A 111,165-nucleotide genomic window follows, 5' to 3' on the forward strand; every position below is an offset into this window, starting at 1 on the left:
GTATCTTTAAAAGAAACTTTAGACACTCTCTCACTATGGAGAGGAATCCCCAGATACTTCCCAAGAGAATTAGTAAGAGGAATACCAGACAAATCACTTAATCTTTTACAAATTCTCGGATTCATATTCTTATAGCACATCATCCTAGATTTCTGGATATTAAGTCTCTGACCAGAGGCCGAACAAAAACAATCCAGAATATCCATAATGACACTCAACTGCTCCTCATTACCTTCAAGAAAGATAAGGACATCGTCCGCAAAGAATAAGTGGGTCACTTGGGGACAGAAACTGTTGATGGCCACCGGGTGGAAACTCCCAATATCAATGGCATCTTGAATAAGGTGGGACAGCCTCTCCATAGCAATAACGAAAAGGAAGGGACTCATAGGATCACCCTGACGAATGCCCCGACCCGGAGAGAACTCCTCCAACATATCCCCATTCACCATAACCTGAAACACAGGAGAAGTAATACAAACCTTAATAAGATTTCTCCAACTGTCTGGGATCCTAGCTCTCTCCAGACTCTCCATCAGGAAGTTCCAGTTGATGCGATGATAGGCCTTCTCCAAATCCAACTTAAGAGCCACAATGCCTTTCTTCCCTTTCCTAATCTTCATAGTGTGCACCATTTCTTGGGCAATCACCACATTATCCATCATTTGTCTACCAGGTACAAAACTACCCTGATTCTGACAAATGATCTCCGGAAGAATGCCACGGATTCTATTAGCCACAATTTTTGTAATCGTCTTGTAAAGAATATTACAAAGACTGATGGGTCTCATATGAAAAAAGGAAGAAGGCTTATCAATTTTAGGAATAAGGACCAGGAGAGTTCTATTAACCAGCTCAATATCCTTAGACCCATTGAACACACCTATGATAAACTCATAGATACCCTCCTTCACAACACCCCAGTGCTTGTGGTAGAAGCCAGCTGGAAGACCATCAATACCAGGTGCTTTAGACGCCCCAATGCTGAAGATGGCATGGTCAATCTCTTTTCGGGAAATAGGAAGAAAGGCACTCTGACTGATATCCTCACTGATCAAAGGAAAGGTAGCAATAGAGTGAGCCCTCTCCAGCTGAACAGGATCCTCTTTGAAAAGCTCCTTATAGAACTCCAGAGCCAAATTCCGAATCACCTCATCTTCATACACCCACTCCCCATCAGAATCTTTGATAGCCTCAATTCTATTCCTCTGTCGCCTGATCATAGTAGACAGATGGAAGTACCTGGTATTACGATCCCCATCCCTAATCCAGGATTTCCTAGACTTCTGGAACCAGAGAAGCTCCTCCTGCCTAAGCACAGCTTCCAGCTCCTTCTGAAGGGTTCTAAGGAGGCCATCTAAACTGTGATCAAACCTCACATCCAACCTACGCTGAACGCCCTCCATCCTTTTTAACAACTTATTCTTTCTTCTAATAATGTGCCCAAAGACATTCTTATCCCAACCAAGCACCTTCTTCCCGAACCCTTCAGAAGCTTGCAGGACATTCGAATGAGGTTTCCAATTATCTTGGACGAACTCCTTAAACTTAGGATGGGACTCCCACGCCAGCTGGTACCGGAACGGTCTCTTCCCCTAGGCCGGTTGCCTCTCAAAAGTCTAAACAAAATAGGGCAATGGTCCGAATGACGGAACGGAAGATTTAAAACAGAACACTCAGGGAAAGAAGTCAGGGCAGCCACATTAGCATAGACCTTGTCCAAACGAACAAAGGTACTATTGTGTTTCCAAGTGAATCTATGACCCGAAGCCCCCAAGTCGGAAAGCCCACATAAATCCATATTATTTTTATGGTGAAGACAACGATTAACATAATGATTGGAACCTCCTCTCTGGTCACTCATAAGGCCGATATCATTAAAGTCTCCCGTAATAAACCAGGGCTCAGAGATGCTGCCACTCATCGAAAAGAGGATCTCCCACAGCCGTTTGCGATTAACTAAGATCGGATCAGCATACACAAGGGTAGTCAAGAAGGGAGTAATACCAGAAATGCTCACTTTACAGTGAATGAACTGCTTATCGATACTAATAACATAAAAATGAATCTGATCTGGCCTCCAGAAAAGCCAGATCCCACCAGCTCGGCCAGTAGCCTCCGATCTAACACACCTCCAGTTCTTAAACTTATTAACCACCTCATCTGCTTTCTCTCCACTAATCTTAGTTTCCAGTAAAGCAAAACACGAGGGGTTAAACTGTTTAATTAGGTCATTAATATGGATACGGGTAGCCTTGCTAGCCGCATCCCTAACATTCCAGCACAACAAGTCCATAGAAAGGAGGAGACTGACCGCACCAACCTACCTAAGCCAAGTATTTACTAGGGGCTCCTGAGAGCCTCACCGAGGTACCCGCAGGTCCCCTCTTCTCTGAAAAAGCCAAGGAATTATGGATGCTTTTTTGTTTGCCCTTTGGCTTTTTCAAGCCAGGTTTAATAACCCCCATTGGATTCCCAATTCCAGGTCCACCAGTAAGAATAGAAGAACTACCTTCATTAGTTTCCTTCATCTTTCGGGCCGCCTGAACCAGGGGGCCCCCCTGAGCTTCATTCTTGGAAGAAAATAGGGGATTAATAGAATCAACCACTAGCTCAGAAGACACAACAGACTCCAGACCCGGCAAACTGTGTTCCATAAGCTCATCTCCCTGGACAGGCTCATGAACGTCTTCAATAGATAGGGCACCAAACCTAGAGCCAGACCTAAGAGCTAAGCTGGTACCAGCCTCCTCCCTAGCCTTGGGGATAGGCTTCTCCTTCACATTAGGGGCAGCCATAGGCTTAGAAGGAGCGGAAATCCCCTTCTTGATAATATCAGGAGGAAGATTCTGCATAATAGGAGGCTGAGTTCTACGACGAGTAGTCCGTTTAGCTACCATCCAAGGACCGAAGTTTCCTTCATTCCCTTGGTTACCTACAGAAATACTCCCACTCTCCATAACAGTCTCCTTCAAAACACTCTCCCTTTTGGGGCAACCTTCCTGAGAATGACCATAAATGCCACAATCATAACAAATGTTATGTAAGCCTTCATATTCGATAAAGAACACCTTGTTCTGAACACAGAACTTAGATAATAAGGGTTTCACAAGATCCACATCCACACAAACCCTAGCAAACTTGCCCCTAATGGCACCAATAGTAGTCTTATCCACATGGTGGACCTTCCCAACCATGCCTCCTATTTTGCTTAGGAATTTCTCACTGTAATACTCAATGGGAAGGCCCGGAAACCTAACCCAAGTCAAAATCCTGTTAACAGTAGAATCATGGGGATTAAAATTAGGAACCCAATGCCGTAAAGCCAGAACGTGGTTGGAAATAATATATGGGCCCCCCTTGATCACAGTATTGTAATCCTCAACTCTAGTAAACTTGATGACATAGAAGTCATTTTCAAGGTCAGTAATACTGACTTTCCCTTTCCTAGCCCACTGGGCTTGAATCCTTTGGGCAAAATAATTAAAGCTGATCCTCTTCCCCAACACCTTAACATGGTGCGGGCTAGACTGAAGAGCTGGAAGGCCAGATTTCTGTCAAGAGCTGGAAAGGAGATTATGATTAAATCAGTAGTGCAGGCGCTTCCTTCTTATGCTATGAGTCTTTTCCTCTTTCCTATGAATATCTGTGATGATCTTGAGAAGTTGATGAATTCTTTTTGGTGGGGATCGGATGTTTCGGGTAAAGGTAGCTTAGATTGGAAAGCGTGGGATAAGCTGTGTTGTCCTAAAAAAGCTGGTGGAATGGGTTTCAGAAAATTGCATAATTTCAACTTAGCTTTATTGGCCAAGCAAGGTTGGCGGCTTAGCTCAAATCCTGAGTCTCTTGTGGCTCGAGTTTTTAAGGCTCTTTATTATCCGAATTGTTCTTTTCTTGATGCATCTTTATCTGATGGGCCTAGCTTCATTTGGCGCAGTATTATGGGCGCTCAAGAATTGTTAAAGTCGGGTATTCAAAAATTTGTAGGGGCGGGTGGGGAGGTCCGGATTTAGGATGACCCGTGGCTCCCTGACGATCATTTTCCATATATTGTAAGTGAAAAATTGGATGGGGTAGGGGTGGAAGTGGATGCTGATCTAATGGAGGAGGGTCAGCGATCTTGGGATGTTGGGTTAGTTTCGGGCATTTTTGCTCCTCGAGATGCAGATCTTATTCTCCGTATCCCCTTATCTGATCGGGTTGATCAAGATGTGTGGTATTGGAGGGATGACCGTCGGGGAAACTATACAGTTAAAAGTGGGTACAGAAAGCTTATGTCTGGATTTGGAACAAATTGGTTCATTGATTCTCCTCTATGGAATAAAGTTTGGAATCTTAAAGTGCCCCCTAAAGTTAAGAACCTCCTTTGGCGGGTTCTTGCTAACTGTTTCCTTTCTAAAGTCGCGCTGAAAGCCCGAGGGGTTCCTATCTCAGATTTATGTGAGCTCTGTCATGGGGCGGTGGAAGATTCGTATCACATTTTTCTCAGATGTACTATGGCTCGAGCTATTTGGACTATTTCGCCTATTGGGGATGTGGGAACCCAATTTCAAAACATTTTTTATTATTGGGGGTGGATCTTCTCTAAACCGATGGAGCTTGTTGAGCTTGTAGCGGTCTTATAGTGGATTATTTGGGGTTATAGAAATGACATTGTGTGGAATCGGAAGGATTCACAAGCTTCGATCTTGTTCCATTCGGCTGTTTCATTCCTACAGGCCTGGAAGAAAGCGCAGGCGTCGGTTTTTCCTTCAGGTAGTCCGGCTGTGCCAAGCCTGAAGGTGTGGCAGCGTCCTCCAATTGGATTCCTAAAATTGAATGTGGATGGTGCGTTATTTGCAGACAAGAATGTGGCTGGGTTTGGGTGTATTGTTCGGGATGAGTTGGGCCGTTTTGTTGCGGCTAAAAATGGATCCTTGCAGAATTATCAAGATGCATCGTTCATTGAAGCGCTATCGGTCCGAGAGGCTCTTAGTTGGATCACAGACCGCTGTAGACACCGAGTCGGAGGACCTGTGACGAAAACCTGAAAACAAGACGGTTGAAGCGATTGATTCCGGAAGTTTTGAAAAACAAAAAATATATAAAGAATGATAAGTACATAATAAGGAAGAAAGAGTTATGGCGGGTCGTTGTTGCCAATGGGGTGGCTCGTGAATGCTTAGCGGCATGGTGCGAGCGCTTAGCGGCATACGACGCGCGCTCGACGTCCGTCGAATGCACGCATCCAACCACAAGTGGCGCGCGCTCGACGTCCGAGCGATGCACGGGCCCGGTGGCGCGGAGCGTGCTCTCATCGGCCACGGGGCGTGTGCGCCCGGTAGCGCGGAACACGCGTTCGACGGCCGCGACGCGTGGGCGACCGACGGCACGGAACGCACGCTCGACGGCCGCAGGGCGTGCGCGCCCGACGGCGCGAGACGCGCCCCGGCGGCCGTTGGGCGAGTACCCACCGACGTCGGGCGAACGCCCAACGGCGGTTGGGCGCTGTTGGGCGATCGCCCAACATGCCTTGGGCGGCCGCCCAACCCCCTTGGGCGACGCCCGATTCTTTTTGGGCGTCGCCCATTCCGCCGGGGATCCGTTTGCCTATAAAAGGCACGGATCCCCATGCATTTGAGAGCAAAGAAATGAGGAGATTCTTTGGAGCTTTCTCACTCTAAACATTTTTAGAGAGAGAAAGTCAATTTTTTGGAGAAAATATTTTTTTTCCCAAAAAAATCCAAATTTTCCCAAAGTTAAATTTTTACTAAAAAAACACAAAAAACCGGAAAATCACGACTCGTGGAATCAATCGGCTTCGACTGTCAGATACCGAATTTAAGGTATTATCCGAGGACTAGACTCTTTTATTTTATTTATTTTATTTAATTTATTTCCTTCTTCTATTTATTTTTATGTTATAGTTTTTATTTATTTAGTTATTCATTTATTTTATCACGTTTTATTTAATTTAGCGTATTTATTTAATTTTTGTCTCGTGTTGAATAAAATTTGGTTTTGTTTTAAAATAAAAAACCTCGTTTTGATATCCCAATACGAACCGTGATCCGATAAAAAGGTAGTTCGGGTATTAAAGACGTTGTAATTATAAGTTTTTAATTTAAAGAAATCTCCAAATAATGTTTTAAAATAAAAACGTCGTTTTAGGAACTTCCGTTATTGACTATGACCCATTTTGGGTAGTTTGGAAATCCAAAACGATTGAATTAGACTTAATTTAAAGTTTTGAATAAATCTGGAAACAATTGGAGTGCTGCTGTAATTTTCCGTTTCTGTCACTAATTGCTGTTTACTGACGGATTTTCCGTCGGTAAATCTGCTGGAATGTAAAAAATGCTGTTTTGGTCCCTGTTTCTTAACTTTTAAGCTTTTGGTCCTTTGTATATATATGTATATTTATGTAATATATATTTTCAAACTATTTTTAGACATTTGGTATATATAATTATTTGGGATGTTTATATATCATTTTTTATTAAATATAAGTATATGTATATATATCTTTTCTTTTCTTTTTCCTTTACTTAAATGGTAAGGAATTTCATTTTAAAAGAATATTTACTTGGGTGTTTTGGGAGTGATTAATTAGTGGATGAATAGATATTATTTTGACATTTAAAATTACATTAGTTATGTATATATATAGTTTTGGGATATTTGGGCTATATTAGTTATTATTAAATAAAACTATTTTGGGGGATAAATGTTATTTTCTTATCTAGGAGTTTTATTTACTATTCTTACATATTTGAAGCAAAAATGTATTATATTTAGTATTTTCATATAAGTATAATATAATCTCTTTTCATTTATTTGCATTTTATGTTTCCTTTTTTGGATTAAAATGTATATATATATGCTTATATTATTTTCTTTATTCTTTTGGGCCATTTAGGGGTCCATGTTTCAAATGGGCTTTATTTGGGAGTGAATTTTGGTTTAAATATGTTTATTATTGTAATTATAACAAGTAGAGAATCCACTAAGGAAAAAGGGAGAAAATAAATCACAAAAAGAGTTTTCAATTTAATTATTTAAACTAATGGATTTTTAGAGGTTCCTAATGTAAATAAATAGTATTTTCTTGATATTTCAAATCATTTCTCAAAACACCACGTTTTAAAACCTTAGTCCGTTCCAACGACGGATTAAGCGAACCTTGTAATTAAAATCGTTTTCATTGTAAATAATGGAGTTTTTGAATAGTTTTCTTAAATGATTCATACAAAATAAATTGACTTGTATGCTTAATCACGTTTTCTGATTAAAGGTTTTTTCTCTTAATGTTTTGAAACACTTGAGTCGTTCCAACGGCGATTCGGGTGAACTTCATCAAACGGGGTTTTGAAACGTACCTAAATCGTTCCAACGACGATTAAGGTACGAACCATGTAAATAAATTCGTTTTGGGGGGAATAAGTTAGTATAGAATTAACACGCAACACGACATGTAAATCACGTTGTAAATAAATCACTTCTTTCTCCCCCCTCTCTTTGTATGTATATCGAACTGATGTAAATGAGTGATTCTTTACTAAAGTGGCTTTTCCATAATATATGCTCAAAACGGTTTCCAAAACGAGAAAGAAAAGGTTTCAAATGAATTTTAAACTTAAAGAAGTATACGATTAGTCCGTTATCGCCTAACATGCTGAGTAGGAGGCCGGTGGTTCATAACCGGGCGATGTCGGGGTGCCTAGTAGCCTTTCTCCGAAAAGGAGCTAGCCTTCTCGGCTCGTACCTAAGTTTCCCGAACCCACACCGGTCTCCCGCAAGGGATCGGTGTTCATTTTCCCATTCGTGGGTGGCGACTCTTCCATATCTCCGAGCTCCGGTCCTGCCGAGCAGCTTGATTCCACGATTGGTTGCTTTCGGCGCCAATCACCGCTTACGTCGCCATGAGGTTTCCACCCCCCGGTCCGCCCGGGAGATTAGGCCGCGGCACCTCGTCTAACAAGTGGCGACTCTGCTGGGGAAGCGAGAAATTTGATTCCGGAAGGCGTGTATTAAGCCTTTAACGGGGACGGATCGTATGATTTCTTTTCGTATGCATTCATGTGCATTATTGCAAACCTTTTGGGTAATTTCCGCGAAACCTCTAGCGAGAGTCCATTCGTCGCTCGAAAGAGGCTAGTGTAAGTTCCCCCTTATAGTAAGGCGCCAAAGGGTCCCCATCCATTCGTTAGGGGCGAATTTGTGCGGTCCTGTGAGGTCCCGCGCTCAGCCGTGTCAGCATATAGTAGCCTTAGAAGTTGCCATAGGATTACCCGTTACTATTTTTGGCGTGATAAATGAATCAGTTCGTGTTTTCAAATCGCCATGATACGTGTCTAAATCCTAAAGTATGTAAAGAAAATGAAATGATGCGTTAATATATACTCTTGAGTCGACATACTAATTACCCTAAAACATCGAAACGATTTAAACTAAAGACGACTTAGTCATCTCGTATGAATGAACATGTGTGGCCCGCCTTGTCCCTTTCTGTGTCCCGACGAAGGCACATGTTCAGGAAATGCGTTACGACGTAAGCACGTATTAGTATGCGTCGGTTTGGTGTTAAGGATAGTTACATTTCGATACAAAAGACTATATTAACAGTAGCCGTTATTCACATTCTTTAAATAAATTGGGATAAAACGAGATCATAACGAAACGAAAACGAAGAACATTTCTGTTTCGAACGACCCTGTCGTAACGTGAAAAGTTTCGCACAAGTAGCCCGTCCCTTCCGAATAAAAGACGAGCTTTTACGTTATGCCCCGTGTCGTTCTTAAGAGAAATGGACGTGTCCGCAGAAGTGACTAAGAAAAGAAAAGCAAAAAATGAACTAAACGACCAAAATCATTCCGAATCTACGATATATGTTAATCCCGAGCGTAGTTAAAGAAAATAAACCAATGCCGTTGAATGCGTGCCTCGAACGAGTGTATACCCCGTTTAAAATCACGAAGCCGAATTAAGCCAAACCATATAATTGCGCCATATGGACGAGACTGCGGGATTTGACTAACGACTCGATCATTTCGACCGTTACCAAAACTACAAGAAATATGGCCCGGTGTATGTGTTTGCTTAATTCGTGCCTAAAGGAAAGAGAACGGTGATATCCTCGCTTCGGATAAGCATGTGATTCAACGAAACGTTGATTTTCTATAACCACACTAAGATGATATATCCCGTGGATTGGGAAGAACAACGAACTGTTGCTAGCCGAAAGGTTACCGTGCGCTCAAAATAAGGCTCGCCGTCTTTTCACGTAGCTAAAATAAGCAAACGGATCCTCAACGCGTTACGCGATGAGTCCGTTCCCTAAAATAAAATCCAAAATTGATTCCATCACTAAATAAACACGTGGTTACGTCTCTCGATAGATCCAAAAGATCCCGTTGTAATCCAAAAATCGAGACACGAACCCGCGCGAACAAAAGGGAACGAGTCATTGACAATAACGAACGATTGGACTAGAAGAATAACTCGTACCACGTCTAAAAACTGAGATGCGCTCAAAGGGAGTCAAAACTCGAATTAATGCGTCTCGCGAAAGGACAAAAGACGAGTTATTCTGAAAGGACAATCCAACTTGGTCGATTTCTTAGTCACTGAACGCTGATCCGTCAAAAACGAACTGTGTTGTATGGTGAATGATTTATTTTTCCGCAATAATCGACGACATCACGCGTCCCCCGGACCGCAATGTGAGCCCCAAACCAAAATCCTAGGAAAGAGACTTGGACCATCGAGTGTGTGGAGGAATAAGGGTGGAAGAGAGATGTTGTGATACGTGTAATTAGACTAACGTTTGTTCTTCTTATCTTATATATCCGTAAATAAATAAACGCACACACCACGAATCATGCATATAAAATCATGCATACATACTAATGGATACCGTTCGCGCAGACGTCATCATTAAGCGATTGTGGTACCGAGAGAGCAGTCGGCTAGTTAGGTAGTTTGACCAGTTACAAATTGACAGTTCTGAATCGGCAGTTGTGGCTTCGGAATCATCTTCGTCCGAGTATACTCAGTCTTCAGCCAGTATGTCTGCGACCGACGAAAAAGTGGCCGGATTGGAAAACTCTGTGAACAACATTAATGAGCAGTTAGCGGTAATAGCGGCCCAGTTAGCTAAGCTGGCCATGAGAGATGATAAAAATGGCAGTAAACACGTTGAGAATGAGGTGAACGATGGCCCTCGCTTTGGGAATGAGGAGGATTATCAGGATTATATCCGAAAACAGCTGGAAAAAGAGAAAGCTAAGGAAGAGGAATGGAAGCAACACATCACGCAGGAGGTGCAGGACTTGCGCGGAGGAAGTTCCGAAAGTCAGGACTTTTATAACTTGAAGAATTGATTATCGGCAACGGCTTTGCCTTTGAAATTTCGGCTCCCTGACATGAAAAAGTTTGATGGAACTGGAGATCCCACCGCTCACATGAATCAGTATGTTGCTATAATGAAGCACACGATCCTTACTGAGGATCAAGTCCTAGGGCTGTTTAACACTTATCTCAAGGGGGCTACCCTCACATGGTTTCATGCATTGCCTATGGTGACAAAGAGGGATTGGAAAGAGTTAGCGAAGTCATTCATCGCTCAGTATAGCTTCAACACCATGCTTGAGGTCACTTTGAAGGAACTTGAGAGCACTAAGCAGCAGACGGGGGAATCCTTTTCCGATTTTGTAAGAAGGTGGAGGGCTAAGGCCGCGGTTATGAAACAAAAGCCGCTTGAGCAGGATCAGATCCGAATGGTAGTGGGCAACACATTGCCATATATTAAGAATGAGTTGCGGTATATGCCTTTCACCGATTTCAATCAGATGTATAGCTGTGCCTTGACCGTTGAGGGGGATGGAGAGCCGAAGAAAGCATACACTAAATGGACGAAGTCTGGGTATAGTGCCGGAGGGCCGAGTGCGAGTGCAGAATCTGCAGCAGTGAAAGTGCTTGATCTTAATGCTATCGAAAAGAGGCGGTTCGCCAAATTTGATCAGACTTACGCAAAGGTTTTCGAACGTTTGCAGAAGAAAGGACTATTGAAAGCCCTTACCCCTTATAACAAAGCTCCACCTACTCCGCAGATACAGGTTAGAGGGTATTGTGAGTTCCACAGCAGTTATGGGCATACAATTGAGAATTGTGAGAGGCTGAAACACGAAATCCAGGATTTAATCGAGGAGAAAAAGATAGCTGATCCTTCGTCAGCAAACCCTTCCACTAGGCGTAATCCATTGCCTAATCATAGGGTGAGCATGATCGGAGTTGGTTTGACAGAATGCGTAGTGATGGAATCCTTCGAGGAGAACGTAGAGGAGTTGCTGGATTCCGACGAAAGGAACAATGTAGGAAATGGTCTATATGTGTCCTTCCTTGGCGAGGAACAAGAGGATGAACCGATGGAAGAGGGATTGGATGGTGGAGCACCGTATGATGAAGATAGTGCCGAAGAGACCGGAGAAGGGTCGTCTCGAACTATTGTGCCTAATTTGGGTCTGTTTAGTGGAGGGGGAAATCCCGAGGTGCACTTGCGTGAATATATGCGCGATATGTTTGTTGAATCCTTCGGGGTGGATGAGATTGCTCAGTGGTTCCACCATTCTCTGATAGGTGAGCCTTTGGGGTGGTTTCACTCATTACCCGACTCTTGCAAGTATGATTGGGATCAATTATCAGATTTATTCCTAAAAAGTACCAAAGGGCTGAGGACAGGGCCGCGGAGCGCTTCGCAATGCAGATTGGGCCTATCAAGCGTCCGTTGCCGAGGGTTAGCAAATATAATGGCAACAAGGACCCTATGGAGCACCTTCACTTCTACTTATCGGCCATGGCGCCCTTGGGTTTTAAAGAAGAAGAGATCACTAGCTTGTTTTGTAATTCGTTGATGGGTGAATCATTAATGTGGTACATGTCGTTGCCGATGTATGTTAAGACCGATTGGGCGGCAATGACGAAAAGATTTATCAAGGAGTACACAGTATGGATGCTGGCAGAGCAAACCCCGGATTCCCCGTCTTACCAAACACCTGATGCGGTGTTAGCGATGCCTAGGTATGGTGGATACCAGGATCCTGTTGAGCATGCGAGGTTATTCCGCAATCATATGTATGACGCCGGATTCCCGCAGTGTGAATTACACGAACATTTTCCGGAAACCTTAAGGGGAGAAGCCTTGTTGTGGCATCAAGGCCTATCGGAGGAGGAAATGGGTCATTGGGTACCACTTAGGAGTGCCTTTGTGGCAAGATACGAGATGTATGTTCCATGGACGGGATCCCTGGAAGATTTGGATAGGATCAGGCAATTCCCTGAGGAACCATTTGTGGACTATGCTAGGAGGTGGAGGCACCGTTATGAGCAGTGTAACGAAACAATGAGCAATAAGGTGCAGCTTATGTGCATACAACGAGGTGCTATTCCGTTGGCAGCAAGAAGGATGAGCAGAGTGTCCCTCCGAGATTACGACGATTTGATAGGCTGGGCGTTGTATGGATCAGTAGATCCCTTTTATTTGAATCCAAACGTTCCTCACGTCATGGATTTAATGATTGTGGACATTTGGGAGAGTTCTTCGGACGAGGAAGATGCCAATCGGAGGATTCCTATTAACATTTGGGACGAATCGGACGATGAGCCGGAAATTGCCGTAATGACAAGATCAGGTCGGGTGGCCGAGGGAAAGGCACCTATGGTAGAGACTGAGATAGGGGAAGGGTCGGCTCCTAAGCCCGACGACCAAGTTCTCGAGCAGTTGAAGAAGACGCAAGCTAAATCCACGGTGTGGGAAGTTTTATGCCATTCCAAGTACCATCGTGAAAACCTGATGAAAGAGCTGCAGAATTTGGTTATTTCCACCGATACTGAGCCGGCAGCGCTAGTAGGGGCAATTATGGCTCGAAAGAAAACTGAAATCACATTTACCGACGAGGATCTCCCAGAAGAGGGGAAGGCTCACAATAAGCCTCTGTACATCCGGGCAGAAATCAACGGGAAGAAGACTAGCTGTGTGATGGTCGATGATGGATCGGCTATTAATGTTTGTCCGTTGAAACTCTTGTCGAAGTTAAGAGTTGAGAGGGGAGACTTGACAGCCTCTAAAACTATGATTAGAGCATATGATGACAGCCGTAGGCATATTGAAGGAGTCTTCAAGACCAAGTTGAAGGTGGGGCCGCATGAAGAAGAAACTAAGTTCACAGTGCTGGATATCCCGGTAACCTTTGCCGTATTATTGGGACGCCCATGGTTCCATAAGTGGGGAGGTGTGCCCTCCACGCTCCATCAAATGATCAAATTCCCCTTCGGGGAAGAGATAGTGACGATCAGAGCAGAAAAATTAAGCTCGGTGGCGGCATTGGGAATTGAGCCTCAGCTTTTCTCCGGATTCCAAGTTTCTGGGATTTACGAGTCTAGCATGACCTCCGATGTGGTGAAAATGATGAAAGGGGGTTTCATCCCCGGTATGGGCTTAGGAGCACACCATCAGGGGTTGCCAGAATTTCCGGACTTTAAGAGTCAGAAAACCCGGAGGGGTTTGGGATATGAACATGGAGGTCCGTCCAATGCAAGTAGTGAAGGAAAGGTGGGTCTGAGGAAGTACTTCGTGAATGAGGGGTATGGAAAAGTTTATTCAGGAACCCCCGAGTCATGGACTAGCACAGAAGGGAAGATCCTGTCGGGGTTCGAAATCTTCAATGATGTTGCCGACTGGGGCAAAGGAAAGGCGAGCTGCTTTGTCGAGGAGATTATGGTGATAGACTTGAATGCCGAGGAGCAAGTCATCACCATTAAAGCAACTACGGGAGCGGTGGACGGGCCTAGTACCTCCAAAGTTCGTGAAAAACCCGAGGACCTTGAGGATGAAAATTGTATTACTGCTTTGTTTGAATCAGACGATGTAATCGCCAATACTATCAATGAAATGAATTCTGATTTTGCTTACTTGCTCGATGTTGATCGTGATCATTCCATGCATTCTCATTCATATAACATGCCTACATTTGAAATCAATACAATAGAAATGTCAACTTTCAATCTTGGCACGGATGAAAATCCTAAACTTATACAAATTGCTCAAGAATTAACTATTGAAGAGAGGAAAGAATTCGAGAGAATAATTAAAAAATACAAAATAGTGTTTGCTTGGACATACGAAGACATGCCAGGAATTGATCAATTAATCGTAACTCACCGCATTCCAACATATCCTGAGGCGAGGCCCGTAAAACAGAAGCTCCGACGCATGAGACCGGAATGGGCAGATAAGATCAAAGAAGAAGTGAAGAAGCAGTTAGAAGCAGGGTTCATCGAAGTAATCGACTATCCTCCTTGGGTCGCAAATGTGGTGCCCATCGCAAAGAAGGACGGCAAAGTAAGAATGTGCGTCGATTATCGAGACCTTAACAAGGCATGCCCTAAGGATGAATTCGCGTTGCCTCATATTGACGTGTTGATCGACAGTGCAGCATCGAGCGTCTTACACACGAATATGGACGGTTTCATGGGCTACATGCAAGTTCAGATGGCCGAAAAACACAAAGCAAAAACCTCGTTCACAACTAAGTGGGGAACATACTGCTACAGGGTAATGCCGTTTGGTTTGAAGAATGCCGGGGCAACTTACCAGCGAATGGCTACAGCACTGTTCCATGATATGATACACAAGGAGGTGAAAGTTTATGTGGATGACATGATGGTCAAATCAGAGACGAGAGAGGGGCACTTTGCTGCACTCGAGAAGTTTTTGGCCCGAATTGCAGAATTCAAACTAAGGTTAAACCCGAAGAAGTGCTTCTTCGGCGTTTCATCGGGGAAAATCTTAGGCTATATAATCGGAAACAAGGGAATTGAGGTAGATCTCGACAAAGTGAAGGCCATATGAGAAATGCCGGCACCAAAGAATGAGAAAGAAGTGAGAGGGTTTCTGGGGCAGGTTCAGTATATCAGTCGGTTCATAGCAAGACTCACCGCAATCTGCGAGCCCATCTTTAAGTTGCTACGGAAAGATCAACCCACGATTTAGAATGATAAGTGTCAGCAAGCCTTAGAGAAGGTTCGGGACTACTTGTCTAACCCACCAGTGCTGAGACCACCTAAACTGGGAAAACCGCTGCTCCTCTATGTGGCAATCGAGGAGCGATCCATTGGGGCAATGCTGGCCCAAGAGGGAGACACCGGTGTTGAGCACGCGGTGTATTATCTGAGTAAGAAGTTCCTGGAGTACGAGCTCAGGTACAACATGATCGAAAAGACGTGCGTGGCAGTAGTATGGCTAACAAAGAAACTACGGCACTATTTTCAATCATATAAAGTGATTATTATTTCTCGGATGGACCCCGTAAAGTATCTGTACCGAACTCCGTCTTTGACAGGGAAACTAGCCCGATGGTTACTACTTTTATCCGAGTTTGACATTGAATATGTAACGAAGAAGGTTATCAAAGGGAGGGCCGTGGCAGAGTTTCTGGCCAACCAACCTCTGAATATAGAAGAGGAAGAGATAAGCTATGATTTCCCCGATGAGCACTTAAACGCAATTAAAGTTATACCATGGAAAATGTTCTTCGACGGTGCAGTTAATTCGAATGGAGCCGGAGTTGGAGTACTACTTATTTCACCAGAGGGAGAAAGAATCCCGATGGCCAAGAAGTTGTCATTCCCTCTTACCAATAATATGGCCGAATATGAAGCGTGCATTTATGGCTTAGAGTCATTAGCAGCACTGGGAGCGTCATATGTCGAAATTTGGGGTGACTCAAAGTTGATCATCGAATAGGCACAAGGAAACTGGGAAGTAAGGGAAGAAAGGTTACGTCCATATCTAGATCAGCTAGAAGGGTTGGCACAAAGATTCAAGGAATGTCGTTTCTATCATATTCCTCGAGCACAGAACCAGGCAGCGGATGCTTTGGCCACTTTGGTGTCAGTTTGGGACAACCCCCGGAACCTTGCCTCGAAACCGTTGGTATTGAGGAGATCTCACAAACCATGCTACGAGGGCGTAATGCTGTTAGGGGCAGATGAAAAACCGTGGTATTTCGATATCGCGAACTTCATGAAGCATGGAACATATCCGGAAGAGTCAGAACCGAGGGATCAAGCTGTGATTAGAAGGTTAGCTCGGCAGTTCGTCATCCACAACGACTTACTTTACAAAAGGCACATCGATGGGTTACAACTAAGGTGCTTGGATGCGGGAGAAGCCCGCGAGGCAATGGAATCGGTACACTCGGGAATTTGTGGGGCTCATATGGGAGGAGCAGTGTTAGCCAAGAAAATCATCAGACAAGGCTTCTATTGGCTCACCATGGAAAGAGATTGTAGCGAGTATGCGAAGAAATGCCACGATTGTCAAATCCACGGCGATTGTAGTCATCTTCCAGCCATGGAATTACATGTGTTAGCACCTATTTGGCCATTCGCGGCTTGGGGCATTGACATCATTGGTGAGGTAAGGCCTAATGCTTCAAACGGGCACAAGTTTATTGCAGTCGTCATCGATTATTTCACCAAGTGGGTAGAGGCAGAGTCGTTTAGCAAATTGGGATCCAAGCAGATGAGAAAGTTCATTGAGAAACACTTGGTCACCAGGTTCGGAGTGCCTCATCACATGATCACGGATAATGGGGTCCAGTTTCAGGGGGAAGTAAGAAGTCTCTTCCGAGAATATGGCATTGAACATCACAGATCTTCTCCGTACCGTCCACAAGCTAATGGGGCAGTAGAAGCAGCTAATAAGAATCTTAAGAGGATTCTCGTAAAGACGGTGGAATCACATCGGAATTGGCATGAGCAGCTCCCACTCGCATTATGGGCTTATCGCACGACAGTCAGAACCTCGACTGGGGCAACGCCATTCTCCTTGGTATACGGAACAGAAGCAGTCCTGCCGATTGAGATCGAAAAGCGATCGTTGAGAATCGCAATGGAAGCAGAAATCCCCGAGACGGAATGGGTGAAGAAGCGATATGAGGAGTTGGCTTTGGTTGACGAGAAAAGGATGGAAGCCCTTTACCATGTACAGTTATATCAAAGAAGGATGGCTCGAGCTTTCAATAAAAAGGTCAAGACCAGTCCTATCAAAGAAGGAGATTTGGTGCTGAAACAGATTCGTGTGACGCACACCGACCCTAGGGGCAAGTTTAAACCTAACTGGGAAGGGCCATTCGTCGTGAAGAAGATACTAAGCAAAGGAGCGGTGAAGTTAACTACCATGGACGGCATGGAATTCTCCGAACCTACCAACCTGGATAGGCTTAAGAAATACTTTTCGTAAAAAAAAAGAGAAAAAGAAAGAAAAATTCCCGATAGGTTGAAAACCCGCAAAGGGCAACCTATGCAACAATAAGGGAAATCCAAATGGGTGAAAACCCGAAAGGGCATTCATTTAAAAATTCCGGGATAGTAAAAGGAGAGGAGAAAAATCGTCGGGATCCGAAAACCGAAAGGCGGGTCCTGGTAACAATAGTTATAACTTGAGCAGTTACAAAAACAATGTATAAGAGGCTAAGTATTTCTGTTGTTTGTAAATAAATAAAGGCATGAATATATTTGACGAGAACGATTGGAATCATCATAATCTACTGAATGTATGGTAATATGAATCATGAGTTATACATTTCCTATCTTACTGTTCACAAAAAAAAAAAAAAACCTACCTACTATCCACCCCACTCCCTATACATCAGCTATACATCGGGGTAACTCTAATGAAAACCACGAAGCAATACATAATGAGCCTAATATGGAGGGAAGTCCCAGTAGGCCTCAAACTCCCTCAAGTGCGATGCCCGCTCCGCAGATAGTGTCTCCTCGGTAGCTCGGAGTCTCTCATCGGCAACTCGTGCTCTCTCCTCGGCAACTCGTGCTCTCTCCTCGGCAGCTAGGCGTCCAATCGTCTCATCACGTGCTCTCTCCTCAACGGCAAGGCAACCCTCGGTCTCCCTCCGCATCACCCCCGACCAGTGGTCGTTCCGTTCTTGGTACACCTGGCCAACCCTGGCGTCAGCCTCTCGCACCAACTCACTCTGTCTCCGCTCATGGGCATGAAGATCGCTCTAAAAAAAAGAAAAACAAATGGAAAAATAAATAAGAAGCAGCATAGGCAAGAACAGAAATCATACATATATGCATGCATTCCACTACACTAAAATAAAATAAAGATACATACCAGGTGATCGGCGCAACGCAAGCTGAGGTGGTCTCGGAGGTAACCGGACAGTCCCACATAATATGTACAGGTCTCTCTCGTAGTCAGAGAAGCGTCTGAAGGATCAAATGGGACCCTCGAGGTAAAGATAGAAGGAGCCGCCTCGACCCCCGCATAAGCTGCCCCGGACTCATCGTAACAAACCGTGGCAAAATCTCTCTCGTAGTCCGGTACGGGCACGCCTAGGGAAGACCTCTCCGGTCGGGCGGCACTAGAGGACTCACCGACATAGTAGGGTGGCTCGTCTACGGATGTCTGAGCTCGAGTACCGTCAAAGAAGTCCGACAAATGAGCACTCCTCCAGGACCCCTCCTGCAAATAAAAACACAATAAATACCGCTAACCATCTCATGAATAAAAGGTAAAAAGCGGAATCACTTACCGGGACATCCTTCTGACCAAAGACTGTTGCGACAGCCTCCCTCGAAAATACGTCTGCCACCGGATCCACCTCCATCGCTACCGCCGGGGCATCCCTCGCGCTCAACAGAGTCGATAGGTAGGGATCACGGCCCCCGGTATGAACCCACACCTCTCTACCGACAAACCGACGGGTCAAGTCCTGACGGATGACCGACAGGGGCATGGTCCGCACCGTGAACATGGAAACGGAAATCTCGCCCGGTGTCCAGTGTGCGTCACTAACGCCGGTGATGCCTCGGTCCCCCAAATACCATGCCCGCACGCAGGGGCCGATGAGCACGCACTGCTGCTCCTGGATCACAGATACATACATGTAATCAGGACCGAAGTCGAGGTCGTCCCACCTGAACTTAATCTATAAAAAAAAAAAAACACAAAGAGAAAGTCAGAACGGTTCAAACAAGAATCTAGCACGACTAGACGACATCTACCTGTCCCAGGGTCCGCGAGTCAATCCAATCTAGGAGCCGCGCCACCGTCCGTCTCCTCTCAGCGCCTAGGTCAAAATCTCTCCATCGGGTCATGAGAGGGAGCCTCGGTACTCGTGGCCGAGGCCGAGACTGACTGGGAAGAATCCGCCTCTCATACGCCCAAACCTGCGGTAAAAACAAAGATTATAAGTGTGAAAAGCGCGAAGAAGATAAAATGGGCAAGTCAAGGGCGCGTCACGTACCAGCAGGGTAAAGGTGTAACCACCGAAGTCCTTGCGCTTCCGGCAAGTCAGATCCAAAAATTTATATAGAAAGGCTAGACCTGCCCCCGCCCAATCATAGGAAGCCGCCGTATCCAAATCACTGAGTGCCTGAATAAGACCCGCGTGTACCTTTCCGCCCTTGGTACGGAAAATCATCTCGCTCAGAGTATACACTAAGAAACTACGAACTGCCAAGTCAGTATCGTCCGTCTCGCAAAAATCCCGGCGACTCAAAAGGCTCGCAGTAGAAATAAACTTCGCCGGAGTAGATCTGGCGCCTGGACAAACTCCCGGCCCAATCAAAGCAGCAAGCCTAGTGAGGTCAACCCGCGGTCGCATCAGGTCAAAATGAAAGGGAACTGGAGTGCTGCTCCCCCGCAGCCCCATCAACAAAGAGAAATCTCTGGGCGAGATGGTCATCTCCCCAAAGGAAAGATGGAAGGTGTGGGTCGAGTCAACCCACCGCTCGTATAAGGCACGTAGGCCAAAACGATCACACACCCCGTTGGTGCGGGGCAGCGCTGAAATAAAGGGCTCGAAGCCCAACTCGCGCACATGGGCTCTCACCGCGGCGCCTAGCCTAGCATACCACGAATGAATCTCGGCCGTAGTCCCGGAAATCTCGATGAACTAGAAAGAACAAGACAGGAAAATTTAAATACGATTCTTAAAGCGTACGATTGATGAAAACGCGTTAAGACTAGGTATTCTTTCATTATCTAACCTAGAGACATCTGGTCAATTAGGGCCAACTTTCTATAAAAGTCTCTCCTTTAGGGTCGCTCATGTAAGGTTTAGTTAATTCTTTAATCCACTCTCGTCCGCATTGACAAGGAGCATAGGTTAAGTTTACTATTCACGTGCATTAGTTAAGTTTTCACTATTCACATTTTTTACTATTCACATGCACTATTCACGTTTTACTATTCACGTGCATTAGTTAAGTTTTCACTATTCACGTGCATTAGTTAAGTTGTCACTATTCACGTTTTACTATTCACGTGCACTATTCACGTTTTTACTATTCACGTTATTTTTACTGTTAGCATGCAGGAATTCGCAGGGTTACTACTCACATGCATATAATGCGCGTTCGTACACAGAAACAAACAAGTGTTACTTGTAAGTGAAGAAATTCATGTTTTCTAGCTAAAGTCCTCTAAGGCAATCTAAAAGTTAGCATGCAAATCATGTTCGGATAGGAATACTAAAGCCTAGCATTTGAATCAAACAAAAGTGAGAAATCACTTACCTCGTTGCAGCGTGTCCGGCTCAGATGCGTCTCAGGGTCGTGGAAAGGGTCCACTCTATCCAGGTTCACGTAAACCTCATCCATGCCTCTCGTGCCATCGCATTCATCCAAATCCATCCCGAGGATAATCCAAATCAAAGTCTAGAGAGAGAAAGAAGAGAGAGAAGGTGTGGGGTTGAAATGAAACCCCACCACCTTATATAGGAAGATGGAATGGCATTCCCGTAAATAGTGAAAAAAGTACGATGTGACATAAAGGTAAAAAGTAAATAATTAATTACCAGGTGCACAGACCTCTGATTTACAGTCCGTTTCAGCTCGCATTTCTCCCAGACAGCAACCAATACTGTCAAGATATGAACTCTAGACGACAGCCAACTTTTACAGAACAGTGACACCAGTCAAAATACAGACAACAGTCAATAGAAAAATAATCATTAGTCTATATCATTCCAGACCAAAACACGTTCCCATTAAACCTCCGAAACACTAGCTCCAGTCAATGGTGTTTTAAAAGAATTCAGAATCGTTAGAAAGAACTTTTCTACCCTTGAGCCATCTTATCTACGGTTCACGACCGAGGTAGCTTTTTAGCCATCTTACCTACGGTTCACGACCGAGGTAGCTCTTTAGCCATCTTACCTACGGTTCACGATCGAGGTAGCTTTTTAGCCATCTTACCTACGGTTCACGACCGAGGTAGCTTTTTAGCCATCTTACCTACGGTTCACGACCGAGGTAGCTCTTTAGCCATCTTACCTACGGTTCACGACCGAGGTAGCTTTTTAGTCATCTTACCTATGGTTCACGACCGAGGTAGCTTTTTAGCCATCTTACCTACGGTTCACGACCGAGGTAGCTTTTTAGCCATCTTACCTACGGTCCACGACCGAGGTTGCTTTTTAGCCATCTTACCCATAGTCAACGTACGCTAGATTCCGAGAGAAAAACATCCACCGACGGCCGATTCAGAGGCAAGGCTGGAAAGAATCGACAAACAACACCGGAGCGCGCAACGCGAAGGTCAGGTATTCTCCCTCCTACTCTTTACGTGTCTTTTACTTTTTATATGTTTTACATTGCATGTGTGCGTTAGCAAAAAACGTTTTCAAAACACACACATCACTGTCAAAATAGCAAAGTAGGGGCAACTGTAGACACCGATTCGGAGGACCTATGACGAAAACCTGAAAACAAGACGGTTGAAGCGATTGATTCCGGAAATTTTGAAAAACAAAAAATATATAAAGAATGATAAGTACATAATAAGGAAGAAAGAGTTATGGCGGGTCGCTGTTGCCAATGGGTTGGCTCGCGAATGCTTAGCGGCATGGTGCGAGCGCTTAGCGGCATACGACGCGCGGTCGACGACAGTCGGACGCCCGCTCGACGGTGCGGGGCGCGCGCTCGACGTCCGTCGGATGCACGCATCCAACCACAAGTGGCGCGCGCTCGACGTCCGAGCGATGCACGGGCCCGGTGGCGCGGAGCGCGCTCTCGTCGGCCACGGGGCGTGTGCGCCCGGCAGCTCGGAACGCGCGTTCCACGGCCGCGACGCGTGGGCGCCCGACAGCACAGAACGCACGCTCGACGGCCGTAGGGCGTGCGCGCCCCGACGGCCGTTGGGCGAGCACCCACCGACGTCGGGCGAACGCCCAACGGCGGTTGGGCGCTCGCCCAACCCCCTTGGGCGACGCCCGATTCTTTTTGGGCGTCGCCCATTCCGCCGGGGATCCGTTTGCCTATAAAAGGCATGGATCCCCATGCATTTGAGAGCAAAGAAAGGAGGAGATTCTTTGGAGCTTTCTCACTCTAAACATTTTTAGAGAGAGAAAGTCAATTTTTTGGAGAAAATATTTTTTTTCCCAAAAAGATCCAAATTTTCCCAAAGTTAAATTTTTACTAAAAAAACACAAAAAACCGGAAAATCACGACTCGTGGAATCAATCGGCTTCGACTGTCAGATACCGAATTTAATGTATTATCCGAGGACTAGACTCTTTTATTTTATTTTATTTATTTCCTTCTTCTATTTATTTTTATGTTATAGTTTTTATTTATTTAGTTATTCATTTATTTTATCACGTTTTATTTAATTTAGCGTATTTATTTAATTTTTGTCTCGTGTTGAATAAAATTTGGTTTTGTTTTAAAATAAAAAACCTCGTTTTGATAACCCAATACGAACCGTGATCCGATAAAAAGGTAGTTCGGGTATTAAAGACGTTGTAATTATAAGTTTTTAATTTAAAGAAATCTCCAAATAATGTTTTAAAATAAAAACGTCGTTTTAGGAACTTCCGTTATTGACTATGACCCATTTTGGGTAGTTCGGAAATCCAAAACGATTGAATTAGACTTAATTTAAAGTTTTTGAATAAATCTGGAAACAATTGGAGTGCTGCTGTAATTTTCCATTTCTGTCACTAATTGCTGTTTACTGACGGATTTTCCGTCGGTAAATCTGCTAGAATGTAAAAAATGTTGTTTTGGTCCCTGTTTCTTAACTTTTAAGCTTTTGGTCCTTTGTATATATATGTATATTTATGTAATATATATTTTCAAACTATTTTTAGACATTTGGTATATATAATTATTTGGGATGTTTATATATCATTTTTTATTAAATATAAGTATATGTAGATATATCTTTTCTTTTCTTTTTCCTTTACTTAAATGGTAAGGAATTTCATTTTAAAAGAATATTTACTTGGGTGTTTTGAGAGTGATTAATTAGTGGATGAATAGATATTATTTTGACATTTAAAATTACATTAGTTATGTATATATATAGTTTTGGGATATTTGGGCTATATTAGTTATTATTAAATAAAACTATTTTGGGGGATAAATGTTATTTTCTTATCTAGGAGTTTTATTTACTATTCTTACATATTTGAAGCAAAAATGTATTATATTTAGTATTTTCATATAAGTATAATATAATCTCTTTTCATTTATTTGCATTTTATGTTTCCTTTTTTGGATTAAAATGTATATATATATGCTTATATTATTTTCTTTATTCTTTTGGGCCATTTAGGGGTCCATGTTTCAAATGGGCTTTATTTGGGAGTGAATTTTGGTTTAAATATGTTTATTATTGTAATTATAACAAGTAGAGAATCCACTAAGGAAAAAGGGGGGAAATAAATCACAAAAAGAGTTTTCAATTTAATTATTTAAACTAATGGATTTTTAGAGGTTCCTAATGTAAATAAATAGTATTTTCTTGATATTTCAAATCATTTCTCAAAACACCACGTTTTAAAACCTTAGTCCGTTCCAACGACGGATTAAGCGAACCTTGTAATTAAAATCGTTTTCATTGTAAATAATGGAGTTTTTGAATAGTTTTCTTAAATGATTCATACAAAATAAATTGACTTGTATGCTTAACCACGTTTTCTGATTAAAGGTTTTTTCTCTTAATGTTTTCAAACACTTGAGTCGTTCCAACGGTGATTCGGGTGAACTTCATCAAACGGGGTTTTGAAACGTACCTAAATCGTTCCAACGACGATTAAGGTACGAACCATGTAAATAAATTCGTTTTGGGGGGAATAAGTTAGTATAGAATTAACACGCAACACGACATGTAAATCACGTTGTAAATAAATCACTTCTTTCTCCCCCCTCTCTTTGTATGTATATCGAACTGATGTAAATGGGTGATTCTTTACTAAAGTGGCTTTTCCATAATATATGCTCAAAACGGTTTCCAAAACGAGAAAGAAAAGGTTTCAAATGAATTTTAAACTTAAAGAAGTATACGATTAGTCCGTTATCGCCTAACATGCTGAGTAGGAGGCCGGTGGTTCATAACCGGGCGATGTCGGGGTGCCTAGTAGCCTTTCTCCGGAAAGGAGCTAGCCTTCTCGGCTCGTACCTAAGTTTCCCGAACCCACACCGGTCTCCCGCAAGGGATCGGTGTTCATTTTCCCATTCGTGGGTGGCGACTCTTCCATATCTCCGAGCTCCGGTCCTACCGAGCAGCTTGATTCCACGATTGGTTGCTTTCGGCGCCAATCACCGCTTACGTCGCCATGAGGTGTCCACCCCCCGGTCCGCCCGGGAGATTAGGCCGCGTCACCTCGTCTAACAACCGCGGATGGAAGGATATAATCATTGAATCAGATTCTTTGATCGTGGTACAGTCTATGGCCCGCCCGTTACAGGTTTCATCTCCTTTTAACGCCGTAGCTAATGATTGTCATTTTTCTTTGAACGAGTCTTTTAATTGCTCTATTCGTTTTGTCTGTCATTCTGCAAACTCTGTTGCTCATTTGTTAGCTAGAAGTAGTATTTTACCTTTACATCGGGGTGAGTGGTTTTCTGTACCCCCTGATTTTATTTGTAATATGCTTCTTCTTGATTCTTAATATATGCTATTTGGTTGTCAAAAAAAAAAAAAAAAGACACCTTCCACTTCTCTCTGAGTTCCCTCTTCTCTTCTGAAGACAGTCTAATAACCGGACAAAGAGGATCATTACTCATTACTTTATTAATTAATTACTCATTACTTTTTTTACTTCAGATTAATTAATTAATTAATTAATTAGTTTTTTGAAAATAATATTAAGTATTGAATTAATTATTTTGTTGGATAAATACTTTTACATGGTATTTAAAATAAGTATTGAATAAATTATTGTGTTTGATAAAAATTACTAGATGTATACTAATTGAGTAAATGTATGGTGTTTTATGACAGGTGGGTCCTATAAAAGATGAAAGTAAGAGAGGAATATAGTGTGTTGTTAATTGGTGATGTGTTTTTGCTGATGTGGCACAACAAAGTTGCATACACCACTATTGATGCTCTTAGAGCATCATTAGTCGAAGTTACAACTTTTGATGCCACATATACAAAAAAAACATACTCACAATTAACAACGCATTATAATCCTCTCTTACTTTCATTTTTTGTAGGCACCACTTGTCATAAAACACTATATATTTACTCAATTAATCTATAATTAATAATTTACCAAACCCAACAATTTATTCAATACTTATAAATACCATACATAAATATTTACACACACAACATTTAATTCAATACTTAATATTATGATGTAAAAAAACGAGTAATTAATTAGTGAAAAAATATTAATTAAAAAAACACGCTTGTAATAATTAATACGGATAGAAAATAGTACATCGTTACAAAAGGAACAAGTAATTAATTAAAAAAACACACTTATAATAATTAATACGGATAGAAAATAGTACATCACAAAACATATTAAGATGATCAATTATTTAGGCCAGTGACTCTAAAACGTTGTCATATATGCTCCACCAAATCGTGCTTCAGATTAATAACTCTACTACGTAGCTGTAAATCCCATGCGAGAAAATTCGCAAAATTTGGCGCAGGTCCTTCTCGCATGTCTTCAATATCGGATGGTTCAAATACTTCTGGAGGATATGTTATAGAGTACAAATGTCGCTCATCTTCGACAATCATATTATGCAGTATGATACAAACCTCCATTATATCATGGAGTTTACTTTGCTACCAAAGTCTAGTTGGTCCACGAACTATTGAGAAACGGGCTTAAAGTACCCAGAATGCCCATTCAACATCCTTCCTTGCACTCTCGTGTTTTTGCTTGAAGGCCAGCTTCTTAGGTTCAACATCATATGGAAAGCTTTTCACAAAAGCAGCCCAGTCGGGATATATACCATCTGTTAGGTAGTATCCCATCTTGTACATCTTGTTGTTCACAGTGTAGTGCTCATCTGGAGCGACTCCTTCTAGTTTGTCTCGAAACAATGTCGATCTGTTCAATATATTAAGGTCGTTGTTCGACCCAGCAACACCAAAGTAAGCATGTCATATCCATAAATCCTGTGAAGCGACAACTTTAAGTATGATTGTAGAAATCCCATGATCTCCTCTTGTGTACTGTCCTTTCCAGCCAACTGGAAAATTCTTCCAAGCCCAGTGCATGCAATCAAGACTTCAAAGCATTCCAGAAAATCCATGGGTTTCCTCGTGCATTTGGAACAAACGATGAACATCAGCAATATTAGATCTCCTCATATATACCGGTCCGAACACATCGATAATTGCACGATAAAATTTCTCAAGGCATTCTAATGCAATGTACTCTGCAATTCTAATGTATCCATCTTCTCGATCAGCGGTCTCTCCATAGGCAAACATGCGAATAGCCGAAATGCATTTTTGAAGTGGTGTAAAACTTTTTTTTCCTAGCAGCATCAACCCTTTGTTGGAAATATACTGTGTGATTTCCCAATGCCTCTACTATACGTAGGAACAATGGTTTACTCATGCGAAATCTCCTACGGAACAGATGTTCATCATAAATTGGTTCATCAGCAAAATAGTTTTTATACATACGTTCTGCACCTTATTCACGTTTTCGATCAACGTATTTTCTACAACGAGTTGGTGCGGATGATTGTGTTACTTGTCGCAAGCAAACTTGGTCCATTTGATAATCTGTTTCGTCCCACATATTTCTTACAACATCCATTCTACTTCGAAAAAAGTTGTATTCTTCCTCATGTGACATTTTTTTAATTGAGTTGAGAAGGAGATGAAAATGCTAAATGGAAAATTGTAGATGAAAAATGGTATATGGAAAATAATTTGCCGAATTGTGAGTATATTTGTAGAAATAAATTTGATCACATGTGAATAGTGATAAAGAAAGTAAAATTATGTATGATAGTGTACTGCCAAACTAAAAACAAAAGAAAGCCATGTGAAGTATCTAGAAAATAATTTCTTGTTTGAAGAAACGTAAAAAAAAAGTAAAATGATGTATGACAATATAACACTAAACTAAAAACAAAAAAAAAGTCATGTGAAGTATACAGGAAATAATTTCTTGTTCGAAGAAATGTAACCTTCTTCACATGGTAATAGTGATGGCAAATAATTGAAAATTGCGACCTTCACCACATCACTACATCTTATTCTTATTTAATGAATATATGACATCATACTACTTCATTACATCTTACTCTCACAATGACATCATCTTACTTCACTCCATCTTATTTCACCATTGCATTCCCTAACTTTCCTCTCAAAAAACAATTAGTTTCCACAATAAATAAGAGCGAGTGCACTGAAAAGATGTTTCACTATTAATATACTGTAATCCGGGTATTTGGGGAGACATATGTGACTCCACCAAGATTTCATTCGGGAACTCCATTTATGTATTGTTTCAAGCTTCCGTCTAGTGAAGAATTCCCAATATACTCATTGCACATGCTATGGTTCTTATGTCATATGCATTTCATGTCATTTGAATTTGCTCTAGAGGAATAGTCAAATGGTTTGATTGAAGGATATATTCATGTTAATGTTCAAACATTTCTGAAATGGTTTGTCTTGAATGAAAAGCTTTGTTTCTTAGGTTATTGTTAGATAGTTAGATAATCATAGGCGAATTATCCCTAGGAAAAGTTTCAACTCTATCGTCTTTTAAAACGGACGGATTCAAGCACGTCCCATGAGATTCATCGCACTTATCCATACTCGATTGTGCAAAACTGGGATCGCTATAAATTAGACGTTCGAGTACTACAAATTATTAGTGCTTCGAAAAACAATTATCTATTCGAACAATCTTGACAAATTAAATAGAGGAGAAGGTCTATTGAATAATTTACCTATACAATATATAACGAATATTGCGGAAAAGAAAGAGATCTATCTTACAATACAGTCAGGTGTTTAATTATCATGTAATGTTGAATTTTTAATATTTATTTGCAAGTGTCTGTAATATTTATTTATTTGCAAGTGTTTATAATGTTTAATTATTAATATTTAGTTTTTAATGTTTAATTATTTGAAATGTTTTATTTTGATGTTTAGTGTTTGAAATAGAAAACATGTTAAATAGAAAAGTAGAACAACTATATTATAAATAAATAACATTACAAATAAATAAACTACATCATAAATAACTAAACAACATTATTAAATATATTTAAAGAAAATCATACTTCGTTTTAATGTGTGCGCATTTTTTTTGTAACAGTCGGTCTTTATCAATATCGAAAGTATCTTTATCGAAAATTTCAAAATCTTTTTGTTTAATTTGTTTTTCTTAATTACGAAGAAATGCTATGCCTTATTGTACTAAATCATGCGATGTTTTAACTTTTTACATTTGTAAATCTTTATAGAATTCCTCGTCTATGTTTTAAGAGAAGTCACTCAGTTTTTTTTACCTTTCAACGCTCTTTTAGCCGCCTTCTAGACTATTGAAGATTCAGAGAACAATTATACGTCATTGCCACTTTCACTTTTGAATTGTATTGTCCAGAAGCAATCATCTTCGATGAATCATCATCAGTGTTTTTTTCTTTAAAGGCGATCCATTTAGATTCGTCTTTCATTATTTGCCAACAATGAATATAAGGAAATTTGGAGCTATTCCTTGGAACATAAAGTTGTTCTGCCTTTTCAATGATTTGTGCATTCAAAGGACTACTTGGTTTTATTGCAACAATATCAAAATAACACCCAACAAATTCAGAGATATTTTTACTACTTTTGTGAAATTTCACTGAAGCCTCATTTGTTAGTCACGAACCTTCGAGCTTATATATATTAAAATGATTCGTGATTCTCTTTCAAAAATCACATAGCCGTTGATCAGTACCAACAACTTCATCGTTTGCTACTGTTAACCAAGTATTACATAAAAAAAATTCAAGTGTACTAAAACCTCGATGTTGAACCGACTACCGATTGTGCTTGACTTCTTGTAACTTCAACGCATTCATCCACCGAATCATTGTTTGGAGATTCCACATTAATGGATACTTGCTTAAAATGATCCTTGAATACAAATCAGTAGTAAAAAGGTCACATGAGTAGTAACCCGATATCGGTTGATGATTTCCCAGCATATGTTGCGTTTACAGGTAAAAGTGTTCAGGATTGAAAAAGCTTTGAAAATTCGATAGAGATTGCATATACGATCATATAATGGACGTAGAATGAACCTAATCAGAGACTTTTGATAGTTTTGTGTTTCAGAAAATTGAATGTTTAGAACACCTTTAATGGTGTGTGTATCTTTTGGTGCCACGTATACAAAAAAAACACACTCACAATTAACAACCCACTATAATCCTCTCCTACTTTTATTTTTTGTAGGCCCCACTTGTCATAAAACACTATTTTTTTACTCAATTAATATATAATTAATAATTTACCCAACCCAACAATTTATTTAATACTTATAAATACTATACACAAATATTTACAAACACAACATTTAATTCAATACTTAATATTATGATGCAAAAAAAACGAGTAATTAATTAGTGAAAAATTATTAATTAAAAAAACACGCTTGTAATAATTAATACGGATAGAAAATATTACATCGTTACAAAAGGAACGAGTAATTAATTAAAAAACATTCTTATAATAATTAATACAGATAGAAAATAGTACATCACACAACATATTAAGATGATCAATTATTTAGGTCGGTGACTCCGAAACGTTGCCATATATGCTCCACCAAATCGTGCTTCAGATTGATATGGCTAACTCTACTACGTAACTGTAAATCCCGTGCGAGAAAAGTCGCAAAATCTGGTGCAGGTCCTTCTCGCATGTCTTCAATACCAGATTGTTCAAATACTTCTAGAGGATATGTTTTAGAGTACAGATGTCGCTCATCTTCGACAATCATATTATGCAGTATGATACAAGCCTCCATAATATCATGGAGTTTACTTTGCTGCCAAAGTCTAGCTGGTCCACGAACTATTGACAAACGAGCTTGAATACCCTGAATGCCCGTTCAACATCCTTCCGTGCATTCTCGTGTTTTTGCTTGAAGGTCATCTTCTTAGGTTCAACCGCATGTGGAAATCTTTTCACAAAAGCAGCCCAGTCGGGATATATACCATCTGTTAGGTAGTATCCCATCTTGTACGTCTTGTTGTTCACAGTGTAGTGCTCATCTAGAGCGACTCCTTGTAATTTGTCTCGAAACAATGTTGATCTGTTCAATACATTGAGGTCATTGTTCGACCCAACAACACCAAAGTAAGCATGCCATATCCATAAATCTTGTGAAGTGACAGCTTCAAGCATGATTGTAAGAATTCCATGATATCCTCTTGTGTACTGTCCTTTCCAGCCAACTGGACAATTCTTCCAAGCCCAGTGCATGCAATCAAGACTTTCAAGCATTCCAGGAAATCCATGGGTTTCCTCGTGCATTTGGAACAAACGATGAACATCAGCAGCATTAGGTCTCCTCATATATACCGGTCCGAACACATCGATAATTGCACGATAAAATTTCTCGAGGCATTCTAATGCAGTGCACTCTGCAATTCTAATGTATTCATCTTCTCGATCAGCGGCCTCACTATAGGCAAGCATACGAATAGCCGAAGTGCATTTTTGAAGTGGTGTAAAACCTTTTTTCCTAGCAGCATCAACTCTTTGTTGGAATACACTGTGTGATTTCCCAATTCCTCTACTATACGTAGGAATAATGGTTTACTCATGCGAAACCTTCTACGGAACAGATGTTCATCATAAATTGGCTCATGAGCAAAATAGTCTTTATATACGTTCTGCACCTTCTTCACGTTTTCGATCAACGTATTTCCTACGATGAGTTGGTGCGGATGATTGTGTTACTTGTCGCAAGAAAGCTTGGTCCATTTGATCATCTGTTTCATCCCACATATTTCTTACAGCATCCATTCTACTTTGAAAAAAGTTGTATTCTTCCTCATCTGACATTTTTTTAATTGAATGGAGAAGGAGATGACAATGGTAGATGGAAAATTGTAGAAAAATGGTAGATGGTAAATAATTTACCGAATTTTAAGTTTATTTGTAGAAATTTTTTTGATCACATGTAAATAGTAATAGAGAAAGTAAAATGATGTAAAATGATGTGAAGTATCCAGACCATAATTTATTATTTGAAGAAAGGTAAAATGATGTATGACAATAAACTAAAAACAAAAGAAAGCCATGTGAAGTATCCAGACCTTCTTCACATGGTAATAGTAAAGCAAAATAATTGAAATTTGTGATCATTACATATTATTCTTATTTAATGATAACATGGCATCATACATCTTATTCTTAGTCTTCAGTACATCATACTCTCACAATGGCATCAACTTACTTCACTTCATCTTACTTCACCACTGCATTCCCTAACTTCCCTCCCGAAAAACGATTAGTTTCCACAATGAATAAGAGCGAGTGCACTGAAAAGATGCTTCAATATCAATATACTGCAATCCGGGTATGTGGAGAGACATATGTGACTCCACCAATATTTCATCCGGAAACTCCATTTATGTATTGTTTCAAGCTTCCGTCTAGTGGAGAGTTTCCAATATACTCATTGCACATATTATGGTTCTTATGCCATATGCTTTTCATGCCATTTGAATTTGCTTTAGAGGAATGGTCAAATGGTTTGATTGAAGGACATATTTCTGTCAATGTTCAAACATTTCTCAAATGGTTTATGTCTATTGATGAATGGAAAGCTTTGTTCCTTAGGTTATTGTTAGATAATCATAGGGGAATTATCCCTAGGAAAAGAGTCAACTCTATCGTCTTTTTAAAATGGAGGGAGTCAAGCCCGTCCCATGAGGTTCATCGCACTTATCCTTACTCGATTGTGCAAAATTGGGATCATTATAAATTAGACGTTCGAGTACTACAAAGTATTAGTGCTTCGAAGAACGATTATCTATTAGGACAATCTTGGCAATTAAATAGAGGAGAAGGTCCATGGAATAATTTACCGATAGAATATACGACGAATATTGCGGAGGAGAAAGAGATCTATCTTACAATACAGTCGAGTGTTTAATTATCATGAAGTGCTGATTTTTTTATGTTTATTTGCAAGTGTTTGTAATGTTTAATTATTAATGTTTAGTTTTTAATGCTTAATTATTAATGTTTAATTTTTAATGTTTAATTATTTGAAATGTTTTATTTTGGTGTTTAGTGTTTGTAATAGACAACATGTTAAATAGAAAAGTAGGATAACTACATTATAAATAAGTAACATTACAAATAAATAACTAGACAACATATTAAATAGGAAAGTAGAATAACTACATTATAAATACATAACATTACAAATAAATAAACTACATTATAAATAAATAACATTACAAATATTGATTCAAAAAAAAAACATTACAAATAAATAACTAGACAACATTACAACATAAATAACTAGACAACATTATTAAATATATTTAAAGAAAATCATACTTCGCTTTGATGTGTGCGCAAATTTTTTTATGTCGTGACAGTCGGTCTTCATCCATATCCGAAGTATCTTTGTCGAGAATTTCAAAATCTTTTTGCTTAATTTGTTATTCTTGATTACGAAGAAATGATATGCCTTCTTGCACTAAATCGTGCGATATTTAACTTTTTACATTTGTAAATCTTTGTAGAATTCCTCATCTATGTTTTGAGAGGAGTCACTCATCTTTTTTTTACCTTTCGACGCTCTTTTAGCCGCCTTCTGGCCTATTGGACGTTCGGGGAACGATTGCACGTCATTGCCACTTTCACTTACTGAATTGTATTGTCCTGAAGCAACCACCTTCGATCTTTTCGATGAATCATCATCAATATTTTTTTCTTTAAAAGCGATCTATTTAGGTTCGTCTTTCATTATTTGCCAACAATGAATATAAGGAAATTTGGAGCTATTCCTTTGAACGTAGAGTTGTTCCGCCTTTTCAATGATTTGTGCATCGGAATGGCCACTTGGTTTCATTGCAACAATATCGGAATAACACCCGACAAAATCAGAGATATTTTTACTAATTTTGTAAAATTTCGTTGAAGCCGTATTCTCTTTGGGTAGACACGGACCTTCGGACTTATATAGGTTGAAATGATTCGTGATTCTCTTCCAAAAATCACCTAGCCGTTGATCGGTACCAACAACTTCATCGTTTGCTACTGTTAACCAAGTATTGCATAAAAAAATTTCAAGTGTAGTAGTCCACCTGAACCTCGGTGTTGAACCGACTACTGGTTGTGTTTAACTTCTTGTAACTTCAACGCATTCAACCACCGAAACATTTGTTGGAGATTCCACATTCATTGGTACGGGCCCGAAATGCTCCTTTCTTGTGTACGAATCATTAGTAAAAGGGCCACGTGAGTAGTAGCCCGACATCGGTTGATGATTTCCCGATATATTCATATACGGGTAAGGGTGTTCGGGATTGAAAAAGTTGAGAATTCGGTAGATATTGCATGTATGGATCATATAATGGTCATGGAGTGGACCTAATCGAAGACCTTTGAGAATTTTGTGTTTTGAGAAATTGAGTGTTTAGAACCTGAGAATAATATTAGGTAAATTGATCTTGATGATTTTTCATTATAAAGTAAGAATAACAAAAGATTGAGATGAATTTTTTGGCGATCAAATGATATTAAAATTACATTTTATAGAAGTATAAAAAATATTACCATTTGAAATCCAGGATCAAAATTATAATTTTTCAATTATAATGTTACAGTTTGCACTTATTATGTTTGAGAATAAAAAAATTACAATTTTGATTGTAAAATTGAATATATTCACCCACAATTGCACAATTGAATAAAAGAATATAAAACATCAATTCAAACCTATTATAAATAATGATTGCAAAACTTTTAAATTTTTTATTCTTCTTGACGCACCCAATATTGAGAATCAGTTTCACACGCGAAATGTACACTTTTGCACAACAGGATGTATCTCACATCTGGCTAATAACAATTTATGTACCATTTCTTTTTCTTTTTACCGTACACTCTCAATTTTGGTTACAAACTATTTTCAGAGACAACCACTCTAATGGTTGTATGTTTCTTTTATCCTAAAAACACAACAAAGTTATGTCCACTAAAATTGCTCTTAGAACCTAAAAATATTATTGGCTAAATTGATCTTGATGATTTTCCATTACAAAATGTGAATAATAGAGGAATGTGATGAATTTTTTGCTAGTCAAATGAAATTAAAATTACATTTTATAAAAGTATAAAAAATGTTACTATAATCAAAAAAGTAATTTTTTAATTAATATGTTACAATTTGAGAAATATTACCGTTTGAGTATAATAAATAAATAAAGTATAAAATTAATAAATAATGTCATTGTCCAATGCAATGAAATAAAAAATTAAAAAAAACAATCCAAACACACTACACTAACTACCTACATAACTTCTGAATTAATTATGACGAATACTCTACAATAAAGCAATAAAGCGCCTAATCTGAAGAGTGAGTCACACACTCTAGATTGGACCTTTTACCAAACACCATGCACCTTACAATTTGGTTAACTACAATATATATCGGATTTTATCTCAAAATAGGGCTCTAAATGAGATTTTATCCTCATCAGGAACCCGATTAAACATTTTACCCACTGTAGGGCTTGTTTAATCGGGCTCGAAAACGGAAGATAAACTTCTGGTTTCAAATTGTAATCGATTTCTAACTTTTATTTGTTTTTTTTTAATAATAAAAAATAAAAACCGAAAGCTCCTCTTCCAGTTTAAATTTAATATATATATTTTAAAACCTTTCCAAAAAAATTTAATAGAAAATTTCAAAAAAATCCCTATCTCTTTTCTAAACTTTTAATTTAACTTCAATCTTTAATTATTTATTTTTAAATTCATTAATTAAACATTTTCTTAGCAAATTAGTTAGTAGTAGATATCTAATTCGGTTAAAAACATTCATTCTTTTAAATGTAAGTTTGAAATTATATTTTTGACAGTTTCAATTACGGTTTTTACAGTTTTTTTATAATTTCAAACGTCACCGAAAAGTTACGATTCGAATTGACAGTTAAATAACAGTTAAACCATTTCAAACTATAATTTAAACAGTTCGAAGTGACAGCTAAATGTTCAAAGTGCAAAAATCATATTTCAAACTGTAATTATAAAGAAACTGTAATTTAAACTGTCACTTCGAACTGTAATATTACGGTTAAGTTTATAATTTCAAACGTCACCAAAAAGTTAAGGTTCGAAGTTAACCATTTCAAACTGTAATTTAAACTGTTCGAAGTGACAGTTAAATGTTGGCCAAATTTAATTGTCACTTCGAACAATTTAAATTACAATTTGAAATGGTTTAACTGTCACTTCGAACATTAATTTTTCAGTAATGTTTGAAATTATAAAAATACTGTAGAAACCGTAATTTAAACTGTCCAAAATATAATTTCAAAGTCACATATAAAAGAATAAACATTTTTAACCGAATTAGATATTTACTACTAACTAATTTGATAAGAAAATGTTTAATTAATGAATTTAAAAATAAATAGTTAAAATTGAAGTTAAATTAAAAGTTTAAAAAAATAGGACTTTTTTTGAAATTTAACTTTAACAATTTTTGAAAAGCGGATGTACGTACACATCAAGCTTTTAAAAAAAAATAAATATATATTTCTATTGTTTGTATTTAAAAAAAAATTAAAATAAAAAATTAAAATTGAGAAACCAGAAGGTTGGCTTCCGGTTTCTTTACAAAATGAAACCGGAAGCCAACCTTCCGGTTTCGAGCCCAGTTAAACCAGCCCTACAGTGGGCAAAATGTTTAACTGGGCTCTTAATAGGAAAAAAATTTCATTATAAGCCCTAAAGTGGGGCAAAATCCATATATATCCTATTTCTCTTTTCTTTCTTTGTACACTCCCAATATTGGCTACCCCCAATATTGGTTACAAATTATTTTGAATAAGTTACTTATTGGTTACATCCACTTTGATGGTTGTATACATTTTTTGTCCTTCAGAAAGACAACAAAGTTGTGTCCACTACACTCTTAGTATTATTTTGAATAAGTAACAGACACATCTAATTCATAGAAGAAGCCTCAGAAAGCCAGTCTAAAATTGACATCAAAATTAAATTCAGCCGGTAATTCCAACTAAACAAAAGAAATCATCATTGGCTTCATTCATTTCACACCCAAAATATGATAAATGTAATCGCTTTAATGGCTCTGTGGATCGACTGAAATCACTTCCACAGATTCCTATCAGGAAGCGAAACATGAAATTTATATCGGACAAATGTAGCATCACCGGTCACTGCTACAGGGCTACCGGGGACGTGGCATCGGTCCTTCAGTTCAAAACAAATTAAATAACCCTCAAGAGACCCGTTTCAAATCACCCACACAACTCCACACTCAATCCTACACCTCCCCTGCCAAATCACCTAATCCAATCTGAAAACGGAACAAATCCGAAACAGATTAGATATAGTTTAATTGGAGGATTGGAAATGCGGAAAAGAATAGGAGCTGTGTATTAAAGTGTCATACGGCACTTCCTATCTTATGGGATTTCTTCCTCATTGGGATGACATGAATTTATAAAAACAGAATTTCTGTGGCGTTTCCAGGATTAGATGACATGGATAACAAACGCCAAAAATCAGGATAAACCACATTTAAAGCTATAGCACCCGTGCCATTATACCGAGAGGAACTATTTATCCCCCAGAATTGGTAATGGGCGCCAATCTATCTGATTGTGATTAAAAATTAAAATCAAAATTAGCCTAAGAAGCGGATTAGGGCTCAGTGGAAGGAGAAGTCGTTAATAAAGAGGGTTCACGGTGAACACCAAAACCGGCATTCATCCACTACCCGCCACACAATTAAGTGCTTAACCTCATCACAGCAAATCCAGATCTAAAAAAGAAAAGTTAGATTTCATTCAATCAAAATGAAAAACAAAGTGAAAATCAATTTTCTAGTAGGCTTCAGTGTGTGTAACAATCAGATCATGGACAAATAAATTCATCTCACTGAAATCCGCTAAGATAATGAAATTATCATCATAAGCCGCATCTAAAATTAAAAGGAAAGGAAATAGGAGATAGGTAAAGAGCAATACAAAGAGAAGAGATGTGCTCAGACAGCCAAGGGTTAATCGTCAAATTCTGAGAAGAAGAGTCTCAGATCAGAAACTCTAGTCCACGAATAATTGCTTCATCACCGCACTATTTCTTCCTCTGCATCTATCATCATAACAAAGCAGTACAAAAATAAGATTGAGAAGAAACCTAACAGAGAAATCGTAGATTCGAAACGGAAGAGAAGGAAAGGAAAGAGGAGGCTGAGTGAAAAGGAAAGGGGAAAGGGTTGATATATATAGCCGCACGGAGCAATATAACTTGCAAAACATATAAATCTGAACCCTAGACCTAGTTAATTAGTACTGTTCATGACCCATTGGGCCGCCTAAGTCCATTCTTTACGGATTGAAATTCAATATCTTATTTCATGTTTGGTCCAGTTTAGTCTCCAATATATAAAATGGACTTGGTTTGCTCTTATTAGGAAAAAAAAATGGTTTGAGTTTTGTGTTTTTTATATATATATACGTTCTTAGTTAGATCAATTTTTAATGGAATAGATTAGAAAAATTTATATATAAATTCACTTTTAAAAAAACTATCTATAATTATATCAAGTAATAATTTAGTAAAATCAGTACTTTTAATATATCTTAAGGATTGGAATTTATAAATTAGGAGTCTAGAATATATGTTTTAGCGTTTATGATTTATGAATTGGGGCTTAGAATTTTTAAATTATGGTGTAAAATCATAATAAATAAATAAAAATTGGTGAGGTAATAAATAAAAAATAATGACATGTTAAGAATTAAATTTGGTGATACGACTTAATTGTAATCTATTATATCTATAAAGTGTGGAACAAAAGTAACACTTGTCACAAGAATAGAGTATCTCCTATTTACGTGGCACAACATGAGAGTAAAAAGTTGATGTATCATTCTGTTGGAATTTTGAATTTTTTTATATTTATTTAATTTAAGTTGATGTGTCATTTTGTTGGAATTTTGAATTTTTTATGTTTATTTAATTTAAATCTTTCTTTTTGGTAATTTAACAACTCCCAAAACTCATCCTTTTTTCCGCGCGATAAATCCCTACCTATTTCAAATTCTAATATGTTAGGTCTCTCTTACATATATCTATTATATCCATAAAATGTGGAACAAAAGTAACACTTATCACAAAAATAAAGTACCTTCTAATTTACGTGGCACAATATGAGAGTAAAAAGTTGATGTATCATTTTTTTAGAATTTTGAATTTTCTTATATTTATTTAATTTAAATCTTTCTTTTTGCCAATTTAACAGCTCCCAAATCTCATCCTTTTATATATGTTACCATCTTTCGCGCGATAAACCCCTACCTATTTCAAATTCTAACATGTTAGGCCTCTCTCATATACATAAAATCATCAAAATTCGATCAGATGGAGGATTACACCGCAATTGAGGAAAGATAGAATGGAAAATAGTGAGGAGGAAAGAGTTAGCTAATATAGGGGTGTGCATCGGTACGAAACCGAACCGAACCGAAAAAACCGAATACCGAAATGATCAAAATAATTCAAACCGACACCGAACCGAATAATAGGTAAAACCAAATTAAAATCGAACCAAAATATGCGGTTCGGTTCGGTTTAAACCGAACAAACCGAATTAAGTTTAAAATAACAGATAAAAATTACTATATTTTCTCATTAAATTTACCTCAACAACAACAAAAATTGAAATATTTTCAAAATATATCTATATTGAGTTATTATCTCAACAATAATAAAAAAAGTAAACTTGTATAATCAAATATATGTGTATATATATATATATATATATATATATATATATATATATATATATAAATATATATATATATAAATATAAAATATGTGTAATTCGGTGCGGTTCGATTTTTTTACATTTTCTGTCAAACCGAACCGAACCGAACCGAATACCGAAATACACTTAAAATTAAAACCGATGTCGAACCGAATTATTAAAAAAACCGAACTTACTCGGTTCGGTATGCGGTTTAAACCGAACCGATGCACACCCCTAAGCTAACATATACAATAATGCAGTTGCGTTTACATGGACCCTGATGACCACGTAAATTTGATCATTCACTGTTAGATCTAGACAGATTAAATATAAGCCTTAGGATGTTTTGAATCTCCACCTTAGAATTTTAATCCGTCTAGATCTAATGGTGAATGATCAAATTTATATGGTCATCATGGTCTATATGAATGCAGTTGTACAAGAATGACATGAAATTGTAAGAATGTTTTTTTTTTTTGAAAGATAACTTCTATTAATGAGCCAATAAAGGGCAAACAGTTAACAAACTAGATGACAAGAAACTCGGAAAATTATTAAAGACAACAGGACAAGATGAGAAACGAGATGACTGAGCCATAGCATGAGCCATCTCGTTAGCTTGCCTTCTAACAAAACATACTGAGTAAGATATGTTAGTGGAGAGGATGCCTCGGCATTTTGTGATAATATCACTGAATTCAGTGAGGTCCTCTTCATTTGAGTTGATAGCATCGGCTACCATCTTCGAGTCCGTCTCAAACAGGACGTTGACAAGGCAGCACCAGCTCCAGTGGAATTAGTGCTGCTAAATATACCAGCGTCAACATTGCATTTCATGGAACCTGGAGGTGGTCTGTGCCAGAGCCTGCAGCAACGCGCTGATGATTCAACTGGTACCTGTCGAAGTTCCTGTGCGGCCGACCAATCATGGAGCATATCCATCGCACCACGGATGATCTGCTAGGGCTGCAGGATTTTGTTCATCCAAAGCTTCTCATTTCGCGCCCGCCAAAGACCCCAAAGCAGCATTAATACTTTCTTTTGTGCCTCAGAGGAAACACTGTCCAAAACTGCAAATAAACATCGCTGGAAGCTATCAGCTTGTGTAGCCTTCTGCTCTATCAGTCCCAAAAAACCCGAATCCCGCCACACCTGCTTAGATATAAGGCATTCTATACTAAAGTGCCAGGTGTCTTCGAATTCGCTGTCACATAAAACGCACTCACTCGGCATCTCCATGCCTCTGCGAATTAAACGTTCTCTCATTGGGAGACAGTTCCTGGCAAGTCGCCAATTAAAAAACCGAACCTTCCACGGAATTGCTACTCTCCATACTTGGTTCCAATCAGCATTTATATGTAGATGATCCATCGGTTCAAGCTCCTCTATAGCAAGTTTGTGTGCACTTTTGACTGAATATTTCCCATTTGTGGAAGCTTGCCAAATTATTGTATCAGGTTTAGTTGAATTCATTCTAGGAATTTTGCATATCTCCTGCACATCTCTAGGTAGAAATAATTCTTCAAGCATCTCAGTGTCCCATTCAGTCGAATTGGGGATAAACAGATCACATACCTTTAGATTCTCCAGACCCGGAATTTGTGGAGTTAAAACCTTATTGTTCTGTTTGTCACGGAGCCATCTATCAGACCATACACTTATAGAGCGACCATCTCTTATTTTCCATCTGAACCATTCTTTCAGCAACAATTGAGAACTCCAAATGCTCCGCCAAATGTAGCTAGGTGAATGCCCAAGATTTGCATTCATAAAATCCCCGGAAACGGTAGTATTTAGCTTTGAAGATCCTGCTGGCAAGAGAATTGGGATTAGAGATTAATCGCCAACCTTGTTTTCCCAACATTGCAAGACTGAAGGCAGTGAAATTCCTGAAACTTAGTCCTCCGTGAAGTTTATTGACACATAGTTTTTCCCATGACATCCAATTGATTCCTCTATTAGTTGCCTGTCTAGAACCCCACCAGAATGAATTGAGCATTTTTTGTAATTCCTCAACAGTAGAGCTAGGAAGAAGAAAACGCTCATGAAATAAATCGACATGGCTTTCCCTGCAGCTCTGATTAACACCGCCCTACCGGCAGATGAGAGAGTTTTACCTCGCCATTGTTGGAGTTTGCGCCACAGTCGATCCTTGAATGTAGCGAAAATCGCTCTCTTTTTTCTCCCAACTAACGAAGGGAGCCCCAAATAACGACCGGTATCAATAGGCTGCGAGACCTCAAGGATATGATTAAATGCAGACACCAATTTCAGTGCCACATTGCTGCTGCAGAGTAAACCAGATTTACTAAAATTGACAGCCTGTCTGGAAGCTTGTTCATATTTCAACAGAAGCTGTTTCATGAAGCGACACTCATCGATATTAGCCCTGAAAAATAGAAAAGCATCGTCAGCAAATAGTAAATGTGTGACAGAAGGGGCACCTCTCCCTACTCTGCAACCATGTATTTGTCCTTTTAATTCAGCTTCATACAGAAGCACATTTAGACCCTCGGTACACAATAGAAAGAGATACGGAGATAGGGGATCCCCTTATCTAAGGCCCCTATATGGTTGGATTGGACCCACGGTTTGTGTATTGACTTTAACATAATAGCACACTGTGGACACACACTGGATCATCCAATTAACCCATTTTTCTGAGAATCCCAACTTCAGCTGGATAGCTTCCAGATACTGCCAGTCTACCCTATCATAGGCCTTACTGATATCAATTTTTAGTGCAATTTCCCCTTGTTTTTTATTAACATTCCTCTTCATACTATGAATGAGTTCAAATGCAATAATGATATTATCATGTATAGATCGACCTTTGACAAATGTAGATTGGTTTTTAGAAATAAGAGAAGGGAGAACTCTTTGTAACCGATTTGCAAGCACATTGGCAATAATTTTGTAGACCACATTGCATAGAGCAATTGGTCTCAGATCCTTCATTGTTTGAGGAGTATCACATTTAGGTATTAGTGCAATGATGGTATCGTTCACCTGATCCGGGAAAACCCCGCTCTCCAACCACTGACAACCTGCCGCAAACACTTCCTCCCCAATCAGATGCCAAATTTTTTGATAGAATTTTGCATTGAAACCGTCAGGCCCGGGGGCTTTCTCTGCTCCCATCTCAAAAATAGCTCTACAGAACTCTTCAATTTGGAACGGCTTTTCAAGCTGAATATTTTGCTCGTCAATCACTCTTGGGTTAATACTGTTTAGCGTTTCCTGATATGAACAGGAGCTTTGATCAAAAAGATTATGAAAGTATTCTTGTGCCACCTGACAGATATCCGCTTCCTCCGAAACCCACGCACCATGCACATCTTGTATTCTATTGATAATATTTCTCCTTCTCCTATTTGTTGCGTGAGTGTGAAAGAAACGCGTGTTAGAGTCCCCCTCTTGCAACCATTGGATCTTTGCTCTTTGCCGCCAATGATCCTCTTCTTTAATCAGTAACTCGACCAGCTATTTTCTGCTTGATTCATACTCCACCGCCTCTGCTTCTGTGGAGCCAAGGCGAAGCTGCTCAAGAAGTTCTTCCAGTTGTTAAACCTCTTTTCTAAAGTTCATGTTCAAATTTCTTCCCCAAATTGATAGCCTGCTCGCCAAGTAACTCAATTTTGAAGTGATATTTGAGGTTCTAGCCCCCCACCATGCCTGTTCAACAACCTCAACAATGGATGATTCCCTGAGCCATTTGTTCTCAAATTGAAACCATCGGTGCTGCTGAAACTGAATATTGATTTCAGTTTGTAAAATAATCGGTGAGTGATCTGACATTGGGGCAATCGTATTATGTGTAGTGCAATTAGGAAATTTCACTAACCAATCTTCAGTTGCAAAGGCGCTATCCAATTTCTCCTGCACTTCATTGGGCTTACCTAGGTGCCTAATCCACGTGAATGGATAACCCGTCATAGGTACTTCTATCAGACCACCGTCATTAATTGCCTCCCTAAAGCCCTTCAAGCACCACTCCGGGTGATCAGCCACTCCTTTTTTCTCACTGTTGGCGATGAGATCGTTGAAATCACCAATAATGGTCCAGGGTAGAGAAGACTTCGATGCCAAGTTACAAATAAGGTCCCACGAAGTCTTTCTCCTACTCCTCTTCGGACAACCATAAAAGCCCGTGAGTCTCCACTTCCCTCTATCTTTCTCAAAAATCTCCATATCAATATGATTGTTGGAAAATGATAATAGAGAGCACCAACTGGCTTTCTTCCACAAAATACATAGACCCCTACTGTGCCCTATGCAATTAACCGTATAACATCCTTCGAACCCAATCAAATTTCGAATACTTTCCATTATGCTTGCTGAAACTAAAGTCTCACTTAGGAAGATTATGTCTGGTTTGTGAGCACGAACTAGCTCACGTAAGATGGGAATTGCCTTGGGACTTCCTAACCCACGGCAATTCCAGCTAATTATTTTCATATGTCTGGGCAGACCCCCCCCCCCCCCAATCGGGCCTGCCTGTTGTCCGTTTTTTGAATTGGGTTTCTCTAATGTTTTACCATAATCAATTTCCATTGTGTTATTCAGAGGTGAACCATCCCTGTTCTCCTTATCCTGACTTTCCTCTCTGCGTCTCTTTCTATCCTCCCCCACTTCTATACATGTATCATGTTCTTCCTCTCCCTGATTCTGATCCGAGTACAATGCTTGCGAGACAAGACTGGCTCCAAGGTTTTGCAGCAGTGGCTGTATATTGCTAGGTGATGGGAGCATTATCAGCGGATTTCGGTGTAAAATTGAAGAACTCTGTCACCTATTTACTTGTGCATTTATGTCTGGTCCAGATCCCTCACTAGTTTCTTCCCTCAACCATTGTTCCCCTCCTAATGGTACTTGTCTGCGATTTGTGGCTCGTAATGCGACAGACCAGCCACGTTGGATTTCTTCTTCGGGGACCTAAAAGAATTTCTCATAGTGTCTGTCCAGATGACCAATTCTTCCACATATGAAGCAAAAAGTGGGTAATTTCTCATACTTTATCGAACAGTGAAGCCAGTCCCCCCCCCCCTTCTTGCGTATTTTCTTTTCCTTCTTGAGTGGGTGACGAATATCGATTAGTACTCGAAGCCGCATATACATTCTTCCAATGGTTCGTTGATTATTCGGATCATACTTTATGAATTGGCCAACATAGTTCCCTAATGCTTGCCCCACTGTTTCTGTGTAAAAGGTTGGTGAGAGACCATGAATCTGGATCCAGAACGGTACCTGATTCAAAGAGACATTCAACGGATGTTCTCCCGGTTTGATTTCTTGTAGCACAAGGAAGCTATTGTCAAACATCCATGGTCCGCCTTCCTGGATCCATTTAACGTCATAGGGGTGGTAGAAACGAAAAAGCAGCAGTCTCCCTCCCAATTCAGTGATTGTTAATCCTCTTTCGGGTTGCCAGAGGCTTGCCATCCTATTCTTAAACATATTGAAATTGTAATTTCGGTCAGTGGGGAGCATCCCCGCAAGACACATGTTATAATCATCATTCGATGTGGTGTCTTCAATATCTGGGAGTTCGATTCCTTCCTCATCCAAATCTAGGTTTTCGAATTCAGATTCCATGGCTTTGATCGTAATTAGCGATGAGCAAATTCAGATAATTTGTTTGTGTTGATCTCAATCGGTGGAAAACCCTTATAAGGGGTAGCGGCTCTCAAGAGGAGCAAAACCTAGAAAATATAAGATTTCTTCCATTTAAAAACACAAATTTTTGTAAGAATGTTGAAATATAGAAATGCAAGAACAAATATTTAACTATATAAGTAAAGCAAAATATAAGGAAAAGTATTGAAATAAGAAAAACGTAGAAATTCACAATTTGATTTCTGGATTTGTTAGTTAGGCCTTGAAAATGAGTAACTCACCTTTTATAATTCTTAATCTTTGATAACCACGATGTACACTTTTTGAATAAATACCTATGATTTTTGTAACAGACTTTCCCACTATCCTTACACACTAAGAGCATCTCTAATGGTTGGATACTCCAACCATTAACACTTCACCAAAATACACTATTACAAAACACCCTCTATATTAAAACATCTTTTTTCAAATCTCACTCTAATGGTTGGATATTTTCTTTTTTTTTTTACTCAAACTTTTCCATTAATAATATTTATCAATATTAAATTATTTAATAATATTAAATTTTATTTTTTTGACAAATATATTAAATTTTATTGAATAATTATTATTAATTAAAAAGAATTTTTACTATTTATTATTTTCATAAATATTATTAATTTTTACCATTTCAGACAGATATAAGTATCAAGCTAGACAATTCATACCAATGGTTGCATCTCACTCTAGTGAATATTTTCCTAATTTTTTGATGTTCATTTTTATGAAGATACATTTGTTACTTTGTGAATATTTCATTTTGTATTCTCTCTTTTTTTTGAAGGATCATTTTGTATTCTCTTAGATGTTTTGTTTTAAGCTTTCATTAGATAGCCAATTTCTAGTCTGATCCACTCATATGTTATGTTCCTATGTTATATGCATTATATTCCATTTGAATTTTGTATGCTTGAATGGTGTACGGTTTTCATTAGAAGGTGATATTTCTAAGAATGTTGAAACATTCCTGAAATGGTTTATGCTTATTGATGCATGAAAAATATGTTTATCAATTTGTTGGGTATGTAGTAAAAAAAATAAAATAATATATGTACTTAAATAAAGTAATATTATTTAGTTTCATAATTTGGTTATATAACTTATATATATATATCAGAAAATAAAATTTATAATCAATCAAGTTATGTCAAGTTTTTGTTACAATCACAATATGCAGTTTATAATTGAGCATGATAACCAAGTTATATATTAGAATATAAAATCCAAATTAACACTTTTATTATGTTTGAAGGATAAATAAAACTAAAATTATTATTTATGAAGAATTATTTGAACATCGGTTTAACCCTAGTTGAACCTTAAACCCTTCACCCTTTACTTCTTCCGGTTATTTGACCAGTCCGATTTTGATAACCTAAGTTAGAATTAACTTCAAACTACTTCAGCTATCTTAAAATTTCAATTGATTTTATTTTTTTGAATCAAAATTTCAATTGATTATTATGTATTTAAAAAACTTACATAATATTAAAAATCAACAAAAGCTTTCTAGCTTTCTAATATTGAAAAGATGGGTGATTCTCTTCCAAATATCACCAAACACCATTGATTTGTACCTATAACTTCGTCATTCGTTATTGTCAACCAAATATGACATAAATGCTTTCACGTGTATTGCTCCACTTAAACCTCGATATCAACCTTCCAACAGGTTCTACGTGAGTTTTAGAAACTTTGACTCATTAACTAATCCCATATGTGGAGATTCCACAACAATAGGGAGTGAACCGAAATAAGGGCCACAAGAATAGTTTATTATTTCATGTATATTCATATAAGGGTACTAAAATTTTGATGAGTTCACATCTATTTTTGCACATATGGATCATAATAAGATCATTGAGTTGACCTCATCGAAGATCTTTGAGGAATTGATCGCAGTTGGGATGCAAAATTGGAAATCTTGTATTGGTACTTTAGAATTTTACATTTCGGGATACTGAATTTTGATTTTTACCCATTGAAACAAAAAAAAAAATTAATGAATAATTAGAGATATGATTATAATCAAAATTGTGAAATCATAATTTTAAGGCCCTAAATTTTGTCATTAAAGAAAGGCGTTGACGTGTGCAGAGGGCGTGTGGAATAAAACCATTCCATGGATGACAAATGTTGGCTTCTTTGGCTGTATGCATTTCTCCGCCTTTGTTATATAACAAACTTGTAACTTCTCCAACGTAGAAGACACTTGTACTACAATGGTCGATGTTACAAGTAACACCCTTGTAACACCCACTATACTTACTCTAAGGCCCTAAATTCTGAAATTAATCCTTTCTCACAATTGCTGAGATTATATCCATCATTTGCTCTCTTTTTTCTCATTAGATGTTATCATCATTAACTATATTTTGATGATAAACTTCATTTGTGTTGACTTCAGTTAACGTGTTTAAGTCAACACGGATGAAGCTGGTTAACAAAGGCTGATCATACTTAATAAAATCTTCTTATTCGTGCATGAAAATATGATCTGAATGCAATCAATAAACAAGATCAAGATCATGGGCAAACACTAAATGATTCAAGAAGGGGGAAGCACAAAAATTCATAACAGCAGGAATAGAAAAGAAGAATGAGCTCTTCTATGTGAAGACATTCTTTTAACATTCCATTCAAACATAAATAGGAATACCTTTTGTGAGAAACTAACTCCAAATGAAATTTCAACTCAATCACAATTCTGAAAATCTATCTGAATTCTAGAAATCTATCTTATTGTCTGTTAGTATAGCATAAGAATGGGTTTAGTCAGGTTCTTTTATTAGTAGTTAAATTCTATTATTAATTTGGTTATACTTCTTGTATTGTTAGTAGCAATTAAGGGTTGTTATCCTATTTATCTATGAGAAATATTAGTACCTTCTTCCCTCTTGTGTTCTTCCTCTCTACTTTTCTTTTCCTTCTTAATCTATGTCAAAGTTCCTGGATATTAATTCAAAATCTGTAGTTCTAACATTGTCGTCCTCTTTTACAATCAAAACAAGAAAAATGACAGGCTAGTTCATTTTTCTGTCTAGGCGAAGTAAGAACGGGTTTGTACAGGGGTGTTTGTACACCAAAATCTAACTAGAATTTCATTTGTATTAATCTGAGAAGTCATAGAGCTAGGGAGTTCATTGGAATTATTCATCCTACCTGCAGAAAAAGCCCTTTACCAGTGTTTTTTCAGACTCAAGACCTCTCATGATTTGATCTAGATCCTATATTTTGGTAGCAACAAAAAGGGAAGAGGGATCCTTCTACGTATGAAAATCAGAAAATTCACAGCATAAAACCAAAAAATAAGGAAAACAAAAAACAAACAAAAAAAAAAAAAATCAATTCAAAATCAGAAAATGTATGTTCAAATTTCTTAAAGCCTAACAGCAGTAAGGAATATAACAAACAAAAGAAATATGGCACAATAAATGAAACGTGAAAAGTTTCCAAAATACAGCTCATGGAAACCAGCTATCATCAAGTATTTTTAAAATGTAAACATCTCTTGATTAAAGAGCAAACAACAGCTTTAAAAAGCAAAATCAAACAGCTCTGAAAAGTAAAAACAAACTGGCTCATAATTATAATGGAACTCAGTGACATTAGATAATTGAGTATTTCATTTTAAGTACTTTTTGTGGACTATCATATCAAACAATTAGCATTAAAGATTTAAAAACTTTTGTTAGCTCCAGCTTATTCCTTGTCAACACTAGACTAATTTAACATCTTGCTCGAGCTTCACATAATTTAATTTCAAAAAAACAAGTAAATTTTGGTTCATATCATGGCTGTTTTAGTATTAGAATTAGTATGAAAAGTAACAAAGACACATCTAATTCATGTATATATGTATCTAAAATAAGTAAAACAAAACCTCAGAAAGACAGTCTAAAATTGACATCAAAATTAATTCAGCTGGTAATTCCAACTGAACAAAAGAAACCATCATTGGCTTCATTCATTTCACCCCAAAATATGATAAATGTAATCGCTTTAATCGGCTGTGGATCGACTAGAATCACTTCCACAGATTCCTATCAGGAAGCGAAACATCAAATTTATATCAGACCAATCGTAGCATCAATGGTCACTACAACAGGGCTACTGGCAACGTCGCATCGGCCCTTTAATTCAATACAAATTAAACAACTACAAAGAAAAACCCTCAAGAGACCTGTTTAAAATCACCCACACAGCTCCACACCTAATCCTACGCCTCCCCTGTCAAATCACCTAATCCAATCTGCCAAATCACCTAATCCAATCTGAAAACGGAACAAATCCAAATCAGATTAGATATAGGGTAACTGGAGGATTGGAAATGCAGAAAAGAATAGCAGCTGTGTATTAAAGTGTCATACGGCACTTCCTATCTTATGGGATTTCTTCCTCATTGGGATACAATTTAGAAAAACAGAATTTTTGTGGTGTTTCCAGGATTAGATGACATGAATAAGAAAAGCCAAAAATCATGATAAACCACATTTAAAGCTATAGCACCCGAGCCAATATGCCAAGAGGAATTATTTATCCCCCAGAATTGGTAGTGGGCGCAACCTATCTTTTAAATAATCAGATTTCTATTGAATTTGGCTGTGATTGAAAAATAAAAATTTGAATGATTTGATGCTTGTTGCATTCTCTTTCAATCAACACATCCTAATTTGGTCTCTCCGTATTGTATCAGAAGATAAACTATTTAGGAGCAAATTTGCAGCTTAAATCATCCAATTGTATCAATCAGAAGATAAAGTTCTGGTATCAGCCCCAAATTCCCAAATACTAAACGAAATGATATTAGGAGTGCAGCCAGAATCTACAGAAAGAAATGTAAAGTACATAGAAGTTTGTCGCAAATGGAAGACAAGTAATAGCAAAGGTAGATGAACCTTGTCAAGAAGTAAGCGAGGAATTGGAAAGCCTAACGCACTCGCTTTGGCATCTACGCAGACAAACATCATTCCAGTTGGGGACTTGATGTTGATTAACACAGACAGTTCTGGCACAGGCATCAGCACAAGCATCAAGCTCAGAAACACCGCAAACAGTGACACAAGTATCGATAGTTGGGTCTTTAGATAAGGCACCCACCTTCTTTAACATTCTCTTGGAAGTGCATACCCTCTCGCAAACAAATATCTCATCCGAGCTTTTCTCCCTTCCTCTTGCGCTCTTTAGCCTCTGCTCTTCGCCTCTCTTCTTCTTCATCCTCAATGCTTGCCCTGCAATTACTGCTGGTATTGCCGCACCCAACAGAGACCACCAAGGGTCCACCATCGCACAACCACAGAGGAACAAGGGATTTGGGGCGGCTAGAGGGAAAGGATAAACAAATTATAAGTTTAGGGTTCACACTGAAATCAGCTAAGATAATAACATTATCATCATAAGATTGGACAAGAAAAAGAAGGAAAGAGGAATACAAAGAGAAGAAGTGTGCTCAATCTTCAATTTCTGAGATCAGAAACTCTAGTCCACGAATAATTGCTTCATCAACGCACGCTTTCTTCCTCTGCATCTATCATCATAAGAAAGCAGATTAAGAAGAAACCCTAACAGGGAAATCGTTGATTCGAAATGGAAGAGAAGGGAAAGTGGAGGCAGAGTACAAAGGAGAAGGGAAATACCTAGTGATACTTAGCCTGCCCAAGTCCATTCTATACAGGTGTAATTTGGATTTATTTGAATTCGGGTGGCCATTAGTTGGAAGGGTTTGGGCTGGTTTCTGTCAAATAAAAGCTAAGTTCGACCCCTTTTGAACCCAAATCGACCCCAATTTGTATTATATTAGGGTTGTATTTAGGGTTAGTTACAAGGAAATTGATTTAAATAATTACATGTGTCCCGTACTAATCAAATTAATTTTACTTATTTTAAATAAATTCAAACATGTTAAAATATTATCAAGGAAACACCACCTCTAGGGATGTAAATGCGACGGAGATTACCCGTCTCCGATGGGCCCCATCCCATCGGGGACGGGTAATCCCCGTCCCGTTTTATTATGGGACGGGGATAGGGACTAATATGTGTCCACGTTAGCGGGAACGGGGCGGAAATGGGAAAGGGTATCCCCGTACCCGTCTCGTATTGTGCCTTACGGAGATTACTGACGGATTACCCGTTTAATCCCTGATAACATATTATTAATCATAGAAAATAAAAAATACGCATGGCAAAACTTGAACCTATAATTAATCTTATCCAAATGTTTTACCTCTTTTTCACTCTATATTTATTTATTCATCATATTCTCTTTTTTTCTTTCTTTTTTTCTCTATTCTTTTCATTTATTTCTTTTTTTTTCATATATTCTTTTAAACTTTAAATGGGTAAATGGGAATACCCGCAGGGCAGGGACGTGGATGAATTTTGTCCTCGTTTGTTTCGCGGGACGGGTATGGGAATTCCCCGTTTAGTCGGGGAACGGGGATGGGAACTCCAATCCTCGCCCCGCCCCATTTACATCCCTAACCACATCTTTTAATAATAAGGTGATTTATGGTTTATTGTTGGTTAATTGAGGAAGAAGGAGGTTTGTCTTCCTTCTTTCTCATCCACCGTTTCTATTCTTTTAGCTTTTTTTTCTCGTTGAATTTCATATATCTTGTTGTATCTCTTAATCTGTTTGATCTGTATTTGTTGTTCATCATCTTTTCACTTGTAACTTTTTCTGGTTTAGCAAAAGCGAAAATGGTAGATCTTATCCGTAGAACACTCGAGTTATGGGATTGCAAAAGAAATGATTCAGATCCAAAAATTCCGAATGGTTTAAATGAAGAAGTCAGGACTATAGTTGCTTCTCTACGAATTTGGAGCGACGAGCAGTATATGCTCAATTTGTTGTTTGTTTTAGCAGTACCTTTAACGTCATTAGAGGTTCAAACCATCTACGAAAGAGAATAGTCACTGATGCCGGTGAAAAGTACCCTTACGAGCAAAAAAAACTACGCAATTTGAAAAAAAAAATAATTTATTTGTTTTTTTTTAATACTTCAATTAGAAGATTTTAATATAGTGATAAACTAAGGTCTTGTTTGATAACTCACTTAATGACTTAAATTAAAATGTTAAACGTCTTGGTCACCACTATCAATACCGGCTCCGGAGGTGTGTTTCGGGATTCTGTTGGACACTCAGTGGATTTTTTTTGCTTTTCCTTCTACTTGCTCCGTGGTGCATATTGCGGAACTCTCTAGTGCGCTCTATGCAATTCGCATGACATACAATAAGGGATGGCATCGTATTTGGCTTGTAAGTGATTCAACATATGTGGTATTTCTCCTTCGGCATGCTGACTTATTGGCCCATGGGAGCAACATCAAGAGTTTCTGGATGTCGCGTCTTGCTTCGTGAAATGCATTTCGTTGTGTCACACGCGTTTCGGGAACGTAATCAGGTTGCAGATGTGCTAGCCAACTTTGGCATGACCAGTTCAGAGTCTCGCTGGTGGGACTCACATCCTCAGTTTTGTTCTAGTTTTATTTGAGACAATTGTAACGACCGAGACTTGTATCACTTTGCTTAGATTTACCTATTCACTTTTTGACATTGATTGTATTTTTTCTTCTTTTTATTGATTTGGGTTCGGGGGTGGTGGTCTGGGGGTGCCAACATAGTTGGGATTATTGGTCCCTAATGAGATAGTATTAGTTCCAAATTGGGGGGGGGGGGGGGGCTGAATGGAACTATTGGGTAATTTTATCGTTTTAATAAATTCTCACTTAGTCAGCACAAGATTCGTAGAATGCACAATAATTGGAATCAGAGGCTGGCTTAAGGTGGACAAAGGAAACTGTTTACCCTTGCAGTTCTGATCTCAATTATTGCCTTCTGAACTTGATGTTAAATTTATGAGATGACAGTATACAATGCACTACTTAAATAAATAAATGATGAGACATAAGTAGTTACACAGTTTTATGCAAGATCAATTATAGCATGTAAATAATCAGAAGCAGTAAGTCAGAGATTAGAAAATAGTTACTCAGCGGACTTATCCTAGTTCAGCCTCCAGCCTATGTCCAATCCCCAGAATACCTTCTTCTGGGCTTTAATCCACTACAACACTCTTTCGGAGGTAGAGCACAAACCTTATACAAATAGATATAACATCTGTAAAGTACCTTCCTCTACAATCACTCAACTATCTATACTTCTATTGCTTGCCTATTACCGAAGCAAACAACAGAGCTTCTAATGAAAAATATTATGAATAATGATTTTTCTTTTGCAATAAATACAATGAAGATCTAAACAACATCCTTGGACGAATAAAAATAAGAACAATGCTTGAATAGTTGAATATTGTGAATTGCTCTTGAGGATTAATTTTGCTTAAGAGCTTTTGGATTTCGTCGACTTCAAGTGGAGCTTGTGAGCTTCTATTTATAGGTAGAGGAATCAAGAGATCTGTTTGAAATTTAAGTTACCGTTCTGATAGAATGGAGGTTGTCTTGTCCGCTCCTGACACCTTTTTGTCTGGTAGGTGGAAAGGTCTACCACGCGTCCACAACTTCAGTCTTGGCCCGTGTAATTCTGCCACCTTTTCTGTCTGTGGTTATGGCAGAGGTACGTTAGCCTGACGTGCCCATTGTATTACTTATGCTTTTAGATCAAGCCTTAGGAATAAGTGTACCAACTGTTTATCTCCTATGTCTTGCGGACTCCGGATGTGGATATGGTCTTCCGGATCAATAATGAAACTCTATTTATCTCAACCCTTTCTGTTTTACTTTGCTACAACTTAGTTCAATACACTCAACACACAAGATTAGTAAATAAACCAATTTGAGCTTTAATTTGTTTATTTGGGATTCTAATTAACTTATTTTTGTCATATTAAAAAACTCTATGAAAAATTGTGTTTCAACAAGGATGTCCCAAGCTTCATTTCTTCGTCCTCTACCTCTTAATAAAAAAAAAATCATATGTTAAACACTTATTTAATTTAAGTGCATTTCATAACTATTATTTTTTCATCACTTAAATTAATAAATTAAGTTAAAAAGCACTTAGTTTAATAATTCAAAATATTTAACTTAACATTTTAAGTTAAACATTATCAGCTAATATTTTTTATAACAATTATATCATTTAATATTTTCAGCATTTATAATATTCGGTACTTAAAATTCAGTATTTATTTTTTCAGCACTTAATTTTTAATTGGCTTAATGCTTCTCCAGCCCCCTTAACTTGTCCAAATTGGTTATTTTACCCCTCCAACTCATCGAATGTCCTATTTACCCCCTTAACTCCATAAAAATAGTATTTCTCACCCCCTTAACTTGTCGAAATTTATCATTTTACCCATTCTCAACTCATCGAATATCCTATTTACCTCCTTAACTCCATAAAAGTGGTATTTCTCACCACTTATGATCTTATTTACCCTATTAACTCTATAAAAATGCTATTTCTTATCCCTTTATAGTAGTAAAAAAAGTTGAAAAGAGAAAGAACGAATAAAAAATACAAATAACAAGAACATTAATATAAACAAGTTAAATACATTATATATAAGGATAATGTACCAAAATATGCCTATGATTTATCAATATTAGGTTCCACTTATAAAATAGCTTAAATATAGGTTTAACGTTTAAAAAAAGTTATCAATTTAGGCTTCGATAACGGATTGTAAGGGGTGAAAAATACCACTTTTATGGAGTTAAGGAGGTAAATAGAACATTCTATAAGTTGGGGGGATAAATGGACAAGTTGAGGGGGTGAGAAATACCACTTTTATGGAGTTAATGAGGTAAATAGGACATTCGATGAGTTGAGGGGGTAAAATGACCAATTTGGACAAGTTGAGGGGGTTGGGGAAGCATTAGGCCATTTTAATTTTATCAAACAACACCGAAGAGACGTGAACATTAATTGTAGATGATTTTTTTTTTATGTAATTTTCTTAAAGGGGCCATCATTTTTTCTTTTTGGCTGATTTTTTTAATGTATTTAGCATTTTTTATTCAGTACATTAGGATATTTTTTTTTTTTTTTTTGCACAAGCATTAGGATAAATTTTAATCATTATCATTTTTAGAGTTTAATTAGTGTATATCATTTTTTTAAAATTGTATTTACATGTTTTTAAAATATCATTATCATTTTTAGAGTTTAATTACAACAAACATTGTCATTAATAATTTTGTTATATATTAGTAAATTATTCCGTTTTAATTTTTGGTAAAATAAAAACGCATTTGTCAATAAATTATAAATAATTCCTCAAGTTAACAATAAAAATCCAATTTCCTTAACTCTCCTAACAAAATGAAATAAGATGATAAAAAAATAATTGTATATATTTTTTTATACAACGGAGAGCTTAACGAGCCACAAAAACAAATAAAACAACACAAAAGATAAAATAGAGGAACACTACTAATAGGTAAGGATACAATTGGGGCGGGGAATACCCGTACCCGTCGGGGCGGGGATTCCCCGTCCCATTTTTTTGTAGGGATGGGGACGAGGCCAATATGGTCCCGTAGTCGGGTATGGGGCCGGAAAACGGTATCCCCGCCCTGCGGGGATCCTCGTACCTGTACCCGTAAATCCCCGACGGGTAATCTCCGTTAATATAGGAATTAAATCAAATTTTTTTACTTGGATGGAGACATGGAGAATCGAACCTCCAACCAAATGAAACACTATCAATCACTTTAACCATTTGGACTCATTCTACTTCTTAACAATTTAGTAATTAAGTAACAAATATTAGAATTTTAAACCAAATAAAAAAAAGGAAATGAAAGGATAAAGATTAGATTTAGAGAGACACAAAGAAGTTTCTCATTTCTAGTAATACCCTAGATCGTATCTCTCCACTCCACCGCCGCCTCCACCTCCACCTCCACCTCTCAATCTCCATCTGAAATCGTTGGCCTCCACCTCTCGATCTTCGTCTGAAATCGTCGGCCTCCACCTCTCCGTTTGAAATCGTCGGCCTCCTCCACCTCTCTGTCTGAAATCGTCGGCCTCCACCTTTCGATCTCCGTCTAAAATCATCGACCTCCACCTCTCGATCTCCGTCTAAAATCATCGACCTCCACCTCCCCCCCCCCTCCACCTTTAGGTCAACATGCTCATTGCTTTCATTTCCTCGACAAGAGAAAAATAATACAAGTAAGTATCAGTACCAAGATTACTCCATATACCTTTAGGTGATTGATTTAAATAGTGAAAACAGTCCCATGGAAGTGCAAGATGAATACCACATGCTTATGATCTTTGGAAAATTTAACTATTAATGTTTGCATAATTTTATAATTTTTTTATAATTTTTTGAAATCTGATTACAACCTTAAGGAAACGTGCCTGAATCTTTTGGACTCTTAAAATTCTTTTGTAGTCTCCTAGTTTCAACCTCATAACTTAGTTTATCAGTGTAGGTTTTTCCTTGTAGATTCAATTGATAAGAATATAGTTTGAAGGTGGTTGGGTCTATCTGTACACATCCTGATTCGCATTTGTGGTGATTTAAACTTAAATGAACATATATAGAATATTATTTATTAATAGTGTAATTAAAATGATGAATCAACTTCTCGATTCTGGTCTTGAGGGGAATAGATGAATCACCTAAAGTCCAATATGTTTTAATTGTTTCTAGTACATCCCTTTGAAGCATAATAGTTTATGGAACTTGAATATTTGGAATAACATTAAGATATTGCAAAATGGAATTCCACAATTGCAGTAATTTTGGACTGCAATAATTACATTATCTTTTTTTACTTTTCATAGAGTTTATTGTTATCTATGATTTCATTTGATATTAATCTATAACTCGTTTTTTGTAGGTGTTAAAATGAAATCAGTTGATGACGTTAGTCAGCAGTTATTAGACAAGCTTTCCCATAATCAAGGTATTGATAAATCCATGGAGCAAAATGCACATTTGAGTGTGACACAAGCAACGACATCTTCAAAACCAATAGCATCTTCAAAACCAACAGAAACATCTGTGTCCATTTCAATTGATGCAATAAGGCCACAATTAAAGTTGGGATCCAAAAGAGCTCGTACATCAACTGTATGGAATGATTTCGATACTGAACTCATTGATGGCAAAGTCAAAGCAGTATGTCATTATTGTAAGAAGAAACTTGGAGGATCAACAAATGACGGGACAAAGCATTTGCATGAACATCTCAAAAGATGTCCGCGAAAAAAAGTCAAAAGATATCAAACAAGCAATTTTAAAAATTGGCACATAAAGTGGTGGCAAAACAGTGCTCAGGAGTGGAATTGTCTTTGATCAAGAGGTTTCTAGAATTAAGTTGGCTAATAATTACCATGAATGAGCTACCATTCATGGTAACTGAATATGAGCCATTTAAGACTTTGTAAGTTCTCTTCAACCATGCTTCAAGATGTTATCTTGAACTACAGCTAAATCTGATGTCATGAAGTTGTATGAGTTTGAGAAATCCAAAATGATGAAGTTATTTGAGAGTAACACCAGTAGAGTTGTCATTACAACTAATTTGTGGAGTAGCAATCAAACGAAAGGTTACATGGTTGTTATAGCACATTATGTTGATGATTCAGGGAGTTTACAGAGCCGAATTATCAGGTAAATTTATATTCTGAAACTTGATTATTGTTTAATATTTTTAGATTGTCGATATTAAGTTTGTTTATTATTTACTTGATTATGTTTGCTTGTGTGATGACTCCTCATATTGTTGTTGTGTTATATGACGTGCTTACTGAAACCTTAATGGATTAGAATCTTGATAACAAATTATCTACATTGATAGTAGATCATTATACTACAGATGATTCATTGATAAAGTTGGTCTTATATAACTTATCAAAGAACCATTTGTTATTGAAAGGGTCATTGTTGCATATGCGGTGTTGTGCTCATATTCTAAATTTGATTGTTAAAGATGGGTTGAAACATATTAATGAATGCATTGAAAAAATTCGTGATTCTGCTGTTTATTGGAATGGTAGGCCTAAAAGAGTTGAGAAATTTGAAGAAGCTTTGCGTCAATTGAAAATTCCTTTGACTAAAAAGTTAGCCATAGATTGTAGCACTAGGTGGAATTCTACATATTTGATGCTTAGATTTGTTCTTCCATATAGAGATGCATTTGAGCGTTTGCAATTTAAAGATTCTCAATATAAGAGTCTCCCTTCAGAGGAAGAGTGGGATATTGCCCAGGAAATGTGTAAGAAATTACACTTGTTTTATGTTGTCACTGAAATATTTTCTGGGACAAACTATCCAACTACCAATTTATTTTTTTCTAAGATATGTGACATTAAAGTAGCTCTTAATGGATGGAAAAGTTATGGTGTTGTGTATTTTGAGGTTATGGCTTCCAAAATGATTGCAAAGTTTGACAAGTATTGTGATGAAATACATGGTATTATGGGTGTTGCAATATTATTGATCCTAGGTATAAGCTAAAATTGATGAAGTATTTGTTGGTCCCTTGTAAGGTTGCAAATATAGTTCCAAGGGGGGGTTAGGAACTATTTTACCTTTTTAAAATAATTTGGGCAGATTTCTTTTCTTTAAGAAAAGTTTATCTAACAGCGGCGCTTAGCATCAGCAAGACACTGGCTTAGTCAACTAGTGACTAGGACAGCTTCGTTGCTTAGGTCAGGAAATAGCACTTAGAGTCTATTCCTGAACCTTCTCGTTGGTAGCGCACAACTCAGCTTGACCTCTTTTACTTGGTCAGTTTTAGTTTGTTTTAAGCAAGCAGTGTAAATAAGGAGTTAAGGTTTAGAAATACTTCACTCAGCAGATTTATCCAGGTTCGGCTTCTTCTAAGCCTACGTCCTGTCCCCGGAACACTTCCGAGATTTCAAATCCTCTACTGAGCTCTTTAAAGGTAGAGCCTCAAACCTTTTACAATATCAGCAATTGAGTATGACAAGAGTACCTTCCTCTATACTTCTACTCAATCCTAATCTCTCCGTTGAGTACTTAAAACCGAGTACTCAGCCTCTCCTTTCTACTTCTAGAAGTGATAAAGATTTTGTCCTAAACAACAATTGCTAGAACACCTTAGATGATTGAAAAACAATCACTCTAGACTTTTACACAAATGAATAGACTTTGTAGTGTAAGAATTTTGCTTTGCTTCTGATGGAGAACTTTTGTATACGTTTGGTCAGCGTAAAGGCTTTTTGCTCAAAGTTCTCTGTAGAATGTGGATTCTGAATGCTCTATTTATAGAGAGCTATGAGAGCTTCTGGTTATTTCGAATTTCGAAATAACCGTTGGAGGGAAACGGCTACAAGTCGTTTTCACTGAGTCTGCCAGCAGTTCTCTTTAGCCAATCAGATTCCAGCGTCTTCTGTTCTTCGGTCAGTGTGATAGTATGTTCCTCCATTTTGGGTAATGTCAACCAGACAGCTTGCTGTGTCTTCTGGTTTTTACTTAAGGAGGAAATACTTTGTCTGGAAGCTGTCTTATGGTCATCAGCTGTCTTGTACGTTTTGTCGAGACAGCTCAGCAGCTTCATACCGAAGTTGTCTACGTGGATCTTCTCGATCCTTCTTTACTCAGCATGCGTCTCATTACTTCAACGGCAACGTTTTGAAGACACGCGGGCTGAGTGATCTTGGGTTTGTTTGACTTGGGCCTTGACTTCCATATAGGGCTTGAGCCTTATGATCTTTATGTCTTATGATAAATTATAAACTCAACATTGAACAAACACATTAGTAACAATAAGCCAAAACATTTAAACTTAGTGTGTTGTAGAATATTTACTTTTACTTAATTAATTTTGTCAAATCAAAATCTTGTGGAAATGTGTTTCAACAAACTCCCCCATTTTGATGTTGGCAAAACTAATCAGCAAGGAACTTAGTATGAGCTCCCCCATGATAGTTGACCTTTTTAATTAAGTGAACTCCCCCGTAAGGACTGAACTACTGACTTAGTTTTATTCTAAACATTCTAAGGTTTAACTGAATAAGTCTAAGATCAGATTTCAGGTATAGGTCAGCTTATGGGTCATATTCTATTTTACTCAGTATTCAGCGGAAGTAATGTATAGTGACAGAGCGCTGAGTAAATCATTTGTTCAATGGTTTATATTTGACAAGTTCAAACATTTATATGCAGCATGCATTTATATAATACTTGGCATTTGAATAATCAACAGTTAAATACGAATGCAAGTATTTCAGAAGTAACAGAAGTTAGGCATATTGTTTAAAACAAAACAACAAAAAGCATTACAAAACAAAATAACAAAATAAAACAAAATAAAGTTCTTCTTCCTAACTTCTAACTCTCTAGTTTCTCACTTAGAGTTCCTTCTCCTTAGTTGCCACTTTTCTCCCCCGTTTTGCCAGCATCAGCAGTAGGCAAATTAACGGTAGGGGCAGGAGATTTGGCCTGATCCTGCAGCACACGTATTTGACCCTCCAAGGAATTCATGTGACTGACCATAGACAGCATGAGTTCGGTCATTTTGGTCATTTGAGCATGTGTTGGTGGCTGCGTCTGGACAGAGGAGAAGTGATTGATCAAGTCATGGATTTCACGCAGAATATGGTGAGTGACAGGTGGATGAGAGGGCTGGGCATGAGTTGGTGGAGTATGGGCTTGTTCTTGAAGCAGAGTGTTAGCTGAGGCGATGACACGCCGTCCTGACTCAGTAGCACCTAGGTGTGCATATTTGGCAGGAGTGGGCTCGCACTGAGTGCCTTGTGTAGTGACAGGACTACGAGGCGTGTTGACCTCAGGTGCTGAGTTGCTTTGAGCTTGAGGTGGGAGTGGAGCTTCTTTTGGACTCGCAGGGGTTTTGGCTTGTTTCTCACTTGGAGGAACATAGGCTTGTTTTTGTGGAGACCCCTCTTGGGTAATGTGGGGCTCAAGAACAGATTCTGCTTCTGTTCTCAGTTTCTTCTCAGCTGACTCATCTGGGTCCTGATCAGCTTTCCTTTTATTTCTTTCCATCAGCCTTACCTTTCTCGGGACAGTACGAATATCCTTCGAACAGGCTCCCTTTTTCTTCTTCTTCTCAGCTTCAGCAATCTCAGATGGCACAGTAGAAGGATTCTCAGTTTGAGGTTCATTGGTTAGTTCTGTACCCTCAGCAGTGTGATCAGCTTCAGCCATGACATCATCTATAATAGCATCCAGATCTGTCAGATTTTCCATTTCTCCAATGGGTTGCTCAACCTCAGCCATAAGATCCTCCTCCTCAGTGGTTTCATTCTCGTCATAACCTTTCAGGGGTTGGCTATGTGATAGTCCATTCAGCAGACGTGCAGTGATAACAGTTCCTATTGAACTTATTTCACCAACAGTCTCTATGTTCTTATCCTGTATTATCCTTGTGATGAGGGAACCTAAACGGAGCTTCCTTCCACTTCTTTGGAAAGCACCGACCAGAAATACAGGCATGTTGAAGGGAATGTTGGTCAGCATATGCCACATGAAACATTGTTCAAAGTTTGAGGCGGATGAGGGAGAACTAAGTTTAGGGAAGATAAAGTTGGTCAGCAAAAAGTGGGCCATCTTCTGATTTTTGCCCATGCAGGTGCTGGGTACTTCTCCTTTGTAGTCTTTGGGTTTACAGAACCCCTTCATCTTTTCTATGATGGCTTTTGGTATCGGCTCCTTTGTTGTCCTGAACTGGATCCCTGTATTCGGTATCTCTAGCAATGTTGCTAGATATTCAGGGGTTATCACTATCTTTTGACCCTTAACTGTGGTCTCTAAGTAGTCAGAGTCATCTGCATCAACGTGCAGGTTGGAGTAGAATTCTCTCACTATCGTGGGATAGGTTTGTCCGGAAAGAGAGAAGAGACCTTCCCATTTGTTCTTTTCTATCCATTCACAGAATGGTCTCTCAGAAGAGACGAAGCCAGAAGGAAAGTATCGGCTCCTTAGGACTTCTTGACTCTTGGCCCAAGAGTGTACTTTGATCATCCTTCTTACCATGCTAGTTGAAGGACCGGCGTGGTCAGAGGATTTGAGAGTTGGAGAGAAAGTACTTTCGTTGAAAAACATTTTTTGAAGTTCTGAAGCACTTAGGTGTTAAAGGAAAAATTCTGAAGCTTTCTTAAAGTTCAGTGCGTATGTAAAGAGGGTAGTGGGTTAGCATCCACTATTTATGGATTTTTAGTTTAGGGTTCCGTTTGAATTTAAGCCGGTTTTGCCCTTGGGTTGTCCAATCGGCAGAAACCCTGACACTTATGACACTTTTAAGACGTATTCGGCGCATGCGCAGTACAGGTGTCATTTTGCGTGTGGTGGCATTAAATGCTAATAAGTGCTTTTACTCAGCGTTTGTTTATATAAATGTTTCATATTCTGAGTAGTCAGTGCATTCTTTAAGGATGATTTTAAGTTCAAGTTCTAAACTAATTTACTCAGTGTGCAAGTTTACTCAGTATTGTATATTCAGTCAGTTTCAATGAGATACTCAGCAAACAATAAATCATTCAGCATGTAATTCACTCAGCATTCAATATTCATTTAGCACAGGAATTTACTGAAGAGGATTAAACATACCAATTGCTTCTCTCAGTATGCTAAATTGCTCTCGTGTTAGAGGCTTTGTCAAGATATCAGCCAGCTGCTCATCTGTTGGCACATAAGTCAGCTTAATTTCTTCTTTGAGTACATGATCTCTGATGAAGTGATGTCTTATGCTGACATGCTTCATCCTGCTGTGCTGGATTGGGTTCTTTGAGAGGTCAATTGCACTCTTGTTGTCGTATTTGACTTCAATTGTCTTTGTTTGAACACCATAATCTTCAAGTTGTTGCTTAATCCAAAGGACTTGAGCAACACAGCTTCCAGCAGCAATGTACTCAGCTTCAGTTGTGGACAGGGCTACTGACGCCTGCTTCTTGCTGAACCAAGATACAAGACAGCTCCCTAGGAATTGGCATCCTCCAGAGGTGCTTTTTCTTTCCAGCTTGTCTCGTCCATAGTCAGCGTCAGTGTATCCGATGAGTGTAAAGTCATGAGTATTTGGATACCACAAACCTGCATTTACTGAGCTTTGCAAATATCTAAGGATCCTTTTTACGGCTATGTAATGGGATTCCTTAGGGTTAGCTTGATATCTAGCGCAATAGCATACTGAGAATTGAATGTCCGGTCTACTTGCTGTTAAGTAAAGTAAAGAGCCAATCATACCTCGGTATAACTTGCTGTCTACTGACTTACCATTCTCATCAGCACAAAGGACAGTGTCAGTGCCCATAGGAGTGGATATTGGCTTGCAATTTTCCAAGTCATATTTCTTTAAAATCTCCTTGGCATATTTGGCTTGACTGATGAATATGCCATTCTTTCCTTGCTTAATTTGAAGTCCGAGGAAGAAGTTGAGTTCTCCCATCATTGACATTTCGAATTCAGTCTGCATTTGTTTGCTAAATTCCTTGCACATAGATTCATTAGTAGCACCAAATATAATATCATCCACATATATTTGTGCCAGCAGGGTATCTTTACCCTTTCTCTTAATGAATAAGGTTGTATCAGCTTGACCCCTGACGTAACCTCTAGTCAGTAAGAAGTTGGTCAGCCTCTCATACCAAGCACGTGGTGCTTGCTTGAGTCCGTACAGAGCCTTTTTGAGTTTGTAAACATGGTTTGGGAACTTAGGGTCCTCAAAACCTGGAGGTTGATTTACATAAACCTCCTCGTTTATAACTCCATTAAGAAAAGCACTTTTGACATCCATTTGGAATAATTTAAAGTTCATGTAAGATGCATATGCACACAGTATTCTAATTGCCTCTAGCCTTGCCACTGGGGCAAAGGTCTCACCGTAGTCTATACCTTCTTGCTGACTGTAGCCCTGAGCTACAAGCCTTGCTTTGTTTCTGACTACGTTTCCTTGTTCGTCCATCTTGTTCCTGAAGACCCATCTTGTTCCGATGGTCTTTTGACTCTTTGGATGAGGCACTAACTCCCATACATCATTTCTTCGAAATTGATCGAGCTTCTCTTGCATTGCGTTCATCCAGAATTCATCGTACTCAGCTTCAGTGAAATTCTTCGGTTCTTGTACTGAGACGAAAGCAACATTGCTGAGGTACTTCCTGAGTTGATTCCTCGTCATCAGGGTATTCCCAGCAAAATCAAGGATTGCACTTTCGGAGTGCCCTCTTGGAATCCTTATTTCTTTGGGTAGATTCATGTCTTGTGCTGTTCGTGTTTCAACATTCTCTGCAGAAGTAGATGGGTCAGTGAAAGTAATTTTAGGTTCACTCTTACTCTTGGTCAGCCGTTTTATGAAGGACTCAGTAGCTGGTTCTTGATCAGCAGGTGCTGAGTTTGGTTCATCTTCTGTCAGCGGCTGGTATCTTCCTGCAGGGTCAGTTTCATCGAATTGCACATGTATAGATTCTTCTAATACTTGGGTTCTCTTATTAAAAACTCTGTATGCTTTGCTGTTTGTTGAGTAGCCTAGAAAGATAGCCTCATCAGCTTTTGAATCAAATTTGGCTAAGCTATCTTTGGTGTTTAAAATAAAACATCTACAGCCAAAGGCACGAAAGTATCCAATGTTGGGCTTTCGTCATTTCCAAAGTTCATAAGGGGTTTTCTTAAGTATAGGTCTGACTAGAGCCCTATTTAGAATATAGCATGATGTGTTAACAACTTCTCCCCAAAAATACTTTGGAAGCCTATGCTCATCCAGCATTGTCCTTGCTATTTCAACAAGAGTTCTGTTCTTCCTTTCAATAACCCCATTTTGCTGAGGCGTTCTAGGAGCAGAGAAATTGTGGTCAATGCCGCTGGCTTCACAGAATTCAACAAACTCTTGGTTTTTGAATTCTCCGCCGTTATCACTATGGATATGAGCTAATTTTAGGTCTTTCTCATTTTCAATTTTTCTAACCAAGTTTGAAAATGTCTCAAAGGTCTCATCCTTGCTGGTCAGCAAGATAACCCACGTATACCGAGAGAAGTCATCTACAATGACCAAGGAAAATCTTCTTCCACCCAGACTCAGCGGCTGGACTGGACCAAAGAGATCCAAGTGTAGTAACTCTAACGGACGTTTAGTTGAGACAATGTTTTTACTATGAAAAGATTGTTTGGTTTGTTTTCCAGCTTGGCAAACGTGGCATAGTTGATCTTTTTAGAATTTAAGTTCAGGCAGTCCCTCAACCAATTGCTTTCTTGCTAATTTGGCCAGGAGGTCCATGCTTACATGACCAAGTCTCATGTGCCATAGCCAGGAATTTTCTTCCTTTGTTACTAAGCACACAGTTTTTGAAAACTTTTTCTCTAAGTCTAGCATAAAGACATTATCTATCCGAGGGGCAGTTAAGATTAACTCATTAGTTTTACCCTCGTATATTTTACATCCAGTAGCATCAAATATAACTTTTCTCCCATTGTCACATAGCTGAGCTACGCTGAGTAAGTTATATTTGAGTCCGCTGACTAGGGAGACAGATTCAATAGTAGGGTTACCTCCGACGGTTCCTGAGCCTACTATCTTACCCTTCTTATTGTCTCCAAAACTTACACTCCCTCCTCGTTTACGTTCAAACGTGATGAACTGAGTTTCATCACCCGTCATATGCCTTGAGCATGCGCTGTCAATATACCACATCTTTGACTTCTCGGCACATCTCAGGCTTACCTGCAGTGTAACTAGTTATTTTTAGGTACCCAATTCTTTTTGGGTCTTGACTTGTTAGGTGCAACAGGTATAGCATCATATTTTATTTTATGGCGGCATATATGGATAGTATGGCCATTCTTTCCACAGAAGTCACAACTGACCTTCTGTTTAGGATTTTTTACTGACTTGTCAGCACCCCAGTGCTGAGCGTGCCAGCACACTTTAGTAGTGTGTCCTAACTTCCCACAAAAGTCACATTGGACTTTTCGCTGGGGATTTCGTCTCTGCTGAGTACCTTGGTACTGTGTACCTTGATACTGAGTTCTCAGCGGAAGATTGTTTTTATTTGGAACCTTCAATTGGTTCTGAATGGTTGTGACATCCTTCCTCAGTTTCTTTGAAACTGACTGGACTTCAGAGACATACTCATGAATGATTTTCATATTTTCATGCAAAACTGAGTTGTCTTGAAGAAGGTATCTGAGGTCACTCAGTTTGACCTCTTCTACTTCATCACAGCGCCGGCTGAGTGCTTTAATCTTCCTGTTACACTTTTTAACAAGTGTATAGAGATCACTCAGGGCGTTACCCATTTCATTTCTGAGTTGAGAGAGTGAGATTACCTCATTAGATTGCTCTTCATTATCTGACTCATCAGATTGGTCAGCATGCTCAGAAATGCATGGCTTAGCAAGTTCGTCAGCCATAAAGCATATCTTCGCTGACTCGGTGGCCTCAGTTTCTGTTGATGAAGATTCATCACTGTCACTCCAAGTAGCCACCATTGCCTTCTTCCCACTTTTCTTGTCTTTCCTCAGCGTGGGGCAGTTTGACTTAATATGGCCATCTTGGTGGCACTCAAAGCATGTAATGGGCTTTGAGCTGTCCTTTCTGTATTTGCTGTCGCTTGAGTCAGCCTTATACTTATCAAACTTTTTGTAAGGCTTTTTGGAATATTTGTCGTTCTTCCTGAACAGCCTCTTCATCTTTCTTGTGAACATAGCCATCTCCTCATCATCAGTTGAACTCCCGTCAGTGGAGTCAGCCTTCATGACAAGTGACTTCTGCTTCTTGTCATCAGATTTTTCCTTCACCTCAAAGTTTTTCATGGATATCTCATGGGTCAGCAATGAACCGATGAGTTCGTCATATTTGTAGGTGGTTAAATCCTGAGCTTCCTCAACTGCTGTCTTCTTTGCTTGCCAGTCTTTTGGAAGACTCCTGAGTATCTTTTTGACTTGTTCTTCCTCAGTGAAGATTTTCCCAAGTCTCTTGAGCTCATTAATGATGTTGGTGAACCTTGCGTTCATGTCTGAAATGCCCTCATCATTGTTCATCTCGAACAGCTCGTACAGTCTCATCTGCTGATTCACCTTGGATTCTTTTACTTTGTTTGTTCCCTCGTAGGTGACTTCCAGCTTTTTCCAGATCTCTTGTGCCGACTCACAACCTGAGATTTTGTTATATTCTGCAGCATCGAGCGCACAGTGAAGCATATTGATAGCCAAAGCATAGTTTTGAAGCTTCTTAAGATCATCCTCTGTCCATTCAACCTCAGCTTTAACAACTGACTGGCCAGCAACAACTTTCACAGGTACAAACGGGCCTTGGACTATAGATAGCCAGGCACTCATGTTTGTAGCTTGAATGAAGTTTTTCATCCTATTCTTCCAAAAGGTATAGTTTGACCCGAAGAATAGGGGAGGCCTGGTAATGGACAACCCCTCAGGTAATATCTGAGTTGTCAGGTTTCTAGGGAGAAACCGAGTGCTGTTTTCGCCCATGGTATGGATCAACTCAAGGTTGTTAGACCTTTAGTAATGAGCTTTTAAGCTCTGATACCACTTGTTGGTCCCTTGTAAGGTTGCAAATATAGTTCCAAGGGGGGGTTAGGAACTATTTTACCTTTTTAAAATAATTTGGGCAGATTTCTTTTCTTTAAGAAAAGTTTATCTAACAGCGGCGCTTAGCATCAGCAAGACACTGGCTTAGTCAACTAGTGACTAGGACAGCTTCGTTGCTTAGGTCAGGAAATAGCACTTAGAGTCTATTCCTGAACCTTCTCGTTGGTAGCGCACAACTCAGCTTGACCTCTTTTACTTGGTCAGTTTTAGTTTGTTTTAAGCAAGCAGTGTAAATAAGGAGTTAAGGTTTAGAAATACTTCACTCAGCAGATTTATCCAGGTTCGGCTTCTTCTAAGCCTACGTCCTGTCCCCGGAACACTTCCGAGATTTCAAATCCTCTACTGAGCTCTTTAAAGGTAGAGCCTCAAACCTTTTACAATATCAGCAATTGAGTATGACAAGAGTACCTTCCTCTATACTTCTACTCAATCCTAATCTCTCCGCTGAGTACTTAAAACCGAGTACTCAGCCTCTCCTTTCTACTTCTAGAAGTGATAAAGATTTTGTCCTAAACAACAATTGCTAGAACACCTTAGATGATTGAAAAACAATCACTCTAGACTTTTACACAAATGAATAGACTTTGTAGTGTAAGAATTTTGCTTTGCTTCTGATGGAGAACTTTTGTATATGTTTGGTCAGCGTAAAGGCTTTTTGCTCAAAGTTCTCTGTGGAATGTGGATTCTGAATGCTCTATTTATAGAGAGCTATGAGAGCTTCTGGTTATTTCGAATTTCGAAATAACCGTTGGAGGGAAACGGCTACAAGTCGTTTTCACTGAGTCTGCCAGCAGTTCTCTTTAGCCAATCAGATTCCAGCGTCTTCTGTTCTTCGGTCAGTGTGACAGTATGTTCCTCCATTTTGGGTAATGTCAACCAGACAGCTTGCTGTGTCTTCTGGTTTTTACTTAAGGAGGAAATACTTTGTCTGGAAGCTGTCTTATGGTCATCAGCTGTCTTGTACGTTTTGTCGAGACAGCTCAGCAGCTTCATACCAAAGTTGTCTATGTGGATCTTCTCGATCCTTCTTTACTCAGCATGCGTCTCATTACTTCAACGGCAACGTTTTGAAGACACGCGGGCTGAGTGATCTTGGGTTTGTTTGACTTGGGCCTTGACTTCCATATAGGGCTTGAGCCTTATGATCTTTATGTCTTATGATAAATTATAAACTCAACATTGAACAAACACATTAGTAACAATAAGCCAAAGCATTTAAACTTAGTGTGTTGTAGAATATTTACTTTTACTTAATTAATTTTATCAAATCAAAATCTTGTGAAAATGTGTTTCAACAGTATTATTATCCTATCTTGTATGGTGAGGAAGAGGCAAAACTTGGGATTAAAAAGGTTAGAGATATTTGTGATTATATGATTGTTGAATATGCTAGTCGAGTCAAGATGGATAATGCTAGTAATTCATGTTTTGAGTCTAAATCTTCCAATATTCCTTCACCTATTGAGGAATATGAACCGGAACTGTTTGAGCATTTTCTTGATAATGATTCAGATGGGGATAATGGTGCTAAGTCTGAATTAGAGTTGTACTTAGAAGAGAGTTTGATACCTAGAATCAAGTCTAAGGATTTTGATATATTGGGTTGGTGGAAACAAGCTTTTAAGTATCCTACATTGCAATTAATTGCTAGAGATATATTAGTTATTCCTATATCCATCGTGGCTTTAGAGTCTGCGTTTAGCACAAGTGGAAGGGTTGTTTGTGATCATCGAAGCAAACTTAAACCGAATACAATAGAGGCATTGATGTGCACCCAAAATTGGTTATGAAGCTAATATAAAGGTATTGAAAATAACCAAAACAAATTCTTTTCTTTTCGTGTTTTTTTTTTCTGCAAAATGATGATTAATTTGAATTAAAATCTCTATCTTATTATTGTTTTTTAGGTACTCGTATGAGTACGGATGTTCTTGCTAAATATAATCAATTGCTTGGTAATGAACACCTGGATGAAGCGGTAATTTATATACGAATTACTTTTTTTTTGTGGGAATTTATATACGAATTACTAATTTTAAGTTAATTGTATTGTTTTATTATATATATATATATATATATATATATATATATTAGTTTTTAATTTTTATTTATAAATCTTTTAATGTTAGATATCAACAATTATAACAGAAGTCAATCTTGAAGAATGAATGAGAATGATCAAGAAGCAATGAAATTATGAAGGAATGTTTTTTTTTTATGTTATTTGATACTTTTTTAATGGAATTATGGATAATTTTGTTGGTATTTTTAGGTGATTGTGTGATTTGGTATTTTTTTTAATGGAATTATGAACTTATGAATATGGTACATTTCAAGTTTTAGGTGATTTAGAATTTAGAAGCTACTGCTTCTGTAATTGGGAATTTAAGGGTAAACAGGGATTCCTCATACCCACGGTTTCCCCGTGGAGTGGGGATGGGGACAGTTTTTTCCCTGTTTAGCTGGCGGGGACGGAGATGGGGAATTCCCATTTAGGTGGGGATAGGGATGGGAAACCAAATCCCCGCCCCGCCCCGTTTACATCCCTACTAATAGGTCACCTCTCTAGACCAGAAAATCCCACAAACATCTTATCAGAACTCATGATTGACACTGTTAAAGAAATGAGGAATAATTGATCAAATATTTAGTGAAAAATATTCAGATAAACTCGGCTCACATATATTTCAACAAATTAAAATGATACAATTGTTTTACAAACACACTCCTCACTCACGTATGGGTAACTCACAACTCTACTTCTATAAGCAAAAATGCCGACACTACAATTTAATAAAAACCACATATTCTAGACTTTTTTCTCTTGATCAATCCTCTTCCATAAATCCATTATCTTTTTCCTTTCACATACTTGGACATATTCAAACAACTAGTCTTCATGCATTGGCATTAATCATCACATGTATGTTTTGAGTTTATATTTGCCACACTAGACAATAATATTTCTTCATCCAATTATTATTTTGTCTTAATCTTATCTACCTATATACAATAATTGTATTTATATTATTTATGAAAAACCACTAAGTGTTTTATTTTTATTCTCAAGCTTTTACTGTTAAGTTTACCATTTTAACACGCCCCCGTAAACTTAATTTTTCGTAACTTCCAACTAGGCTCTCAACTGACTGAATACGTCGTGCTTTAGCGGTTTCGTGAAAATATCTGCAATTTGATCTTGAGTTTTCGCGTACTTCAGATTCATCTCCGTTTGCTCAATGCACTCCCGAATAAAATGATACTCCGTATCAATGTGCTTACTTCGATCATGAAACACTGGATTTTTCGCTAATGCCAGTGCAGATTTAAAGAAACAAACCAGACCAACAAAGTAGCAATTTATTTTGGGTAACAGTTTTGTTTGTGGATTTTATTTTGATATATTACAATTGAAATAGTTTTTTTAAAGATAATTCAGCTTGTTTCTATTTCTTATTCAGTTCTATTTGACATCATAAATGAGATTTCCATTCTATTATTTTGCATTCATTGACATGGAAATGGACGCATTTGATGTTGATCAATTTGGTCAAGTTGGAGAAAATCTTGATGATGAGTTGATGGAGGTAAAAGACGATGCTAAATCCAAGAAACCACCGAGAAAGCAAACAAAATAGCTAATGATGCGAGCTATAAGAGCTGTCCGAATAGGGATGATTGTGATAAGTTTGAGAAAATATGTGAGTTTTTTTCACATTTTTATGACTTTACTCTTGTATTTTCACGGACCAAATATCCAATTACAAACTTGTACTTTCCTAGAGTCTGTACCATTTATGTGACTTTGATGCAAGAATCGAAGAGTGATGATAGATACAAAAAAGAAATGGCTAATCTGGTGTTTGAAAAGTTCAACAAATGTTGAAGCTTTTAGAGACATATTAGCAATTACGGTTATCTTAGATCCATGTTACAAGTTCACTTTTGTTGAGTGGTGTTATGAAGAGGTGTATGATAATGATGGGGTTTATGAGACAATGCATTTGAAAAACAAGTTGTGCACTTTCTTTACGTGCTATTCAAAAGCAAATGTGACATCAAGGAGCAACTAACAAGCATCATTACTGTCGGTGAAAAGTCATAATCAATAAGTGCGAGATAAGCTTGTTTCTATCAAACAGAAAAATATTTTGAAGGTAATTTGCATTAGCCTTGTATTCCTTAATATATGTTACTAAAAATTTTGTTCTTTTTTTTAGAACTTTTTTGATAATAAGGAGGCTGCTGAACAAAGATCACAATTGGATATATCTGGATGAGCCAATACTAGAAATCAATGATTTGGATGTGATGTCCTATTGGAAAGTCAATTCATTTCGCTATCCTGAAATTACAGTAATAGCTCATGATGTGTTAGTCATTCCGGTATCGACGGTTGCATCAGATAATGCTTTTAGTGTAGGAGGAAGAGTGTTAGATTAATATCGGAGTTCACTAAAACATGACACAATTGAGGCCTTGATTTGCACACAATATTGGTTATTCGATGGCCAAGGTAATATTTAGTAACATATATGCAATTTAGTTGATTGTCATTATCTAGTTTCACTTGGATTAGACAAACAAATATGCTATAAAATTTGAGTTATATTGGCATGAACTGATTAAGCTTACATATATATGCACAAGCTAAACAAACATGTTCTCCATTTTCACTAGTTAGACAAAAAAAAAGTTAAGCAACACACACTTGAAAACTAAAGGGATCTTAATCTTCGAGTTGTGGAACGACTTAGTGCTTTCCCTCATGCCCCCATTGCATGCTCTTGATTCCATCTCCTGGCAGTTGAATCAAAATATGCTCTATTGCCGAGGTATTTCTCAACAACTTCTTCTTGCCCATGAAATGACTCCTCAATGAGGGGCTATATTAGCAGTGCATATATATGCCACAACAGCTACAAAATGCATAGACTAATTAGATCACAAACATGATTAAATGTTTATCAAATAACTGTTGGGATTTTTGAGAAGAATACAGAAGAAATTAATAAGAAAATGGTGCTAACAATTTTATTCAATTTGTCAATGTTCTGCACAAATGAAAGATATAGATCTATACATTTTTATAGGCTTATAATGCAACAAAGAAAGAAGATTTTTAAGGAACAATAAAATCTCCACTATTTATCCCACTAACAAATTAAAGACCCAGTAAAACTAGACTTAGTCAAAAAACAAACTTGAATCAAAGAATCAAAATCTCAACATTCCCTCATGATTCAAAGTTTTTTTACATATGATGTACTTCCCATCATCGTCTTCTAATCAGAGCACTTCTCCCTGCAAATTGCTTCTCGGTGCACTTCTCACCGTAAATGGCTTCTCGGTGCACTTCTCACCCACCTTCAATTATTGGAGCACTTATCTCCAATATTAAAATGGTAATTCTTTATCAAAATCATATGCCAAATTGACATGTTCTTTTGTTTTATTATTTCTGCAATTCCTTTGAATATACCCAAATTTCTTGCATTTGAAATACTAAGGCTTGCCCTTGTGCCAACATTATTTTTATTCATGACCATGTTTCTCACAATGACCACATTGAGGAATTTTCATTTTTCCTTTTGAAGTTTTGGCAAAAAAAGCTTCTCCAACCACTTTTTCATTTTCTCTATTTCTCATTGCCCTTATTTGTTCTTGAGCCTGCAAAGAATTAATTAATATGGATAAAGATAATTTACTTATATCTCTTGAATCTTCAAGAGATGACAGTTTTGCCTCAAACCTTTCAGGCAAGCTCACAAACAATTTTTCTACAATTCTACTATCTGGTATATCTTCTCCCATCAGTCGAATCTTGTTCACCACCGCCATCAATTTGTCATAATACTCATGAATCGACTCTTTTTCTTTCATACTTAGAGTCTCAAAATCCCTTTTGAGATTCAAGACTTACATCCTCCTTGTTCTTTCATTGCCTTGGTAAAGTTCTTTTAACTTATCCCAGGCCTCTTTTCCTGTTTCACAAATCATGATTCTTGTGAAAATTGATTCTGAAATAGCAGCATGAATTATTGATAAAGCTCTTGGAGCCTTTGTTAATCCATCTTCATGAGCTTTGATTTGATTTAGTGTTGGATTATTTCCAAGGGGTGGTATGTCCCTCTCAGATTCAACCCACTGCCATAAACCCAACCATCTCAGATGAGCTTTCATTTTGACAGCCCAAATTTGGTAATTTTCGCCATTAAAAATTGGAGGAGAAAGAATTGATGGGTGGTTGGAAGCCATGGTTGGGTTTTCTTTCAAAAAAAAAAAAAAACTAACAAATCCCTTAAAGATCACTAAGAATCTGATACCAATTGTTGGGATTTTTGAGAAGAATACAGAAGAAATTAATAAGAAAATGGTGCTAACAATTTTATTCAATTTGTCAATGTTCTACACAAATGAAAGATACAGATTTATGCCTTTTTATAGGCTTATAATGCAACAAAGAAAGCAGATTTTTAAGAAACCATAAAATCCCCACTATTTATCCCACTAACAAATTAAAGACCCAATAAAACTAGACTTAGTAAAAAAATAAACTTTGAATCAAAGAATCAAAATCTCAACAATAACTAGATAAATTGTGTTAAATCTAACCGTGGTAGTGGGATAGGCAATGCGAGAAAGGAGATGGGGAAGATAATTCATCCCATGAGGAGCCACATTAAGATGATAAATCCTAGTCATGAAATAAAACTAAGAATATGAAGATAGTTTGAGAGTATACAATATCATATATGGTCACATATCTTAATAAGATAAGTTGTTATTACTATCGGAGGTGTGGATGGGAACTCTAAAGGGTAGTAGATTCAGATTTGAAATACACCCTCTTCATATATTGGGGCCCTCTTATCTTGACACCCCATTGTAATATGTTTTCATCCAAAGGACTTGTTAGCATCAAAGATCACAAGAATCATTACAAGTAGAAAGAAGAAAATATGGATTAACAGTAATACATTCGATGGCGATAAGCCACCCTGGATTCTTTTGGTACAATCTGCATAGGTCCAATAAGACCAGTCTCTAAACACGTCCAAGGGAAGCCATACATTGTAAATTTTTTTGGTCTAAATGTATAGAATGTTGTAGAACTGAACGAGTGAAAAGCTTAATATTTATACTTGTTTGATAGTGGCTAAGTGAAAGGGTGTGGAAGGGGAAATGGTAGTGCATTTAGGGTTTTGTGAAATGATGCTGGTGTATTAATGACCAGCTTTTGGTTTTGCATATATCAAGATTTGGGGATTATAGGCCTAATAATAACTTCAAGATATGCAGATACATCAAGATCGATTTTATTTCCCACTGGATGTGCATTACTTATATTTTTATATTACATTCAGAAATTTATTGGTACAAATATAAACAGATTATGAGCATTGGTCTCTAATTAATTTAAAACCATTGATATACATAATTTCATGTTCATTTGAGTATATTTCATTATTCAGTTCATTCGAAGATGAAAACAAAAAGCCACATTTAATTAAAAAAATGTTATTTAAATAACAATAGGAAGACACAAAAATAAATGAATATGTCATCTGAAAACAAATCCATTGACATAATTGATTAAGACCTATGTCATCTGAAACAAACTACAACGACAGAAATTATTATACAAACTATAATCGCAAATACCAATATGTCAATTTTCCATATATCTCATTGATGTTTTTAATTATTAGGATGTCATGCAATGACCTTATAGGTGGCAGTCTTAATAAATAAGCTGTCATTGTAACACATGTAATATGACAACCTACAAATAGAGTTATGTCATGTGACGTGCCTTTACAAGACAAAATCCAACCATCATCTAAAGGTCCATCAGACGGCAACGAGCCCCATAACAGTTTTATTTCTTGTGGGATGACGATTTGAACCATCGTTTGAAGGGCTTTTCGGCGTAGTGATATCATCATCTTTTTCGCCATCTGAGTAAATCTCTTTGATATGTTCATTCATCTCATATTTAGTTGCTTTAATTCCCACCAATGTCTATTTGAAGAAGCGATTTTCAACATGTTCTTCATGTGACTGGTCGATGGGTGTTAAGAAAGGTATCTCAGTGATGGTAACCATTCAGTTATCCACTGATTTATCCTGGTTCACGTCTTCCATATGAGATCCTTCGCTACTTGATTTTGCTTTGTTGATGTTTTGGTTGAGGAGACCGACCTCCTCAGGTGGTATGCTTCAATTCTCTTTTTGATGAACATAATTTTCATCCATAAATAATTTTTTAAATATCCTATTGGATTCTCAAAGATAGAATTTCAGAATTTCTAAGGAAGAGAAGCAAAATCCTACACTATAATTGTATATATTTTGTCTATGCAATTAGAAAAAAAATGATAAATGCACACGATAAACCAAAGTTATTCTTAATTGAAATCATAGTTTCTAAAAAAATAAATTTAATTCTTCAAAAAAATAAAAAAAAATTTAATTGTAAAATTTAAATTTAGACCCTAAAAAAACAAACTCAATACCCTATATTATAAACCTAGATTTTAAAAAAACAAATTCTATATTCTAATTTATTAACTTTAGACTTTAATTTAAATATCTTATACCTTAAAAAATGAACACTAAATCTTAAAAAATAAACCATCTGGTTTCTAAAATATATGACGTGACAATAATTTTTTAGTACAACATACGAATAACGTAATACATCGCATATATATTATTCTCTCTGTTTCATAATACATATCTTTTAAGTCTATGACATATAAATTAAGAAATGCAACTACTTTTAACTAAAACATTTGTTGCTCTGGTATTAATTGCTTTCACTAATTAATTTTTTTTATCTATTTCCAAAATAGAAGGCAACTTAAATACGAGTATATTTGATAAAAATCAATTAATGTGCATGGATTGAATCAAAATAACATATACTATTATGGAACAGAAAATTCTCTAGAAAGATATTTATTGTGAAACAGAGAGAATATGATTTATTGAGATATTATAAATATATAGGGGTAATAGAAAACAACAAAGTATTAATTATACATAAAAAACATTAAAAAATAAATATATTAAAATCACTTATTTAGTGTAATATAATTTAAATTATTACTTAATATAAGTTAATATAATTTATAGACAATTTTATAAATAATTAGGGGATGAATTACATAAATATGATCATAATATTTTAACTTTAATCAAGTTGATAATTTTTAGTTGTATTGTATTAAATAAGTTCATTTTTATTTTAGAAATGTCATACACTAAAAATTAACTACCATCTTTTAACCTCATTCAAAATAAATAGTTAGTAGTAATTTTTTTATTGATAAAATTAAAAATAAGATTTGACGCAACCACAAATATTTAATAATATATGATTTTACGTGTAATTTCCTCATAATTAGGTGTAAAAAGCCCAAATATAAAACCCAATCCATTATATACATGAAATAAGCATATCGAAATTAAACTGGTCACTAGGTCAGATTTATATGTTTTTCAAGTTCAATAGTTGTGCGGCTATATATATCAACCCCTTTCCCCCTTACCATTGTACTCCGCCTCCTCTCTCCCTTTCTTCTTAATCTTTTTTGTACTGCTTTGTTATGATGATATATGCAGAGGTAGAAATAGTGCGGTGATGAAGCAATTATTCGTGGACTAGAGTTTCTGATCTGAGACTCTTCTTCTCAGAAATTGAAGATTAACCCTTGGCTGTCTGAGCACACTTCTTCTCTTTCCTTCTTTTTGTAGTTCAATCTTAGATCTGGCTTATGATGATAATTTCATTATCTTAGCGGATTTCAGTGAGATAAATTTATTTGTCCATGATCTGATTGTTACACACACTGAAGCCTACTAGAAATTTGATTTTCACTTTGTTTTTCATTTTGATTGATTGAAATCCAATTTTTATTTTGTAGATCTGGATTTGCTATGATGAGGTTAAGCACTTAATTGTGTGGCGGGTAGTGGATGAATGCCGGTTTTGGTATTCGCCGTGAACCCTCTTTATTTAACGACTTCTCCTTCCACTGAGCACTAATCCAATTTAATTGAAATCTGATTATTTAAAAGATGGATTGCACCCATTACCAATTCCGGGGGATACATAGTTCCTCTCGGTATAATGGCACGGGTGCTATAGCTTTAAATGTGGTTTATCCTGATTTTTGGCGTTTGTTATCCATGTCATCTAATCCTGGAAACGCCACAGAAATTCTGTTTTTATAAATTCATGTCATCCCAATGAGGAAGAAATCCCATAAGATAGGAAGTGCCGTATGACACTTTAATACACAGCTCCTATTCTTTTCCGCATTTCCAATCCTCCAATTACCCTATATCTAATATAATTCGGATTTGTTCCGTTTTCAGATTGGATTAGGTTATTTGGCAGGGGAGGTGCAGGATATGGTGTGTAACTGTGTGGGTGATTTGAAACGGGTCTCCTGAGGGTTTTTATCTTTGTAGTTGTTCAATTTGTATTGAATTAAAGGGCCGATGCCACGTCCCCGGTAGCCCTGTTGCAATGACCGGTGATGCTACATTGGTCCGAAATAAATTTAATATTTCGCTTCCTGATAGGAATCTGTGGGAAGTGATTCCAGTCGATCCACAGAGCCATTAAAGCGATTACATTTTACATATTTTGGGTGTGAAACGAGTGAAGCTAATGATGATTTCTTTTGTTTAGTTGGAATTACCGGCTGAATTAATTTTGATGTCAATTTTAGACTGGCTTTCTGATGCTTCTTCTACCTGTTTTGGTTACATATCTATATGAACTAGATGTGTCTGTTACTATATGAAATGATATGGCTCTGCCTTTTTGAATCATTTAACACCTGCAGTGTTTGCCCGTGATCTTAGTAGGCGTTAGATTGAAATATTAATCAGTTTTTGTTTATTGTTTTCTTTTCAATCAGATTCTTTAATTCACATTGATTATTGCTGCAATTCTATGCATTATGACTGCATTTGGTTTTATTTTGCTAATCAGTTACGTTGTCATCATTTTTGTTTTGTTTTGATCATCAGCTTCAATTGTGTTGGCTTCAAGATGTTAGTTTTAAGTTTGACACAAATGAAGTTCATCATCAAAATAGAGCATACGATGATAACAAAGCTGACTGAACTTTTGAATAAGAAGCCAAATATAGTAATTATGACTGCATTTGGTTTTATTTTGCTAATCAGTTACGTTGTCATCATTTTTGTTTTGTTTTGATCATCAGCTTCAATTGTGTTGGCTTCAAGTTGTTAGTTTTAAGTTTGACACAAATGAAGTTCATCATCAAAATAGAGCATACGATGATAACAAAGCAACGATACCGACCCTGCAAATAAGGCCATTATCCCCCCATGAGGCATTACAATTGATTTTAGCGACCCCAGTGGGGGGAGGATGCCAAATTTTTTTAGGATCAAGGACAACGTTACCCGAGACGAGCTTAAGGGCAATTTTTAAATTGCTAGAGTCGGTAGCTAAGTGGTATTCCGCCAAAAACAGATCCGCTCTCAAGAACAGTCCGAGAATCAAGCCAAGTATTTTTGTGGACAAAAATATTGCGTCTATACCGGGATTCAATTTTTTTTATATATAAATTGATGTATTTAAAAATAGTAACTATTATTCAATTTTATCTTTAATTTATATCAACGACAATAATTACTCAAACTGTATTATATTGAAAGGAAAATTACTATTGAAAGGAATCTTCAACAAATCGGACTGGCACAGAGTTGAACCGGAAATCGGAGGTCGGATCGAAAACCGGTGCAACTCCGGTTTTTTAAAGATTTATTTAGAAAAAAAAAATAGATCTAGGGAGGAGAGAAAGAAAGGCAGAAGAAAATATAGATGCGTGGAAGCTAAAAGAGATCTGTAAAAATAAATTGAAAAAAATAAAGATCTATTGCTTCATTTTTTCTTTGCTTCAATGGAGATCTGTTTCTCAGTAAAAAAAACACGAAAGAATGGAGTGAGTTAGAGGAGAGAGAAAGAATGATGAGCTAGAGGATAGAAGAAAATAGGGTCTAGATATCTCTTTGATTGATAATGCAAAAGACATTTAAAATTAGAGCTAAAACTTACCAATTTTCTTTCCTATTCTTTTTTTCTTTTTTAATAAACTAATTTTTTTCTCTTTTTTCTAAATTACTAACTTCATTTCTTATTTTATATTATAATACATTGAAATCCAATTTATTCAAAAATTTAAAGCTAAAACTAAATATAACAACACTAATTATATGTCATTTTAAAGAAAAATGAAAAAAATAATTAGGTTAATTTTATATTAAAATAATATTATCTTATATATTTAAGTCTTAAATTACAAAACATAACAAACCAATTTTTTTTTATAATTTATTTTTGGATATATGTAATTTAGAAAAATAATTGTAAATTAATTATATATAAATATTAGGAAAAAGTATAAAAATAAACCTTGTGGTTACGTCCATTTTCGAACAACATCCATGTGGTTTAAAAGTTTGCAAAGTGGTACTATGTACTTCATTCCGTTAGCAAACACATACCAAATTGACTAACAGTGTTAAAAGTCAAAGGGAAAAGAATTAATTTGGTTCTTATATTTATTTATTTTTATAAATTGACCCCCTTATTATTTAATTATCACAAACAAATCCAAAAATAAATAATAAAAATTAAATATACCGTCATCTCCATTCCTCCTTAATTTTTAATTTTTTTGTTCTTTCTCTCTTCTTTCTCTCTTTTACTTTCTCACTCTAAACTCAATTGAGAGCAAAGACAGCTGACAGCTGTAATCTGGCTTGCACCTTATCAGCAGAGAACCAATACGGAGCCGCAACTTTCCAAAACCTTCTCAATAGAGTTCGCATCTCCGGCGACTTCCTGTGGCCATCACCAGCCTTATCCTACGCAATTTCTCACTTTCATTTACAATAATATAAAAAAAATCAGCAAACACCTGAAGTTGAGGAAGGAAAACTTCCAAACCTTGTCCGACGGAGATAGATGTGACGGAGACGAGACGGAAGAGGAAGTGGCGGCTAATTTCCATAGATTTCTCCTCATTCGAGGCAGAGATGACATGCTAATGGAAGGAAATCTGACACCAAAACCCCTAATACCACTACGATTTGGATGAAATTCAGCAACATTTAAAGAGTAATCAGAGGCATAACCGATGGAGAAAACTCCATAAGCTTGTGCATTTGCTTCTAATAGTAACATTTTATTGTGAAGAAGAGTATAAAATAGAAAATAAGAGGAAAACCAGTGGCTGCTTAATAATGAAATGTTTGAATTCTTCTTGGTTTGATTTGGTTTGGTAATTACTAATAATGAAATTATTGGTGTTGTTGATTTCGAAGTTGTCTGCAACTGCAATTTTTTTAGTTCATCTTTAAAATGGTTAGGCTAGGGAGAGAAGAATAGAGAGTATAAGAATTCAAAACATGGAAATTCAATTGATTTTAGAGAGAGAAATTAACAAAAATGAGAGAGAGAAGAGAGAGAAAGAAGAAAAAAAATAAGAAATTAAAGAGAGATGGAGAAGATGGTATATTTGATTTTTATTTTTTATTTTGGGGTTTGTTTGTGGTAATTAGATAATAAGGGGGTCAATTTATAAAAATAAATAAATATAAGGAACAAATTAACTCTTTTTCCTTTGACTTTTAACGCCGTTAGTCAATTTGGTATGTGTTTGCTAACGGAATAAAGTACATGGTACCATTTTGCAAACTTTTAAACCACATGGGTGCTGTTCGAAAATGGACGTAACCATAAGGTTTATTTTTGTACTTTTTCCTAAATATTATTTATTTATTTATTATGTCATCCGGTCTTACCAATTCGAGTCATCCGATCCGAATAAGTGACCCGTGACCCATTTATAAATCCGGTTTGATATTCGGTTCGGTTCTGATAACATTGAAATTGTTGGGTTGGGTAAGTTATTATTTTTTTTTTGGTAGAAAGTTGGGTAAATTATTAATTATATATTAATTGAGTAAATATATAGTGTTTTATGACAAGTGGGGCCTATAAAAAATGAAATTAAGAGATAATTAGAGCATTGCAATGGGGGAATCACTTTGCAATAAGTGATACAAATTGCTGTATTAAGCCATTGTGGGCTGTTGTCTCAAATGAGGGAGAAAGAGAGGTGTATCACAATTGTGATACACTTGTGAGTTTTTTTTGTAAATATGCAAGGTGTGGTCCACGCTTCATTCAACGGCTGAGATCGCGTCTCAGCTGACTCGTGTGCTACACGTGCGCTTGAGGCGCGTCCAGCCGTAAAAGTAGAGGTGGCAATTTCTGACACGAAAACACGATTATAGAGCCAACCCGACTGACACGACACGATTGACACGAAAATCATTTTTTTTAGCATTTGTAACATATTAAATCATATGGAACATAAATATGAGATAACACGATTTTGACACGAAACACGATAATTGACAGGTCTACGTAAAAGTGGACTATGAGACATTTATTATTTATTATTTTTTTAAAAATTCGAAAAAGCAGAGGCGGTCACATGGGGGATATTTAATTATTTTCTCGTTTTTAAATCTTGTATTTTATTCCGTTTCGTATTCTCGTGTTTTATTTCAATAAAAAATTATTGTTTGTGATATTTTTTATTTTTGCAATTAATTATATTTTTTAATTAACTATTTCGGTTCAAAATAATTATAGATATAATTGATATTTATTTTTTTTAACCAATTTATAGATTAATGAAATTATTTAGATTGAATGATGAAATAATTAGATTAATTGTTAGTTGGAAAGATATAATAATTTATTTGGAATGTGTAAGAGTTTTATGACAAGTGTGTCCTACGTAAAAAGTGATACAAATTGGTTTAATGGAGAAGTAGTTGAGTGTATTAGATTTTTTTGAAAAAAGTGGATTTTTTTAGATATAATACAAAAAAGTTGTATCACCAATTGTGGGTGCTCTTATAGTGGATTGTTAATTGTAAGAGCACCTGCAATGGGTGTATCACTTTGAGAAAAGTGATACACTTTATTGTATTACTACATTGGGATGTTGTTTCAAATTAGGAGAGAGAACCAAATGTATCACTTTTGTGATACACCCACGAATAAAATAGAGCAAAATGATGTTTGTGGTCCACTTCCTATCTTGTGGCTGAGATCGCGCCTCAGCTGGCGCGTCTCAGCCGTAAAAGTAGAATGCGCAATATTTTTTTTTCATTTTAAAAAAAAAAGTAGAGGCAGTGTATCACGGATATAGTTTAAAAATTTGAATTATTTTCAGAATATATCCGTTGTTGATTTTTGTTTTAAAAAATAATATATATATATATATATATATATATATATATATATATATATATATATATATATATATATATATATATACACAACAAATATAAAACGGTAACATTTTATAACAACTATTTTTTTTTTTGAAAATTTCATTATAAATCCATATTCATTTACATTTTTTCATAATTAAATATAATTTTTTCGTTTTTAAATCTTGTATTTTATTCCGTTTCGTATTCTCGTGTTTTATTTCAATAAAAATATAGTTTCTGATATATATTATTTTTGCAATTAATTATATTTTTTAATTAATTTTTTCGGTTCAAAATAATTATAGATATAATTAATATTTATTTTTTTTAACTAATTTATAGATTAATGGAATTATTTAGGTTTAATGATGAAATAATTAGATTAATTGTTTGGTGGAAAGAAATAACAATTTATTTGAAATGTGTAAGAGTTTTATGACAAGTGGATCCTACGTAAAAAAGTGATACAAATGGGTGTAATAGATAGATGGTTGAGTGTATTAGATTTTTTTGAAAAAAATAGGTTTTTTGGGATATAATTCAATAAAAGTGAGACACCCATTGTGGGTGTTCTGAGTGTTTTTATATATGTGGCATTCAAAAGGAGTAAACTCCACTATTGATGCTCTAAGAGTACCTACAATGATTGTAACAAACCATTTTTATAAACCATTGCCACCTAAGCCTAAGAGCACCCACAATGGGTGATACAAGTTTTTTGAATTATATAAAAAAAACCCACTTTTTTTCAAAAAAATCTAATACACTCAACTACCTCTCCATTAAACCAATTTGTATCACTTTTTAGGTAGGACCCACATGTCATAAAACTCTTACACATTTCAAATAAATTATTATTTCTTTCCACCAAACAATTAATCTAATTATTTCATCATTTAATCTAAATAATTCCATTAATCTATAAATTGGTTAAAAAATAAACATCAATTATATCTATAATTATTTTGAACCGAACTAGTTAATTAAAAAATATAATTAATTGCAAAAATAATAAATATCACAAACAATATTTTTTTTATTGAAATAAAACACGAGAATACGAAACGAAATAAAATACAAGATTTAAAAACGAGGAAATTACATTAAAATACAGTTAAAACAAATACAGTTAAACAAATACAGTTAAAACAAATACAGTTAAACAAATACAATTAAAACAAATACAGTTAAAACAATACAATTCAAACTAACACAATTATTGAAATACATCTGGGTATTTCATCATGATGTAGGAGCACATAATATCATATCTTTTTTATGCTCTTCATTCATTCCGTCTGAACCCGATTTGATAAAATCAAAATCTCGTTGCATCACAACAACGTCATTTTGCCATGACACTTCCTTCGCTGCTAGCATTTTTTCTTCATGCATTTTTTCAACACGAGCTAAATCATCACTGATGGCGGACGATGTTGCCTTTTGTTTGCCTTTGTCTTTAGCCGCCGCCTTCGCCGCCTTAATTCCCGGTGGCCGTTCATGTTTCTCTTCTGTTTCGGCGACCTCTTCACCTCCAACGATTCCCCCATTCGCCATAATATAGTCCCGCCATTTAGATTCATTGCATAAAACCCGTCAACAATGGATATAGGTGAATGCCGTGTTCCACTTCGCTCGGTATAGAGACCGAGCATTTTCAACGCGTCCATTATCCCCTTTTCCACTTAATTGTAAATTCTGCACTTTCATAAATGAACCAACAAATCTATTGGTTTCTCTACTGATTCGTAAAAATTTATTCTTACCCTTACCGCTTGTGAGTGCTTCCGAATTTCTGGGCCTCCTTTCGTTGAACATAGTGCTTATTCGAGTCCAGAACGTTCTTTCCTTCTGAGCCGAGCCAACAACGTTGTCTGTAGAAATTGATAAAAAACATTTACATAATAAGTCTTCTAGTTCATGTGTCCATTTATACTATTTTCGCTTCTTTGTTGGCTCGACAACAGGTTCACTGAGAATTGATTCGTCAATCTCTTCTTCTTCGTCGTCGTTGTCTTCATCGTCAAGATCGACAGAATCCCGATTTGGCGAGTCAAGATTTGGCGACTGTGATCCAGAAAATGAACTTCTTGAACTGTTGAATGAAAGATACGGATCAGTATAACCCGAATTTTGGACGTGATGGTTCATCGGTTGACTATCGTTATATTGGGTCATATTGGCGTAACGAACATCGGGATGGTAGAAGTTTTGAGGGTTTGGCACAAAATTACAGTAATTTTGAGGAAATCCCGGTTGCGGAGATCTCCTCATGGGAGATATTTGCATATTCGAAGTATTTCGGTTTGGCATTTGGAAAGGATTAGGGTGTTGCGAATCAGAATAACGATTTTTCTCCAAGGATTTTTTCTTGCCTTGACGTTTCTCTATACTTCTAAAGGATTTAAGTGAGTTTATTTGTTGTGTAAAGGATTTGGGTGATATGAAAAAAAAATGAATAGGTATTTATAATGAAATTTTTCAAAAAAAAAAAAATGTTACCGTTGATTTATATCCGTTGGGTCTATGTATATTTTATTACAAAAATAACAAAACCAAAACCAATAGATATATTAAAAACAATTGATATTTTAAAGACCCATCCCCCATCTCTGCTATTTCCAATTTTATTAAAAAAAAAGAAAAATAAATGACACAAAGTCCACTTTTGCGGCTGGACCTCACCTTTATCATTAACAAAAAAAAATCTCACATTGTATCACATTTCTGATACAACTCTCTTTTTCCATCATTTGATACAATAGCCCACAATAGGTTAATTCAACAATTTGTCTTAGATACAGCAAACTAATGCTGCCATTGCACATGCTCTAAGTAACACACATAAATAACACACAACTATATCATTTGTTACTTCAAAATTTTATAGGATCCACTTGTCATAATACTATATTTATTTAAGAGCACCTATAAGAACATTCATAGTCCTCATATCACTTTTTTCGTATCACTTCACTAAAACACCACCTTTTAAAAAAAAAATCTAATACACTCAATCACATCTCTATTACACCTCTTTTGTATCACTTTTCTTTGCAGGCCTCACTTGTCATAAAACTCTTACACACTTCAAATAAACTATTATTTCTATTTACCAAACAATTAATCTAATTATTTCATTATTCAATTTAAATAATTCAATTAATATATAAATTAGTTAAAAAAATAAATATCAATTATATCTATAATTATTTTCTACCGAAATGTTTAATTAAAAAATATAATCAATTGCAAAAATAACATATATCACAAACGATATTTTTTATTAAAATAAATCACGAGAATACAAAACGGAAAAAATACAAGATTTAAAAACGAATCGGAATACAGATTTTTTTACGAGGATTTTTTGCTACGTTGACGTTTATCCATATCTCTAAATGTGCAAAAGGTTTTTCTGCGAATAGGGAGAATAAACACTGTACTCTTTTTCCCACTAGGTTTTACTTGGTAAGGTTTTTAATGAGGCAGTGTCCTATTTGTATGGATGAACATCCAAGGGGGAGTGTTATAAATAATTACTATTAAGTTAATATTATTAATGGATGTCCACCATATTAAATGCATAGCCACCAAATTAAATGCATGTACACCAACAACTAAACATGTATTAAATATACAAATGGTATGCTTAAAGATAAGTGTAATTAAGATCATTCATTTTGTAAGCCTACTACTATAGATAGGCTTATACCCCATTTGTAATATACACCAAGATTAAGCTCTTATGCTATTATAATCTTTCTCTCAATCTAACTTCTTCATTATAATATTATTAATCTCCATATATATTTACATATAAGTGTGGTTATAATCACACTATAATTTCGGTAATTTTATAACACGTTATCAGCACTAGTTTGCTCAATCGATTAATTTCAAATTTTCTTTCAATTAATCTCAAGTAAGTGCTATTTATTTTATTTGTTACACATTATAATTTTATTTCTAATACAATTTTTTGTATTATATTGTCCATATACCTCGTATACATACACACTATATACACACCGCACATATACACTGTTTACATATTCTTTAGACGTATCAAATACGTCATTATAATGTCAGCATATCGTCATCATTCTGCCATAATATATGTACATATCAAATACGTCGTCGTACCATATTCAATCCTAAAACTAACACACTATAAAGACACTTATATATCTCATTATCTACGCCTCCATTAACCCAGCTGCATATTCACCATCTTCCATTCTCTCCTTGTCCAAACCAAAAGAAAAAAATGGCGAATCCGATAGAGCGAGAACCCATGGATGAAATCGGTTACCTCCTACTCACAGAGATAATTCTTCTTGCCATCCTCCTCATAATATTCGCCTATTTCCTTCCCAAGATCATTATCGGTCCTCGATAGGGAGGAAGGAAACAATAGAAGTAGGTAAAATAAAATAAAATTTATTTTTGTTGAAGTTGTCAAGTGTATTTGAGTCACTTGCTTTTGTTATTTTCTGCAGAGAGGAATAATGTATTAATCCTTGCAAAAATAATTTTTATCTTCTACTAAAACAGTTTAATCTTTTGTTTTATTCTTTTGATTAGCATTAATAGAAAATTAAAAGTAGGAAATTATTCATTATCCAATTAAAAGTAGGAAATTATTCATTATTCAATTAAATTGTAATTATTTAGGTTCTAGATGGGTTGAAATTTTATAGGGTAAACTACACCAATGGTACATGAACTTTACATAGTTTACACTTTGGTACCTAGATTACATTCTGTCCTAAAAATATACCTGAAGTAACGATGACCGGACAATTTAGTATATTTTTACCGGTTATGATCGGTCAACGCGAGTTTCATGAGTTAATTACATTAATGGTCCCGAACTTTACCATAATTCACACTTCGGTACCTGGATTTTATTTTATCCTAAAAACATAAACAAGTAAAGGTGACTGAAAGGTTTAGTTCATTTGATCGGTTAGTAACCGGGTAATATGAACTAAACATTAGGACTCACCATAAACTCAATTAACATAAAATTATAATATTGTCATTTATGAGCTAAATGACAGTATTATAATTTTATGTTAATTGAGTTTATGATTGGTCTCAATTTTTAATTTAAAATAGTGAAACTCGGGTTGATCAATCAGTGATTGGTCAAATATACTAAAATATTGAGTCATCTTTACTTTAAGTGTATTTTTTGGACAAAATGAAATCTAGGTATCAAAATGTGAATTCAGGTAAAGTTCAGGTACCATCAGTGTAATTTACTCGTCAAAATCGCATTGACCGGCCATTAACCGGTAAAATATACTTAATTGTCCGGTCATCGTTACTTCAGGTATATTTTTAAGACAAAATGTAATATAGATACCAAAGTGTGAATTAGGGTAAAGTTCAGGTACCATTGGTATAATTTACTCAAATTTTATATGGAAACAAACCGGTTTGAGTTTTAATATATACAAATAATACATGTATGAACTATGTATAGTATACAAATGCAGAATATTTTTCTTTTAGAAATGGATAAACAGTTGTTACTACAATATAGCAGCACAAAAATTAATTGAGGGCTCCAGCAGAGCCAGTATAATCCTACTACAATATCTGGTAACACAAAATTAATTTAAGGCTCCGATAGAGCCAGTGTAATCCTACCAAGAGGAACAAAATTTATTATAAATAATGCATTATTTCCCCAAAATCTCACAGAAATTTGCTAAGTTTCAAAGATATTCGCAGAAATGGATATCATATTGAGACTGTAAATGAAGGAAATCAAGAATGTCTTTATATTACGAATATAATTTCAGGGAAGAAATGTATGATGGAAAAATTTAATACTTTATCCTCTGGTTTATATTTCACATTCATTAATGTGATTGAAGCAAATCTTACAGTAAACCAGAAGTTTACAGATTCAAATACTTATAAGATTTGGCATGATAGACTGGGTCATCCTGGTTCTATAATGATGAGAAAAATTATAGAAAATGCAAATGGGCATCCATTGAAGAGCCAGAAGATTCTTCAAAACAATGAATATTTTTATGCTGCTTGTTCGCAAGGCAAATTAATTATAAGGCCCTCGAAGGGTAAGATTGGAATTGAATCACCGACATTTTTAGAACGCCTTCAAGGCAATATATGTGGAGCAATTCATCCACCATATGGACCATTTAGGTACTTTATGGTTCTAATTGATGCTTCTACTCGATGGTCACATATATGTTTATTATCATCAGCAATATAGCTTTTGCGAGATTGCTTGCTCAAACCATTAGATTAAGAGCAAAATTTCCTGATTATCCAATTAAGACAATTCGTCTTGATAATGCCGGTGAATTCATATCCCAAACATTTAATGATTATTGTATGTCACTTGGGATAAGTGTTGAACATCCTGTAGCTTATGTTCATACACAAAATGGTCTAGCTGATTCATTTATTAAACGTCTGCAATTAATCGCTAGACCATTACTCATGCGAACTAATCTTCTTACATATGTGTGGGGATATGCAATTTTACATGCAACATCACTTATATCTATTAGGCCGACAAGTTATCATGAGTATTCCCATTACAATTAACTTTTGGTCATGAGCCTAATATTTCTCATCTGAGAATTTTTGGATGTGCAGTATATGTTCATATTGCTCCACCACATCGTACTAAAATGGGTCCTTAAAGAAGATTAGGAATTTATGTTGGTTATGAATCTTCCTCAATAATTAAATATCTTGAGCCATTAACAGGAAATATGTTTACTGCATGTTTTGCAGATTGTCATTTTAATGAATCCACATTCCCTAAATTAGGAGGAGAAAATAAAGATGTGGAAAAGGCAATAACATGGAAAACTTCATCACTCTTTCACATGGATCCTAAAACAAAAGATTGTGAACAAGAAGTTTAGAAAATAATTCATCTTCAAAATTTAGCAAATCAGTTGCTAGATGCACTTGCTGATCCAAAACAAGTAACAAAATCGCATATACCAGCAGTTAATGCACCAATTCGTATTAAAATTGTTGAAGAAAAACATGATGACCATTCTCAAGCACGCCTGAAGGGTGGACGACCTATTGGTTCAAAGGATAAAAATCCTAGAAAAAGAAAATCGGTCAATGATAAGAATGAATCTATTGAAGATGTAAATACTAACATAAACACACTTCCGGAAGAAGTGCCAACACCTGAAGTTGCGCAAACAACTAAAGTTGTACAAACACCTGAAGCTGTTACAAATGAAGAGATTTTAATAAATTATATTAGTTCTGAAAAGCGATGTGATCGAAAGGAAATAATTATGGATCATATTTTTGCATATAATGTGGCAATGAACATTATAGATGAAAATATGGATCATGAACCACAATATGTTCAAGAATGTCAAAGTAGAAATGATTGGCAAAAATGGAAAGATGCAATCCAAGCAGAATTGAATTCTCTCAACAAACGCGAGGTTTTTGGACCAGTAGTCCAAACACCGAAAGGTGTTAAACCCGTAGGATACAAATGGGTATTTGTTAGAAAGAGAAATGAGAAAAATGAACTTACGAGATATGAAGCAAAACTTGTTGCACAAGGTTTTTCCCAAAGACATGGGATTGATTATGAGGAGACATATTCTCCTGTTGTGGATGCAATAACTTTTCGATATCTCATTAGCTTGGCAGTACAAGAAATATTGAGCATGCGCTTAATTGATGTAGTTACAGCTTATCTATATGGCTCACTTGATAATGATATCTATATGAAAATCCCTAAAGGATTTAAGCTGCAAGAAAAATGTGAAAAATGAGAACTTTATTCGATAAAGTTACAGAGGTCCTTGTATGGACATAAACAATCTGGGAGAATGTGGTATAATCATCTTAGTGAATATCTATTGAAAGACGGTTATAAGAATGATCAAATTTGTCCATGTGTTTTCATAAAGAGATCGGGAACTGGATTTTCTATTTATGTAGATGATCTGAATATTATTGGAACTCTTGAAGAGATTTCAAAAGTAGTGGATTATTTGAAAAAGGAATTTGAGATGAAAGACCTTGGAAAGACAAAATTTTGTTTTGGCTTACAAATTGATCACCTAAAGAAGGGAATCTTTCTTCACCAATCCACTTACACAGAAAAGATCCTTAAAAGATTTTACATGGACAAAGCACATCCATTGAGTAGTCCAATGGTTGTTCGATCACTTGATGTAATCAAAGATCCTTTCAGACCTCAGGAAGATAAGGAAGAGATTCTTGGTCCTGAAGTACCATATCTTAGTGCAATAGGTGCACTAATGTATCTTGCTAACAATACGAGGCCCGATATTGCTTTTTCTGTCAATTTGTTATCTAGATACAACTATACATCTACACGAAGGCATTGGAATGCAATTAAGCATATATTCTGCTATCTTCAAGGAACTATTGATTTGGGTTTATTTTATGCATATGAAACTAAACCTAAATTAGTAGGCTATGCCGATGCAGGTTACTTATCTGATCCACACAAAGCTCGATCACAAACAGGCTATTTATTCACATATGGAAGTACAACTATATCTTGGCGCTCTACGAAGCAAACTATTACAGCCACTTCCTCAAATCATGCTGAGTTAATAGCTATTCATGAAGCAAACCGAGAATGTGTTTGGCTAAGATCATTAACCAAGCATATACAAGAGTCATGTGGTAGATCATCAGATGAAGGAACATCGACTACAATATATGAAGATAATGCAGCTTGCATTGCTCAACTGAAGAAAGGCTACACTAAAGGAGACAGAATAAAGCACATTTCACCAAAATTTTTCTTTACTTATGACCTTCAAAAGAATGGTGAAATCAGTATTCAGCAAATTCGATTAAGTGACAATCTGGAAGATTTATTCATAAAGGCATTACCTTCTACAACTTTTAAGAAGTTGGTTTACGGTATTCGAATGCGCTGTCTCAAAGATCTTCCATAATACTGCGAATAGGGGGAGTAAACACTGTACTCCTTTCCCTTAACCAATGGTTTTTTCCCACTGGGTTTTACTTGGTAAAGTTTTTAATGAGCCAGTACCCTATTCGCATGGATGGACATCCAAGGGGGAGTGTTATAAATAATTACCATTAGGTTAATTATTATTAATGGATGTCCACCATTTAAATGCATAGCCACCAAATTTAATGTATGAACACCAACAACTAAATATGTATTAAATATAGACATGTTATGCTTAAAGATAAGTGTAATTAGGTCCATTCATTTTGTAACCCTACTACTATAAATAGGCTTATACCCCATTTGTAATATACACCAAGATTAAGCTCTTATGCTATTATAATCTTTCTCTCAATCTAAGTTCTTCATTATAATATTATTAATCTCCATATATATTTACATACATTTATTAATCTACATATAAATTATAATCACACTATAATTTCGGTAATTTTATAACAAAAATGTAGTATTTAGGTGTGTTTTTATATGTGTAAATGAGTTGGATATTTATAAGGATTTTTTTTTTCAAAAACTAGCTTATAAAACATTACCGTTATATATATATATATATATATATATTTAATTTTTTTTTCAAATTTTAGTGAGATGCAACGGATATATATTATTGGATATAGAAAATTGATGAAAAATGAAACAGCAACATATATATATATATATATATATATATATATTTTCTGATATATTATATTCTCATCTCACCTTTTTCTGTTTTTTAAAAAATAAAATAAATCAAATTTCAGTCCAAAATTGCAGCTGAGACGTGCCTCATGCGTACGTGTATCACACGCGCCAGCTGAGGCGCGATCTCAGCCGCAGGTACGCCCCAATTCCCACATTTCACTTCACACTCACTTTTTAACTTTGGTGAATTACTTTTCTGATACAATAATTCTCTCTTCTCACATAACTCTCTCCCCAACAACATAATAAATTCAATATTAACTATTAAAACTACAAAAATATTTATCCAATATAATAATTAATTCAGTACTATTATTATTTCAATAAAATTAAATAAAAAATAATTATTACTAAATAATTTGAAAATTATTATGTGATTAATTATTTATTAATTGATTTTTTTTAAAAACACTCTTAGAATAATTATTATTAATCGATTAAAATATAAATTACATACGACGAAATAACATAATATTGTAAGAGAATCATGCATTAAGGTTGGTGACTCCGAAATGTTGCCTTATGTGTTCAACTAGATCGAGTTTGAGATTCATATGGGTGACTCTACTACAAACCTGTAAATCCTGGGATTAGTAAAGCGGCGAAATCAAGAGTAGGTCCACGACTAAGGTTTTCAATACCGACTAGTTCCTATACTTCTAAAGGATAGGGTCTGGAGTACAAGTGTGGCTCATCTTCGACAATCATGTTACGCAGTATAATACAAGCTTCCATAATATCATGTAATTTACTTTGGTCCCAAAGCCAAACTGGTCCACAAACAATAGCAAAATGGGCTTGTAGTACCCCAAATGCTCATTTAATATCCTTCCTTGCACTCTCGTGCTTCTGTTTGAAAGTGACTTTCTTTGGTTCAACTGCATGTGGAAAGCTTTTCACAAATGTAGCTCAGTCGGGATATATACCATCTGTTAGGTCGTATCTCATCTTCTACATCTTATTATTGACAGTGTATTGCTCTTATGAGGCTACTTCTTGTAATTTGTCTCGAAACAAATGTGACCTGTTCAACACATTGAGGTCGTTGTTCGACCCAACAACACCAAAGAATGCATGCCAAATCAACAGAGCTTGTGAATCGACTGCTTCAAGCATGATTGTAGGAACCCCATGATCTCTTCTAATGTATTTTCCTACCTAATATGAAAAGTTTTCCAAGCCCAATGCATACAGTCAAGACTTCCAAGCATCCCAGGAAACCTATGGGTTTCCTCATGCATTTGAAATAAGCGATGGACATCAGCAACATTAGGCTTCCTTATATAAACTGCTCCGAACACCTCGATAATAGCACGCCAAATTTTTTCAAGACATTCAAATGCAGTACACTCAACAATTCTAATGTACTCATCTTCACGATCAACGACTTCTCCATATGCAAGCATGCGAAGCGCCGTTGTGCATTTTCGAAGTGGAGTAAGTCCTTTCTTCTTTGTTGCATCAACCCTCTATAGGAAATACACTATGTGATTCCCCAATGCCTCCACAATACATACGAACACCGATCTACTCATGCGAAATCTTCTACGAAAAAAGGTATCATTGTATACTGGTTGGTTAGCAAAGTAATCCTTATACAAACGTGATGCACTTTCTTCACGATTTCGATCTACATATTTTCGACATCGAGGTGATGCAGATGGTTGTGATATTTGTTGCAAGAACTCGAGTTCCATTTTCTCATCTGCTTCGTCCCACATATTTCTAATAGCATTTACTCTCGACTGATAAAAATTGTGTCCATCCGAACTTGACATTTTGTGAAGAATACAATAAAAATATGAGAATACATTGTTGAGTTTCTGAGAATACAATTTTGAGAACCTTAGACTTAATTTATTGGTAAAAATTGTGTCCATCTGAACTTTGTATTTAATGTTATAAATTTATTGGTGAAAATCTGGTGAAAGCCATAATTTATTTGTTTGTAATTAATTTATTGGTGAAAAAGTCAGTACCATTTATAGTTTGTAATAAGTTTATTGGTGAAACAACTAAATTAAACAACTATATTACACAAACTAGTTACACAAAGTAATTAAACAACTATATTACGTAAATTAAACAACTGAATTATACAAAATAATTAAACAACTAATTTAAACAAACTAATTTAAACAACATACATTTAAAACCATATTTAAACAAACTAATTTAAACAACATACATTTAAAAACAACAAAAATTAAAAAAATAAGCATAAACTAAAAACAAGCTGACTTAAAATAAACTACTTATTTAAAACAATCATACTTGGACTTAATGTATGCGCACATTTGCTCGTGTTGAACTAATTTTGTCGCATCCATATCCGATGTATCTTTCTCGAGAAATTCGAAATCTTTCACCCTAATTTCTTCGGTCTAATTACGAAGAAATATTACCCCTTATTCCACTAATAGTTGGTTTGTTCTAATTTTTTCTTTTTGTAATTCTATGAAAAATTCATTTTCCACCAACTTAGAAGATGCACAGCCTTTTGTTTCCCTTTAGCAGTGTTCTTAGCGGCCTTTTGTCCCATTGGACATTAAGGAAACGATTGCACATCGTTCATTAATTCAGCAGGGTGAACCATGTTCTCCTATCGATGAAAATTTCGTTCTTTTTGATGAATCTCCATCGTTGTGTCTTTCTTTAAAAGCGAGCCATTTGGTTTCCTCTTTCATTATCATCCAACAATGAAGAAACTAAAATTTGGAGCCATGCCTCTGAGCGTACAATTCCTCGGCCTTCTCAATAATTTGCGAATCTGAATGCTCGCTTGGTTTCAGTCGGACAATATCGGAATAACACCCAACAAAATCACTTACTATTTCACTAATTCTGTAAAATTTTATTGAAGCCGTATTCTCTTTTATTAAAGAAGGACCTTCGGGCTTATAAATATTGTAATGGTTGGTGATTCTCTTCCAAAAATCACCCATCCTTTGATCTGTACCCACGATTTCATCGTTTGCAATTGTTAACCAATAAATTTTTTTCAAGTGTATTATTCCACTTGAACCTCGTTGTTGACCCGCCAACAGCTTGTGCTTGAGGTATTGTTGCTTCAACGCACTCATCAATTGAACCCATATTTGGAGATTCAACATTAATAGGGACTTGACTGGAACCATCCTTACGTTTTGTTTCTTGACCCATATACGGATCATTAGCAAATGGCGCTCGTGGGTAGTAGTTTGGCCTCGTAAGGTAATTTCCCGACATATTCATATAAGGGTGAGGGAATTCGGGATTGAAAAAGTTTTGAGGGTTTGGAGGATAATGCATATACGAATCATAAAAGGCTTGTGCTGTTGGCCTAATAGGAGAGCTTTCAAAAATTGGCGTATTTGGGGTTTTTGCATTTTGGTTCGGGGATTGTAAGTTTTGTGTTTCGGGATTTTGAGTATTTGGAACCTGAGAAAAATATTGGCTAAAATATTCTTCATTGTTCTCCATTAAAAATAAACAGAATACAATTAAATTAGATAGAATAGAAGATTATTAGTAGTGAATAGTGAAACTTATGTTGATTTATAGAGTAAAAGTAAAATTTTCCACCATTATTACACAAGTTATTACATTAATTATAGGGTAAATTACACCCATGGCCACTGAGCTTTATCCATTTTCACATTATGGCCACTGAACTTCATTTCTTCCCGGTATGGCCATTGAACTTTACACTTTTTAACACCGGTGGCCACTTAACGTCTCAAAACGATCATTGACGGCTAAAAATAAAAAATCCAAAGCGTTAATGATATTCTAAGGAACTTTAATTCTTGAAAATTTTCGTTTTAAGGTCATTTAGGCGTTGTTTGGTTAGGAGAGAAAAAATGAATTTTTAGAGAGAGCTTTAAAAAATATGATTTTTGAAAATAAAAAATATGGTTTCATGGTAAATGTCGTTCTGAACAACTTTAATTCTTGAATATTTTCATTTTGAGGTCGTTAACGATCGTTAACAGTCATTTTGAGAAGTTAGTTAAATTTGAGTGACCACCGATGTTAAAAAGTGTAAAGTTCAGTGACCTTACCGGGAAGAAATGAATTTCAGTGGCCATAATGTGAAAATGGATAAAGTTCAGTGGCCATGGGTGTAATTTACCCATTAATTATATTTACCAACTTAACTACTTCCTACCAATAATATTTAAAACCCATCAATTTAAAAAAAAATAAAAATAAAATATAGCATCACCGAAAATGAAACAAAATCCAATCAATTTAATATATAAAACAAACATTAAATACCTATTGACAGTAGAAATACTAAAACCCATCAATTTACAAAAAAAGTAATAAAATATAGCATCACCGAAAATGATGAAACAAAATCCAATCAATTTAATATATAAACCAAACACTAAAAATACGTTACAATAAAATATTAACATACATTTTGTTAAAAATTCCAGCACAATTAATAATAATAAATGTAAAAAAAACACATCACTTGCTGTTTTTGGTGACGCACCAAAAGTAGGCATTGAGGTGCTTCTGTGCATTGATGTTATCTTTTTGAGAGTATTTTAGTCCATTTTTTTTTGAGAAAGGGGATTATATTGCTAGAATATATATAACAAACAACACTTAACAACAAGAGGTCTAATAGTTTGTCATAACAATTTATTTCAAAGTAACAAGGTTATTAGAACCATTAGAGATGGTCTAATTAAAATACAACTAACAATTTTTTATTCAATAAAATAATTAATTAAATACTTATTATTATTTAAAAAAAGTTAAATACTTATTATTAATAATTTTTTTTTAATAGTTTGTCTGATTTCTTGATTCGAGACTCATCAAATTTTTCGGTTCGAGACTCGTCAGACACTTTTTCAGTTGGTGAATAAAAAATTAAAATATTGATTAATTTTTTTTGAAAGTAAAAAATATTGATTAATTAATATTTATTAATTGGAGTTTGTAAATATAAAATATAGATCTAAAAATAAACATAATTCTCTTGTATTTTATTTATAAAAAATAGTAACTTTTTTTTAAAAAATAAAAAATAAATAACTAGTATTTGTATTTCAAAGAGTGGCAGGTAGTAGACCCACCATTGTCTGCCACTTACTCACCGAATACACTTGTGATTACATAAGATTTTCAACGTGTGGCACACTCTTCATTTGAAGTCCTGCGTGTTTATCACTTTCCTTTTCTCACCTGTTTTATTATATTTTTTTTTATAAAAAACCCGTTGTTGATTAGTAAGGTGCTGTTTGATAAAACTGAAAATTAAGTGCTGAAAAATTAAGTGTTGAATATTATAAAGACTGAAAGTATTAAACTGTCAAACTGTTTGGTTTATTTTGAAAATTAAGTGCTGAATATAATCATTCTGTTTGATAACTATAACACGAGAAAATATAAAATAAAAAATTGGACAACTTTATCCTTATATATATATATATATAAAGTTTTATCCTTTAATATTATTCTAAAGAAAAAAATACAATAAATTTAACAATATTATAAATACTCAAATGAAACTAAAAAATTATACATTAAACAATTGATTATCAATTTGATCTCGCAAGCCGCTCATAAACATTTGATCTGTATGTCCATGTACCGACCCTTCAGTGTTCATCGAAACATTATTTGTGGATCAAAAATCAAGTCTTCTCCGTCAAATCTATCAAAAAAAATCATCATTCACACTTATTTTGCGAAGATAATTATGAATAACGACACATGAAATGACAATATTCCTCTGCACAGGATACGTATATGGTGCCATTCTCTTTAAAATACGAAATCTTGCTTTTAAAACACCAAATGCACGTTCAATCACATTTCTTAATCTTGCATGTGCATGATTAAACATTTCTTCTTTTGTTCTAGGATGCTGACCATTTTGAAAATCTGATAGCCAATATCGAGTATTGCGATAAGGAACCATAAATCCTCTTGTATTTGCATACACAGCATCACACAAATAATATTTTTCTGCAATAGATAAAAAATACATGAGAATATATGGTTGTAATTGTTAAACTTTTTATCAATTTAATAAAGCAACTATATTTAATTTGGAAAATTACCTGGTGGAGGAAATGGAAAATTATTTATTGGATCACGCATTATTTCAGTTAATACTCTTGAGTCATGTGCTACTCCTTCCCATCCAGCCCAAACAAATGTGAAAATCATATCAAAATCACATATAGCAAGCACATTTTGGTAACATTCTCCTCTCCCTCTTCCTCGATATGGGGTTTGTTGTTCAGGCGGTATAACGGCTTGGATAAGAGTCCCATCAAGAGCACCAACAACACCCTATTATTATTACAAGGTAATAAATTACTTCATATTAAAAAGTATTAAATATATTTGTAAATTCGTAAATTACCTAAAATATTTGTCGAAGTCGTCGATGATGCTGCACTTTATCTAAATCGGGGTTAAAAGTTGTAGGTATAAACATTTCCTTAGCAAAATATAGCATTGCCTTTAGAACTTCATGAAAATAAGAATGTATAGTTTGAGTTGAATGGTTGAATCTTCGCTTCACAGCACGAGTACTAAAATTTTGGCTTAACGTCATAAAAAACATTGCTATATTTTCCTCAACCTTAACATAACGACTATCTTTTAACCATCCTTTGATTTTGAAATGAAGACACAAAGATAAAAAAGCTTCATTTTTCATTCTTAACATTTCTTGACAATGTGCTGCATTTCCATTGAGTATTCTTTGACATACTCATTTCCTTTCAGAGATGAATTAGTGTCTGGTCTTCTCCCAACGCGCTTTCTATTTAATTTCTTCTTTATCAAAAGTATTGCAATTAGTTTCAAACTTTTCCTTTGCTTTTCGGCCAACATACTGTCATACACTTTAAATAAGAAATATTAATACATAAAAAAGTATATATATAAAATAAAAACACACTAATTAATATTAAATTATATAATACAATGATATGCATAATATGATTTAATAAAATATTTATTAAACTAAAACATAATTATAATAAATTATTAATAAACTTCATATTCAAAAGTAACAAATAAACTAGATTGAAAAAAAAACAAAAGATGTTAAATATTTTAAAATAATCCTAATTTTTTAGCATTCATTTTGATCCAACTAATTCTAACTTCTTCGGGCTTTTGAGCAAACATCATCCACTGCTCCCGATATGTCTTGTTTTCATAAAAAAATACTACATGCAGCAATGATGACTAGTGGAGAATTTCCGATTAGCTTCCGTCCCTGTGGGGGCGTCGTGGGGTTCGACGGGGGGAAGCTCCGATGCCAAAGTCAGTATAGAGAATGGAAGAATAAACTGAATTGACAAAGTAGGGTGTTAGGGTTGTGAGAATGTATACCTTGATAGCTTGAGATGCAAGCTATATATAGTCAGGAAGTTGTAACCCTTAGTAACTAGAAAGTCTCCATTAATGCTTCATTAATGGCGGTTACTGGTTTCCTTTAAGTATGTCCGTTAGCTCATTAATAGCTCATTAATTGCCTTTATTGAGGAATCGGCTCAGCTGTTCAGCTGGCGGATCGAAGGGTGATGACGAATCTAATGTAGGTTTGACTACGGATCTCGCGTGGCGGAGTCTCGGTGATCCGCCCATCGGATGTCTTTGCTAGATACGCCATGGCCTTTTTTGACCGGTTCAATACGTGGTCGTTTGGGTAAATATCTCCTTTGATCCCTTGGATAATATCCCGATGTTATCAGAAGCCCCCCTAAAGTTCCTTTAAAGTCCTTTAGGGCTTTTGAGCTTCTTCGCATGCCGCTATGATGATTCGCATTCATGGCCACTCTGTTCAATGCCATTCGTTGGGTGACAGGTGTCATAGGGGCGCTGCTCGAGGGAAGAGAAAACACCTTCTTCCCCCTCCCTTTTCTCTTTCTTCTTCATTCACGTCTTTCTCTTTCTTCTTCCTTTGAGCTTTTTACAGAGCTTTTTTCGGAGTTTCAGAATCCTCAAAGCCTTTAACTCTCATGTAAGTGAATCCTTTCGCTCTGTTTTCTGAATGTTTAGGAGTTCTTCTTCTTCTGAGTCTACTTTCAAACTGTTTAATTTGACCACTTCCTCTGAAATTGTAATTAGCTGGACTACTTCTTCGAAAAATTCCGATTCTTCCGAAGGTACTCCCAGTTGCGACCTGGCCGAGTTGTGTAACTCGATGTGTAGTAACTATAGAACTCGTTTAGGTAGGACTCAGAATCTTCCCGTTGCCGTTTCTCGTATTACTCCGGCAATAGGTTCTAGGCAGTTTTCTGGGATGGAGGCTTCTTATTCAGCTCCGTCCAGGAAAAAGGCGCCACATGCGGAGTCCACTTTGTCTCGTATGAGCGCCGGATCTAGCGAATCTGGCGGATTTCTTTCCATGGATTAAGAATTATGAGACTAAGTTGGCGGCTGCTCATCAGCGACCCGCCTGTCCGCCAAGTGGATATTTGTCTGTGTACAGTTGTCATGTAGAAAGAGGGTTCCGGCTTCCTCTTCCTAAGATGATGGCGGACATCTTGGCATACTTTGGGATCACTGTTTACCAGCTGCATCCGAATGGCTGGTTAGATCTGGCTCTGGATTGTTATTTGGCTTCGAACTTAGGGATAGTATGTAACCCTCGTGTCTTTCGGTCTCTTCACAAACCAACGAAGCGAAAGGCCGAATCTTTCCTCAATTTCGCTAAATTCAAAACTTATTCGCCCTTCTGTGGTAAGATGTCAAATGTCCATCTTTGGGACGAAAGATTTTTCTTTGTAAAGATAAGAGAGGGCGAATCTCTAGGATTTCCGTCGGTTTGTGAAAAGTATCAAGGCGGATGCCTGGACATACGCTGACGCCTTGGACTTTATGATGAATGACATTCCCTTGATCCGCCGGGAAGGGGACAAGATCTCTTATGTGAAGTTTACACAACTTGATGAAGGTAACTTTGTTTTTCCTTGAACCTTGATTATTTTATTGTTCCCTTGTCAGAGGTTTGTCTGAGGCTAGTCGCGCCCTTGTAGAGATACGCAAGAAACAGAAGGAGGAAGAGGCTCGAAAGAAGGGGCAGGTAGCGGATCCCCGTAAGAGTGCTGAGAAACGTCCTGCCGGTGATTTGGTTGATCCTCCTCTCCCAAAGAAGAAGAAGTCTGTGTCTAGCAGTGGAGGGAAGCTACTGGCGGATGCCATAAGAGCTGAGAAACCAATGGCGAGGCTTGAAGAGGTGCGTCTATTTTATCATTTTATCTTCTTTTACTTGGATCTTATTTTCTGCTTTTTAATGCTTGCATAGTTGGTGAAGCCGGACTTAGGGGGTTACTGGTCCGCCAAATATGGTGACAAAGGATCTCTAAGGAATGAATCCGTCATCAATGATCTGGATGAAGCTCTTGGCCAACTTGGTGAGGTACGAGAGAGTCAAAATAAGATCCCGGGATCAGCCCATGTCCAGATGGGGAAAACAGAGCTTCTTACGGTAAGTTTCTCCTATCTCTTTTTGCATTTTTGGATGAAAGAGTGATCTCCTTGAGGGAGAGTTTGCTGTTATTCCTTTGTTTGAATTGGCTTTTGCCTTGATAGGTATACACCCGTATGCGTGCTATGGAAGCAGATCTCCTTCAAGGAGTGGCGGATAAGGCAACCATAGAAAGGTTGGAGAAGGAGGTCGCTGTTGCCAATGCGAACGCTGCTTCCGCTGTTGCCCTAAATGAGAGTAAGGATGCTGAGATCCTTAGAATGAAGGAGAAGATAGATGCGGATGCTGAAGCGCATAAGGCTGCCTTGCTCGACACGGAGATCCTGGCAGGGGAACGAGCTTACTATTATGGCGAGTGGATCATGGCGTATGTTCAACTTGCTCATCCTGAGATTGATTTTACAGATCCGGAGTACGTGGTTCCTGACGTGGAAGTTTGTCTTAAATATCGCAAAATCCCGAACGTCAAAGACTACATCCGTGATCACATTCACAAAGTGATGAATGGATCCATCGAAGAGAGTAAACCCCTTGTTGATCTCGAACCAGAGGATCTGGATGAAGTGTCCCAGAAGGCGGGTGACAAGAGTGAGGAGCTGATAACTGATTGTACCCTTCCTCAGGAGGATACTGTTTCTGTAGAGAAGGAAGCCCCACTGGAGGGCGCATCTGGTGTAAAAGATGCTAAGGAGGATGCTCCTTTAGATGTTTAGTTCTTTTGTAAAACTAAGTACAATTTTTAATCCTTGACATAACCATTTATCTTTGCTTTACGCTTTATGTTTTTCAGCAAGTAAATCTATAGGTTTTAGGATTGAGTTGAAGTAGGTGGCCAGCCATACCTCAGAGTGTGAGCCTTTGTGAAGGCTTGGAGCTTTTATTCCTTTATAGGAAGTTAAGCTGCCTTAGGCAATCGATTGGCTTCCTGTCTTTGAGGTGAATCGATCCGCCACTAGGACTTTGGACTCTTTTTTGGAAAGAGTGTACGAGAGTGTAAAGATCTCACGTCTGAGAAATGTTTTAACTCTATCTCTAATGGGGATCAATTTGTTTCCTATATTTGAGGTAGATAGATCCGCCGTTGAGATTGTTCTCCTATCTTTGAGGAGAAAGTAGTTTATGCCATGATAGCATTATCCTATGTGTGGGAATGCGTTTGTTGGCCCCCATTCTTTTTTAATCTATAATATTTATATTGCTACAAGAAAATACTTAAAAAAGAATTGATAGGATAAAAGTTGCTTTTTATTGAATGGCGACGTGCCTTATTACAGCAAGTGGGTCTTACATGTGCCTTCATGCAACTCTTTGAGGATCTGTTGTGCCTCTTCCATCACGATGCATTTTAACCAGGGGTGGCCAAAAGACTTTCTGTATAAGCAATCATTTATCACGGAGAAATAGGCGGCCTTCCTTACCGTCCGTCGAGCTTCTTCTTTGTCCTGTGGCAGGGTGCCATCTATCAGGTACTGGCGAATAGGTGACCTCCAATCACTTTCGACGGATGCAAGTAAGGATACCTCTTCTGAGGCGAATGCCGGTGCTGTCTTGACCTCGAACGGGCACTGTAGATCCGCCCCAATGCTCATTGCTTGAAGCCATTTTAGCTAGGTGATCAGCCTCGGTGTTAGATCCTCGGGGAACATGGATCAATTCCCACTTGGTTTCTTTGGCTTCGAGGTGGTTCAACAATTTCTTAACCTCTTCAACATATTTGGCCAGAATGTCATCTTTCACCTCAAAATTTTTGATTACCTGGTTGACCATTAATTTGGAATCACTGTAGATTACGATCCGCTCGGGAGTGATTTCCTTCAACAGGCGTAGTCCCAATATTAAGGCCTCGTACTCCGCTACATTGTTGGTCGCGAGGAAGTCCTATTTTGCTGCGTAATGCAGTTTTAGATATTGGGGACCTTTGATCACGATGCCTATTCTTGCGCCTTCCGCCGAAGAAGCCCCATCTGTATACATCGTCCATTCTTCGACCTTAGATTTGGGGAGATTCATACCTTCTTCAGTGAATTCATTCACAAAGTCTGCCAAGACTAGACTTTTCAGAGCAGATCGACTTTCGTAACGAACATCAAATTCGCCTAAGCGAATCGCCCACTCCATTAATCTCCCCGAGGTTTCTGGCTTTTGCAATACTTTCCTCATGGGTATGCTGGTGCGGACTATGACAGTATGTGCCTAAAAGTAGGGCCTGAGACGTATTGAGGTGGTGACAACGGCCAATGCCATTTTATCCAATTTGGAGTATCGGGTCTCGGCGTCTTTTAACACTTTACTCACATAATAGATTGGATACTGCTGTCCATCCTCTTCCCTGATCATGACTGTGCAAACAGCTTTATCTGTAACTGAAACATACATGTAAAGATTCTCACCTTTCAGGGGCCGACTCATCAGAGGTGGTTCCGTGAGAAATCGCTTGATCCCTTCGAAGGCTTGCTTACAGTCCTCATTCCACTCGAATGTCTTTTGTTTTTTGATCACCTCATAGAAGGGTTGACATCTGCGAGCCGAACAGGAGATGAACCTGCCTAAGGCCACGATACACCCATTCAGACGTTGCACCTCTCTGATGTTCTGTGGTGTTTTCATATCCAGGACTGCTTTAACTTTATCCGGATTTGGACTCACTCCTTTCTGGCTGATCATGAATCCCAAGAATTTTCCATATGTCGCCCCAAAGGTACATTTCTCTGGATTCAGTTTAATGTTGTGATGTCGGAGTACACCTAGGATCTCTCTTATATCATCTGCGTGCTTTTCCACAGTGTAACTTTTGATGATCATATCATCCACGTAGACAAAAAAGTTATTACCTTAGCTTTCTTCGAATATTTTGTTCATCATCCGTTGATAGGTAGCCCCTGCATTTTTAAGCCCAAAGGGCATGACCTTGAAGCAGTAGGTGGCTTGGTGAGTCACGAACGAAGTCTTGATTCTGTCAGAAGGCTCCATCGAGATCTGGTGATAACTCGACTTCACATCAGTGAAGGAATACATGGCGTGTCCCGCGGTCCCATCTACTAAAATATCAATACATGGAAGAGGGTAGTTGTCTTTGGGACAAGATTTGTTGAGATCGGTGAAGGAAATACACATGCGGTATGATCCGCCTGCCTTTTTGACTAGCACCACATTCGCCAGCCATTGTGTGTAAAGTACTTCTTCGATGGCGTCCGCCTTCTTAAGCTTAGCAATCTCCTCTTCTATTACTTTCTGTCTTTCAGGACCATGATTCCTTCGCTTTTGTGCTATTGGGACAGCATCCTCGGCAATATTGAGCTTATGAGTGATCACATCTGGATTAATCCCTGGGAGGATCTCATCCTTCCAAGCAAAGACATCTTCTGACTCGTGGAGAACCTTTGTAATAGCCTCTTTAATCTCACCTTTTAGCCCTTTAGCAATTCGTACCTGCTTTTCATCCTCCATAAGGTACATCTCTGTTTCATCCAGAGCCATTGTGACAAGTTCCTCTTCTTTCTCATCTTTAGACTGTGGGCGAATCATCAAGGATGCCGAATACGTCTCCTGAGCAACCTTTTGATTTCCTCTGACCATTACTTCTCCTTTGGCCGTGGGGATGTAAATGGTGAGATGGCGGATGGAGATGAGAGCCGCTGCTTCGGAGATGAAAGGCCGACCCAGGATGCTATTATAGGCCAATTGACCATCTATAATGGAAAACTCCAGATCTCCCTTCCAGGTTTGATCTTCGTCCGCCAACTCGCAATCTAACGTTACCTGTCCCTTCGTTTGGATTGTGCGCCCCGTTACTCCTAGGATGTCCACAATAGTGGTTTCCACTTGGACAAGATCGACCATAAGTTTGGCAAATGCTCCTTTTGTAATGACGTTGCACGAACTTCCAGTGTCAATCATTACTCTTTTCATTTCCCATCCTTCTACCATCATGGTAATGACTAGAGCGTCTGCGTGAGGGGGAACTTTTGGGCCTACGTCCGCAAAAGGGCGATTGAGTGATGCCCTATCCAGAGCGGTGGTCTTTGCCTTCTTCAGCACAGGTTGATATCCTGGTCCGCCTGCTATGACATTGATGGTCCCCTTCGTCTTCTTTTTCTGATCATCCCTTGACTTATCATTATCTTCTTTCTTATTATCATTTTGGACGAACCTGTCTAGCTTTCCCCTTTCTATAAGCCTTTCTATCTCCCTGGCCAACTCCCAACACGCGTCTGTATCATGACCATTCCTCCTGTGGTACTTGTAATAATTTTTGGGATTTTTCCCTGTGTTGGTGTACTCCCCCCTTTTGGTTCGGGGTATGAAATGCTCCGCTTGTGCTGGCTGTTTTCTATCCACATCAGCACTTCGCTTTTGGAGGCGTTTAATGGTGTAAACGATGGCACGTATACCGATTTGTTCTTAGAGCCTCTGCGCCTGCCTCTGGATGACGAGTCAGGATGTTTATCCTTTTCTTTATCCCGTCTACGAGATTCGCCCTTGTCCCTCTTAGGCGGAGATACTGACTCCCTGCGGATGTCGCCCACCTCCATAAAATCCTTGCATCTTTCTATCAATTCTGCCATATCTCTGGGCTTCTTTCTGATTAGATCTTCCTGCAAGCTTTTGCATGTGGTGTTTTTCACTAGAGCTTCCACTGCCATGGAGACATCCACATCAACAATCCGTATACACAATTTGTTGAAATTGTCTACATATTCTCGAAGGGGCTCATTTGCTTTTTGTTTCAATTCAAAAAGCTTCTGTGATTTGACCACTAGAGGGATGCATCCAGCGAATTTTGCACAAAACTCTCTGCTCAACTGATCCCAACTGTTTATTGATCCAGGAGGTAAAGACTGAAACCAATCATAAGCGGGTCCGTCAAGCGTGGTAATAAACATCCGACATAATACCGCTTCACTGGCTCGATTAAAGCTGAGCAACATGCGGTACTTCCTGGCATGGGCTTCAGGGTTGTCCACGCCCGTATAGACTGGGATATTAGGAATTTTAAAGTTCCTATCCGTTTCTTCAGCTTCGATCCACACTGTAAAGGGCGAATCCCGATTGGCGAATGGGTTATGTCTCACATTCTCTTCATTTTGGCGGTGCACCTCATCTCTGATTAGATCCTTTATATTCCTGTGATTCTCCCTGGAACATCCTCTACGTGGGGATCTACTCGGAGATGATGAAGAACTGGAATTAGATGAAGGATCCGATGGTGAACCACTTCCTCCTCGCCCTCCTGGTGGACCACTTCCTCCTCGTCCTCCTGGTGGCGCTTGCCCATTAGCTCCTGGATTAGGAGGCGAATGCTGTCTATCTTGACGAGGTTCCTCGATTGGTCGCTTACTCCTTCTGCGTTCCGGGGGTGGAGGAGATCTACCTCTCCGGGAGGATCTATGCTTTGGGCGAGATGGAGATTTAGATCGTCCCCTTCCAGTCGTCTTCCTACGCTTTTTGTGTTTTCGACCCTCGGGTCCGCCCTCTGGGGGATTAGACCTGGCGCTATTGAGAGCCCGAGTCCTGCCAATGTTAAGCCTTGGGTTTGCAGGTCCCTCAGGAAAATCTTGATCATTTCTCCGACTCCCTTCCGCTCCGTCAGAAAACAGTCGCCGATTTAATGGCGGGTCACCGGCTGCCACAGAAGTAATTACCGTGGAATCCATAGATTGAGAGTGAAAAAACGAGGAATCACGAGCATTTGGTCCTATGGTGACATTTTTCCATTGGGATGCCGTAGGAGTTGGTGCTGTACGTCGAAGCGGGGGAATTAACATGTACGACCTTAAGCGGCTTTCCATCTCAGGGCCAAACTCTTTTCCTATGGATCCCGCACATATTTCAAGAAATGTGTCAGGTGACATACTTCCCTCACCATGTACCGTAGGAGCTTCAATCCCTGAGGAGGGATCAACGCGACCAGCGTTCGTAACAGGATTGGCTGATGGGGTTACTAAGGGCGTTTCAATCCCTGAGGAGGGATCAAACCCTCCACTCGTCATGTCTTATAATGTGAACAAAACCCTTATTTGGTTAGGGTTCCACGATCACCGCACCAATTGATGACTAGTGGAGAATTTCCGATTAGCTTCCGTCCCTGTGGGGGCGTCATTGGGTTCGACGGGGGGAAGCTCCGATGCCAAAGTCAGTATAGAGAATGGAAGAATAAACTGAATTGACAAAGTAGGGTGTTAGGGTTGTGAGAATGTGTACCTTGATAGCTTGAGATGCAAGCTATATATACTAGAAAGTCTCCATTAATGCTTCATTAATGGCGGTTACTGGTTTCTTTTAAGTATGTCCGTTAGCTCATTAATAACTCATTAATTGCCTTTATTGAGGAATCGGCTCAGCTGTTCAGCTGGCGGATCGAAGGGTGATGGCGAATCTAACGTAGGTTTGACTACGGATCTCGCGTGGCAGAGTCTCGGTGATCCGCCCATCGGATGTCTTTGCTAGATACGCCATGGCCTTCTTTGACCGGTTCAATACGCGGTCGTTTGAATAAATATCTCATTTGATCCCTTGGATAATATCCCGATGTTATCAAGCAATATATAAAGGATCAGTCATGGTCAACATAATCATCTCATCCAATATTTGATTGCATTGCTCTATACTAGGTCCCCCATATTTTCTCCTAATGTTTGAAGAATTGTCATCAATTGGTCATCAATTACGTCATTCTTATTTTTTTTCTGACATTTCTGATGTTTTTTCAAAATATCATCATTAACTACATATGCATTGGAATCATTGAAATCAACAGGTGAGTCTAGATCTCCAAAAGCTGATAGATTAGTGAATGAAGAAGATCCTAGTCCATCTATAAATGGAGATTCCTTAAACTTGTCAAAGGGCATAGTATCTTTAGAAGGACTCCATCCTTCCTTTCCAGTTGCACTTATACCATCAAATAATGATTTCATCTCATCTGAATATTGCAATCCAATATAACGAAATTGTTTTGCTTCTGGAACTCTCTGTATCATGATGAAATATTTGTTAATTATTTAATTAACAAATTAAAACATTAATAATAAGATAATTATAAAATTACCTTTAGGTACTCATCCGATTCTTCAGGGCTCCAATTAACAGTATTTGTAATAGGATCATATCCATGCCCACTTTTCCCTAATAAATTTGACCATACAGTATATTTTTGCTTCAAATAATTCCACTCATTCTTCAACTATTTCTGATTTAATTTCATGTTCTTCTTTTCATCAAATGCTCTAATTATTTTATCCCAGGATTCTTTCTTCAAGCTACTACCTTGCTTTCCAAGTTGATTCACTTGTTCAATGCATAAATCAATGAAAAATTTGACTAATTTGGGATCTTTCCAATTAGCTTTGGTATTATCATTAGATGCCATATCTGCATTAAAGAATCTCACTCAATTCTAAAATCAAACATAAATTACAGCTATACTATCTAATAATTAATTCTAACTAAATAACATGTTAAATTACAATTATAAAAAAAAGCTCCTGTAGCAAGTTCTACATGTATTAGAATTTTATTATGTTTTAGAGACCCTCTTTTGGTGGGTAGGAAAGGAAAATTATTTTTTTAAATGGTTTGTGTTTCCACCTAAGTATCCAACTTACAACTAGTCTACTGATGTTCATCTAAATCTCACTAATCTAATTTGTCTCTCCTTAATTTCATGTTGCAAACACAATATTTTTAAACTTGGTATATCTTTCATATATATTCCGCTATTCTTTGCCCCTTAGACTTGCTAAATCTCACTTTTCTTAATTTAACTTGGTTTAATCGAAATATTTTAGATGCCTAATTGCTTATGTTTTATGTGTTCAAATGGGTTCCTAATAACTTGTTGCAACTAATCTGGGTGCAACTGGCCATCCCTACCTTTTTTTATAACCTTCAATCTCAAATTTTCTCATTCATTTTCTTCCTCCACAAATAACCCTTTAGTTCGTTTTCTAATTGCAATCATATTATATTGATTGGGAAAATGCATACTGTTGAAACCTATAATTGGAAGGGGTTCCAGGACATTCTGCTATATTATTTTGTCCTTTTTTCTGATATGGTTTTTATTGCCTTTCTTCCATCATTAACAGATTTATAGAATTACAACACCCAAGTTTCCTTATCCAAAACTCATTTTATTGCTACATATGAATCTTATTCTATTCATAAGAATTGGAAGAAAATCAAAGAATCAAAGGATATTTATGTTAAAGCTATAACAAGCAAACTAGGAAAAATAATAGTGCAAACCAGAAATCAAGTGAAAACAAGCATATATTAAAGAATAGGAAAAAGATTTTGAAATCTTACCTGGAACAATATATGTAAAGAGTGAACAACAATGGAAACAAAGAGCGTAAGGAGCCTCCCAACCCATTTTTCCAGCTATTAATAGTTCAAAATTAACGTTCAACAACAGTTCAATTGTTTGAAACTCCATCCTTTCACTGTTTTCAAATTTCAAAATCTGGATAAAATATAGAAAAGATAGCCATAATTCCAAAATTAACGTGAAATGAGGAAATAAATTTTATAAAGAAGAGAAAAAATAGGAAGGAATATGTATCAAAAAGATTAAGGAATATACGTTTGTAATACGTTCAAAGTACATTATAATAGTAAATTGGTTTAAAAGCAATTAAAATGCTGTAACTGAGCGTGTTAAGCAGAAAATTTAAGTCAAATTTTTTAACTTACCTTTTTAAGTGAATTTCAACTTAATTTAATAATTTAAGTGGGATGTTAAAAGTGGTTATCAAACACACTTATTTAATTTAAGTGCTGAATATATTAATTTAAGTGATTTTTTCAGTTATCAAACAAGGCCTTAGTAACACCTCTAAATTTGTAACATCCGAGTTACACCAACTATAGTGATTGGGTGTTACAAGCTTGTTACAAAAATAAGTTTGTAATACCCAGTAAAGGTACTATCACAAAGAAACAATAGGCAACAAAGAAATAATAGGGCGAAAAATAATAATAATATAGAGAGTTAAGTCCACGCAAGCTAATTTGTGCATCTCATATGGCGCGTGTAATACACGCGCCACATGAGGTGCACAAAATGCCCTCTATGGCCCTAATAGTGCAGACAGATTGTCTGCCACTCCTCTCACAAATACTGTTTTAAATTTTTTAATTTAATTTTATTGTTTTAATTTTTGTTTTATTC

The 111,165-nt window shown here is 36.9% G+C and overlaps 1 protein-coding gene and 18 non-coding genes across 19 annotated transcripts; 7 read left to right on the forward strand and 12 right to left on the reverse strand.

Annotated features, from left to right (window-relative positions):
• Nucleotides 1-36,504: 36,504 nt before the first annotated feature.
• On the reverse strand, nt 36,505-36,593 carry LOC136210226 (small nucleolar RNA snoR77Y). Its single transcript, XR_010677935.1, has one exon. It is a non-coding gene; the product is annotated as a small nucleolar RNA snoR77Y (small nucleolar RNA).
• Nucleotides 36,594-36,619: 26 nt separating this feature from the next.
• On the reverse strand, nt 36,620-36,764 carry LOC136210242 (small nucleolar RNA snoR2/U65). The gene has a single exon (XR_010677950.1). It is a non-coding gene; the product is annotated as a small nucleolar RNA snoR2/U65 (small nucleolar RNA).
• Nucleotides 36,765-36,937: 173 nt separating this feature from the next.
• On the reverse strand, nt 36,938-37,003 carry LOC136210246 (small nucleolar RNA U49). The gene has a single exon (XR_010677954.1). It is a non-coding gene; the product is annotated as a small nucleolar RNA U49 (small nucleolar RNA).
• Nucleotides 37,004-37,024: 21 nt separating this feature from the next.
• LOC136210235 (small nucleolar RNA snoR80) lies at nt 37,025-37,153 on the reverse strand. Its single transcript, XR_010677943.1, has one exon. It is a non-coding gene; the product is annotated as a small nucleolar RNA snoR80 (small nucleolar RNA).
• A 65-nt stretch (nt 37,154-37,218) lies between these two features.
• LOC136210224 (small nucleolar RNA Z152/R70/R12) lies at nt 37,219-37,330 on the reverse strand. The gene has a single exon (XR_010677933.1). It is a non-coding gene; the product is annotated as a small nucleolar RNA Z152/R70/R12 (small nucleolar RNA).
• Nucleotides 37,331-37,403: 73 nt separating this feature from the next.
• Nucleotides 37,404-37,493, reverse strand: LOC136210221 (small nucleolar RNA R11/Z151). Its single transcript, XR_010677930.1, has one exon. It is a non-coding gene; the product is annotated as a small nucleolar RNA R11/Z151 (small nucleolar RNA).
• Nucleotides 37,494-37,551: 58 nt separating this feature from the next.
• Nucleotides 37,552-37,653, reverse strand: LOC136210215 (small nucleolar RNA Z157/R69/R10). The gene has a single exon (XR_010677924.1). It is a non-coding gene; the product is annotated as a small nucleolar RNA Z157/R69/R10 (small nucleolar RNA).
• Nucleotides 37,654-48,860: 11,207 nt separating this feature from the next.
• LOC136210231 (small nucleolar RNA snoR77Y) lies at nt 48,861-48,948 on the reverse strand. Its single transcript, XR_010677939.1, has one exon. It is a non-coding gene; the product is annotated as a small nucleolar RNA snoR77Y (small nucleolar RNA).
• A 25-nt stretch (nt 48,949-48,973) lies between these two features.
• Nucleotides 48,974-49,118, reverse strand: LOC136210244 (small nucleolar RNA snoR2/U65). The gene has a single exon (XR_010677952.1). It is a non-coding gene; the product is annotated as a small nucleolar RNA snoR2/U65 (small nucleolar RNA).
• A 208-nt stretch (nt 49,119-49,326) lies between these two features.
• On the reverse strand, nt 49,327-49,392 carry LOC136210245 (small nucleolar RNA U49). Its single transcript, XR_010677953.1, has one exon. It is a non-coding gene; the product is annotated as a small nucleolar RNA U49 (small nucleolar RNA).
• A 17-nt stretch (nt 49,393-49,409) lies between these two features.
• On the reverse strand, nt 49,410-49,538 carry LOC136210237 (small nucleolar RNA snoR80). Its single transcript, XR_010677945.1, has one exon. It is a non-coding gene; the product is annotated as a small nucleolar RNA snoR80 (small nucleolar RNA).
• Nucleotides 49,539-49,703: 165 nt separating this feature from the next.
• LOC136209773 (uncharacterized protein At5g64816) lies at nt 49,704-50,682 on the reverse strand. The gene is made up of 3 exons (XM_066001357.1): nt 50,621-50,682; nt 50,417-50,511; nt 49,704-50,305 (listed from the first exon to the last, which is right to left on the reverse strand). Exon 3 carries the CDS (start codon nt 50,268-50,270, stop codon nt 49,887-49,889), a length of 384 nt encoding a protein of 127 aa, XP_065857429.1. The 5' UTR covers nt 50,271-50,305; nt 50,417-50,511; nt 50,621-50,682; the 3' UTR covers nt 49,704-49,886.
• Nucleotides 50,683-77,128: 26,446 nt separating this feature from the next.
• Nucleotides 77,129-77,230, forward strand: LOC136210214 (small nucleolar RNA Z157/R69/R10). Its single transcript, XR_010677923.1, has one exon. It is a non-coding gene; the product is annotated as a small nucleolar RNA Z157/R69/R10 (small nucleolar RNA).
• Nucleotides 77,231-77,267: 37 nt separating this feature from the next.
• On the forward strand, nt 77,268-77,357 carry LOC136210220 (small nucleolar RNA R11/Z151). The gene has a single exon (XR_010677929.1). It is a non-coding gene; the product is annotated as a small nucleolar RNA R11/Z151 (small nucleolar RNA).
• Nucleotides 77,358-77,430: 73 nt separating this feature from the next.
• Nucleotides 77,431-77,543, forward strand: LOC136210222 (small nucleolar RNA Z152/R70/R12). The gene has a single exon (XR_010677931.1). It is a non-coding gene; the product is annotated as a small nucleolar RNA Z152/R70/R12 (small nucleolar RNA).
• A 50-nt stretch (nt 77,544-77,593) lies between these two features.
• On the forward strand, nt 77,594-77,722 carry LOC136210236 (small nucleolar RNA snoR80). The gene has a single exon (XR_010677944.1). It is a non-coding gene; the product is annotated as a small nucleolar RNA snoR80 (small nucleolar RNA).
• Nucleotides 77,723-77,743: 21 nt separating this feature from the next.
• LOC136210247 (small nucleolar RNA U49) lies at nt 77,744-77,809 on the forward strand. The gene has a single exon (XR_010677955.1). It is a non-coding gene; the product is annotated as a small nucleolar RNA U49 (small nucleolar RNA).
• A 188-nt stretch (nt 77,810-77,997) lies between these two features.
• On the forward strand, nt 77,998-78,143 carry LOC136210243 (small nucleolar RNA snoR2/U65). The gene has a single exon (XR_010677951.1). It is a non-coding gene; the product is annotated as a small nucleolar RNA snoR2/U65 (small nucleolar RNA).
• Nucleotides 78,144-78,169: 26 nt separating this feature from the next.
• LOC136210229 (small nucleolar RNA snoR77Y) lies at nt 78,170-78,257 on the forward strand. Its single transcript, XR_010677937.1, has one exon. It is a non-coding gene; the product is annotated as a small nucleolar RNA snoR77Y (small nucleolar RNA).
• The last annotated feature ends 32,908 nt before the right edge of the window (nt 78,258-111,165 follow it).

This window comes from Euphorbia lathyris, chromosome 10, assembly GCF_963576675.1.
Source record: "Euphorbia lathyris chromosome 10, ddEupLath1.1, whole genome shotgun sequence".
Taxonomy (NCBI): domain Eukaryota; kingdom Viridiplantae; phylum Streptophyta; class Magnoliopsida; order Malpighiales; family Euphorbiaceae; genus Euphorbia; species Euphorbia lathyris.

Coding starts and splice junctions, on each gene's coding strand:
- LOC136209773 (XM_066001357.1), bottom strand. CDS start 50,270: ATGGTGGACCCTTGGTGGTCTCTGTTGGGTGCGGCAATACCAGCAGTA.